Source organism: Harpegnathos saltator, unplaced genomic scaffold (assembly GCF_003227715.2).
Source record: "Harpegnathos saltator strain DR-91 unplaced genomic scaffold, Hsal_v8.6 scaffold217, whole genome shotgun sequence".
NCBI lineage: Eukaryota > Metazoa > Arthropoda > Insecta > Hymenoptera > Formicidae > Harpegnathos > Harpegnathos saltator.
Window position 1 is genome coordinate 259,739 of NW_020230003.1, and position 144,179 is coordinate 403,917.

General features: G+C 38.8%; 8 protein-coding genes, 2 long non-coding RNA genes and 1 pseudogene across 24 annotated transcripts in view; 7 read left to right on the forward strand and 4 right to left on the reverse strand.

Moving 5' to 3' along the window:
* The first annotated feature begins 2,793 nt into the window (after window positions 1-2,793).
* On the forward strand, window positions 2,794-3,691 carry LOC112588439 (uncharacterized). 3 transcript variants are annotated; one of them, XM_025298405.1, is made up of 3 exons: window positions 2,794-2,985; window positions 3,145-3,336; window positions 3,446-3,691. In XM_025298405.1, the coding sequence occupies exons 2-3, from the start codon at window positions 3,187-3,189 to the stop codon at window positions 3,617-3,619; spliced, it is 324 nt and encodes a 107-aa protein (XP_025154190.1). In that variant the 5' UTR covers window positions 2,794-2,985; window positions 3,145-3,186; the 3' UTR covers window positions 3,620-3,691. The 3 variants fall into 3 exon arrangements, with proteins under 3 accessions (XP_025154190.1, XP_025154191.1, XP_025154192.1); XM_025298406.1 differs by having other exon boundaries at window positions 2,794-2,947; XM_025298407.1 differs by having other exon boundaries at window positions 2,794-2,939.
* Window positions 3,692-4,281: 590 nt separating this feature from the next.
* Window positions 4,282-13,544, forward strand: LOC112588432 (uncharacterized; annotated as a pseudogene).
* Window positions 13,545-13,547: 3 nt separating this feature from the next.
* LOC105188188 (uncharacterized) lies at window positions 13,548-15,469 on the reverse strand. 3 transcript variants are annotated; one of them, XR_003112849.1, is made up of 4 exons: window positions 15,452-15,469; window positions 14,349-14,818; window positions 14,050-14,208; window positions 13,548-13,721 (listed from the first exon to the last, which is right to left on the reverse strand). It is a non-coding gene; the product is annotated as an uncharacterized LOC105188188 (long non-coding RNA). The 3 variants fall into 3 exon arrangements; XR_003112848.1 differs by lacking the exon at window positions 15,452-15,469 and adding an exon at window positions 14,894-14,946; XR_003112847.1 differs by lacking the exon at window positions 15,452-15,469 and having other exon boundaries at window positions 13,557-13,721; window positions 14,349-14,868.
* A 1,163-nt stretch (window positions 15,470-16,632) lies between these two features.
* LOC105188198 (START domain-containing protein 10) lies at window positions 16,633-21,913 on the forward strand. Its single transcript, XM_011149543.3, has 8 exons — window positions 16,633-17,209; window positions 17,335-17,483; window positions 17,599-17,767; window positions 17,847-17,994; window positions 18,078-18,230; window positions 18,310-18,434; window positions 18,504-18,626; window positions 18,712-21,913. The coding sequence occupies exons 3-8, from the start codon at window positions 17,612-17,614 to the stop codon at window positions 18,814-18,816; spliced, it is 810 nt and encodes a 269-aa protein (XP_011147845.1). The 5' UTR covers window positions 16,633-17,209; window positions 17,335-17,483; window positions 17,599-17,611; the 3' UTR covers window positions 18,817-21,913.
* Window positions 21,914-26,988: 5,075 nt separating this feature from the next.
* On the forward strand, window positions 26,989-96,219 carry LOC105188220 (uncharacterized). 2 transcript variants are annotated; one of them, XM_025298365.1, is made up of 4 exons: window positions 26,989-27,567; window positions 27,633-27,817; window positions 27,966-28,199; window positions 96,056-96,219. In XM_025298365.1, the coding sequence occupies exons 1-4, from the start codon at window positions 27,067-27,069 to the stop codon at window positions 96,201-96,203; spliced, it is 1,068 nt and encodes a 355-aa protein (XP_025154150.1). In that variant the 5' UTR covers window positions 26,989-27,066; the 3' UTR covers window positions 96,204-96,219. The 2 variants fall into 2 exon arrangements, with proteins under 2 accessions (XP_025154150.1, XP_025154151.1); XM_025298366.1 differs by lacking the exon at window positions 96,056-96,219 and adding an exon at window positions 29,952-30,269 and having other exon boundaries at window positions 26,993-27,567.
* Window positions 96,220-112,699: 16,480 nt separating this feature from the next.
* On the forward strand, window positions 112,700-123,379 carry LOC105187771 (uncharacterized). 2 transcript variants are annotated; one of them, XM_011148770.3, is made up of 5 exons: window positions 112,700-113,537; window positions 113,880-114,500; window positions 119,061-119,213; window positions 120,954-121,304; window positions 121,818-123,379. In XM_011148770.3, exons 2-5 carry the CDS (start codon window positions 113,898-113,900, stop codon window positions 121,974-121,976), a joined length of 1,266 nt encoding a protein of 421 aa, XP_011147072.1. In that variant the 5' UTR covers window positions 112,700-113,537; window positions 113,880-113,897; the 3' UTR covers window positions 121,977-123,379. The 2 variants fall into 2 exon arrangements, with proteins under 2 accessions (XP_011147072.1, XP_011147071.1); XM_011148769.3 differs by having other exon boundaries at window positions 112,700-114,500.
* LOC105187773 (uncharacterized) lies at window positions 122,994-124,727 on the reverse strand. Its single transcript, XR_003112852.1, has 2 exons — window positions 124,659-124,727; window positions 122,994-123,976 (listed from the first exon to the last, which is right to left on the reverse strand). It is a non-coding gene; the product is annotated as an uncharacterized LOC105187773 (long non-coding RNA).
* Window positions 124,728-124,800: 73 nt separating this feature from the next.
* Window positions 124,801-134,015, forward strand: LOC105187774 (acylphosphatase-2). 4 transcript variants are annotated; one of them, XM_025298416.1, is made up of 5 exons: window positions 124,801-124,854; window positions 124,976-125,133; window positions 125,674-125,800; window positions 131,759-131,877; window positions 133,859-134,015. In XM_025298416.1, exons 2-4 carry the CDS (start codon window positions 125,061-125,063, stop codon window positions 131,871-131,873), a joined length of 315 nt encoding a protein of 104 aa, XP_025154201.1. In that variant the 5' UTR covers window positions 124,801-124,854; window positions 124,976-125,060; the 3' UTR covers window positions 131,874-131,877; window positions 133,859-134,015. The 4 variants fall into 4 exon arrangements, with proteins under 4 accessions (XP_025154201.1, XP_025154200.1, XP_011147074.1 ...); XM_025298415.1 differs by having other exon boundaries at window positions 124,817-124,871; XM_011148772.2 differs by having other exon boundaries at window positions 124,836-125,133; window positions 131,759-131,894; window positions 133,859-133,921.
* On the reverse strand, window positions 132,083-140,463 carry Rab3-GAP (Rab3 GTPase activating protein). 4 transcript variants are annotated; one of them, XM_011148773.3, is made up of 19 exons: window positions 140,247-140,462; window positions 140,065-140,175; window positions 139,790-139,871; window positions 139,607-139,724; window positions 139,339-139,537; window positions 138,952-139,279; window positions 138,444-138,878; window positions 137,915-138,285; window positions 137,032-137,421; window positions 136,768-136,968; window positions 136,304-136,688; window positions 136,133-136,227; window positions 135,403-135,651; window positions 134,893-135,066; window positions 134,618-134,799; window positions 134,242-134,463; window positions 133,777-134,067; window positions 133,200-133,352; window positions 132,083-132,942 (listed from the first exon to the last, which is right to left on the reverse strand). In XM_011148773.3, exons 1-19 carry the CDS (start codon window positions 140,329-140,331, stop codon window positions 132,790-132,792), a joined length of 4,224 nt encoding a protein of 1,407 aa, XP_011147075.1. In that variant the 5' UTR covers window positions 140,332-140,462; the 3' UTR covers window positions 132,083-132,789. The 4 variants fall into 4 exon arrangements, with proteins under 4 accessions (XP_011147075.1, XP_025154199.1, XP_011147076.1 ...); XM_025298414.1 differs by lacking the exon at window positions 132,083-132,942 and having other exon boundaries at window positions 133,247-133,342; XM_011148774.3 differs by lacking the exons at window positions 132,083-132,942; window positions 133,200-133,352 and having other exon boundaries at window positions 133,921-134,067; window positions 134,348-134,463; window positions 140,247-140,463.
* Window positions 140,464-142,056: 1,593 nt separating this feature from the next.
* Window positions 142,057-144,179, reverse strand: part of LOC112588433 (trihelix transcription factor GT-4-like) — a 5,345-nt gene continuing 3,222 nt past the window's right edge. The window contains exon 5 of one of the 2 annotated variants that reach the window (XM_025298374.1): window positions 142,057-142,299. In XM_025298374.1, the coding sequence (XP_025154159.1) occupies window positions 142,189-142,299 (111 nt within the window). In that variant the 3' untranslated portion in view covers window positions 142,057-142,188. The remainder of the gene's footprint in view (window positions 142,300-144,179) is intronic. The other variant, XM_025298376.1, reaches the window with a different exon arrangement.
* Window positions 142,614-144,179, forward strand: part of LOC112588434 (putative nuclease HARBI1) — a 2,108-nt gene continuing 542 nt past the window's right edge. The window contains exons 1-3 of one of the 2 annotated variants that reach the window (XM_025298378.1): window positions 142,614-143,214; window positions 143,318-143,464; window positions 143,543-143,810. In XM_025298378.1, the coding sequence (XP_025154163.1) occupies window positions 143,204-143,214; window positions 143,318-143,464; window positions 143,543-143,810 (426 nt within the window). In that variant the 5' untranslated portion in view covers window positions 142,614-143,203. The remainder of the gene's footprint in view (window positions 143,215-143,317; window positions 143,465-143,542; window positions 143,811-144,179) is intronic. The other variant, XM_025298377.1, reaches the window with a different exon arrangement.

Consider the following 144,179-nt stretch of genomic DNA (forward strand, 5'->3'; position numbering starts at 1 on the left):
TGTAATCGCAAAAAATTAGATTTTCTGCAATTCTCCGGAAATGATTATTGGATTGAAAAATAAAAAAATACCTGTTCAATATTTTTAAAAATATTTTTAAAAAACATAATAACAGTTATTCCCCCCATCCCCTCGGGGTAAGGTGAGTGGTAACGTTCAAATCTCAAATGAGAACCCACATTTTTCATTGCAGAATAGATTTTACGTGAAGTTTTTATGGAAACAATTTTTTTCATTCGTGATAGATAGCGTTGAATAGATAGCGTGATAGATAGCTTTAAACTCAGTTTAAAGCAAGTTGTGGAACTGGGCCTAAAGGGATGCAGTTAGCAGTCTAGTGTATTATATAGAAGTCTGTGGTCCAGACTCTTATTAGAGGATCTCTATGGTGCCCATAGCATAGTATACAGGGTGTCCCATTTAACCTGACAAATCGTAATATCTGGAAAACTACATGTCGGATCAAAAAAAGTGGGTAATAAAATTTGTTCGTCTCGAAGGGGGACATCCAATGATATCAAACTCGACCTCCCACCCCACTCCTAGGGGGTGGGGGTGGGGGACAACTTTGAAATCTTAAATGGGAACCCCCATTTTTTATTGCAGATTCGGATTCTACGCCACAAAATACGTAAGTTTCGTCTGGAACTTTTTTTTTATTCGTGATAGATGGCGCTGTAATCGCAAAAAATTAGATTTTCTGCAATTCTCCAGAAATGATCATTGGATTGAAAAATAAAAAAAATACCTGTTCAATATTTTTAAAAATATTTTTAAGAAACATAATAACAGTTATTTCCCCCCTCGGGGATGACGTAGTAGCTTCCTGTTCCTTTCGAAGTGCTTGCTTTAGGTGAGTCCCCTCGCCTCTCACCATTGGGGTGATTTTGCATAATTAATTTGTTAGTGGCATCTCTCCATCGTCAGCGCCCATAGAACTTAAGAGACGATCATTATTAGACATTTACCTTTCTAATCAGGAGAGGTGCTTAATCGTCGTTGTTCCTGGGTAACGCTAAAAGTAGTTTCTCGGAAAAATTCAACGCTATCTATCACGAATGAAAAAAATTGTTTCCATAAAAACTTCACGTAAAATCTATTCTGCAATGAAAAATGTGGGTTCTCATTTGAGATTTGAACGTTACCACCCACCTTACCCCGAGGGGATGGGGGGAATAACTGTTATTATGTTTTTTAAAAATATTTTTAAAAATATTGAACAGGTATTTTTTTATTTTTCAATCCAATAATCATTTCCGGAGAATTGCAGAAAATCTAATTTTTTGCGATTACAGCGCCATTTATCACGAATCAAAAAAAGTTTCGGACGAAACTTACGTATTTTGTAGCATAGAATCCGAATCTGCAATAAAAAATGGGGATTCCCATTTAAGATTTCAAAGTTGCCCCCCACCCCCACCCCCCGGGAGTGGGGTGGGAGGTCGAATTTGATATAATTGGATGTCCTCCTTCGAGGCGAACAAATTTCATAACCCACTTTTTTTGATCCGATATGGTTTTCCAGATATTACGATTTATCAGGTTAAATGGGACACCCTGTATATAGTAGCAACTCTCTGTCGACACCTTTGATATTAGCGTCTCTAAAAATGAATTACACATGCGTAACCTTATTACCTAACCAATAGCAAGCAGGATCTACTTGAGTCTACAAACGCTTTGAACGCTAAAAGGAAGGCTATTATACGGTGTTCAAAACATTTACAACATTTAATAAATCGTACTCTGTATGATTTAATAAAAATTGAAATAAATATATATATATAAAGAGGAAAAGGGAGAAAGAGAGAGCAGAAACTGAAATTAACAATTGTGACAGGAAGATGGTCTGCACTTTTTAACTGCATTGCTGAACTAAGTATAATAAGTTAGAGTAAGACATATAGTATATTTTTTCTGCGAGAAAGTGAGATAGAGAAAAATATCTGTAACGCTATTGGTTAGGTAATATGGCTGCGCATGTGCATTTTTGGAGACGCGAAGTTTAGAGTGTCGTTACTGTGTATACTGTGTCCATAGTCTCTCTCACCACACAACGGTTTCAACCTGATGGGCCAGAGCACAGACTTCTGCATAACGCATAAGAAAATCAACCAATCAAAGTTCTTTATTTCTGTTCTGAGGAAGGAAATGAAGAAAACTAATTGGCTTATTCTCTTATGCGTTATGTATTATGTGTTATGCAAAAGCCTGTGCTCTTGCCCATAGACATAGGAATATAGAGACAAAGCATAAGCCCGTAAGATAGGCGAGGGGAGTTGTGCTGAAATGCGGGGGAGCGACTGTACCTAAGTTTCATTGGCTACAATGAGTGCGCATATTCAGAGCGTGTGATGTAACGACTTGGCTGTCATTGATAAATAGTAAATGTAACAAAATGATAAGAACTATTTACACTAACAGTATTTTGCAGAGGTTATGCATGTATCTTTTTTTTCATAATTTCACTCACGCACAACTTCATATACATCTATGAATGTATCAAATACTTACATATGGCACAACCACCAATTAAATTTAGGCACAGTTTACCTCGTCGCAGCGCCCCGCAATGGTTATCCCTACGCAACTCTATAGCTTTGTCCGTTTTGTCTCTTGGGGGCTGCTCGGAGTCGCTCCAAGCAAACCTAGTGAACTTGATGATGTTCTTTTAGCCGGAAATTATATCGGGGCAATTAGGGTGAAAACTTGGTTCTGTTCTATTTCCCTATGTGAAAGCGGTTTAGAGCTATTCTGCTCCACTCGGAGTTTCCCTACAATGCTTCCTCACGAAACGATGGGTTTTGTCTAAAGAGCCTGAAATCAAAGAGCCGCAAACTGCCTCCACGTTTTTGATTGGCTGTACTATATGACGTCAGAATACGTCATGTTTGCGAGGAAAAATCGTACAGTTCGCTAGCTGTCTGCTAGATAAGAAGGTTGCGAGGTTATTTTACATTAAATCTTTTGAAACATGTTTCTAATGTAAATACATTGTCTAAAAAACTTGCTGGAATTTGAACATAACCTTTTACAAACTTGTTTTATTGTATTTCCTTAAAGAGATTTGATGGCTATTTACTGTCGCATGAAACATTTATAAGAATAATTTCAAATTATGTAATTACTTTATTATTTTTGCAGTATTTGTAGTTATGTTGCGGTGTTTAAATATTGATTTGCATCATGGTACGAGTATGTAGTGCAAATAATTGTTCAAATAAGTATAGTACTGGGATAAAGTTCAGGAGGTGCCCTTGTATTCCTCATCTGCGGCAACAATGGTTAGAAAAATTAAACAGAAGTACTATGGGAAATGAATTTTATCTTTCTGAGGTATGAATGCAATTATAAAATTATAAAATAGTTGTTTCCTTTAGAAAATATATATGTTTAGATGTTATGTCATAAGATTTTGTTTTATGGTTCTTATCTTATATTGTAGGAACATTTCAGCAGAGAAGATTTACAAACAAATACTCGAAGCCTTATTCCTATAATTTTTTGCAACTGCTCAAATACTTGTAGGTCACAATCTTGCAACAGCTTGTCACAATCTTGCAACAGCTATTCTGAAGAGATTCATTCAAATGCGACTAAAAATTTTCACTGGTCATGAAGAACGAAAAGAATCCGGTTCAGAATTTGGTAGTTTCAGCATGGGCTCGCGTTTGTTAGGCAAAAGCATGAAGTAAAACTTTATTATTAGTCAGCAGAGACTTCCAACGATATTGAGTAAAGTAATTCTGTTTTTATTTTTAGTATGTTAGTCTAATTGTTGTCACAAGAAATTTCTATTGAATGCAATAACCCAGATAGAACACAGTGTTAGCAAAATATTTTAGAGATATAGATGTGAAATATTATATAAATATTGTAATGTCCGAGATTCTCAGATATGAAAAAGATTATAATAAATATCTAAAAATATTTAAGAAAACCATTTTTCATTAATATTTTTATGAAACAACTTATGACTTATAAATCGATTTATGAAACATATTTTGCAGACATATTTTTACATATTTATTATAATTGTTTTCATAGCAAAGAATGTTGAACATTACAATAACTATAAAATATTTGATCTATATTTCTAAAATATTTTGTAAATATTATGTGCTGTCTGGGAACCTACATTTTAGTAACAGCAATAATAATATAATGTAATTATTAAAAGATAATTATGTTCAATACAATTATTATAATATATAATATAATTGTTATAATATATAATTATTATAACTGTTTTCAATAAAACTTATGTTCGTTCTCAAACGATTATGTAAATTTATTTCAATTTTATTTGAATAATCACACTAATACATTTACGAGATTCAGATATTAGTTTCGAACTTCGCGCGAAGGGACGCCATGTTTGCGAGGAAAAAGATTCCCCTGCCTAGCAGACAGTTTGCGGCTCTTTGATTTCAGGCTCTTTAGTTTTGTCGGTTCCATTCCAGAACCCGCGTGTTTTAAAAGGACTTTGTTTTAATCGAGCTTTGTGTTGACCTACAATTACACCTATCGCAGCAATCTTTCTGCTTAGACCTAAAAACGAAAATGCAAGGAAGTGAAAAAATAAGTGGACATGACCTCGGGGAAGAGGCCGACTTAAACGACGTAAGTGATTTCTTATGTATTATTTTGTATTGTTAACCTAACTTTACATAACCTAAAATATGATATTAAACTAGAATAAATATTTGTTTTCTTTTTAATCTTGTAAAATGTGTACAATAATCTCTTTATATACATTTATATTTAAGCTTATATGTTATGAATATAATGAAAAAATAGAATTAGACAATATATAATCACAATTGCTTCGTAGACGCACAAAATGTATATCTTTCAGGATGATACATAATAAGACAGGTATGTTTATCAATTTTGTTGTATAATTTTTAACATGTCTACTTAAATTAATTAATACATATGTAAATTGGATTGTTTTTATTTTATCTCATATATAGTAATGCTCTGTGACCTCTGTGACAATAACTCCCCAGATTTCAGCTGAGAGTGATAATAGACACAACTATAACATTCCAACAGAGGATGAAGACCTAATAACGAATGTTGTTGATTTGTCTTCGAACTGTACTGTGGTACAGCAAAGCGATTAAATGTTTATTAAGTCTATCCAAAATATAAAAGATTGCTTGATAGGCGCAAAATTGTTTCCAAAAAAATTATGTACGCACGTATTCACAAAGAAATGTCTACATACGGATACATATTCACAAGCATACAAATTGAAAATAAAATTCGAGCATTGGAAAAGGCATATAAAAAAAGACTAATGAATAAAGGACCAAAGAAAAATGGAAGAGGACGAATGTACCTTGAATTTGAAGAGTATGTTCATATACATGTATATAAATATTATCGCAATCTACTTTTTATTAATTATATATGTAATATATATTATACAGGGTGTTCCGTAAGTCGAGGTCAATCGCTCGAGAGATGAATGAGAAACCACAAACAAGAAAGAAAGTTGATACAAACATAGATCCAAAAATGCGTTGTTTTCGAATTATCGCCATTTTTATGTTAAAATTTGAAATTGCTTTGCTTTCGAATTTTTTTAGTTTTGGAATTTCGATGGTTTTTATGAGTTTCAAAACACAACTAAAGTCAAATAAAAGTTGCGGGCTGCTTTAGCACTACACAGGATGCACCGCGTGGAGGTATAGCCCGCTTAGCATCCTTTGGCAGAGATCAGGACCCCACAGTTCGTCACTCCTGTGGTATTTAGTGACTCCAAACCCTCTCTGTCGTATGTATGTATGTGTGTGTGTGTGTGTGTGTGTGTGAGTGAACGTAAAAATTATATGAGGTGTTCGAAAACAAAGCTTGTACAATAACATTGTGGTATTTACCACAGGAGTGACGAATTGTGGGGCCCTGATCTCTGCCAAGGAATGCTAAGCGGGCTGTACTTCCACGCGGTGCATCCTTGATAGTGCTAAAGCAGCCCGCAGCTTTTATTTGACTTTAGTTGTGTTTTGAAACTCATAAAAACCATCGAAATTCTAAAACCAAAAAAATTCGAAAGCAAAGCAATTTCAAATTTTAACATAAAAATGGCGATAACTCGAAAACAACGCATTTTTGGACCTATGTTTATATCAACTTTCTTTCTTGTTTGTGGTTCCCCATTCATCTCTCGAGCGATTGACCTCGACTTACGGAACACCCTATATATTATAAATATGTATTGTGTATATATACAGGGTGTCCCATTTTAAGTGTCCATCTCAAATATCTCTCCTATTTTTGATTTTAGAGAAAAGTGGACACGTTTTATATGGTTTCGAGGGGGCCATAATATGGTTTGACGTTGAATTTGACGTTGGAACGAGGGGGCCATTGATTGACGTTGAAGAGTCATTTGAAGGTCACGTGAAGGTTACCTCAATTTTTTTAGATGACATCCCCTATTTTTTATTACATATTCTTGTAGCTGACCTCGAGAGCTTCCCAAAACACTCTAATCAAATGTTTTTTGGTGAAGTACTTTTCGAGTTATAAAGCTCCAAATTTACAAAATTTTGATAAAAATACAAAATATTTCGTAAAACATTTACTTTCCGATAGTCTTATCTTACATGATTCAACCAGTCAAGGCAAGATCCGAACATGATCCAACCAGTCAAGGCAAGATCCGAGCATGATCCAACCAGTCAAGGCAAGATCCGAGCATGATCCAGCCAGTCAAGACAAGATCCTGTATTGCCTGATAATCAATGAACTGTAACAATTGTGAAAGTGTAATTGTCAATTCTTTTAATGAAACCAATATCAAGAGGCTTGTTTTAAATTTCTTACTTGGGCAACTGTTAGTATTTTGGCGAAGTCTCAGACAGACGCATATTATTATCCATTGAATTTTTTTTTATTAGACAGGAATTTTTGGTTTTTTGGCGCTTTTTTCTTTATAATTATGGCTGCTTATCCACCAAATGAAATTGTGGACATGATTCGCATTTTGGGTGAGGCCAGGAATAATTACTCGGCAGCAGAAAGGCTTTATGCTGAAAGATTTTCAGACAGACGCCATCCTGATAAGAAAGTAATAAAAAAGACTCTGCGACAGAGCTGAACAGGGTATTCTTAGAAGAAACCGGCGAAAATCGGGCCCTGATGAAGTCACATCATTGACTGTTATAGGTGCCGTTGCTTTGAATCCTTAAATCTCTACGAGACAAATTGAGAGGCAATACGGTATATCTAAATCAACAGCCAATCGTGTGCTCAAGCTCAACAAGTTTCACCCATATCACATTCATCTAACTCAGCAATTGGAAGAGAGGGACTACCAACGCCGTATATGTTTTTGTAACTGGGCTCGAGATCAAATCCAACAAAATCCCCGGTTCATTGCTGATACGCTTTTTTCTGATGAAGCCACGTTTTATAATAGAGGAGGCGTTAATAGATATAACTGCCATTATTATTCAGATGCTAATCCACATTGGCAGAGAAGCCAAGAGTTCCAACGGCAGTGGTCCATTAACGTTTGAGCAGGCATCCTGGGAGATGTTATTGTTGGTCCATATTTTTTTGAAGAAAATCTCAATGCGGCAAGCTATCTATCTTTTCTTCAAGATGACCTGCCCAACCTCTTGAGACATGTCGACAATGATTTACTCAGACGAATGTGGTTCCAACAAGATGGAGTACCGGCTCATAGATCTCGAGCTGTTACACAATATTTAAACAATAGATTCCCGAATAGGTGGATTGGTATGGGCAGCCGAGTTCAAGAATGGCCCCCAAGATAACCCGACTTGACACCCCTAGATTTTTATTTCTGCAGCTACATTAGAGATAGTTTATTCGCAAAAGCCTACAACCGTTGAAAATATGAGAAACCGGATCAGACAGGCTTGCAGAAATATTAATGTAGGTGTTCTTGAAAAAGTTAGGGACGACTTTCACTATAGACTAGAGCTATGAATACAAGTAAATGGCCAGGTTTTTGAACACTTTAAGTAATTGTACACAAAAGAAAATCTTGCCTTGACTGGCTGGATCATGCTCGGATCTTGCCTTGACTGGCTAGATCATGCTCGGATCTTGCCTTGACTGGCTGGATCATGCTCGGATCTTGCCTTGACTGATTGGATCATGCTCGGATCTTGCCTTAACTGGTTGGATCATGTAAGATAAGACTATCGGAAAGTGAATGTTTTACGAAATATTTTGTATTTTTATCAAAATTTTGTAAATTTGGAGCTTTATAACTCGATAAGTACTTCGCCAAAAAACATTTGATTATAGTGCTTTGGGAAGCTCTCGAGGTCAGCTACAAGAATATATAATAAAAAATAGGGAGTGCCATCTAAAAAAATTGAGGTAACCTTCACGTGACCTTCAAATGACTCTTCAAGGTCAAATAAATGATACTATCTTATGGCCCCCTCGAAACCATACATAACGTGTCTGAACCATTTTTCTCTAAAATAAAAAATAAGAGATATTTGGGGTGGACACTTAAAATGGGACACCCTGTATATGTGTATATATATACAGGATGTTCCAGAATATTAGGGATAATTTTCTTGTGCAGGTAAAGTGGACTAAACTCAGTAGAAAAGTCTTCTATAATTTTGCAATTCTCGCAACAATTACTGAAAAATTAATTTTAAAAAATCGACCAATTCGCGTAAGTATTAACATACCCACATAGCACCGCAATATTGCAGGAATATTACAGAAATGTTGCAGGAATATTACTAAAATATTGCATAAATATGACAACAATATTGCAGAAATATTTAATGTCCTAGACATAAGTCTCGCAGAAATATTGCGGGAATATTGTTATGATGTTGTAGGAATATTGTCACAATATCACAGGACTATTGCCACAATGTTGTTGAAATATCGCCACAATCTTGCAGGAATACCTATGAAATATAGTCACAATTCTGCAGAAAAATTGCAAAATATTGCCGAAATATTACTGCAATCGTGCAGGAATGTTGCTACAATATTTCTTAAATGTTGCTACAATATTGCAGGAATATTACTGAAATATTGCATAAATATCACAGCAATATTGCAAAAATACTTAATGTCCTAGGCATAAATCTCGCAAAAATATCTCAATGGCAGTAAGCAGTAAGAAGTAAGCGTAAGCGGTAAGAAATAAACCAATCACAGTCGATTATGACAAAAATAATCAACTGTGGTTAGTCCATTTCTTACTGTTCACGCTTTCTTTTTATTGCTTATGGCCATTGTAGACCACGCTTTAGAAACACTGCGTTAAATAAAAAAATGTTTCAGACAAAAGTTGTTTGACTTGAAGGGGGACATAAGACAGCGATAGCATTTTGTTAATAGATGGTGCCACTTTCAAGATATTCACTGACCATCAATTTTTATAAATGAAAATCCCAACTTTTTATTATATCTTCTTTTTCTACCAATTAATTTGAACAACTTTTGTCTGAAATATTTTTTATTTGCTTAATATTTTTTGAGATATTTAAGGAAAACTTGGTAACTTTTCCAACATTTATCTTACGATATCTCGCTAACTATTCGTCGACAAAAAAAATAGTATTAGACTTTTTTACTTTATTTAATATCAAGAATATATTAATAGTGCCCTAACTTTTGTTAATTTAATAACTTTGAAATTTCCAAAGGTCGATAAGTTAACAAAAGTTAGGGCACTATTATAATAATATATTCTTGATAGTAAGTAAAGTAAAAAAGTCTAATACTATTTTTTCTTTCGACGAATAGTTAGCGAGATATCGTAAGTTAAATGTTGAAAAGTTTTCCTTAAATATCTCAAAAAATATTAACCAAATAAAAAAATGTTTCAGACAAAAATTGTTCAAATTAATTGATAGAAAAAGAAAATATAATAAAAAATTCGGATTTCCATTTATGAAAATTGATTGTCAGTGAATATCTCAAAAGTGGCGCCATTTATAAACAAAATGCTATCGCTTTCTTGTCCTCCCTCAAGCCAAACAACTTTTGTCTCGAACATTTTTTTATTTAACGCAGTATTTCTGAGATATTTGTGATGTGACATTAAAATCCTGTATATAAATTGTTTCACACTGCAGTATTACGGCGATAATCAGAAATATTACGTGGCGGTCTGTCATGCTGGAATATAGCGGCAATATTCCTGTGATATTGCAATGAGATTTATTATCGCGCAATAATGTTGTAATATTGCCACTATGTTGCCATACGATAGTCACATTGTAACATTGCAGTAATATTCCAGTGATATTGTAATATTGTCCAGTGATATTGTCTGATATATCGCTCATCTGTTAAGTCAAAATGCAAATATTTTCGGTAATCATAGCTTCAGAATCATAAATTTTATAAGAATTGTAAGATGCTATAAACCATAATTGCTAAAAAGTTTTTATTAAAATCAGTATCTTATCATTACCATTTTTATAATAAAAATACAGATGTAATATTAACATATATATATATAAGATAATTTTCAATAATAGGAATACAAATATAATGATAGCATAAAGAATAATGTTTATAGAAGTTCTCAATAAGAACTTTTCGCAAATCGAAAAAATTTTATGTCTTATTCAGTAAAGGAATCTGAAACGGAGTACAGCAACAGTCAATAGCGTAACTATAAACTTTGAGCTAACAGATATTAAAGAAATCGCTAATAATTCTTTTCGGGAATAATTTTTTTAAGAGTTTTCGGGTAAGCTTTTTACGATTTGACCATTTAGATCTAAACAAAACGGTGTATTTTCTTCAGTCTGTCTTTTATGAAAATCATTGATTTCTTAAAAAAAATTGTTATTTTATACCGGAAACTATAAAAATCGCGTTATTAACATTTGTAACTTAAAAATATGTGGGTAGTTTTTTTTCTAAATTTTTTTTCAATATGGCGGACTCAACATTGCAGCCGAAATCACGAATTTCATCTTATATCGATTTTTCTAACGTTTTTCACTTTATAATGCTGATTTATTCAATCTGTCTGATATATCACTCCGTAACATTGTTATAATATTCCCGCGATATTGTAGATTGATATATCACATTGAAGTACTGCGATATTCAGAAATATTACGTAGTGGTCTATCATGCTGGAATATAGCGGCAATATTCCTATGATATTGCAATGAGATTTATCATCGCGCAATATTGTTGTAATATTGTCACTATGTTGCCATACGATAGTCACATTGTAACATTGCAGTAATATTCCAGTGATATTGTAATCTGATATATCACTCCGCAACATTGTTATAATATTCATGCGATATTGCAGATTGATATATCATATTGAAGTATTACTGCGATATTCAGAAATATTACGTAGCGGTCTATCATGCTGAAATATAGTGGCAATATTCCTGTGATATTGCTATGAGATTTATCATCTCGCAATATGCCAGATAGCCAAACCTGCGCGAGCAGATTTCGAACAAAGCCTGCTATCATAGGTTGATGGCAAATAGGCAACAAATTTAACGCAGAATCTGTTATATCAAATTATGCTGCCAATCTGCGGTCAAATATGCGCCAGATCCTGCTGTCGGATATTTGACGGCAGATTTGTACCAAAAACCGCGCAAGACTTGCAGTAATTTGATGGCAGATTGGCGGCAGAAACCGAGCCAACTCTATGCGCAAACTCTACGCGTAGTTTAGCAGCAGGACCTGTGCTGCGATTCTGTAACTCGTTATTGGAGTTAACGACACTTTCGTTATCGTTGCGCAACTTTTGTATACCGTAGAAAAGCTGCGCAACAATAACGAAACTGTCGTTAACTCCAATAACGAGTTACAGAATCGCAGCACTGCGCGGTTTCTGCTCACAATCTGCTCGCACGGCCTGTCGTACAGGTCCTGTCGACAAAACACGAGCCTAATGAGGACACAGATGGTTATAGTTTTGATGTGGAGATCTGATCGAAATTGGCGTCAATCTGCGCACATTCTGCTAGCATTTTGCTTACTGGGATTGTTATAATATTGTCACTATGTTGCTATACGATAGTCACATTGTAACATTGCAGTAATATTCTAGTGATATTGTAATCTGATATATCACTCTGTAATATTGTGATAATATTGCTGGAATATTATATAATAATCTTGTGATTTTGTAATATTGCTACGATATTATAATATTGCTTCAATATTGCTGCAATATTGCAGTGCTGTGTGGGTACAGCTAGAAAAGATCCACTATGACGTTAGGATACTAATGTCCAGCCTTATACACCGCTCGTACATAGCTATTTTTTTGTTTTTTAAAGCTATTCCTAATATGTCGTTGTATGTCTAGCGATCGCATAACAATGGGCTGTCTTTTCTTACTACGCGCTAATTCTCGCGCAAATTGGTCGATCTTTTTAATTAATTTCTCAATTATTGAAAAAATTGCAAAATGGTAGAGGACTTTTCTTCTCAAGTTTAGTCCGCTTTACCTGCACACGAAAATTATTCCCATTATTCTGAGATATCCTGAATATAATATTAGATATTATTTCTAATAATTATTTTACAGCGAATTGCATGATATTTTTGGAAAAGTTCATTCCATAATTCCTCCGGTACTCTGGGAACGAATTGTCTCGTTATAAACAATAGTACTGCAATTACATCAAATTCAGAAACGACAGATCCATTGTCAACAGATCAAGAAACATCTTTGAAAAACATCAATAAAGTTGCACCAACTGAAGATGCTCCACTACTTCAGCTACAAGATACCTGTGCAATAGATAATATTGGCGAAGAAGGATGTCAAGAGATGATCAACAAAGAAAGTATGTAAGTATGCGATCATTAAATATAAAATATAAATACTTTATTATTAGTAAAATAACCTATTAAGTAAACTGATTTAATACCATATTTCCCCAGTGAGAAATGACTCGTTGATCGACGTCGAAATCATCAAATCGATGTCGATTCGACATCGTTTCGACGTCGATTGACGAATCATTTCTCGCAGGGTCAGATTTCGTGAAAATGATAAACAGGAGACACCGATCAAAATGAAAAACAAAAAATACCAAGAAGGGAATCTGCTAAAAATATCCGAAAAACAAGAAAAAGAGAAAGCTGCTCGACAGTATGAGTATTTGAAACTCAAACTGAACTGAATCGAACTGAAACTGAAAGCCAAAAAATATAAAGCCAAATACAATATCGACATCAACAATGATGATGATGACATTGATGAGACATAATAGTTTGAAAATATTTTATGAAGTTCTTACATTTTGTTTCGCTTTTATTAGCATAGTTTCTTTTTATTGATAGTATATTTTTTTGTTTTAAGATTGTCAAAGGCAAAATGCGCAATTATGAAATTTATAATTTAATTATTTATAATTTTGTCTCAATCTTGTTCCTAGTTGAAAAGAACTACGCCGAGTTGTTTCCATTATCAGATTTTTTATTTCTATATAATAAAAAATATAATGCAGTACATAGTACAATACTGTGAGAAAAAGACTGTAATAAAAAGTGTGCAATAAAAGACGTGTGCAATAAAATTAATACATATTATTTATTCGTAAAAGTTAATATTTCCATAAATTATCACGCAATTCATTCCTTGATACCAATCTAGGTAAATCATTATTATTCTGGTAATCTTCTTTGTTTGCATTCATTTCAATATTACTGAGAGTCCCATCAGCAGGCAGTAGATCGAATCAAGGTCATCTGTACTACATATGTTGTGCAATACAAAACATGTATATATAACTTTTATCCTCCTTCCGAACTTTTTTAATTTAATGTGATAGAGGAACCGAAATCTTTATTATAAATTTATATATCATGAAATTAGATTTACATAATTATACATTTGGGAAGTGTACAGTAGACCAAATTAATGAGTTACAAATTTTTCGATTTTTTTATCTGTGGTCAAAATTTTTTGCATGCTGCAGCATAGAAAATTTCTTGGCTCTTAAGTAAAAAGTTGGAATGCATTAAATTGATCTTCTGTACAGTCATATATTCATTATTTTATGTAAGCATAATATTTGTTACCGTTGCTTCAAAATGCCGATAGTATGTTCAACTCGCACACGACATGACGATAATTTGACATTATACAAAGTTTCAGCAGCAGTCAAATGGCTATTGTCTTTGTAGGGAGTCATTAACGTTGGAAGACATGGTATGCGCTGTCTCCTAGAAGCCATCCATCTGTAACATTTTATCCATAAACGAATATTATAAAAATATTGAATACATTGAAATAATATTAAACATTTTTAAAATAAAATTATTTGAAGTTTTAGTTCATTCTGCCATGAAAAAATAATTTGATATTATGCAGTACTCACATAATTCTGGATTAAGTAATTTTTCAATCAGTGGCGAGTTTCTAAAAATTCTTGCATCGTGTACAGACCTGGGAACCTGATAAAAACATCTATAATTTTTCGTTCATGATTACAAACTATTTGCATTTGTATTGAGAAGAAATCTTTTCTATTGTAGTAACTTTCAGTACTTTCTTTTGGCCTATCTATGCGGATGTGAGTTCCATCAATGCACCCAATTACATTTGGAAAACCCATTATTTGTTGAAAATATGTTTTAGTTATTTCCCTTTCTTCTTCATTAAGCCAGCAAATATACTGTGGTGCAATATCGACCAAACAATCAGCCACTCTTGTAATGATTTCAAAGAGTGCACTTAATGACAGATCAAAGCGGTCCGCACAGTCTCTATACGATGACACTTCATGGCCAACCAACCACAAGAATATGTACATATGCTTCTCAGGAGATATAGCATCTAGGCCGAAAGCTAAGAAAAAGAAATTGTGTACAATTTATTATATAAATATAAATATGATTTTTCGAGTTACATGTACATTCTCACCTATTTATATCTTTTAGAAATAGAATGTATATTATTATATTGAAATTTATATTATCTTGTAAAAAAAATAATGAAATAAAAATATTGCACCAATTGGTAATACAAAAATATGTTGTATAAAACATAAAACGATGAAGCAAAAAAAAGTACTAAATATGTGAACAAAAATGACAATTATACTTATCATTGACAATAGACGTGTAATGAATGCACTGATTGCGAAAACCGTAAAATAAGTTGATTAATAACATTTCTTCTTAATCTAAAATGTTGTAAAAATTCTTTTTCGCTATATTCCGAAATAACTGCTTCATAATTTTTTATGCAATGACTATTTTTATTGCTTTCGTCTTCAGACGAATTAAAGAGCATTTCCCGGCCGATAGATATTTCTGAATCGGATGATGATGATGATGATGACGAAAAATTCATGATTAACCTATAAACAAAACATATTTCGATAAACAAAATAATCTGGAATCAAGAACACATTTAAAAATAATATGCACACACAGATTATATTCGACCAAATTAGGTTATAAAATGTGTTCTGTTTACAGCGCCTGAGTTCACTTCAAAGTCGTTCAGAGCACAAAAGTAATTCATTTCCTGTTCTACGATCCACTTCCGGAGTTCTTCTATCTTACCCTAAAGATACCAGGGGTGCGTTCCGTTTTACGCATATGAGCGCATTTTTTATAGTATACGTGACATAAACTATAGATAAATGCGCGCATATGCGTGAAACGGAACGCACTCCAGTGGTGCGATTCTGTAACTCGTTATTGGAGTTAACGACACTTTCGTTATCGTTGCGTAGCTTTTGTATACCGTAAAAAAGCTGCGCAATAATAACGAAACTGTCGTTAACTTCAATAACGAGTTACAGAATCGCACCACAGGTCTGCTTGGGACTATCCTGAAACAGACCCAGAACAGACTAAAGCCAGCGGCACACGATGCTTGTTTTCGTGCTGGATTGCTTGCTGGATGAAAATACTGCGTTCTGATTGGTACATTTCCGAAGATGGATGGAAATGCACCAATCAGAACGCAGTATTTTCACCCAGCAAGTAATCCAGCACGAAAAAAGCACCGTGTGCCGCTGGCTTAAACGAACAAAGCTTATGCTCTGTCCCTATATTCCTATGTCATTGGCTGCGTTCAGAAAACACAACGGTTACACAACGATTGAATAATTCGTCAACGTTATTGGTCTGAATGTAAGGATCTAACAGTAAGGACCAATAGTTACTAAGCGCTCAGTGAACGCTTTGTTTTCTGAACGCAACCTATGCTTCAACCTCCGAACCCGAAGTTAAGGCCACGTACAAAAGTTTAGTCGTAACCGTAAGTCCGTAAGCAAATTGACCAATCACAATTCGCATATTTCGAGATGCTGGATTACGATTGGTCAATTTGCTTACGGTCTAAAGGTGCCAATACATGGGAGCGTCGAGCGTCGAGCGTCAAAGCGTCCAACCAATCAAAGTTCCTTGTTTTTATCCGTGAAATAAGAAATGAAAAACTGATTGGTTTGGACGCTTTGACGCTCGACGCTCGACACTCCCATGTATTGGCACCTTTATGGTTACGACTAAAATTTTTTTACGTGCAATGGCCTTTACTGCTCCGTTCCTTTATTTTTACGTCCATGATGAAAAGTGAGAGGGGAATAAAGAAAGAGAGAGGGAAGAGAGAGAGAAAGTGAGAGGGAGAGAAAAAGAGCACGCATGCGTCGTGCTTTGACGTGTTGTATGCTTTAACGTTCGCTTACCGTGGCTTACCGGCCGTGCCGGCTGATGATGACAAGTCGATCATCAAAAGGCCGAATGGCCTGAAGCAGCTGGAATGGTAATGATAGCGTTTGGTAACGACTCGAGAAGATTGGTGTGATGATTATGTGGCAAGATATAACGCGTATATAAATACAATTGTCACAGTTACCAAACATAGAGCAATCGCGTATGTAAATTCAATCCGATCGAATTGATTTTCAAGACGAGTAAAGGAGACTGTAAAAGAGACTGCTGTTTATAAAAATACACGTGGCTGTGAAACTCTTCAAATTAGCTTGCATTAGTTCATCATTGTCCCAATGTTGTCTGTAACACATATGTGCCGTTTAGAATTAATCTGTGAACATTGTGGCTCATCGATGGGACACGCTCGAGAGCGTTTTGAAGGCTCAATTACTTTGAATCTTTATTATCTACGATAACGAGCTTTATAAACCGCACGAGTGATATGACTTGATTATCATCATTATTAATTCCGAGATACAAACGGAGAAGCTGTTCTCTATGACAAAAGCAAGTATGCATACATGTTTTTTTTTAGTTTCATCTAAATCTCTATTTAATTTAAATTTTTATTTAATTAATTTAAATCTCTATTTCAAAATGTATGGTTAGAGCATACTCTTATATCTTCTGTTGTAGATGGAATGCAAGAAGAATCGCAAGTATTGATTCAAGCCTAATTTTATATGTGATGTAGCTGGATATTTCTATATAAAGGCACTATAAACTGAACGAGTAAAGAAGATGATATTAACTGCCTATTGATAAACTTCTTTAGCTTAGCACAGGTAAGTGTTAGTTATAATAATTTCTAGTTGACTTTAGTTTTTTATATATATGCAACAATCTTTATTTGTACTTGCATATCCAAGTATAATAATATCTGCAATATTTAATTTTTAGACGTTTTACTACAATGGATATTGGTGTTGTCAAAATTGCTGAAGATAAGGATTTTGAGAAACTGAAACAGCTATATGATGATAATAATGATTGGAGATTAGATTACAATAAACCTGACTTATCTGTTTGGACAAAATCCGTCCGAGGAATTAGTTTTAGAATGGTAAAGGTGTGTTGTTTTTCCTTTCTTATATTGAATGATATTATAAGCTTTGATTAAAATATAATGGTTTGACATTATTTATTAGATTAGAACACGTTTTCCTGATGTTACACCAGAAACACTATATGATGTTCTACATGATCCTGAATATAGAAAAATTTGGGACACTCACATGATTGAATCAAAAGATATAGGATTTTTTAATCCAAATAATGACATTGGTTATTATTCCAGTAAGTATAGTGTATCTTTGATTTTTTAGGATTGGATTTTTTATCTCCAACACAATATTGCATTGATACTTTGCAAACTTTAGTGGCATGTCCATCTCCATTAAAAAATAGAGACTTTGTTCTGCAACGGTCTTGGTTGGATACTGGCATAGAACAATTGATACTAAATCATTCTGTTTATCATAAGGATTATCCACCTAGAAAGCACTTTGTACGAGCAACATCTTATCTTACAGGTAAGAATATTAAATGCAGATTTATACATGTATCACTTATATATTATTCTCTATGTTCTGAGATAAAATTTTTGGTCAGGTTACATTGTAAGACCTTCGCGCAATGGAGATGGTTCTGAGTTAGGTTATGTGTCGCACACGGATCCACATGGCAAATTACCTGTGTGGTTGGTTAATAAGGTTACACAAATATTTGCTCCAAAAGTAAGTTTTCTAAGAAAGTTTACAACAGGTTATGCACAATATATCATCTCATAAAATTATACTTTGTAGATGGTAAAAAGATTGCACAAGGCCTCTGTAGGCTATCCAAGCTGGAAATTACTTAATAATCCAAATTATAAGCCATGGCATTATCCTGAACAAATAATGGCACCTAGAATATGTATTGAAGAAGTAAGGATAGCTTGTTATTTTATAGTTCTGATACAACAATCGTTGTTGAATCCACATATACACAGAGTTATCAAACTTGTTCCAGTGCGTCAAATCTGTGGAAGAGAAGAATTCCAAAAATAATTATGTTGATGAGTCTGACTTGAAAGAGAGTTTGGTTAAAGAATCTACTATGTTTGACAGTGATTAAAATGTAATGTAAGAAAGAAACATAGTAATCTAGGTAAGTAATAGTAAAACAAAATAGAATTGAAACCACTAGCAACAGTATTACAAATAAAGTAACATAACAGATACACACCATTTGTACAATTATAAAGTTCGATTTGCATATTCCTTATATAATAAATTCTAATTAACTATAATGTTATACATTTATATACATCTAATGTTAAAAGCAAAACTGATGTTCATTATATTGTAAAACTCGCCTTACGTGCGGACATTAATGTCTATATATGTGAACGTCAATGATGAAAATGTTTACGGCCTGCTTTGCATTAGGTACTAATTTCAAGTGAAATAAATCATTGATGTTGTTAAAGTGCGCAATGAGTATATGCACAATATAGAAGATATGCTTTTTAAGACATTTTATAATCTCTAAGTATCTGAGCATGCCTCTATGCACACACGCTTGTCTCGAAACATTCTTATATATTATTTATCTTCATATTGTGCATTTCTCAGACACACGTTTTTATTTATCTTCATATTGTGCATTTCTCAGACACACACACACACGGGGGTAATTCGTGTAGCCATAACCAGTGGAAGCATAGAACTGATTAAAACAAACTAATTAAAAAGTCCCATACTGTTTTGCGATATTCACAATAATTATCGAATTATTAATTATAGAAATCTGCTACAAATGAGCGCGTGATGAAGTAGATAATTGGAGAAATATTGCAGCTACTCGGGCAAGAATACCCGAAGAAGGTTCAGTCGATCTAGTGACTATTGTCATCGCACGGCGAGGAGAAGGACAAAACGCCGCTATTCTTATATTGCCTCTTCTACGTCTCCTCGGCAATAGTTGCTAGATCAACTGGGCCATGTTCTTGCCCAAATGACTGAAAGGCTTCTCCAATCATCCATCTCGACACGCGCTCACTTGTCAGATTTCTGTCATTAATAACTCAATAATTATTGCGAATATTGCAAAACGGTATGGAACTTTTATATTTATCTTAATCTACTTTATGTCTTCACGAATTCCTCATACTAAATTATTGAACATCTTTGTATACATATACAAAGTGTCTTATTTTAATCTATCACTCGTAATTTTGCAGAGGGCGGTCATAGCAAAAGATATTAAATATAAAAATTGTAAGATTTTAAGGCAACCATTATAAGAGCTATATGAACTTTAGATTCGGGGCTCAATTTGGGTCTTATGAGGCCTAAGTCAAATTTGTTGAATGGAAACCTCTATTCTTTTATTGCAGATACCTAATCTACATAAAAAAATAATAAAATTGTCTGTTACATTTTTTTACTAAACCTCTTCTATCGGGCAAAACGTGAGTCAAATATTTCATTTAAAAAAATTGAATTAATAGGCTGATAAAATTGTTTACAAAATTTCAGGTATAGTCAATTACATTTTGGGCTCGAGGTCTATTTTTAGCATGTACCTATTCTGAGCCTAGAATCCGTTTTTGGTACAAACCCATTTTGAGCCAATGCCCGATGTAACTTATATTGAGTTTCTTAACGTTACAATTTTTCTTCGTGATTACGGGAATGCACCCGTAATAAATGGACCCAAATAGACACTGGAATCTGAAATGAAATTTGCAATGCCAGATATATTATAAGTCAAATTGGTGTATTGCCCTAATCACAAAGAAAAGTTGTAACGTTAAGAAACTCAATATAAGTTATATCGGGCATTGACTCAAAATGGGTTTGTACCCAAAACGGATTCTAGACTCAGAATAAGTACATGCTAAAAATAGACCTCGAGCCTAAAATGTAATTAACTATGCCTGAAATTTTGTAAACAATTTTATCAGCTTATTCCATTTTTCAGAATGAGATATTTGACTGGCGGAACAATGACGGAAAGTTATGTAACATTAAGAAATTCAACCCAAATCACATCGGGCTCTGAGCTCCCGGCCCAAAATGAGTCTATGTCTAAAGTGGATTTTAGTAGATTTTAGGAATAGGCATGTCAAAAACAAACCTTGAGCCCAAAATGTGATTGATACGCTAGAATTTCATGACTTTTTTAATTTATTAATTCCATTTTTTAAAGTGAGGTATTTTCCTGATTTTGGGTCCAGTAGAAAGAATTTAGCCAAAAGTAATGCAAGGGATAAAATTTCTTTATTTTTTTCATGGAGATTACATATCTGCAGTAAAAAATAAGATTTTTATAAAAAAAAAAGAGTTCAACGAATTTAATTTGAACCTAAAAATAGGACTTAAATTGGGCCCCGGGCCCAAAACTTACATAGCTCTTGTAAATGTCCCCTTAAAATCCTAAAAAGGCCGGTTGTTCCAACTTCTTGATAAGTAACTGATAGTTAAATCATGTGTCTACCTTCGTTTAAATTGAAGGAAAAACAAAGATAAACATGATTTAACTATCAGTTAACTTACCAAGAAGTTGGAATAACCGACTCTACGACTTTAATATTTATGAGGAGGTTGCATTGAAAACTGCTATACATGTAGATGGCTTGAGCTGCATGGGTAGTGACAGATGTCATCTTGAAGTGTGAATATTTCCCTCTAAAATTTAGTCATTAGACGTCATCCTTTGTTTACACAAGTGCTTTTTTATAACCGAATTAAAATGGAACGCGATAAATTGTTTTTCCGATGTGTACTTCTACACTACTTTGATTTGAAAAAAAGTGCAGCTGAAACTCGTTGATGAGCTTATGAAACCTATGGTAAATCTGCTCCATCGCAAACAGTATGTAGAGATTGGTTTCGACGATTCAGAAGTGGTGATTGTAAAAAACGGTCAGGTTAATTGAAAATGTTCGAATGAACAACTGCAAGCCCTATTAAAAGAAAATCCTGTTCAAACATTCAAAGCATTGGTTTAACAGCTCGAAGTCGATAAATCAACCATTTCGCGACGTTTATAAACCAAGAAAGGGAAAGATCCAGAAAGAAGGAAGATGGCTGCCATATGAATTGATCGAAAATACCATTGCTAATTGTTTAAACATCTTGATTTCTTTGTAAGGCATAAAAAGAAAAGTTTCTTGTAGTGTATCGTGACCGGCGATGAAAAATGGATCTATTTCGACAACTCGAAATGCAAGAAATCATGAATTAATTCTGGCCATCAACGTCGACATCAACGATCACAAGATCCACAGACATCCACGATCACAAAGTAATGCTCTCTATTTGGTGGGATATGAAGTGTCGTGTATTATGAGCTATTGAAACCGAACAAAACAGTCATTGCCGAGCGTTATTGACAACAATTTGAGCGTTTGAATGATAATTTGATGCAAAAACGGCTATCTATAGCATCAAATCACTGAAAAGTGATTTTTTCTCCATGACAACACTCGGTCCCATGATATAGCCGTGAAACAAATACTGATGGAGCTCGAATGGGACGTTCTCCCGTACCCATATTCTCTGGACTTAGCCCCAAGTGATTACCATCTGTTCCGATCGATGCAACATGCTTTGGAAGATACACATTTCCATAATTATAGAGAAGTCGAAAATTGGGTTGCTGAATTGATTGGCTCAAAAGATAGACCGTTCTTTCGTCGCGGAATTTAACTTCTGTCAGAAAAGTGGAAAAAAGTCATAGCTTCCGAAGGAAAATACTTTGATTGATGTATTCACACATTTTGTTATTGAAATAAATGCTCAAAAAACAGTGGCTTCCAATGCAACCTCCTAATTTTTCATTATAATTGCTTCCTACAAAATTACGAGGACTGAAAAATTAAAATAGATCATATATGAGTATGTATATGTATATTGTGTGTATATATATGTACACACATATATATATACATATATGTACACACACACTATATATATATATATATATAGTGTGTGTGTGTACATATATGTATATGTATATATATATATATATATATATATGCACATATATATATATTTATTTATTTTAATTAATTATATAATATGTGCATATTATATATGCATACATACATACACATGTAACATCGAGAAATGTTATCGTTTAATTGCCAAATTTTTAAATGCTCAAATAAGCATCAGATTTAATTAGCATTTAGTTAAAGCTTTGAGATATCAAACAGGACATTTTTCTTATGCAAAAAGAAAGTGGAACACGTACATACATGAATATGTATGCGCACGCATGTATGAGTGCGACATGAGTGCATATGAGTATGTATGAGTGCGCACGCGTGCGTAAGTGAATGATCACTTATGCACGCGTGCACACTCATACACAGATATATACAGGGTGTCTCAAAAGCAACAGACCACCCTAATAACTTCAGTATTAAAGTTTCAAGGAAAATGATCTGAATAAAAGTTGTAGGGATATAAGTGAGCTACCTTATGATGACCTTGACTTTGATCTTGACCTCTATTTTCAAGGTCATTTGAAGGTCAACTTGCGTTTTTTAAATGGGAACCCTTATTTTTTATTACACTGTTTTTTTCTACTAGTTAATTTGAACAACTTTTGTCTAAAACATTTTTTATTTATCTAATATTTTTTGAGATATTTGAAGAAAACTTGATAACTTTTTCAATATTTAACTTACGATATCTCGCTAACTATTTATCGGAAGAAAAAGTGGTACTAGACTTTCATGCTTTATTTAGTCTCAAGAATATATTGTTACAATAGCGCCCAGACTTTTGTTAACTTACTGACTTTTGGAAATTTCAAAATCATCAAATTAACAAAAATCAGGGCGCTATTGTAACAATATATTCTTGAGACTAAATAAAGCAAAAAAGTCCAGTATCACTTTTTCTTCCCACAAATAGTTAGCGAGACATCGTAAGTTAAATCCGAAAAAAACTTACCTTATTTAAAATAAGGTTAAAAAAGCGCCAAGTGTACGCGACTCGTATCAATAACCTTTTTTAAAAAAAATTCTACAAAAAAAGTATTTTCTACAAAATATCTGATATCAAATAAGTTAAGCCAAGTGCTAATATATATATATATATATACAATTAAAAATATATTTAATTTTACCTTTTTTTAAAAACAAAATAAAATATTCTAAAAGATATTAAAAAAATGATTCTTAAAATTTAATTATATTTTTATATAATTTAATTTAACAATTCTAAAAAACAAAAATATATCATAATAAATAAATAAAAAAAATTAATTAAAAATATATTTATAAAATAATGAAAATATAAATATAATGAAAAAATTAATTAAAAATTAAAATAATAAATTTAAAATATTGAATATACATTTTCGACAATTTTAAAACTTTTTAAATAACAAAAAGTTCCAATAGATAATAAAATTGAGAGAATAAAATTGACTACAAGAAAGCACTTGGCGTGCCCGGAAAATAAACGTCCGGAAGAAACGGAACTTTAGGGAACGTTTATTTTCCGGCCACGCCAAGTGCTTTCTTGTAGTTCTGAATTTTATTATCTATTGTAACTTTTTGTTATTTAAAAAGTTTTAAAATTGTCGAAAATGTATATTTAATATTTTAAATTTATTATTTTAATTTTTAATTTTTTTATTATATTTATATTTTCATTATTTGTTATTTTATAAATATAATATTTTTTAATTAATTTTTTTATTTATTTATTATGATATATTTTTGTTTTTTTAGAATTGTTAAATTAAATTATATAAAAATATAATTAAATTTTAATAATCATTTTTTTAATATCTTTTAGAATATTTTATTTTGTTTTTAAAAAAAGGTAAAATTAAATATATTTTTAATTGTATATATATATTAGCACTTGGCTTAACTTATTTGATATCAGATATTTTGTAGAAAATACTTTTTTTGTAGAATTTTTTTTAAAAAAGGTTATTGATACGAGTCGCGTGCACTTGGCGCTTTTTTTAACCTTATTTTAAATAAGGTAAGTTTTTTTCGGATATCAATTCTTTTTTTGTGTTTGTATGTAATATAAATGAAATAAATTTTATTACGCATAACTATTAATAAAAAAAGGACAATTCTATTTCATATATTTTCCTAATCCTAAGCGCGAGAGATATACGTATAATAATTTTGACAAACATGTACGATATATCTTAGAATTAGTTTAGTACGTATATAAAAAATACCTCGCGCTTTGATAGATTAATTTTGCTACTTACAAAGATATATTAATTTTACTACTTACAAGGATTTGATGGCTTTCCATTGCTACTTAATTTTCTTGTTCCATTTCAAATTCTGCCATAATGATAAATGATGAAAAGGTATGTTACCATACATATCGATTTATCGATATCTATTTAATTATAGATAGAATTGATCAAAGTTCATGTCGCAGGCGTCGTTCTAAATTTTAAGAAAAAAATGTCATTTCAACGTATAATTAGTTTCAAATAGTATAGTTTTTCATGTAAGTTAAATGTTGAAAAAGTTACCAACTTTTCCTCATATATCTCAAAAAATATTAGGCAAATAAAAGAATGTTTTAGACAAAAGTTGTTCAAATTAATTGGTAGAAAAAAACAGTGTAATAAAAAATAAAGGTTCCCATTTAAAAAACGCAAGTTGGCCTTCAAATGACCTTGAAAATAGAGGTCAAGGTCAAAGTCAAGATCATCATAAGATAGCTCACTTAAATCTCTACAACTTTTATTCAGATCATTTTCCTTGAAACTTCAATACTGAAGAGTTATTAGTGTGGTCTGTTACTTTTGGGGCGACCTGTATACACAGATATTTAAATGTTACAATTTCAATATAAAATAAGCAGTATAATATATATAGATCTAAAGAACGCCAATATATATATTTCATTCTGTATGAGAATTGATTGAAATTCTTACTATATTCTAAACAGATTATTCGCAATTTTCTTGATTTCAGTTTTTTTTTCTTTAGACGTATGGACACTCGTGAACGAGTGTAATAAAATAGAAGTTATACATACTATTGCAAATATCTTAAATATAATCTCTTGAATTTAGAAATTTTTAATTAAATTATTTTGTATTGATACATGTACGCGAATATTCTGCAGAATTTGCAGCAAACTTTAAAAGCGTATTTTTAAAAGAATTTTTATATGAAAATTCGCAATTAAACAATAAGAATTTGGGAAAGATAAACCGAAAGAATATAAAACATTAGTGGAACTCCGATCACCGAAGAAACATGAGTAAATTGTAGTCAAATTATTACCGGTTAAAAATTCTATTAAAGAATACACTTGTAAAGTTTGATTTAGAATCTTGTAAAACGTACAAGATGTATAAAAAATTCCTGGATAGCAAAATACCACAGAAAATGTAAATTTTATAAAAAAATATTTGAAGCAAAAGTTATAGGATTTAAAAAGTTTTTACTGGCTTATCAGTTTGACATTAGGTAGCATCGCCAAGGTTAAACTAAATCGCTAAGGTAAGACTAGTAAATAGATCTTTTCATACCCTAGAACTTTTTCTCTGAAGCAATATTTTATAAAATTCACATTTTCCGAGATGTTTCGTTGTTTGCAATTTTTTATATACACCCTTTATATTGTTACGGTACATATATTTCAGGATATATTGTTACGGTACATATATTTCAGGATATAATAAACAAATATACACCTTTAATTAGAAATTAATTATGATATTACCTAAAAACGATTCAATATTATCTAATTATGAAATATATATAATTTATCTAAATCTGTTGATTCCCTATGAAAAATCTGTAATAGAATAAAATTTATAAGATAATTACTTTGTAAAGTTCACAATAAAAAGTATTAAGATTTGTTGTCTTTTAGATTATCACTTGAATTACCTTGAAAAAATGAATTCGTTTTCTGAACGATAAACTCCGTCTTTTTTTCTCTCCTTCATGCAAACTTCCAGATAAACACATGTGTGTTCATTAAGATATCATATATGAGACAAAAAGCTGCTAATAAAATTAATGTGGTCACTGGTCTTATATCTGTAGACATTTCGATACGTGAAATATGCAATGTAATCGGCAGCATGATGAGATGAGCCATGAATGATACATGACGTATTTTATTTGCAAGATCTGTTAGAGGATTGATTCTCTAAGTGGATAACGCGACGTGTACCGTATGTTAGTCGCAGCTTCATGCCTCAGTCAAACGATTACAGTTTCGGCGAATGTGGCAAAATGTTTCTTCGTTTCTTTTTTTCTTTATGCATTCTCCTTATCTATATCTGTGCATTATACTTTATCTAATGCACACACGATATCCGATATGAAAAGTTGAAGTATAATGTATACATAATAGCTCTATGAGAAATAGCATTGCAAGAAATTTCGATTTTATCTATTGCGTGACTTTGCGTCGTAAATTGTTCCATTTAATTGCAATTCTTATCAAGAGGTACGGTAGTGCCTCGCGCCAAGTCATTACATATACCGCGGGAATATATTTCTCAAACGGAAAAAAAGAAAAATGTTTGTGGAATAAACTCGTGTTCTTATTGCGATCATACGAGATTGTAGATATGTGTGATGTAAGGTTGACGCCCATTGACGGGAAGTCCGATGAAAGATCCGCGAACGAGGTCAATGCTCATTTGAATAATAGTGATGTTCACACACGAATAAGGATATCGCGAGGATGTTTGATCATTGGTGAGTATAAGGACGTATGTACATCGACTGTTGAGCACGAGAATCATCATCTTCTCGCGACTGCGACTGAAGAAATGGAATTAAAGAAAAATAAAAGGCTTGAGGAGACAACTTTCAATAGCTTCGATGGCAAAAAGCTGATCAACACAACTGAGGTAACTTTTCTTTCTTATGACTTGGATAGTTTATATCGACCTTGCAAACGTTGACAGAATTGTAGGAAAAGGCACGCTCTGAGAATACTCACATAGAAGCGTTCGAGTTCAAGAAGACTATTGAAGAATCGAAGGGAAGAAAACGGGTATTCTCCTTGTTCGACACACTGATCGCTCTGGTTGTAATTGGACCTTCGACAGTCGGTTTCTGGAGAGGAATCTGGACATGGATGGACCTTCATAGGGACTTGTGAGTAATACTGCGGCAACAAAGGCCGGGGAGAATCGATCGGGATAGAAATTGCCGTATATTGCTTAAATCGATCGCGAAATATTCATGAATACATTTTTTTTCTGCACGCTGCACGCATACTTAAAGAAAACTTCGTTTCCGTTAGATTTCCCGCCTGGTTTTGCTTCATGACTGGAGCTACTTTGCACGTGCTATTTGCGTTCTTCAAGGATCGCTTCCATATCAGGTATATGGACGAGTGGACTAAATTAAACACGTTCAAGCGATTGCCTTATCGCGCGCTGCAAATTCTGTATACATATACCTTCGGTGTAGCCTGCAACGCGCATTGGCGGGGTTGCTGGATCATCATCGACGATTACTTTTTTATGCACTTATGGTAAGTCGACGAACGTGTCCGTATATAAAAGAGAAAGATACCGAAAGATATCTGCTTCATTATGGCTTCTAATCCCTTGCTGTGACACTCTTGATGTCAGAAGCGAGAAAACGCACATTCAAAATTCTTGTGTGCCATTTGAAAATAAAAAGATATATGTATACAAAATATTTTAGATCTCTAGAATATACTTGTAAAATGACTAATATGAAATTGGTCATATGGAATAATTACGCACGCGCATGACTAGACTTCATATTAGTTATTTTATGGTTGTTGATTAACTGTGTACGGATCTTTTAGAAACGAAAAATTGTGAAGATTAATTGGATCAAACTGAGAAGAAAAGTCATGTACCATTTTGCAAAAATCGCAATTATTTATTTAGTTATTAAATTATTAATGATTGAAAATAACCACATCTAGAAATCATCCTTTTTAATTGATAACTTGAAAATTTGCATACTTATTTGCAAAACGGTAAAGGATTTTTTTATTCAGAATGGCCTCATCTACATATATACAGGGTGAGTGAAAAGTATTGAACCCCTTAAAAATCTTGAAAGATATAAGTTTTACAGAAAAGTGTTTTAGACCAAAGTTATAAGGCTCAAAACGATGTATTTACTGATCTTATTAGTTTGACCTTGAATGACCTTGATTGCCGCGGTCAGGTCAAAGCCAACTTATTTTTTTTTATTAGAAACCCCCATTTTTATTATATCATCTTTTTTTACTAATTAATTTTAATACCTTTTATCTGAAATTTTATTTGCTTAATATTTTTTGAGATATTTAAGGAAAACTCGATAACTTTTTCAATATTTGACTTACGATATCTCGCTAACTATTTGTCGAAAGAAAATTTAGTACTAGACTTTTTTACTCTATTTCGTCTCAAAAATATATTGTTACAATAATGCCCTACCTTTAGTTAACTTTGGACTTATCGACCTTTGGAAATCTCAAAATCATCAAATTAACAAAAGTCAGGGCGTTATGATAACAATATATTCTTGAGACTAAACAGAGTAGAAAAGTCTAATACTACTTTTTCTTTTAACAAATAACGAGATATCGCAAGATAAATATTGAAAAAGTCATCAAATTTTCCTTAAATATCTCAAAATATATTAGGCAAATAAAAAATGTTTCAGACGAAAATTGTTCAAATTAATTGGTAAAAAAAGATGGTATGATAAAAAATAGGGGTTTCTATTTTAAAACAGATAAGTTGACCTTGATTTGACCTTAGCAACACCACTCAAAGTCAAACTGATAAAATCAGTAAATACATTGTTTTGCTTTATTTCTGAGCTTAACTTTTGTCCGAAACACTTTTCTGTAAAATTTATATCTTTCGAGATTTGTAAGGGTTTCCATACTTTTCACTCACCTTGTATAATAGCTATTATGCCTAGCAACAGGTTCAATTCAGGGTTCAAAGTTTAATATACTTATATCTATTGCTAGACACAATAGTCGTCATATAATTGTAGATTAGGGCCTTCTGAATAAAAAAGTTCTTTACCACGCAAATTTTCAAATTATTAAAAGATTAATTAAAACAGCCTCTGAACTGGTCATTTTGAATCATTAATAACTATTGTGATTTTTACAAAATGATATATGATTTTTCTTCTCAATTTGATCTGATTAATCTTCATAATTTTTTGTTTCTAAAAGATCTCGATCACTCTGTCCACTTTATAAAAAGGCATGTTAACTGCGTGAATTTATTTTATATCGAAGCGTTGAAGCCTCTTTTCCGCGATGCTGATTGGTCATCTCACTCGCGTCTCGCGTACGCGGCTTGCTTTGCACGCCGGTTGCGGCTGTCATCGAGCGAAGTTCGTTTTGACATCTCGATCGCACGTTATATATGCAGCTTACTTCTCGTGCGATATAATGTGTCATTGTGTCGTTGAAAGAAGGAAAAGAAGAAACTGAGAAAACTATAAAAAGGGGGAAAAAAGAGAAGGAACGTACGAAGGATAGTGCGTTCTTTCTTGTTATCGCATGCAATTTTGCGACTAGAGGATTCCGAATCTTGCTCCTGCAGCCAAGTAAGTCATTTTATATTTAACTGAGATGCATTTTTTCTTTAATAGAAGATATTCAAATAATAATAATAATTATTATTATTATTATATATTTATATATATGTACTATAGTAATATTATTAACAATAACATAACAGTATATATTTTTTCCTCCTGTTTGAATATCTTCTATTAACTCATTCTATTCCATTCCATGCAATTTTCCAATATTTCCTCCCCTATGTTGAAGATTATAAGTAAATAAAAGAAACCTAAATAGGGAAAAGTCAAGTTAGGTAGGATATGACAAAATAAATAAAAATATAAAAATATTAAGAAATATGAATAGAGAAGAATACGCAATTAATATACAGGGTGTTATAAAAGACCCGGAAGAGCAGAATAACTCAAAAAATATGAGTCCTAGAAAAAATGCGAAGTACTAGGTTTTTATGATTTTTTCCTGGCTATCTGATGTTGACCTTGGATTTGATCTTGACAATGATCTTGAAGGTCATTTCAAGGTCAGGTCAAATATTTTAAATGGGGCCCCATATTTTTGACCCCAGAAATTAAAAGAGCGGAAAATTTTACGTTCGGATATGACCTTGAACACTGCCAAATTTGACCTCTGAAGGTCACATAAAGGTCTAAGCTTGTTTTAGGCTGAGAACGCGAATATCTTCGAAAATGCACCTGCTAGGGAGCAATGTTACGCATAAGAATAAGAATGTAGAGTTCAACGAAGGACATTCAGCCGTGACTTTGCCCTTATTCTCAAGGTCATGAGTTAAGATTATTATTAAGGTCAAACCGGACTTTTTTAGGACTGAAAATCCATACTTTTGACCTAAAAGTGTCAAGATTGAAAAATTTTACGTTCGGATATGACGTTTTCAACCTTGACCTTGTTCTCAAAATTATGCGTTTTACGTTACTTCACTGATCGTGAAGTCTACTGAAAGTAAAGCGTCTCGGAACCCGACCACTGAAGGCAAGGTGTCTCAAACCCGACCACTGAAGGCAAGGTGTCTCAAACCCGGCCACTTAAGGCAAGGTTTCTCAAACCCGACCACTGAAGGCAAGGTGTCTCAAATCCGACCATTGAAGGCAAGGTTCAGTTAGTCCCGGCCACCAAAGGCAAAGCATCTTGTAACTCGGTCTGAGATTACAAGAGATGTTCAAAATGTTCCCCATTGACCGTTTGACAGTGTGCTAAGCGGACGTACAAATTGTCAGTCGTACTCCTTATCATTTCTGGAGGTATTGCAGCACATTCGTCTATGATTCGTTGTTGAAGCTCATCCAGGTTACGAGGTTTAGTGAAATAAACTTTATTTTTTATGTAGCCCCAAAGAAAGAAATCAAGTGGTGTAATGTCGGGCTATCTCGGTGGCCATTCGATTGTTCCTCTTCTACCTACCCATCGATTAGGGAAAGTATCGTTTAAATAGTTCCAAACAATGCGTCCGAATAATGTGGCGGTGCCCCATCTTGCTGGAACCAAACATCATCAAAATTATCACCAACAATCTCCTGTATTGATCGAACAATTTGGTTTGTTAGAAGCTGCAGATAGGTTTCTAAGTTCAAATTCCCATTTATAAAAAGAGGCCTAACCACTTGATTATCATAAAGACCTGCCCAAATATTCAATTTTTGAGGTCGCTGCGTATGTGCTTCAAGCATCCAATGAGGATTATCGTTGTTCCAATATCTAAAATTATGACGGTTTACCTCACCAGTAATTTCAAAAGACACTTCGTCTGAAAAACGATATTATGCAAAAAGTTCGGTTGCTAATCAATTCTTTGCATCATAACTTCTGAAAATTGCATCCTGCGGTCAAAATCATCCTCATTCAACTCATGGTGGAGATGAATTTTGTAGGGGTGGAACTTAATGGTCTTTAGATTTTTGGAAATTGACAATACACTCATTTGAAGCTGTTGAGATGCTTTTCTAATTGACAATCTGGGATTTTCAACAAATGATTGGGCTACTTCAAATTGTCGTTCTTCTGTTGTTTGGGACCTTGACCTCTCAGATTTTTGGCGGTTTTTATTACTCCCAGTTTCTACAAATTGTCTGATGATGCAAGATACAGTCGATATTGAAATACCTTCGTCTTCATTACGAAAGTTTTCATTGAACAGCAATCTCACTTCACTGTATGACCTTCGTCTATCCCCCCATCCTCTCATCATCAATAGCGAAACTCTTTCATGCTCTGTAAGAGAAGCCATTTAGAATTGAAAACAAAAAATTTGCAAAAATTTGGTATAAAAAATTCGGTTTCTTTACCTTTAAATAAAAATAATAAGTAATGTACCATTGATCGTTAATAATAATATGATAATAATTCAAAACGGACTAGAATGACATCAAAACTTGTTAAATCGATGAAAACTCAAAAATAATCTATTATCTATTTGACACTGATAGAATCGAGACAAATAAAAACCTTGAAGCATACACTTTATCGATGGCGAATAAATTTTTCGGATACCGATCCTGGGATTTTTGAGCTCGTTAAAACCGAATCCTATGTCGGATTTTGCAAATTCAAAATGGCCGATTCAAGATAGCGGCCGGTATTTAAGAATAACAAAAATTAGATCTCGTTTAAGGAGTTTTTGAAGTCGTTTCTGAAATCGAATCCGACGTTGGATTTTACAAATTCAAGATGACCGATCCAAAATGGCGCCCGATATTGAGGAATTACCAACAATCGGAGTGTGACCTCGTACGTAACGTAAAATCTCACTCTTCACATTATGGGGGGAGGGGTAAAAGTATGTGTTTCTAGCCTAAAAAAATTAATTGACCTTGATATGACTGACACATAACCTTAAGAACAAGGTCAAGGTTGAAAACGTCATATCCGAACGTAAAATTTTTCAATCTTGACACTTTTAGGTCAAAAGTATGGATTTTCAGTCCTAAAAAAGTCCGGTTTGACCTTAATAATAATCTTAACTCATGACCTTGAGAATAAGGGCAAAGTCACGGCTGAATGTCCTTCGTTGAACTCTACATTCTTATTCTTATGCGTAACATTGCTCCCTAGCAGGTGCATTTTCGAAGATATTCGCGTTCTCAGCCTAAAACAAGCTTAGACCTTTATATGACCTTCAGAGGTCAAATTTGGCAGTGTTCAAGGTCATATCCGAACGTAAAATTTTCCGCTCTTTTAATTTCTGGGGTCAAAAGTATGGGGCCCCGTTTAAAATATTTGACCTGACCTTGAAATGACCTTCAAGGTCATTGTCAAGATCAAATCCAAGGTCAACATCAGATAGCCAGGAAAAAATCATAAAAACCCAGTACTTCGCATTTTTCTAGGACTCATATTTTTCGAGTTATTCTGCTCTTCCGGGACTTTTATAACACCCTGTATAGGAATAAGAGCTATATAACTTTTACTGCATCTTACTGTATTTCTCCTCTTTCGCATTTTATAGGGAAATAAAAAATAGGAAGATGGAATGGAGAAAAAAATCCAAAAGAAAAATAATAAGAGATTGGAGAAGAAACGCAGAGAGAGAGAGGGGGGGGGAGAGGGAGACAGAGAGAGAGAGAGGGGGGGAGAGGGAGAGAGAGAGAGAGAGAGAGAGAGAGAGAGAGAGGGAAAGAGAGAGAGAGAGAACAAGAGAGAGGAAAATGCGGAAGAAGGGAAGTACAAGATACAGTAAAAGTTATATCACACTTATTCTTTTTAATTGCGTATTATTCTCTCTATTCATATTTTCGCATATTCTTATTTCTTATATTTTCATTTATTCTGTCATGTTATATCTAATTTGATTTTTCTCTATTTAGATCTTTTTTATTTACTTGTAATCTTTAACATAGGGAGAATATATTGGGAAATTGTATGGAATGAAAAAGGATAACTGTTAATAAAATATATTCAAATAGAAGGAAGGAAAATATGTACTATAATATTATTATCAATAATAACAATAATATAACACTTATATATTTTTTCCTCCTGTTTGAATATCTTCTATTAACTCTCATTCTTTTCCATTCCATGCAATTTTCCAATATTTTCTCCCCTATGTTAAAGGTTACAAGTAAATAAAAGAGACCTAAATGAACAAAATGTGGAAGAAGAGAAGTACAAGATACAGTGAAAGTTATATCACACTTATTCTTTTTAATTGCATATTATTCTCTCTATTCTTATTTTCGCATATTCTTATATTGTCATATTATATCTAATTTGATTTTTTCTCTATTTAGGTCCTTTCTAATTTCTTGTAATTTTTAACATAGAGAAAAAAATATTGGAAAATTGTATGGAATGAAAAAGAATAACAGTTAATAGAAGATATTCAAATAGAAGGAAGGAAAATATGTACTATAACAATATTATCAATAATTTTTTTTTTTAAGACTATTTGTGGAAATTGATCCAGTCAAGAGTGACCGTTTTACAATATATTTTTCATATAGGGATTCACATGAATGCTATCGTGGCCCCTCATCATCACATAGTTATTTTAGAACGGGCAATTTAAAAAAAAGTCCCAGACGGCACAGGAGTGCGGTGACAAAACAAAATACTCATTATTCGTTTTCATCTTGTCTCATTAAATCATTGGGTTTTTCCTCTTCAGACGTCTAAAAGTAGCCCCCTCAAGATGGAGGAGGTATGAAGCTAGTCGATTAGTATGATTAGCAAGTCATATTTTGTGTCTGTTTGCAGCTATCTTACTTTTTTCGACAACAGTGCTCATACCGAGGTCACGATGAATATCTGAATTTCGACAGAACCAGTGCGCCCCGGTTATATCTCTGAGCACTTTGTTTTGTATAGTTTGTATGGTTTTAATATTGGAGTCTGCACTACATCCCCAAAGCTGAATGTCATAGGTCCACACCAGCTTGAGAATTAGTTTGTAAAGTAGGAGTTTATTTTTCACCGATAACTTAGAGTTCTTATCATCCACTCCATTTTAGAACGTAATATGTGTAATTGATTGCGTTTAATTTTTATGTGCTGCTTCCAGCGCAGCTTAGCATTTAGGGTCATACCTAGATACTTTGCAGTATTTGTGTAGGGGACTACTTGTTGATTTATAAAGATCGGTATCGGAGTCTCTTTTTTTAATGTGAAATTTATATGTTGAGGTTTGGTTTCATTCAATTTTATCCTCCACTCAGTCGTCCAATCCACAATCCGTGTTAAGGCATGCTGAAGCTTTCCAGTTGCTATGCCTGTGGTTTTGCCACTGGCCAGAATCGCAGTATCATCGGCATAGGTTGCCACATTTACTTCCGGGATTTTAGAGATGTCAGCTATATATAGAAGATATAAAATGGGTCCCAGAATACTGCCCTGAAGGACACCCGCTGCTATTTCATAAAATCCGGAGTATGCATTTTCATTTCGTACTCTAAAGCTGCGGTTCTGCAGATATGATATTAGCAATTCTCTAATAGGTTTCGGCAACAACTTTTTAAGTTTGAACACTAGCCCCTCGTGCCAGACCCTGTCAAATGCTTGAGATACGTCAAGCAGAATGACGGAGCATACTCTTTTATCCTCTAACGTTGCTTCTATTTCGTCGTTAAGCAATGGACTTGGTCGATAGTCGAATGCTTATCCCTAAATCCAAATTGATGGTTAGGGAGGAGATGGTTTTCAACAAACGGTTTAAGCCTCTTAATGATAAGTTATTCAAACACTTTGGCTATAATTGGAAAGAGAGAGATAGGTCTATACGATGTGATTTCATTTAACGGTTTACCGGGTTTTGGTATGGTAATAATTTCCGCAATCTTCCATTGTTTAGGGAAATATCTTAAACGGATAGATGCATTGAACAAATGAGTCAGTTTCATAATCCCCTTTGCTGGTAAGTTCTTCAACATCCGGATCGTAATGGAGTCATATCCAGGAGCTGTTTTAGATTTTAGTTTGCTTATCTCTTTTTGGATTTCTTTAGGAGCGACGTGTTTGATAGGTGTGATGTCATCTGATTCTACAGTAACTAATTCTGAAGCGTCAATGCATGAGTCGTGCGGTTGAAACACTTTTTCGAGATGATTGGAGGTCGGCCTTGTCTTGGCTGCTTTTAGCCCAGGATCCATCTGGTTTCCTGATAAGTGGTGTATTTATGATTGGTCTTCTGATACGTTTGGTTGCCTTCCAGAGAGAGTAATTTGTATCGACATCGACTGTTAGCCCTTGGAGATATTTAGCTATTCCATTGTTTCTTGTTACATAAAGTGATCTTTTTAACTTTTGATTTATCTTATTTAGAATTTTCTTACGTTCCAGGTCCTACCTAACCACCTTCCTACCTAAGCCACCTAAGGAACCTAACCAGGTTCTCTGCCAATTTCTGCGTGCTCTCCTCCTTTCTCTTATCATTTCTTTAATTTCTATAGAGAAGTTCAAAGCAAATGCAGGTTTATTAATCATTGTAGAGTTAGCCCTATTTGCCATTTGCAATAATTCTGTAAATAATTTTACTTCCTTTTCCACCTGTTCATGGGTTTTAAGCGAAGTGTTAAGCATAATGAGTTCCTCAAGACAGTCCCGATAACCAATCCAGTCCGTTCTAGTCTATGATAAAGGAATCCTAGATATAACAGCATTACCAAGAGTTAAAAATAACTGGGGTGTGGTCAGAGCTGATGTCGAGACATGTCTCGACCTCAATAAAATTTGCTGACAGACCTTTTGTAATGAAAAGGTCAATAACATGAGGAAGCTTGTTTATATCAGTAGGCCAGTAGCTAGGACTGCCACTGGAAAAAAACTCGCACCTCAATGATCTACCTGCGTTGTATAGTGCTTTTGGTGACATATATCTACTGCATCAATATATGTTTTGCATTAAAATCGCCTCCAGCAATAAAGTTATTACCCAAGGTAATTGGGTTATTATCCAAGGAATGCCAAGTATTCCCCATACTCCTCCATTGATATACTGTGTCTGGGTGGACTGTATACTGCAGATAATGTTAAATTATATCTTTTACATTGGACATAAACAGTGCTGGCTTGTATTTTTTCGAGAGATGTGTGACGCCTGGAGTGCGTCCGTGCGGGTCCTTCCCGCGAAGGAATTTCATCGAGGGGTCTTGGCGAGGCGCGGCTCGCCGGAACCCAGCGGCGGGAAGGGATCGCGCCCAATTTATTTGATCTAAGATTGATTCAATAGCTTTATTTAGAAGCGAACATTACTGAGATATAATGGGTGGCGCGTGCGGCCGGTGGGCGGTCGCTTGTCGAGATCCGTCCGCGGAAAAGTTCGGGGCCGTCGGGCCGTGGCTCTTCGGGCCACTCGTTCGCACGCTGGGACGCGGTCGAGGCTATCCGCGAGGATTTTTTCGTCTATAAGGTTGGCGAGCACCCTCGTCTTCAATATGGCGAGGACACTCGCCACAGGCAGTTAGCGAGTACACTCGCTCGGGGAGAGTGGCGAGTACGCTCGCCTGAGGGAGAGTGGCGAGTACGTTCGCTCGGGGGAAGAAGGGTAGCGCGTACGCTCGCTTTAGAGAAGATGGCGAGTACGCTCGCTTTAGAGAAGGTGGCGAGTACGCTCGCTTTAAAAAAGGTGGCGAGTACGCTCGCTTTAGAGGAGGGTGAGTACGCTCGCTTTAGAGAAGGTGGCGAATACGCTCGCTTTAAAGAAGGTAGCGAGTACGCTCGCTTTAGAGAAGGGCGAGTACGCTCGCTTTAAAGAAGGTAGCGAGTACGCTCGCTTTAGAGAAGGGCGAATACGCTCGCTTTAAAGAAGGTAGCGAGTACGCTCGCTTTAGAGAAGGGCGAGTACGCTCGCCCTGGAGAAGCCGGCGAGGACATTCGCTCTCGGGATGGTGAGTACGCTCGCTATGGAGGATGGCGAGTACGCTCGTCCTCGGAGATGACGAGTACGCTCGCCCTCGGAAACTGGCGAGTACACTCGCTTTCGGAGATGGCGAGTACGCTCGCTTCAGAGAAATGTCGGAGAACTCTCAGGCGGGTCGATGCCTCGTCTCGAGGCGTCGGAAGACAAGTGCTCTTGCCAGTCGCACAGCGCCTTATATTGGCCGCCCGTGCGACTCTAGTTCGTTCCCCTTCCGTATCGCGCGACACGGAGGGGGGGCACGATCGCATGTCGCGCGCGCCGAGGCGGTCCTTGCCTCCACGCGCGCGCCGCGTGCTCTTTTGTTCGTCTCGCTCGCTCGCTCTCACTCCCGTCGCTCGCCCGTTCTCACCGCTCCTCTCGCTCGCTTGCATCCTGTGCAGGGTGCTTCCCCGCGGAATGCATTTGGCTCGGCCCGATACGTAACGATCGTATCGTTACATCTCCCCCCCCCAGTTCGCTCGGGAAAGCAAGAAACCGGTAGACACGGTGTTTGCTGAGAGATAAGCTTACTTTATTCGTTTGACAGAGCGCAGAGAGAAATCGGTGTTGTATCGGATAATCCATTGTCCTCCGCCGACACGGGCCTTGTAACGGCGCGATCGATAACGGGCGTAATACGGCACGTCGATGGTGAGGCCAGGGACCAAGGCGACCAGGCTCGGTGGTGGAGTGCAGGGGGTGCGAGACACTGCCGCGGTCAGGTCGGCTCGGGTCGGAAGGCAGCGCTCGGCCTCCTGCAACGTCTTCCGTGACGTGTGACGATGGGGTGGCCGTGTTCCTGTCGCCGGTCGGCTCCTTCGGCGGTGGGATTACGGAACGCCCCGGCTGGATGGTTGGCTGAGTGTTTGCGACGCAGCGCTGGCGAGGTGCGGGCGACGTGAGCAACGGCGATGTCCAGTTACCGGGTTTCAAAATCTGGATGCTCGTGATGGTTGGTTTTGGTGTCGTCGGCGGCTGTCGGGGCCGTGCCGGCTGGCGCTGGGTAGCCATGGCTGCTGGGGCCCCTCCGGTCGCTCCGGCACCCTTCTGACGGTTGTCCGGCTTGGCAGCCTCGTGGTCGATGTCGGTCAGATCGTCGCCGAACAAATCGATCAGTTCGATTCGGGTGCTCGGACCAATCGTTGGTCGTGTAGTCCTGGCTGATTCCTTTCGGCGATTTACCTTTGCCCACGGTGGCTGAGTCCCGGGGCGTCGCAAGTGGCGGTTCCCGCGCTGTCACTGCGATCGGTTTGTCGGTGCGTGGAACAGTCGGCTGCGGGCGGCTCACGGTCGCCGAGGTCCGGAGCGTCGTGCGGAGCTGTCCCCGCGCAGTCCCTGCGATCTGCTGGCTGGCCTGTTGTGTGGTCGGCTGCGGGTTGCTCTCGGTCGCCAAGGTCCGGAGCGTCGTGCTGGTTCCTACACGTCGTCCATACACGTTGGAACGGGGCGCTGGCCGGGATTTCGCGCACGAGATCCTCGATGGCGTGGATATCCATGTCAATCGAAAGGAATGAACGCGGAATTGCGGTAGCTTATATATCCGTTTGTGCTATTGTTTGCCTCGCGTTTTTCGGGTGATCATGCTGTTGCTTTGTGTCGAGTGTTTTGACGTTTTTTAAATCCTGTACATGTATTTGTCTATACCACCGGCCCCGCGCATCCTTCAGATCAACGATTACCGAGGATATAAATCTTTGTACCGTATATGGCCCCGAGTAACGCGGGGCGAGTTTAGCATTAAACGCGTCGGCTTTCTTCGACAGGGGGTATTCTTTTTTCCAGACGGTTTCCCCGATTCGTGGCCGCCAGTCACGTCGCCGGAGATTATAATATTTTTCCTGTTTCTGGAACGCGCGTGCCAGATTTATTTTGACAACATCAAATGCCGCGTGTAATTATCGTGGCAGTTGGTCGCCAGTCGGTATAGTGGTTTCCTGCTTTCGCTCGCGGCGGGTCGGTTCGGGTTCGCGTCCGTAATTGAGGTAAGCGGGCGTAAAGCCGGTTGCCTCATGCCAGGCGGAATTGTACGCGAATCGTAGTGCGGGGATGTTATCATCCCATCGACGCTGATTTTGATCGACATGTTGAGCAATCATGGTCTTGATGGTGCGGTTAGTCCGTTCCACGGGATTGCAGTGTGGTACATGCAGTGCGGTGCATGCACTGGGGTGGTCTGATGGTGCACCCCGTGTTCCTGCAGCAGTCGAGCGACCTGTTGGGACCTGAATTGCGTCCCGTTGTCGGAAATGATGCTTTTCGAACATCCGTGTCGGTACAGGATATCGGTCCGGAGGGCCGTAGCGACGGCTTCCGCCGTGGCCTTTCGCAAGGGTCTCAACTCGACCCATTTCGTGAACCGATCCTGCATCATCAATAGCCAGTGGTGGCCGCTGGAGGAACGTGGGAGTGGTCCCACCAAATCCACGGTGACTTGCTCCCATGGTCCCTGGACACTGGTGGCATGCATGCGACCAGCGGGTCTGTTTTGTGAGACATGCGCAAGGCAGTTCGAGCATTTGCGCACGTATCGGGCGATATCCTTAAACATCCCCGGCCAATAGTATTTGGGAGCCATGTGAGCAATCGTCTTAGTAATTCCCAGGTGGCCGGCGGTGGGAGCATCGTGGTATTGGGCGAGAAGGTTTTCGCGTTGATCCTTGGGTATGCACAATTTCCACTGAGTGTCCGCCGGAGTGTCCTTGAAATCCAAGTCGTGCAGAATGTGCCGATACAACTTATCGCGTCGGATCGCGAAATCGGGGTATTCTTCTGGATGAGCCTGCACGTTTTTCCGCAGACGGTGATACCACGAGCACGCGGTTCCCGTCGCTATTTCATTGATCATCGGACGCCTAGATAACGCATCTGCGACAGTGTTCAATTTCCCCTTGCGGTATTGAATGTCGAAATCGTATAATTGTAACTCGAAGGCCGATCGTCCCAGCCTTCCGGTGGGTGAGTCTAGTTTCTGTAGCCATTGGAGGGGTTGATAGTCGGTGACGACGGTGAACTGATATCCCTCCAAGTAGACCCCATGCGTAGCACTCCCCAAAGGACTGCCAGGCACTCGATTTCAGTGGCGCTATAATTTTTCTCGGCCTGGTTCAAAGTTCGGCTGGCATAGGCAATTACTCGTTCGCCCTCCGGCAGCTTCTGATACAGCACCGCCCCCAGCCCCTGAGTGCTGGCGTCGGTTTGCAGGATAAACCGTCGTGTGAAATCTGGGCAAGCCAAAATCGGGCCAGAACTTAGAGTGCGCTTCAGAGTCTGGAAGGCGTTCTCTTCCTCGGTGTTCCATCTCCACGGGACGTTCTTCCGCGTTAAGCGCGTTAGGGGCGCCGCGATTGTGGCAAAGTCCGGGATGAAACGCCTGTACCAGGAGGCCAGTCCCAGGAACTGCCGTACTTTCCGAATGATGGTCGGTGGAGGCCACTCGGTGATAGCGCGAGTTTTCTCTGGATCGGTGTGGATACTCTTCTGGTTTACGACATGCCCAAGGTATTTAAGCTGGTCCACGCAGAATCGACATTTGTCGGGGTTTGGACGGAGTTTCGCGGTCCTCAGCCGGCTGAATACTTCCGCAAGCGTTCGGAGATGCTCTTCAAAAGTTCGGCCAATGACGATAATGTTATCGAGACACACCATAACGGACGGCTCGAGTTCTGGGCCCAGGACGTTATCCAGGAGTCGTTGAAACGTCGCGGGTGCCGAATGCAACCCGAAAGGCATGACTTTAAATTGAAACAGCCCTTTCCCCGGTACTGTAAAGGCGGTAATCGGCCGGCTGGCAGTGTGTAGCAGGACCTGCCAATATCCATTCTTAAGGTCGATTGTCGATAAATACGCGGCTCCCCTCAATTTGTCGAGCGTGGCGGAGATTTGTGGAAGCGGATAGGCATCCTTCTCAGAAACCTCGTTGACCTTCCTAAAGTCTATGCAGAAGCGGTGACCGCCATCCTTTTTTCGAACGACGACCACGGGAGAGCTCCACGCGCTCCTTGCCGGCTCAATTACCCCATCTCGTAACATGGTTTCCACTTCCTGGTCAATGATCTGCTGCATCGCGGGATTCCGCGGTCGGTATCGTTGCTTAATTGGTTGTTCCTTTTTTAGATGGATACGGTGCTCGAGAACGGGCGTGGGTCCCTGAATATGCCGAAATTTCGCTAACTCCCGGCGGAGGAACTGGTCCAGGCGGCGATCCTCGGTCGGGGTGCGAGGTCGCAATCCGGCTTGTAATTCGCATACAGGTGTCGCTGTCGATTCTCCGGCGCAGGGCGGCGGCGGAAGCCAGAACTTTGTCTTTCACCACAAATCGACCCCAATGAGCATGGCGCTATTCAAGTCCGGCAAAATGCGGAATTTATGCCGATAAAATGTCGTCCCGAGTCGTACGGGAAGTCAGATGTCCCCTGGTGTAGCGCATTCGGCCTCGTCGGCCAACAGCACCTCTCCTGGGCCGGGCTCGGGTCGGAATCCGTGGTTGCGGGCGAGCTCGGCAGTGACGGAATTGATGCAAGAAATTTCCGAGCCTGAGTCGATTAGTGCGTCGACCGACGCATCCCTCAGATGCACCGTGATGTGGGGCCGTGGAGTATAATAAATTTTACAGGGTCGGACCGAGGTGCCACCGTCTACTCGGCCCGTCCCCCGTTTCCCGCACGGGGATGACATTGTTGAGTCAGAACGCCGTCCTTCCCACACTGTAAGCAAAATTTGCATGGTGGGCGAGTGCAGTGGAACCGCATGTAACCGCGCTGCTTACATTTCCAGCAGCACTCGTCTCGTTTGTATTCCGTGGCGGCTATATGTGGAGGCCGATCGGCTTTTGTCCGGCTGTTTTGTTCCTGCAGGATGGCCTCATATTCGGTGGCTCGGGCTTGTAAATCGGCGAGGTTGGTAATGTCGCTAAAACGGATGTACAATTTATAGGCCGGGTCCATGTTATCATAGATTCGCTCGATCTGTTGTCTGATGGTAAACCCTCTCGCGCGTCGCATCAGCGTGAGAAGGGTTTTTGCGTATTTTTGGAATACTTCTCTCGTCTTTTGCCGACGGTCCAATGCCTCGCGTTCCAATTGGGCGCGGTAACGATTTGGTAAATATTGCTTCTTTACAGCATCGGTAAAATCCTGCCACCGTGTCCAGGTATTGCGATTATTTCGATACCATAGAAGTACGTCGCCCTTTAGCATCTCGGGTAGTCCAAGCAAGAGATACTCCTCCCGGTAGCTATAGGTGAGACTTAATTTTTCCACGCGCTCTAGAAAGGCCCACGGGTCGCGACCATCGAAATGGCATCTCCAATTTCCGAATTTGGTTCATCATTTTTCCCGGGTCGGCCATAGTTCCGTCGACCTCCCCAGAAGGAGCTTGTCGGGGCAAATCTATATTGGTTGACTCGTGCTGGGGGTTCATCGCGTCGATCGTCGGACAGTTTTCCTCCGGCTCAGCTAGCTCCGCGGTCGGATGGGGGTCGATAAAACCACTGAGGTTAAGCGGCGTTTTCAATTCTAATCCCGGGTTTTTTTACGATGAAGGTGTTAAACCGTTTCCGGAGTTCGTCAAGCGACCCTTGTGTATCTAAATGGTGTTCCTCTAGGAGATTACTTACAGTTTCTTTGTTCAAAAAATACACCCACCTCGGCATTGTTTGCTAAATTGGGCGCGATACCGGTCCCTGTTCGGGCGCCATGTGACGCCTGGAGTGCGTCCGTGCGGGTTCTTCCCGTGAAGGAATTTCATCGAGGGGTCTTGGCGAGGCGCGGCTCGCCGGAACCCAGCGGCGGGAAGGGATCGCGCTCAATTTATTTGATCTAAGATTGATTCAATAGCTTTATTTAGAAGCGAACATTACTGAGGTATAATGGGTGGCGCGTGCGGCCGGTGGGCGGTCGCTTGTCGAGATCCGTCCGCGGAAAAGTTCAGGGCCGTCTGGCTGTCCGTGGCTCTTCGGGCCACTCGTTCGCACGCTGGGACGCGGTTGAGGCTATCCGCGAGGATCTTTTCGTCGTATAAGACTGGCGAGCACCCTCGTCTTCGATATGGCGAGGACACTCGCCACAGGCAGTTAGCGAGTACGCTCGTTCGGGGAGAGTGGCGAGTACGCTCGCCTGAGGGAGAGTGGCGAGTACGCTCGCTCGGGGGAAGAAGGGTGGTGCGTACGCTCGCTTTAGAGAAGATGGCGAGTACGCTCGCTTTAGAGAAGGTGGCGAGTACGCTCGCTTTAAAGAAGGTGGCGAGTACGCTCGCTTTAGAGGAGGGCGAGTACGCTCGCTTTAGAGAAGGTGGCGAGTACGCTTGCTTTAAAGAAGGTGGCGAGTACGCTCGCTTTAGAGAAGAGCGAGTACGCTCGCCCTGGAGAAGTCAGCGAGGACACTCGCTCTCGGGATGGCGAGTACGCTCGCTGTGGAGGATGACGAGTACGCTGGTCCTCGGGGATGGCGAGTACGCTCGCCCTCGGAAACTGGCGAGTACACTCGCTTTCGGAGATGGCGAGTACGCTCGCCCTTGGAAACTGGCGAGTATACTCGCTTTCGGAGATGGCGAGTACGCTCGCTTCAGAGAAATGCCGGAGAACTCTCAGGCGGGTCGGTGCCTCGTCTCGAGGCGTCGGAAGACAGGTGCTCTTGCCAGTCGCACGGCGCCTTATGTTGGCCGTCCGTGCGACTCTAGTTCGTTCCCCTTCTGTATCGCGCGACACGGGGGAGGGCACGATCGCATGTCGCGCGCGCCGCGTGCTCTTTTGTTCGTCTCGCTCGCTCGCTCTCGCTCCCGTCGCTCGCCCGTTCTCACCGCTCCTCTCGCTCGCTTGCATCCTGTGCAGGGTGCTTCCCCACGGAATGCATTCGGCTCGGCCCGATACGTAACGATCGTATCGTTACAGATGTTTTGAGTTCTTCATGATGGTTTATATTGGATCGGATTACAACAGCAGCCCCACTTCTGGCTTTGTTAGCTGGATGGAGGAGTCGGAGGATTCGAGGACCGGTGGTCTAACCACCTTCCTCCTCTTCCTCCCCTTGGCTTTCCGCTTGCGCTCCTCCTTCCCCTCGGTTTCGGACGCTGAGGAACCGCTGCTGCCAGCGGTTACCTCAGCGTACGTCCTGCGTCTCGGCTTGGGCTGAGGTTGATCCCGTGCTGCGTCGGTGGTCAATTTCGCAGCGTTCTGCTCCTCCTCCAGCCTTCGGTTTTCCACCCTCAATTTCTTGTTTTCCTCTCTTATCGCCTATAATTCCGCCTCGATACTTGACCTATTGTCCTCTCCTCTATCTTTGGCAGCATTCCTGACGATCAGGGTTTGAAGGATCGTCTCGGAGGCGGCCATAGCACGATACATCAATGACACAAAGGTCCCCTTTAGTGTATTCGACCTTCGTGCCACGAGTCGTATCGCTCCCAACGCGCTCCGAGGCTAACTCCATCGGTGCAGCCTCCCTTAGCAGCGCTGCCGAGCTTGCGTCTTTGTACACCTCTTCTATGGGGCGCTTATCCGCCAGGAACCGCATAACTCCCCTGTTCAGAAAGTTCTCTATATATCTTTCGAGATATTGCTCGGCCTCCTGTTTTTTTCGCAGCGCTTCTGCCTCTCTTTTTCCCGCAGGCCGACACCCAAGCCTGTGGTGGGCTTCCTACCTCGCGGGTCCCTCTTTCTCACAAGTATCGGCTCAGGGTGCGGCTGCTCCCTGGAGGTCGATGTTCTTACAGAAATAATGGAGCCGACGGAACTACCGCTTCCGCTCATCCTCTCCCTCATCCTCTTATTACTTTCCTGGGTCCCTCCCTTCACCACTTTGGCCCCATCGGAGACAGGTGCCTTAGTGGTGGCGGGTTTGGACCCGTTGGATGCCGTGTTGTTGACGACGGAGGTGGTGTCAGGGACAGACGTGGAGGTGAACCTCCCCATAATGTCCCTTATCACCACCTTGGATCTCTGCGAGAGCATGATGTCCTCGACGATCTTTGGCTTGTTTAAACTGCCAATCGCGTCCGCATCCGCGCTCACGTCCCTTCCCCCAGTAGCCTTAAGACCTCCCCTCTTACTCGAGAGGGGGCCTGGCTTGTTTTTAACTGGCGTCCTGTCGACGCTCGTGGCCCCATCGCCCCGGCTCAAGACTTTTCCCTCGTTGGACGGTCCTTCTTCCACCCGAGGAGTCGTCTCGCCATCTCCCCGGCGAGGGAGGCGCTTCCCACTTTCCAGTGGGGGTTCTATTCCTCCGGAGCGTGGCCGCCCTTTCTTCCCCCGAGGGCTCACGGAACGTGTCTCCCAGTAGAGACCGTTCTTCTGGCTGGTGTTGGCCAGGGTCTTACCTCCCTCGTTGCGCGGCAACCCTTTCTTCTTATCCCGAGAGTCCGCTCTACTCGCTGTTGGGAGCGGTCTCTCCGGCCCTCAAGCACGGAGTAGGACTCCTCGGCTACATAGTCAGGGTCCTTGTCGGTGAATGGAGAGTAGTGATCACTATTCTCATCTGTGCTCCGACTTCTACTCCTATAGGAGTTGGTTGATAGTCTTGACCTGTCGTTTGTTGACGACATATCGGGGGTCAGGTCCGCGCCCCCGACATGACGCTTCACGGTAGTCCGTTCCTCACAGGCACCTGTGGTCAATGCCTGTGACGGCTCGTCGTATGATGACGCGGGTGGGGAGGGACAATACCCCTAACCTCGCGCCGGTTCTCGGCTCCGAATATCGTGACATCAAGCTCTTTAGTGGTCACATTTGATCCATCCAGTATAGGATTGTTACGAGCCCTATCCACTCGGGTTTGATTTCGGGGTTTTCCTTCCCCTAGACCGGCTGCCTTCACCAGGCTAACGAGCCCGCTCTGCCCGCGCTATAGGGACCTTTGGATCGTATAAGTACGGTCCTCCAGTCCCTGGGTAAAACCTGGAGACAGCTGCCCATCCAGGAGTATTATGGACGCTCTTAGTCTGGTCCCTCAGTACAGGTCACCCCGGCATGGTAGAACCTGCCAGGGGGTCGAAACCCCCCGCCGGTATAGCCCTGTACGTCACTGAGACACGCAAGCTCCCCCACCATGACAAGGTGGCGTCCACGGGGGAGTGACGTGGTCCATTTGCATTCCAAGTTGCAATCCTAATTGAACCTGCCATTTTTGTTTCTGCTTGTGGCTAATTGACTGTCTATTTTATCAAACTTTGATTTGTTTATTTAGTCCTGACAGTCCAGGCGTCTAATAAGGGTTTCTAGCATTCCAATGATTTTTATAAATTCCTTTTCAATGGAGAAGGGAGGCGATTGGTGGGATATGAGGTCCTTTTTAACACTATCAGCATAGGTAGCTCTGTCTTTTTTAACTAGGGAAGATTCGGTATCTTTAGTTAGTTTTTCTTTCAGTTCAGTTTGCTTTTCTTTCACTATGCGTTGGGTTTTGATATTTATCTTTTTCCTACCATTGGTAATTTGATTTCTACGCTGTTGTAGTTCTCTAGCGATAAACCATCCTCTGTAATTTGCAGTGTGAGCCTCTCCACAGTTGGCACAAATAGGTTTAAAATCTTTTGGTTTGGGACATGACTCAGAGAGATGTTCCCCAGCGCACTTAACGCAACGTGTTCTTCTATGACAACCACTACGAACGTGATTATAACCTTGGTTTTTACATTGAGCAATTTTATTTGAATTCCTGCGGATTCAATTTTAACCACCTGGAAAGCGATGGTTTTGATATTATATATTTTATCTATTGACTCCGAGTTTTCGAAAGTGAGCATAAAGAGTCTAAGTTTAGTTAGGAATTTAGTTAACTGTTTTCCGTTATTTATGTTTTTTTGTACTCTGTTTTGAGAATATTGACTGCCGATAAGATTTAAAAATCTTTGGATTTCAGATCATCAACTGTAGTAGAAGGGTCCATATTAGGATCGATTTCTCTTGCCATCACTCTAAACAGACGGGAGTTTTTATCTCCGAAAGTGTGCTATTCTATTTTTTTGCCTAATTTTATTTTTTCATTTAACATTTTAGTTATTAAACAATACTCTTCTCCGTTAAAGCAATTAATCTTAATATCGCTGGAGGGAAGAGCAGTGACTTTACCTTTAAATTCTATTTTACGCAATTCCTCAGTGGTTTTGTTAATGTCGTTTAGCCCACTGATGAATATTGGCGGAGGAGCGATTTCTTTTTTGTAATTTTTAAATTCGCTATGTTTATTTATAAGTTGTGATTTTTGAGAGGGAGAATCTGTGTTGGTATTCATGTTAGTATTCAAAGAAGAGGTTGATATCTCTGGAGAGTTAGTGGCTCTCCTCTTTTTACTCTTTCTGGAATTTGTCATCCAGCTATATGATGTTTTGGGGGAATTATTATTTTTCTTTTCTGGAGACGTGAATTCCTCCTCATCCGTATGATAAGTTACGTTCTTCTCATAAGCAGCCAATCACTCCTCAAGGGATTTGATCCTGCTGAGCAGTTTATGATTTTCTTCGGTAAGAATCACACATTTTTTCTTATGAAATTCCGTCTCATCCGACGGGTTGTTGTTAATACGAGAATTGGTGGGCAATGATTGGTCCCCCCCAGAATCCATGGGACCGACTTCCGAAGAGGGTGGATTTTCCAAATATATATTTGGGCTGCCACCTGGGGTACTATTTCCTTTATTTGTTAAATTCATTGCTCTCCAGTGTTGCTGATTTTGGTCCACCCCGGGTGTTTTATTTCTCCGGTACCCTCCGACATATCGGTGGGCATTCCCCAATCCGTCACCTGGGGAGGCGCCCGATGGGGGACCAGCAACCCCACACGGGATTATCAATAATAACAATAAAATGCATTATATATTTTTTGCTCCTGTTTGAATATATTCTATTAACTCTTATTCTTTTAAATAAAGAAAAAGTCAAGTATAAGGTAAGACACGACGGAGTAATTCTATAGAGTGAAAAAAAAACTGTTAATAGAAGATATTCAAATAGAAGAAAGAAAAATATGTACTATAATAATATTATCAATAATAACAATAACATAACAGTATATATTTCTTTCTTTGTTTGAATATCTTATATTGAATATCTATATATTTCTTTCTTTGTTTAAATATCTTTTATTAACTCTCATTCTTTTCCATTTCATACAATTTTCCAATATTTTTTTCTCTATGTTAAAGTTTACAAGTAAATAAAAGAGACCTAAATAGAGAAAAAATCAATTTTATTTTTTATTAAATGATAAGAAAAAAGCGCAAGCATAAAAAGAATAGATATAGAGAAATTAAAAACAGGAAAATGAATAGGAGATAGAGATGAAAAGGAAGAATAATAAGGGATTGGATAAAGAAGTAATGTAGAAAGAAAGCGAGAGAGAGACAGAGAGACAGAGAGACAGAGAGACAGAGAGACAGAGAGACAGAGAGACAGAGAGACAGAGAGACAGAGAGACAGAGAGACAAAGAGAGAGAGAGAGACAGAGAGAGAGAGAGGGAGAGAGAGAGAGAGAGAGAGGGAGAGAGAGAGACAGCGACAGACAAGGAGAGAAAAAGAGAGAGAAAGAGATAGAAAGTTTTCTATCTCTTTCTCTCTCTTTTTCTCTCCTTGTCTGTCGCTGTCTCTCTCTCTCCCTCTCTCTCTCTCTCTCTCCCTCTCTCTCTCTCTGTCTCTCTCTCTCTCTCTCTCTCTCTCTTTGTCTCTCTGTCTCTCTGTCTCTCTGTCTCTCTGTCTCTCTGTCTCTCTGTCTCTCTGTCTCTCTGTCTCTCTGTCTCTCTGTCTCTGTCTCTCTGTCTCTCTGTCTCTCTGTCTCTCTGTCTCTCTCTCGCTTTCTTTCTACATTACTTCTTTATCCAATCCCTTATTATTCTTCCTTTTCATCTCTATCTCCTATTCATTTTCCTGTTTTTAATTTCTCTATATCTATTCTTTTTATGCTTGCGCTTTTTTCTTATCATTTAATAAAAAATAAAATTGAATAGAATATATTGAATTATTAATTATTTATTTGTATATCAGTGATTAAGAGTTCAAATGCAAAAAGAATATCCATATCTTACAGGGCAGAAAATGAATTTTTTTTATATTTGAAAATAAAGTTATATTATATTTACTAACATACAAATTAATTCTTTTTTAACTCTGTGTTATCTGAGCAATAGATACATTTTTCACATATATGTTTAAGGTACAAGTATATAGACGCAGAATTGTAGTGGAGCTTATGCGCGTCGCTATCGTGCACCCGTGATCAGAGTGACACGCTTGTCTTAAGGTATGTTCTTAATTCTATATTCTATATTAAACAATAAAATTTGCAATTTTTTATTTTGTTCTTAATAGTGAGTTGTTTCCTCAGATTCGTCGACAGACGCAATAATTTATTGTTGGTTCCACGTGGACGATACCACTTTCTTCATCCCGGACAACAAAAAGTCCGTGGAGATTGCCGACAAAATTTGTATTTATATTTGTTTCCGCACAAACACCAAGTACGTCGTTTTATATTCTTTATTCATTTATGCTAATTGTAATAACTATAAATTTCACGTGATAGTTTGAAAAATAATATCGTCCTATATTTTAGTCCTATATTTTAGTTTGATATATTATATATGTTTTATTGCTTGGAACGACTTGCGATAAGTAATCTGTATATATAATTATTAATATCAGGTGTAGTAAAAAGAAATCCATTATTTTTGCATGAAATTGAAGGCTTTAATTACCATAGTTAGAATGATCCGATTTAGGTCAAATATGCGCCGTTTTGTTCGATAACTTGTTGCCATTTTGAAGGTAATTTCATTATGCCTCTCTCATAGAAGCCCTCGTCCCTATTGGCAAAAAATTGAGACAGTCGATTTTCACAAGCCTCTCTTGAAGCGAATTTTTCACCAGCATAATTGTTCGCCATGGTCAGGAACAGATGGTAATCACTTGGTGCCAGGTCCGGACTATAAGGTAGATGCATAAAAACCTCCCAACCAAGCTCCCGGAGCTTCTGGCGAGTCACTATCGATGTGTGTGGCCTGGCGTTGTCCTGATGGAACACAATTCCTTTCGTATTGGCTAAAGCTGGCCGCTTCTGGGCGATTGCTTCCTTCAGACGGTCCAATTGTTGATAGTACAGTTCCGAGTTAAGAGTTTTGCCATAGGGGAGCAGCTCATAGTACATAATTCCCTGCCAATCCCACCAAACACACAGCAAAACCTTCCTGGCCGTCAATCCTGGCTTGGCCACCGTTTCCGCCGGCTCACCGCGATTCGACCACGACCGTTTTCGCTTGACGTTGTCGTAAGTGATCCACTTTTCATCACCAGTGACCAACCGCTTCAGAAATGGGTCGATTTTGTTGCGATTCAGCAGCGATTCGCAGATGGAAATTCGGTCCATGAGGTTTTTTTTCGTTAACTCGTGTGGCACCCATACATCGAGCTTCTTTTTGTATCCAGCCTTATTCAAATAGTTCCAAACGGTTTTTTGTGCAATCTTTAGCTCTTGGGCAATCGAAACAGTGCTTACATGACGGTCGGACTCGACAATGTCCATGATTTTATCGATATTTTCGACAATTGGCCTTCCAGTGCGTGGTGCATCTTTGACATCGAAATTACCGGAACAGAATCGACGAAACCAAAATTGCGCGTAATTGGCTGTTACAGTATCAGGACCATAAACACTATTCATATTTTCAGCCGCCTGGCTTGCGTTTTCGCCTTTATCGAAGAAAAACTGTAAAATATAGCGTATTTTCTCTTTGCTAGTGTCCATCTTTGACGCGCGCTCAAACAAAACTGAGTCAACTAATCACAAAACTGTCAGAAAAGTTTTTTTAGTACGAAATCTCATCTTTCTAACGCTATCCAGTGGAACCCGATCGGACTTATACAACGCGAGATACAGATAACTAAAGCCATCTATTGGAAAAATAATGGATTTCTTTTTACTACACCTAATATATATACAGATATTAATATATGTACATAGGTATTAATTATTATTTTTTTTTTCAGTGGTATTCATCGGGGGACGCATGAAAATATATCATATTTTTAAGATATAAATTATATATTTGTGCATTATTAAGTATTTGTAATATATAGTTAATATATTGTTATACTTTATTGTGTTATAATTCGATAATGCAAAAATGTATTGTAGTGTTTAGATTTATTGTTATAGTAGTGTTTTTATATAAATTATTAAATCTAACATTGTAGATAATTTGATATATTTTAATAATATAAATTATGTGATAATGATGATGATGATGATGATTATGATGAGGATGATGATGATAATGATGATGATAAATATATTGATGATAACAAGATTAATGATAATAATATTGATAATAATTTATGTAGTATTTCTGTTTAAATTTTAAATTTTAATTGCAACATATTTAATTATAACAGTTTTATATAGTTTGACTTTCTTTTTTTATCACGCAGGGGAAATCCTCATGGATACCCCCGGGCCTTGGGGGTCTCCTCCCTTGGGGGGGGGGTTATGCCGGACTCTTATCGGCTAAAACCCTTGCGGGGTGTCTATCTTTCGGACCGTAGTGGGGGGAGTCAGGGGAACTACTCCTATATTCCCTCCCCGACACACCGGCCCCAGGGCTCATATATATATAAGAGTCCCCCACCTATGTACCGCGCCCCCTCCCACAAAGGGAGTCGAGGGCGCGGTCCTCGGCCGGTTGCCCGGCCAGGTTAGCCTTCTAGTTTCACTTACTAGAGGGAGGGGACACCTACCCTCGCTCCGCACTCCCTTGTTCATCAAGGGGGGCGGGGGAGTGGAGCCCGGCCCCAACCAGGCTTCCACTCTCCCTTCGCCTACCCCTACCGACACCTGGGGGGAAAGCGGGTGGATTTACGTACCCGCCACCCCCCTCCCCCATGCGTCCGAAGGCGGGCCCGAGGCGGCCGAGGAGAAGCGGCCACCGGCGGGCCGGTGGCCGCTTCTCCTCGACCGGCGCCACTTCGGGTCCGCTACCCATTCCTGGGGAGCCCCGGCCTCTCCGCCGCCGCCTGCGATGGGGACCGGGGCGACGCTCCCACTCGGCGGCCTCCTTCCGCGACATTATGTCGTAGCAGAAGGAGGCCGCCGCCACCCATGCCTCCTCGCTCCTGCACATGGCGCGAACCATGTGCGGAAGCGAGAGGTCCTCCGCGCGGCACTTCACCGCGCGAGCCAGGACACGGCGCTGCTAGCTTCATGCAGTGCATGTCACCAGCATATGGTGCGCCGTATCCACAGGCTCCGGGCAGTGTTGACAACCGGTGGTGGGTTCCTTCCTTATCTGGCGCAGATACTTCCCGAAGCACTCGTGCCTGGTCAGCACCTGCGCCAGATGGAAGGTGATTCCCCGTCCTCTCCTGTCCGCCACTTCGGGCAGACAGGGACGGACGGCCTCGGCTGTTCGGAGCCCGGGTCCCCGGGGGTCGGACAACATGTCCGACCACCGTTCCAGTATCCGGGCTCTGGCCTGTGACTTCAGGGCCGCCAGGCACTGGCCGTTCGTCCCTCCCTTCCCTCGCGGAGCTCCTTGACTCTCCAGTAGAGGGTGTACCTCTCCTGAGCCAGGAGCTCCGCGGGGGGGGGGGGAAGCCGGCTAGGGTGATCGCCGCCATGTACGACACGGTGCCGTATCCCCGAATCGCCCTCACTACTACGGCTCGCATAGCCTACCGCAGCAGACATTTGCTGCTGCGGCTGGCTAGGAGCTGGGGCGTCCATATGGGTGCCCCATAGAGGGTGATCGAGAGCACGACATCAACGTACAGGCGGCGAGCCCTCCATTCCGGGCCCCCCTGGGTCCTCATCAGGTTGGCCAAACCCAGACCTGTTTTGCGGACCCAGGGGGCCAGATGCTTGAAGTGCGGCCCGAAGTCCCAACGGCCGTCCAACGTCAGGCCGAGATATTTGATCATCGGCCCGACGTGGACGGGGACTCCATCCACCAGGACCCGTGACTTCGGTGGCGCCCCACGGCTGTTGTGGAAAAAGACGGTCTTCTGGGGCGCCAGGTCTTCAGTCCCAGGTCCTTGATAGCGCCTACCAGCGATACGAGTGCCGCCTCCGTTAGGAGGCGGGTCTCCCACCAGTTCTCTCCCCCCGGCTACCACTAGGGTGTCATCTGCATAGCAGATGACGTGGCAATCAGGAGGAAGATGAGAGCGAAGCACCCTGTCGAACGCGATGTCCCACAGCAGAGGGCCGAGAACCGACCCCTGCGGGACACCGCGTTCCATCATCCGCCGGCCCTGGACCCCGCCTCTCTCCGAGTAGGCGAGATCCCTGTCCTCGAAGTAGGCCGCGAGAATATGCCGAAGATGGACGGGCCCGTGATATTCGAGGGCCCGTCCAATCTCCGGCCAAGGCAGGGTGTTGAACGTGTTCGTGATGTCTAAGGACACCGCGAGCAATACCCCACCCCCCTCCTCCACGACCGTGCGTGTTAAGTCCTGGACGTACTGGATCGCAACCAGAGTGGAACATTCGGGCCTGAACCCATATTGTCGGTCATGGAGGTTCGGCCCCTCCGAGGACAAATGCTGGACGAGGCGGTTGGCAACAATGCGTCCCAGCATCTTGCCCGTCTCGTCCAGCAGGCATATCGGCCTATAGGCTGACACCCCTCCGGGTGCTTTGCCCTCTTTCGGGAGGAGGACCAATTTGGCCCTCCACCACCTACTCCCCGAAGATTCGGGCGGCCGAGGGGGTAGCCCATGTCAAATCTATGACCGACTCCCCCCCCCCAGTCGCACGTAGGTGCTGGTTGACCCCTTGTTACATTTTTTTTGACGAGGAGGAAATCCATCATGGATACCCTGACCCTCGGGGAAGGGCCAGGGTTATGCCGGACTCCTACCGGCTAAAACCTCCCCGGGTGGCCCTGCGAAGGGGCTTGCCTCGGGGTCCCGGAGCCTACGTAACTGCAATCGAGGCCCCGAGTCCAGACAGCAAGCTGTCATCTTCCCCGAGGGGTGCTGGGGGAGGGGAGAAGCGCGAGCCTAAGCTCATCTTCTGCCACCGCTCCCTCAGGGGAGGGGGGAAGCGAGCCTAGGCTCTGCTTCGATCACCGCTTCCCCTTGCACACCTCACGCCCTGTCTCTTTGGTTGGGAAGGGGGAAGCTGGCCAAAGGGCCTGTGCTTCGACCGCCGTTCCCAACCAGACAGGGCGCCGCCAGGATACTGTTGTGTGACTAGCCGATCCAGCTTCTCAGCTAGTCACCCTGCGTTTGGAAGGCTGGTTGGGACACTGGGAGTCCCCGCCCAGTGCCCCACCCTCCTGCCCAGCGGTTACGGGGGGAATAATCTTGTCCCCTAGCCGCCGGGCGTATGTGTGCCTATTTATATAGGCAGAGGAGAGAGGGCTAACCCCTCCTATCCCTCCTACCCACACTCCCGTGAGTGTGAGCCAATTGAGGCAAGGGGGGAGGGTGGCATAGACAACTTTGTTGTCGTCTTACCCCCTCCCCCCTCGTCCTCATCCGATCCCCGTCTTGGGAACCGGTGGCCGACTGGGAGGTGATTGTTCACCTCCCCTCCCCGACCTTTGACTTCCTATCGTTATCGTGACGGTGGCGGTGGTTTGTGCCGAGGCACTGGCCGCCGTCACCCTTTCTGGCTGGGTTCCTCCCCTCCCGAGTTTTGCCCTGCGCGGAGGCATCATTCGGGTGGGGAGGGCCCTCCCTAAGGTAGTGATGGGAAAATATGGTAAGGAAGGGGGATGGGGTAGGGGGTGAGGAGGAATAGGATGTTGGGGAGGAGGTGGGAATGGGGAGAGAAAGAGTAACAGAGGAGGTAGTGGTGGGGGAAGCCCCATCATGCCCCTAATCGCCTCTCCTTCCGACGAATCCTTCCGCATCTCCCTCCCGACTGGGGGAGCGGCGCTCGGCTCGACGGCGTTGTCGCCTCCTTTGAGCCCGTCCCCTTCCCTCCGCCTGAGGACGGATCTCTTTCGCTGCCTCCTTCTGCGCCATTACACTTTCGCAGAATGAGGCGAACACGTCCCATTTTTTTTCACTCCCCAAAATAGTGGCGACCACTCTGGGAAGTGAGATCTTGGCCTAGTTCCTTGACCACGACTCCGCGCTCCGCTGCCCACGCTGGGCAGTCCTGCAGCGTGTGTTGCGCGGAGTCGTGGTCGTACTCGCAGTGGTGGCACTGCGCTGTGCGTTCCTTTCCAATTCTTTGCAGGTACTCACCGAAGCAGCCATGTCCGGTGAGTACCTGCGTCATTCTAAATATCAGGGCCCCCGATGCCCTGTCCACCCATTCCGGGAGACAGGGCTGGACGGCCTTGACAGACCTCCTCCCATATCTGGCATATGCCAAAATCCTCTGCCATCTTTGGAGGAGGTTCTGCCGTTCCTGATGCCTTATTCGCCGCATAGCCCTGGCGAACGTCTCGTCTGTCTCCTCCCTTCTTCTGCCCCCCCCTTTTCCTATACACCGAACTGTGCATCAGGGCAAGGAGCTCAAGGGTGCATGCCCGCCAGGGCTGTCGCCGCCACGTGGGATACCGTTCTATAGGCGCGGATGACCCTGACTGCCACCGTCCTGTGCGCTCTACGCAAGAGCGCTTGAAGTGGACGGCTGACAGCCAGGTTCTCCGCCCACACTGGCGCCCCATAGAGAGCTATCGAATTAAGTATCCCAGCGTGGAGGCGACGCGCCTTCCTGTCTGGTCTCCCGATGTTCGGCATCAACCTTGACAGGTTGGCCGACACTACTCTCAATCGGGGGACCAGGCGGCTTATATTCTCTTTAAAGCACCAGATGCCGTCCAGGCAAGGCCCAGATACTTCATCTGGGCCTCTATGGGAACCCTGACCTTCCCCATCCGCAGCTGTTGTGCCTGGGGTGGCTTCATCCCTCGGTTGTGAAAGAATATTGCTTCTGTTTCTCTTTCAGCCACCACCAGGCCCAAACTGCGGATGGCACGCACAGCGCAGGTCACTGCGAAGTTTGCCGCTCTCACGGCTTCCCCCCAGTCATTCCCCCGGGCTAATATTAGCGTGTCGTCTGCATAGCAAATCATGCTACTGCCGGGGGGGAGGGCAGTCCGGAGTACCTTATCATATCTGAGGTTCTAGAGGAGTGGGCCCAGTACGGACCCTTGTGGAACCCCGCAGTACATCCTCCTCTCGCGCATCTTGCCGTCGGCGTCCCTCCAGCTCAGACGCCGACCCTGGAAATAATCCCGGATGACGGCCGTGAGGTAGGGCGGGAAGCCGAAATATTCGTCCATGGCCTCCAACACCCTACCCCAGGGCAAGGTGTTAAATGCGTTGGCTATGTCTAATGACACAACCACCGCCACCCTGCCCTCCTGCACGATGGCCTCCGTGAGGATCCGTAGGCGCAGGATCGCGTCCACTGTTGACCTGCCCTCACGGAAGCCATATTGGCCGTCATCCAAATTTGGGCCTGTCCGGGCCATATGCTTCGTGAGGTGGGCCGCTAGCACTCTTTGGGAGACTTTGCCCGCCTCATCCAGGAGGCATATGGGGCGATACGCGGAGGGGGAGTCCTCTGGCTTGCCCTCTTTACGGAGGAGGACCACACTGGCCCTCCCCCAGACTGGGGGGAATTTCCGTTCCCTCACGGCCTGTGTAAACAGGCTTGCCATCCTTGCGTTTAAGTACCCCAAGGCCAGGATCAGGACTCGGCCGGGGACGCCATCAGGACCAGGGGTTTTCCGGCTCTTGATCGTCTTGATGGCCGCGGCCACCTCCTCCTCAGTGACCCCCGGCACCTCCCCCTTTTGTTCAGGGGTTTGATAAGGGGTTTGATAAGGTCCCAATGGATCCATCTCCCTGATTGGGAAGAGGGTTTCCATGACCCTTTCTAGGAACCGGGGGTCCATCGTTTCCATAAGTGGGGGTGTCCACGGTTTTAACTTCTGCATAACCATCCTGTATGGACGCCCCCACGGATCCGCATCTAGCGTGAGGAAAAGGGTGTCCTATCCTTTTCCTCTAGCTGCCCCAATTGCATCACGCAGTTTCTTTGCTGCTCTGCAGAACTCCTTGCGGGCGGCCAGAACGGTCTCGGGATCTGCCTCCGGGTCTCTTTGGTTCCGAAGCCTCCTAAAGTCCCGTCTGAGGTAAATGGATTCTCGCCGAAGTTCGGCGATGTTTTCTGTCCACCACCAGGCGGTCCTCTTAGGGCAGGATCTGACCCTGGGTATGGTCTGGTCGCACGCTCGTGTGACCATCTCCATGAAGTGTGCCACCCCAAAGTACAAATCCTGCCCTTCCATCCTTTGTGGCCAGGTGGCTGCCTCAAGGAATATTTCCAGTTTTTCCTTGTCCAGTCGGCTTAGGGCCCACCGTCTCGGTCGGGGTTTCTTCTTTTGCCTGGGCCGCAGTCCACCGGGGGTGACGGAGAGCTCCATCTCGATTATTAGATGGTCCGAAAGAGACTCAAGCTCCTCCGCCACCTCCCAGGCCCGCATCCGCCTCAAGGCCGCAGGGGTTGCCCACGAAAGGTCTATAATGGACTCCCCCTGCGGACCCACAAACGTTGATTTGTTTCCTCTATTTAGCAGGTGCAGGCCTAGCTCCGCGGTCCAATCTTCCACTTCCTCCCCCCGCCTGTCATCATCCCGGGATCCCCATAACTGGGATTTGGCATTGAAATCACCGGCGATGATGACAGGCCCTGGGAGGTACCATCTAACGGACCTCCCGATTTCTTGGAGCCTGGACCCGTAGTTCGGTAGGTCTAGGCTCTTAGTTGGGGGGGGTATACCCCGACCACTATCAGGGCTCCCCACTTGGCCATGACAAATCCCTTCCCTTTGCCTAACGAGGCTACGGGGGATATTTTGGCTGGCCCTCCATACTATCGCGACGGAGCCCAGTTCGTCCCCGAACCACCTAGGTTCCTGGTGACCTCCTGTTACATACCTAGATAGCACCGGACATCCAATGGATGTACGTTTCACGTCCAATTTATGTCCGTATGTCCGATTTACGTCCATGAACATAAATTGGACGTAACAAGGATGTCCTTATTTGGACATCGGACCTGTAGGACGTCCGATGTACGTCCATCGGCCGTTCATGTCCGATGGACGTCCGAAGTTGTAACAAACGTATGTCCTATAGACGTCTTTTGTAAAAAAATGGACATATAACGGACGTCCAGTGGACGTCCGTGTGCTACCTGGGTTTTTTGTGACGAGGAGGAAATCCATCATGGATACCCTAACCCTTAGATAAGGGTCATGGTTATGCCGGACTCCTACCGGCTAAAACCTCTCCGGGTGGCGCTACGAAGGGACTAGAATCGGGACCCCGGAGTCGCACATGATTGCTAATCGGGGTCCAAACGTCGACCGTAGTCGATTCCCCGAGAGGTGAAGGGGAGGGGGGGAAGCGAGCCGAAGCTCATCTTCAACCACCGCTCCCCCTCCACCCCTCACGCCCTGTCTCCAAGGCCAGGAAAGGGGAAGCCGGCCAAGGCCCGCTTCAACCTCCGTTCCTGGCCAGACGGAGCGCCGCCAGCATAATGCTGTGCGACCGACTGATCCACCTTCTCAGTCGGCCACCCTACGTGTGGAGGGCCGGCTGGGACACCGGGAATCCTCGCCCGATACCCCACCCTCCCGCCCGGCGGTTACGGGGGGAAATCCCCTAGCCGCCGGGCGCTCCCACCTCCAGAGGAGGAATAGGAGAGGTCTCAGTGACCCCTTCCGGCATGCCAACCCTAATGGTGGATCTTGTAGAGGGGGGAGAGGTGTTTTAACCAGTGGCAACGCCACCGACACTCTCTCCCCCCCTTATTGTCATCCGGCTTCCACGTTGGGAACCGGGGGACTATGGCTGGAGGACAAATGTCCTGCCCCCCTCCTTGTCTCTCTGACTGCTGGTAACATGGCAGAGGGCGGTGATGACACTCTGGTTGTCGCCGTCCTACCTCCCGTGAGCCGTTGTCTCTTCGCCCCCAAGATGCTCGCCCTGTGAGGGGCATCGCGTCTTTTGGGGGCCCTTCCCCTAACTTGTACAGAGAGAAGAGTAGGTCGGGTAGGGGGAGGCGGCTGGGGAGGCGGCTGGGGCTGTTGTCTCAGTGCCTCCCTCAGTGGCTCTTCCTCAGAGGAACCCACCCCGTCCCTACTCCTACTCCTACTGCCTCGCCACTCTCTGTGGCGTTTTCTCCTCCTCTGTCCTCTCCCCCTCCCTTCCGCCTGCCGGCGGGTTTCCTCCGCTGCCTCCTTCTGCAGCATCACTGCATCACAGAATGAGGCAAAGATTCCCCAGTTCCTCTCACTCTCCAACATCGACCTCACCACTGTTGGGAGTGAGAGGTCCCGACCTAACTCCCTGACCACGACTCCGCGCTCCACTACCCAAGCTGGGCAGTCTTACACTGTGTGTTACGCGGAGTCGTGGCCATAGTCACAGTGGTGACATTTCGCCGTGGGCTCTTTCCCTATGCGACACAGGTACTCAACGAAGCATCCATGCCCAGTGAGTACCTGTGTCAACCTGTACAAGGTTCCGAAATCCCTGCCTACCCACTCGTGTAGGCAGGGCTGGACAGCCTCGACTACCCTCCTCCCGTATGTGGCATGCGCCAGCATCCTTTTCCATCTATGGAGGAGGGCCTGCCGAGTTTGGTGCTTCATTTCTCTTATGGCTCCGGCGAGCGCCTCGTCTTCCTTTATCCGCCCCTGGAGCTCCGTGTGTTATCTGGGTAGTTCGACCTAACGAAACCTAACATAACCTAAAGGATTAGTTTAGATTAATCAAATTACCTTATTTTCCTTCTTATTAATCTTTCTTATTAATTTTTCTAATTTTATAAACGTGTATAATATATGTCAATATTTTTGTAAAAAATGCCAAGATGTAGAATCGAGCGGACTTCAGAAGAAGAAGAAGAATTTCAACAACGACGTCGTGAAAAAAGAAATGAGAATAAACGACGTCGTCGACAAATTGAAAGAGAAACTAATGTAATAAAAATGATTAATTCTATAAATCGCGTAATAGAATTTAGTAATGAAGTTGAGGAAGAATTTATTGTGGACATTTCAAATCATGGTACAGAATTGATAAGTCAGAATGTTGGAAATTCTTTAAATATTTCATTGATAAGCGACATGTCGAATATCAAGTTAATTACCGATCGCGGCAAAAGAAACAACCACTTTTAAATATTAGTAGTACAACTGCATTAAAGGACGTAGTTGAATATCATATAGGTTCCACGAATGTATTTTGCATTCATTGTAATGCTAAACATTTTGCAGCTGAAAATATTTCTAATAAAGGAAGTTCTTTTCATGATTATTGTAATCATGGTGCAGTTTATTTTCAACCATTACCAGAATTACCAGATTTTTTGTGCTCTTTATTCAGTGGAGGTCATACAAAATCAAACCAGTTCTTTAACCATATTCGTAGTTATAACAGTTCATTTTCTTTTGCATCATTTAACGCAAATCTGGTTAATTTTCAAGAAAGAGTCAAAGCAATACGGCCTGGTCCGTATTATTTTAAAATACATGGTCAAATTTATTACCAAATTAATATAGCGTTATATGCTGAGCCAAATGAGAATCCAACTTACGGACAACTTTCTTTCGTTGACTCAAATGAAGCAATAGATTATCGTCTTAATCAAAATTCCTCTTTAGATTATGAGATTGTAACAGAACTTGAGCACTTAATACGAGAATGTAATATATTTGCTCAATCGTACCAAATGATGAGTGAAGAATTAGAAAATCAACAACAATTAGAAATCGAATCTGGTGAGCCGCAACTTGAATTACAATTAGTATTTACATTAAAACCAGGAATAGGATAAACGTAGATACAGGACGAAGAAAAAACCCCGGGATACCTGAAAATTTCGAAAAATATACACTTAATAAAAAAATGTTTCAGACAAAAGTTGTAGCGTTGAAAAAGATCCATTTACTGATCTTAACAATTTGACCTTGGGTGGCGTCATCAAGGTTAGGACAAAGTGACCTCGGATTTTTTAAATGGAACCCCCAACTTTTTATTGCATATTCTTATAGCCCTTCTACAGACCTTTACAAAGCACTATGATTTTATCCAATTTGAATAAGCTGTTCCGAAGTTATCGAGTTTTTTAAAGTAAGATATCTAGCCAACTAAGGCAAGATCGGAGGATGATCCAGCCAACTAAGGCAAGATCGTAGGATGATCCAGTCAACTAAGGCAAGATCGGAGGATGATCCGGCCAACTAAGGCAAGATCGGAGGATGATCCGGCCAAATAAGGCAAGATCGTAGGATGATCCGGCCAACTAAGGCAAGATCGTAGGATGATCCGGTCAACTAAGGCAAGAGCGTAGGATGATCCGGTCAACTAAGGCAATAGCGTAGGATGATCCGGCCAACTAAGGCAAGATCGGAGGATGATCCAGCCAACTAAGGCAAGATCGTAGGATGATCCAGCCAACTAAGGCAAGATCGGAGGATGATCCAGCCAACTAAGGCAAGATCGAAGGATGATCCGGCCAACTAAGGCAAGATCGGAGGATGATCCAGCCAACTAAGGCAAGATCGTAGGATGATCCGGTCAACTAAGGCAAGAGCGTAGGATGATCCGGTCAACTAAGGCAAGAGCGTAGGATGATCCGGCCAACTAAGGCAAGATCGGAGGATGATCCGGCCAACTAAGGCAAGGTCGGAGTGATCGAGCCAACTAAGGCAAGATCGGAGGATGATCCAGCCAACTAAGGCAAGATCGGAGGATGATCCAGCCAACTAAGGCAAGATCGGAGGATGATCCGGCCATCTAAGGCAAGGTCGGAGTGATCGAGCCAACTAAGACAAGATCGGAGGATGATCCGGCCAATTCGTAAAAATAATTGCGCGACTAACTTCCAGGTGTTGGGTCCTATTGGCTTGTCTTAATTTCGTTGATTGATTTATTTCAGTTATTTATTTATTTGAACTATTCTGCTGTTCGATGTTTATTTCTTCCATTTATTCATTTAATACTCATTACAGTTTAGTGAATCGCAAACTCGACTGAAATTCCTCTATTTTTTTTTAAATTATTAAGAAACAGCTTGAAGCTAGTTGTAAGCAGACTTAATTGCACTTCATTCCGTGCTCATTATTATTCTTCAGCACTGTCTTTAGAATAACTTTGAATTGATCCAAATATTAATTTAGTCGATTAGACTAAATCTTATCACTTCTGCTTGTCAATATGGCAAGTCTTTCAGAACGAGAACGCATATCTCTTTTGATGATGAGAGGATGGGATGATCGACTAAGGTCGTACAATGATGTGAGGTGGCTCTTTAATGAAACTTTTCGTAATCAGGGTAATGGCATTTCAAAATCTACCGTTGAAAGAACGATAAGACGTTTTCAGGAAACTGGAAATATGAATAATCGTGCAATACCAGGTAGCCCGGTATCAGCAACAAGTGTAGAAAAATCATTAGATGTTCTACAATTCTTTATCGAAAATCCATATGATTCGACCCGCAAAGTAGGACAGCAACATGAAATAGGTCAAATGTCTGTGCTTAAAATATTGAAAATGAATCAATTTCATCTTTATAAGATCCATCTTGTACAAGAGCTAAATGAAGATGATTTTGATAGGCGCATTGAATTTTGTGATTTGATGATGGAAAAAATAGCCGAAGATCCTAATTATCTATCAAATGTAGTATTTTCAGATGAGGCAATATTTCAGTTAAATGGCCACGTTAATCGACACAATTGTAGATTTTGGTCAGATACAAATCCTCATTGGATTGAAGAAATACACACGCAGTATCCACAAAAAGTGAATGTTTGGGTAGGCATTTTGAATAATGTTCTCATTGGTCCACTCTTTATTGACGGAAATCTAACAGCGATAAAATATGAGAATATGGTAAGAAACGAAATAGTTCCAGCGATACAAGCAATCATGGATGACAACTTCGAGCATACATGGTTCCAACAAGATGGTGCCCCTCCCCCACATTACGGAAGGGATGTCCGTAATTATCTGGACACAATGTTTCCTCACCGATGGATAGGTAGAAGAGGACCTATAGAATGGCCTCCTCGATCACCCGATTTATCACCTAACGATTACTTCCTGTGGGATCGTTTAAAAGATAGAGTTTACAAAACGAAACCATCAAATTTGGATGACTTACGAAATCGAATTCTTGATGAAACTGCTCTCATCCCTGCTGATTACATTCAAAAAGCCGTTTCATCTTTTTACGATATATTAGCTTATTGTCAAACTGTTGATGGGAGATATTTTGAACAATTACTTTAAAGCTTTCCAGTATTGCCTTAGTTGGCCGGACGACTCCCGATCTTGTCTTATTTGGCCGGATCATCCTCCGATCTTGTTTTAGTTGGCCGGATCATCCTACGATCTTGCCTTAGTTGGCTGGATCATCCTACGATGTTGCCTTAGTTGGCTGGATCATCCTCCGATCTTGCCTTAGTTGGCTAGATATCTTACTTTAAAAAACTCGATAACTTCGGAACAGCTTATTCAAATTGGATAAAACCATAGTGCTTTGAAAAGGTCTGAAGAAGGGCTATAAGAATATGCAATAAAAAATTGGGAGTTCCATTTAAAAAATCCGAGGTGACTTTGTCCTAAACGTAATGACGCCACCCAAGGTCAAATTGTTAAGATTGATAAATAGATCGTTTTCAACGCTGCAACTTTTGTCTGAAATATTTTTTTATAAAGTGTATATTTTTCGAAATTTTCTGGGGTCTTGGGGTTTTTTCTTCACCTTGTATGTGTAAGTATTATAACTTTTAGATGATATAACTTTCGCCTAAACGCCTCGCGATTCCTGCACGCGAGTTTCTTTCGCGTGTACTTGGTGCGAGACACGACCGTGTCTCTCGATAACTAAAAATTTTGTGGTTAACTTGTGAAAAAAAATAACTTTAAGAATAACTTTCAACCTCCTAACCTAACAGGACTACGCAATGGTTACTCATTATTTCTTGAAAGACTTGCTACTACCACTACTAATTCTGAAAAACTACTTGTTAACACTATTGTTATTTAAAAAGTAAAGAATTATTATAGAAAGTATTGAGTTGGTATCGTTTTCATTAAGTTTTGAAGATACTTTTTTTGACAGTTCGATGTCGCTTATCACATGCACATGTATTCCACATATATTCTCAAATTAACCACCAAAATTTCAATTATATTTATTATTGTTACCTAAGAAATATAATTTTATTACAGCAACAAACAATATAATTTTGTTACAGTTGCATTTGAAATTATTAATGTCTTTACTAAATAATTAGAGACAAAAAATAACTTTTAACCTTCTAAGGTTATAGGTCTACCTAGGGTTAAATGTATATAAGGCGATGCTAATACAGATAGTATAAATTTAAATATATCAAATACATACTTTACTTTCTTTCTTATATAATAATATTAAATACTTTTCTTTCTTTAATCCTGTTCTTTTTCTTGATATGTTTTATCTCCTTCTCTCTCTTCTTTTTCTTCTCTTTCGAATTTAGATATTGATTATATATCTTTTACCCCAGCGTGATCTTATGTATAAAGTAAAAAATGTCATTGAACTTTATTAAATTCATAAATTGAAGTATAAGAAATAAGAAATGATTGAAATATGTCTTGGTTAAAAGAAACAATTTTTGATTCTCAACTAACGTGTATGTTACATATAACATTGTGTTTGCTAGGATGTGACTTTTAATTCGTGTTTACTTGGATGTATGTATTTACCAATAATTTTTAAATATAAATATTTCAAAAATAATAAAAATTAGATATATAATTCCTTATATACATAATTTTTAACATATTATTATCTCGCTGTTCACTAAGATAAACTCGTAATGCTTGCCAAGAACGAACTCGTGAAAAGGCAACATAAAGTTGTCCATGGTTAAATACATCTTTACGAAGATCTATTCCAATTCTATCAAACGTTTGTCCTTGAGATTTATTAATTGTCATAGCAAAAGCTAATTTTATTGGAAATTGTCCCCTTTTAAAAGTAAAAGGATATATGTTTTCACAATATAGTGTTATACGATTCAAGAAAACAATATTTCCTTCTTTATCATCTGATAAAATTTTACATTTTAATAAATGATTTGCGAGCTCAAGAACTATTAATCTAGTGCCGTTACAAAGACCTTCGTTGATGCTAAGATTTCTAATCAACATAACAACACAATTTGGTCTTAAACGTAATTCATGAGGAGGAAGACAAGCTGGAGAAAGACTATTTAAGTATTCTGGTAATAAAGATTCAATAATGTCACCATTATCATCACTATTTACAGCACTATATATACTTGTATATATTCGTTCACCACTTACATTTAATAATTTAACAACTTGTTTATTAATTTCGTCTACATCAATATTCCTTGCAGAAAGTATTGCCCTTTTAGCTACTTTATCAAATTCTTGTTTATGAATTATATCTCCATATATATCTGTTGCAATATCTAAACCAGTTGGTACTACACAACATTCAGGAACTTCCATATTATCTCTAGAATTATTTAATATCCCGTTACCAACGTTTAATAGAAACTTTATAAATCCAATTTCTTCCGGAAGAACTCGCATATTTTGCGTTAAAGAAGAATTTAAAAAATATTTCCAGATATAACTAAATTTAATACAAAGATTTATAGTTTCATTTCGAGTACCTCGTATCTTGATTGGAAGAAGTTGCCTAAAATCACTGCCTAATACAATAAGTTTTCCACCAAAAGGTAAATCATTATCCATAATATCACGCAATGTTCGATCTACAATCTCTAAAGCATATCGAGGAGCCATAGGTGCTTCGTCTCAAATGAAAATATCTATTTCTTTTAAATATTTAGCCTCTTTTGATTGAGCTTTTATAGATGATGATGAATCGTTAAATAACGGAACTGGTAATCCAAATGTCTTGTGAACTGTTTTTCCTTCAGGGAGTAACGTTGCTGCAATCCCTGTAAAAGCCATAGCACATACACGTTTATTTATACTTTTGGCCAAATAATAAATAGTTGTATATACAAATGTTTTTCCCGATCCACCAGGACCATCGATATAAAAACAATTGTTATTATTATTATTATTATTATTATTATTATCTAATCTGTTTAATACGATGTTGACTATTTCTTTTTGATTAACATTTAATTGATTATATTGTCTCGTACCAATTTCTGTAATTTGACCAAGAGATATATAACTTTCCTCTTCAATATTTTCTATCAATTGTTCCATTTGTGGAAAATCAGCAAAACTTTTACCTTCAGCACGAAGCATAGTGTTAATTATAATATATGCTTTTCTTTGTCCTTGTAATATATCAATATATCGCGTGTAATCTTCCGACATAGAATCTTTAAATCTTTTCCATAGTTTTTCTGGATATATTGGTTGGCAATGTATCAAAATGCGTGCAAATAATCTACGAAGTTGTCGTGGCATCATCCATTTAATAGCTTCATCCATAGCTCGCATCCATTCTTCGTCATCTTCAATCAAACCTAAAGCTAAACATGTAGCTGTAAAGGTTTGATAATTTTGTCTATTAATAGTTCTTAAATGTTCAAAACTTGTAGCCCCCTTAACAGTGAGTAACAATAATCGTAAATGATATAGTTCTAATTGAGTTGGACTAACTGAATACATCCGTCCTACACAATTAAAGTGACTATTACGTTTAACCCAACAGGAAACATTTTGACCATTAATTTTTTCTTTTTTAAATGTATAATGACATGGAATTTCTGTATGTAAATAATTTTTGCTTCTTCATCACATAAATTTAGTGCAAAATAATCTATTAACATGGTAACTTGATTTAAAGCAGAAGAAATAACATCTTCAGCGGATTTACTTTCAATTGTTATATTTTGTTCATTAGGTAAATGAACAGGCAAACGTATTACACTATGACTTTTTTCTTGTAATTTCTTTTCGAGTATATGCCAGCTAGCTTCCACAGGTCTTACATAACGAGCTTCGATGTAATCACGTATCTCATTATGATCTAAAACTGTATCTCCTGTCACTGATTCAATTGTTATAGTAGCAGCATCATGACCTTTATAAATATACTTATAAAGATATTTAACTGATTTGATACTTGAAACAACTTCAACATTTATATGACTATTAAATATAATCGATAATATAGGACAACATGGGACAACATGACGATTATCAACTATATATCCACCAGGACGTTCAAGTCTTACTAATATCTCGTCTACGATAATAAAGATAAGCATCTTCATCTATTCTAGTTTCTTCAACAAATAATTTTAGATAATGTTTTGAACATTTTCCACTAACCAAACACCAATCACCACAAGGTCCATGAATTATATTGTTACTGCTGACTCAGCGGACCCTAGACTTCTTTTATAAATAAGGGAAATCGAATTTATGATTACTTATCATATGGCCGAATGCGCTCAGGCATGATACCACACGACGATATCTCTGGAATTTTCGATACCCCGAAAATACTAACAATCTTGAATCAACTCCTATCCTGTTTCCCATGCGCTTAACCATTGATAACAGTACCACGACATCGTTCTTATAAATATCGATATTTACTTCTTAAGATAGCTGCCACGTTTTTTTATTTACAAAAGTCTTTCGAAATCCTCTTATTGCCACATGCATCTTATTTCCTATAAAATAATCTTCTGGAACATTTCCCCCAAAACCCCACTCTCTCAACCGAGCTGACTTTTTGAGAAAAGTCAAAAGACTCACTCACTTTTCGCCGATCCAGCACCCAGGACAGACGCTTCTCTCCAGCACCCCTTCAGGGTTTCTTAACAATCAAGCCAACTTGTGGCTTAGACCGACCAGTATTCTTCACTTGTTAATTATTCGGTGCAACGATCTTGTGCCTTCTTGGGCTATTGAGAACGATCCTGCTGAAACCAGCTGCCTGTCCTTGGCGCAGAACTTGAGGCATCTATCCTCACAGAGACGCAGCAACCACACCTTTCATTGTCTACTAAGATCAGAGAAGTCCAGCAGTAAGTTACTTATATTTTCTTTTACCTGAGTGACCTCTTTCGTTTTATTTTTTTATCTTTTCTTCTCTCTCTTTTCTTTTCCTTTCGTTTTACTTCCGTTTTCTATCCTCCTGGGCATTCCTCCTTAATTGTTAAATCAGACGTCAGTGGCCCAATCCTTTCGATCACAGTCGGACATAACGAACACGGAATATTGTTCTGAGTAATCGAGAATCATTGTTCTGAGCGCGATTGTTAACTACATATATATACGGACACATTATAAAATCTTACAAATTTTATTTCATTGTAAACCAGTTACGTTTTCCAAATAATTATTCTCAACCAAAAATTCTCCCTTCCCTCAACTGTCGCTCACGGTCCTATCCCAGGTAAAAGGATTCAGTTCCTTGACCTAAATAAAGGACCACCGACGTACGTCTGCGCCAGATAAAGGGGTCATTCCGATCCTTGATCTGTTCCGCAGATTTGCGAGTACGTCGGAGCTTGCGAAAGCAAGCGTCAAGTTGCGTTCCTCCTCCAGTACGTAACAATATGTTTCATAACTATATCATGTAAAATACGATTTTCATGTGGATCAGGAATTTCTGCAGAAATATATTTATCTACAATTTGTGGAGTTGTTATTTTAAAATTTTGCTTTAAAGTAATCAACATATGAACATGAGGCAAACTATGTTTTTGAAATTCAATAACGTAAACAAATGCTGCTATATCACCAAAAATTTTTTTCTTAACGATGAAATCGATTAAATAATCCTTTTTAATATTAAAAACTCGAGCACAAATATTAGGTCTGTCGGAAGCTTGTTGACCAGATAAAAGATTTTCCTCAATTTCACGCCATTTTGAATTACAGGTCATTGTAATGAAAAGGTCTGGTTTACCAAATGTATATTAACAATTGCCATTGCATCTTGATAATTTTGTAACATATTACGAGGTGATCCAATAAATGAAGAAAGAAGTATGACCATTTTTCCAACATGCTCATTTATACTATTTACCTTATTTTGCATATAATCTATTAAACTTTGATATGTTTCAACACGTAATTCTTTTCGATGAGCTTTGAAATAATCTATTCTATCCTTTTCAATTTTTACATAATTATCTACAAGCCATTGTTGAAACAAACGACGGCCTAGTAAGAAAACATTAAATTCATTACGAATGGCCATACGATATTTAACATATTGCCCTCTAGTTATTCTTCTAATACTATTTAATGTCATTAAATTACAATGCCATCCTCTAGTTCCATATGGATAAAATAATGGATACATCCAAAGTTCTACATTTGGATCTATAGTGCTAACCTGTTGTAAGATTTTAATATTTCTGTTACGTATTGTAACGTAAGAATCAGGAATTTCTCCTCCAGAAGCCGTTTTAAAAACCGCAGCAACTTCATTTGTTCGATGAGCATTATACAGGGTGAAGAAAAAACCACAGGACCCCTGAAAATTTCGAAAAATATACACTTTATAAAAAATGTTTCAGACAAAAGTTACAGCGTTGAAAAAGACCTATTTACCGATTTAACAATTTGACCTTGGGTGGCGTCATCAAGGTTAGGACAAAGTCACCTCGGATTTTTTTAAATGGAACTCCCAATTTTTTATTGCATATTCTTATAGCCCTTCTTCAGACCTTTTCAAAGCACTATGGTTTTATCCAATTTGAATAAGCTGTTCCGAAGTTATCGAGTTTTTTAAAGTAAGATATCTAGCCAACTAAGGCAAGATCGGAGGATGATCCAGCCAACTAAGGCAACATCGTAGGATGATCCAGCCAACTAAGGCAAGATCGTAGGATGATCCGGCCAACTAAGACAAGATCGGAGGATGATCCGGCCAAATAAGACAAGATCGGGAGTCGTCCGGCCAACTAAGGCAATACTGGAAAGCTTTAAAGTAATTGTTCAAAATATCTCCCATCAACAGTTTGACAATAAGCTAATATATCGTAAAAAGATGAAACGGCTTTTTGAATGTAATCAGCAGGGATGAGAGCAGTTTCATCAAGAATTCGATTTCGTAAGTCATCCAAATTTGATGGTTTCGTTTTGTAAACTCTATCTTTTAAACGATCCCACAGGAAGTAATCGTTAGGTGATAAATCGGGTGATCGAGGAGGCCATTCTATAGGTCCTCTTCTACCTATCCATCGGTGAGGAAACATTGTGTCCAGATAATTACGGACATCCCTTCCGTAATGTGGGGGAGGGGCACCATCTTGTTGGAACCATGTATGCTCGAAGTTGTCATCCATGATTGCTTGTATCGCTGGAACTATTTCGTTTCTTACCATATTCTCATATTTTATCGCTGTTAGATTTCCGTCAATAAAGAGTGGACCAATGAGAACATTATTCAAAATGCCTACCCAAACATTCACTTTTTGTGGATACTGCGTGTGTATTTCTTCAATCCAATGAGGATTTGTATCTGACCAAAATCTACAATTGTGTCGATTAACGTGGCCATTTAACTGAAATATTGCCTCATCTGAAAATACTACATTTGATAGATAATTAGGATCTTCGGCTATTTTTTCCATCATCAAATCACAAAATTCAATGCGCCTATCAAAATCATCTTCATTTAGCTCTTGTACAAGATGGATCTTATAAAGATGAAATTGATTCATTTTCAATATTTTAAGCACAGACATTTGACCTATTTCATGTTGCTGTCCTACTTTGCGGGTCGAATCATATGGATTTTCGATAAAGAATTGTAGAACATCTAATGATTTTTCTACACTTGTTGCTGATACCGGGCTACCTGGTATTGCACGATTATTCATATTTCCAGTTTCCTGAAAACGTCTTATCGTTCTTTCAACGGTAGATTTTGAAATGCCATTACCCTGATTACGAAAAGTTTCATTAAAGAGCCACCTCACATCATTGTACGACCTTAGTCGATCATCCCATCCTCTCATCATCAAAAGAGATATGCGTTCTCGTTCTGAAAGACTTGCCATATTGACAAGCAGAAGTGATAAGATTTAGTCTAATCGACTAAATTAATATTTGGATCAATTCAAAGTTATTCTAAAGACAGTGCTGAAGAATAATAATGAGCACGGAATGAAGTGCAATTAAGTCTGCTTACAACTAGCTTCAAGCTGTTTCTTAATAATTTAAAAAAAAATAGAGGAATTTCAGTCGAGTTTGCGATTCACTAAACTGTAATGAGTATTAAATGAATAAATGGAAGAAATAAACATCGAACAGCAGAATAGTTCAAATAAATAAATAACTGAAATAAATCAATCAACGAAATTAAGACAAGCCAATAGGACCCAACACCTGGAAGTTAGTCGCGCAATTATTTTTACGAATTGGCCGGATCATCCTCCGATCTTGTCTTAGTTGGCTCGATCACTCCGACCTTGCCTTAGATGGCCGGATCATCCTCCGATCTTGCCTTAGTTGGCTGGATCATCCTCCGATCTTGCCTTAGTTGGCTGGATCATCCTCCGATCTTGCCTTAGTTGGCTCGATCACTCCGACCTTGCCTTAGTTGGCCGGATCATCCTCCGATCTTGCCTTAGTTGGCCGGATCATCCTACGCTCTTGCCTTAGTTGACCGGATCATCCTACGCTCTTGCCTTAGTTGCCCGGATCATCCTACGATCTTGCCTTAGTTGGCTGGATCATCCTCCGATCTTGCCTTAGTTGGCCGGATCATCCTCCGATCTTGCCTTAGTTGGCCGGATCATCCTTCGATCTTGCCTTAGTTGGCTGGATCATCCTCCGATCGTGCCTTAGTTGGCTGGATCATCCTACGATGTTGCCTTAGTTGGCCGGATCATCCTCCGATCGTGCCTTAGTTGGCTGGATCATCCTCCGATCTTGCCTTAGTTGGCCGAGTCATCCTCCGATCGTGCCTTAGTTGGCTGGATCATCCTACGATGTTGCCTTAGTTGGCTGGATCATCCTCCGATCTTGCCTTAGTTGGCTAGATATCTTACTTTAAAAAACTCGATAACTTCGGAACAGCTTATTCAAATTGGATAAAATCATAGTGCTTTGAAAAGGTCTGAAGAAGGGCTATAAGAATGTGCAATAAAAAATTGGGAGTTCCATTTAAAAAATCCGAGGTGACTTTGTCCTAAACTTAATGACGCCACCCAAGGTCAAATTGTTAAGATCGGTAAATAGATCTTTTTCAACGCTACAACTTTTGTCTGAAACATTTTTTCATAAAGTGTATATTTTTCGAAATTTTCAGGTGTCCCGGGGTTTTTTCTTCGCTCTGTATATTTTAATACCGTCAAATAAAAAAAAAATAGAATAAAAACGTTATTGATAATAATGTAAAAAAATGAGAATAAAAATATTCAATAATTAAAATTAATATATTAATAATTTAAGGAATAATGAACAGTTAACCATGAACAGTTTTTAGCACATTTTATTTTTAATATTTCTACATCTTAATATTTTTTTAACATAAACATAGGTAACAAATAATTCCTAAAATTTTTTGAATATAACATTTTTTAAAACACGCTTTGAATATTGATAATTCTTCGAATATTATTAAGCCATTCTCTTGTTATTCTTACTCTATAAGAGAGAAATATTTTAAATTATTATTATTATTGTTGTTGTTGTTATTATTTTAACAGAATTTACTTCTTGAGATAAACATTGGTCTAATCTTCTTTTTTAAGGAGTTTTATTCGCCTTAGTCAATGATAAGACAGATATTCGTCCTTCCAATTTTTGAATGTTGTTTAAATAATTAACTTCTAAATATGGTGGATCAACTGGAAAAGTTAGATAATTGTTTTTTAAACTGATATGGTATTCCGTCATGAAACCGACAAATGTTGCCAACATGTTCGAATGATTATTTTAGGTAAAATAAGTTTATATTCATCAACACCATAACTTGATTCGGTTTCATTCAAGATATAAACATTTTCTTGTATAAAGCCTAATCAGTTCTGGTTTACAATAGATGCTTTAAATTCTAAACCATAAGAAATTGATTAATTACGGTCCATTATTTTTTTCACATTCAACTGTGGTTAGTCAATTTATTACGGCTTAAGGCTTAAAGCACTTATTATAGACTAAGACTAAAATATGTATCAGACTATAGATTGAGATGGAGATTGGATTTGAATTTAACCATTCCAAATAAAGAAAAAAAACTTTATTTTGCTCATATCTTGAGAACGGAGCTGAATCGACCCATGGTGTATATGAACTTTTTTGCTCAAAATGATCATTCGAAAATGTTGGTAACATTTGTTGGTTTCGTGACGTAATATCTCCTATTTTTGTGTTTATAAAAATATTTTGATTATATTAAATAGAGCTATTCATATTTATAAGGATATAAGTTGTGACGTGGCAGCCGCCGGGCGCCCATCACTAGTAAGCGAAATCTCAGTCCCGACGCGGGGGGGCGGTAATTAGCGCGCGAGCAATGAGGAGTGCTAGCGGACCCCCCCGAGAAATGGTAATAATTTGGAAAAACGTCATTAGTGTTAAGAGCGTGCAGGTGAGACGGTCTCGCGTCCCCCGATTTTGTGTCCCTGAACCTCCCGAGCCGAACAGCAGAACAGGAGGAGCAGGAAGGATGAGGAGGACTTCGCTCACGGTCAGGCACGCGCCCCTCAGGTGATTGCTCTCCATTCCTATCTCGTATTAGAAAACATGTATCGTTCCAAAACAGACTACCGACTGCCGTGATTGTTCTTAGGCAAGCTTAGACGACATCGCTGAAGGAGACGGAAGAAACTAGGCGAGGTACCGCCGACCACGACCATGGCGCGTGGCCCGCTCGCCGAAAAACCGTGTCTAGACAGAGGAGACAAAGCGAGGGAAGAGAGAGAGAGAGAGAGCGAGAGGGAATGAGACAGAACATCCTTCCCGCGGATCCACAATAGAGATTCGCGGAAGAACTCCCAAGCGATAGGAAGAGCGAGGAACGGGGAAAGAGAGGAACCTCTTCTGAAAAACGGGAGGCACAAGAAAGCCGAAAAGAAGAAAGGAAAAAGATAAGGAGATCGGCTTGGGATCTAGATCAAGAGAGATTCGTTTTTGCGTTCCGCTGCTTACAACAAGATTGTATTCCGTTCGAGAAAGAAAAGAGTTTTTCGTTCCGCTCGCGCTAGAGTTTTGTATTCCGGTAGCTATCGTGCCAAAAGGCGAAATGCACAGTGCGTTGCCGAGGAAAGAAAGGGGAAAAAAGGAAGGACGACCGCCAATCTCGCGAAAGGAGCGACCCGCCCGACGACCCTTCAGGACCACGCCGCCGGGAGGTTCTTGACTCTGTAAGACCGCTCCACCTGCATTATTGTCGGTGTCCTGTGCATTGCAATGTAGCGTTCGTAGACATTGTGTTGCGCAGAGCGATACCGAGCTTGCGAGAAAGCGAGCGAAAGAAGTGTGTACCGTCCCGCGAAGCTATCGGAGAGCGCCGGCTCCCGAAAGAATAAAGTAATGTTCCGCTGTTATCACGCTGTTCTTCTTGTCCTACACGTTTTCCCGATTTCGGGCCGAATCCCGCCCGTCTACCGACTGTAAAATTTCATACGAGCTACCGGTCCCGTCGGACGCCCGCGTTGCGGTCAAGCCTTCCGAACGGTTAGAGTTGGTGAGTGGTGTGGCTATTCGCACCTGGCGCCCAACTTAACGCTTTTTTTGTGTAAGAGACCCTGACGCGTGGACCGGCGGAAATTTGCCGGCGTAAAAAAAATCACGTCGCAAAGTATTTATACCTTTATTCCTTATAGTACCAATTAATCGCACTTTATCACCTTTGTTGATATTCATGATGGAATAATCTTCCTCATTAAAATTTATAATATAGACTTCCAATTTATGTTTCATCGGTTATTGATTCATATCCAATTATCTTATTTGCCAAATTCTTATGCCAAATTATTAAGTTTAACTGACCTTGAAGAAATAGGTGAATCTGTGATACCTCCGTAAACCGTGTTACAACCTCAGAACGCTATTAATGAAACGTTGCAATTAATTGCATTTATAACGCAAAATATATCGTGTAGAATTAATCGCAAAAATGCAAAGTTTACTATTCATAGTCCACATGTATAGAAGAGTACGAGTTAGGATATGCTTCATCATAAAAAAAAGATGATATCACAAGGTAAGTTTTATTAGATAAATATAATAAAATATAATAACAGTTATAACTTGAAAAATATCTAATTCTATATACAGGGTGTTTGAAAGCTTATCATGCAGACGAAAGTTGGAGATAGATTGGATGTAGCGAGCTTTTTCTTTATAGCTTTTTCCTTATAGCTCGCTCGCTTCTCGTCGTTCGCGCTCGCTCGCTCTTCGTCGCGCTCGCTCGCCTCTTGTCGTTTACGTTGCCCCTCACCGCGCGCGCTCGCCTACCGCAACTCGCTGACTCCGCCTGTATCAAATGTCTACGTGCTTACTGCGGCCGCCCTCCGTTATCTACGCGCTCGTTCGCTCACATGTTTTAATTAATAACTCGGTAACTATTGCCAATTTGACATTATGGTACATGACTTTTCTTCTCGGCTACATCCAATCTATCTCCAACTTTCGTCTGCATGATAAGCTTTCAAACACCCTGTATATATATACGCAGAACTTTGGGACACGGGCTCCGTAGAGACATAGAGCTAAGTGAGAGGAACAAAAAATTCCTGTACCGGGTCCAGTCTTATTTACCACTTTCATTACCATGAAAGAAGGAGGGCATACTAGGTGGAGACGGGACGCCGTGGCGTTCGGGACCTGCATCTCATTTTTCGTTCCGAAGAGAGAAAAGTATCGAGAGTGCGGTAGTCGCTAGACCGGGAATTGAACCCGGGTCTTTCGCTTGCCGGGTGACTGCTCTAGACCACTGAGCTATCTGACGCTCCACGCTCACGACACTCTCCCATCCCTAGATAACGTTGAGAGATGTTCGGAAGTGACATCTCTAGTGCTATCCCGAGCGACGAGGGGAAAGACAATGCGCTGCTATTCGTTGTTTTATCTCGCCGGACCTACGTCTCGCCGCATGCCGCCAACAGTTGCTTGGTCGAGTGGGCCGCGCTGTGGCCTGAGTAGCTGCAACGCTTCTCCAATCATCTATGTCGGCGCGCTCCCATTCCTCAGATTTCTGTCATTAATAACTCGATAATTATTGCGAATCTCGCAAAACGGTATGGGACTTTTATGTTTGTCTTAACTCAATCTACCTTCACACTTCGGGTTGGCAACTTATAATCATCCACCCTGTATATACAGGGTGTTTGATAGCTGATCATGCAGACGAAAGTTGGAGATAGATTGGGTGTAGCCGAGAAGAAAAGTCATGTACCATAATGTCAAATTGGCAATAGTTACCGAGTTATTAATTAAAACATGTGAGCCAACGAGCGCGTAGAGAGCGGAGGGCGGCCGCAGTAAGCACATAGACATTTGATACAGGCGGAGTCAGCGAGTTGCGGTAGGCAAGCGCGCGCGGCGAGAGGCAACGTAAACAACAAGAGGCGAACGCGCGCGACGAGGAGCGAGCGAGCACGAACGACGAGGAGCGAGCGAGCGCGAACGACGAGGAGCGAGCGAGCGCGAACGACGAGGAGTGAGCGAGTGCGAACGACGAGGAGCGAGCGAGCGCAAGCGACAAGAGGCGAGCGAGCGTGACGAATAGCGAGCGAGCGCGAACGACGAGGAGCGAGCGAGCTATAAGAAAAAAGTTGTAAAGAAAAAGCTCGCTCGCTCCTCGTCGCGCGCGATCGCCTCTTGTCGCGTACGTTGCTCCTCGCCGCGCGCGCTTGTCTACAGCAACTCACTAATTCCGCCTGTATCAAATGTCTACGTGCTTACTGCGGACGCCCTCCGCTCTCTACGCGCTCGTTGGCTCACATGTTTTAATTAATAACTCGGTAACTATTGCCAATTTGACATTATGGTACATGACTTTTCTTCTCGGCTACACCCAATCTATCTCCAACTTTCGTCTGCATGATCAGCTATCAAACACCCTGTATATAGAATTAGATATTTTTCAAGTTATAACTGTTATTATATTTTATTACATTTATCTAATAAAACTTACCTTGTGATATCATCTTTTTTTTATAATGAAGCATATCCTAACTCGTACTCTTCCGGTTATACATGTGGATTATGAGTAGTAAACTTTGTATTTTTGCGATTAATTCTACACGATATATTTTACGTTATAAATGCAATTAATTAATAACGTTATAAATGCAACGTTTCATTAATAGCGTTCTGAGGTTGTAACACGGTTTACGGAGGTATCACAGATTCACCTATTTCTTTAAGGTCGGTTAACTTAAAGCCCCTTCTACAATAAGCAATTAGTCATAAGCCGTAAGTAAATAGACCAATTATATTCGATTATTTTTTAAATAATCGACTGTGGTTGGTCTATTTATTTACGGCTTATGACTAATTGTTTATTGTAGAAGACCCTTAACTGTCGGTTATTCTAACGTAATCAACCAGTAGCATTTGTTTATTCTGGCTAACGAAAAATATGATTGGAGGTGCAGTTTAGCGATTGCTACAAATATTTCGAAACGTTTCTCTTTCTCATTCTATTTTTTGGATTCGAGCGAAGAAAGAGAGAGAAGTAAAAACGCTTCGAAGCATTTGTAGCAATTGATGAACCGCGTCCTAGATCATTTCCACTGGAATAATTGACAGTTAAATTTAACCGAAGGTAAAGAAATTGGACATTAGTGTAAAATCGAAATCGTAGTATGATTCAATGAAACAAGAATAATTGACTATGGCTGGTATTCATAGTCGGATTTTATATTTAAGATCGTCTTTAGTTCATCTTCAGATGCTTCGTAGCCGATGAAATAAACCGTATAGTATCTGAAAATAAACTTAAAGGGCCTTCTGCAATAAGCAATTAGTCATAAGTCGTAAGCAAATAGACCAATTACATTCGATTATTTTTGAAATAATCGATTGTGGTTGGTCAATTTGACTACAACTTATGACTAATTGCTTACTGTAGGAAACCTCTTAGAGAGACTTAAATATAAGAGGTCTTCTACAATAAACAATTAATCAAAAGTCGTAAGCAAATTGACTAATCAAAGTGAATTATTTAAAAAATCGAATTTGCTTATGGCTTATGACTAATTGCCTATTGTAGAAGGCCTCTAAGACTCGTCTACAATAGCTGTAAGAGTATGGCTGTAAGGCTATAACGTAAACTGTCAGCGAATGAAAATAATTCATTTCGCGTTTTGCAGCCTTACAGCCATATTCTTACAATCATTGTAGATGGGCCTTAAGATCCGACTATGAATATCGGTTTATGTTTGGTTAATTTTCTTATAGACTTACGATTATGAATAAAAATTTTTAACGTGCAAAGAATTTATATCCTTCAGAAGTCATCTTATAACAAGCAATTAGTCATAAGTCATAAGCAAATTGACCAATCACAGTCGATTATTTTGAAAATTATTGACTGTGGTTGGTCAATTTGCTGAAGGTTCATAACTAATTGCTTATTGTAGAAGATCTCTAAAGGACCTTCTACAATAAACAATTAGTCATAAGTTGTAACAAAATTAACCAATCACAATCGATTATTTTTGAAATATTTAAATATTTAAATATTTTTATCGAAAAGTGAACAGTTTGTAAGATATTTCATATTTTATATTGAAAATTATTGTTAATAAAATGTAAAATATATCAAAAAGTACTCACTTTTCGACTACTTTATTTCATTACATTTTCACCTATAATAATTCATGTATTTTATTTACAGAATTGGTTGCATACATCAAAACAAATTTTCACGCGCAGCATAACAATCTTATGAATAAAAAAATTGGTTATGGTACAGTAACAGATGGTAATTTTAAATTGGGAGTTCATATTATTAATTTTAATGACGAGGAGTATTCTGAGCTTGATATAAATAAGGGTAATAAAGTTGAAATAATTGAAAACATAATAAATAAAGGTAAAATATAAAAATATATAAATTATATTAATATATAAATCCAAAAATGATATAATACAAATTTTGAACATTATCCAATAAATTGCAGATATCAGTAACATTTTTTCCGGACAATTTAATAAAGAATCGTAATATGCTGACATATATTGATGAAATATTAGGTGTAGTAAAAAGAAATCCATTATTTTTGCATGAAATTGAAGGCTTTAATTACCATAGTTAGAATGATTCGATTTAGGTCAAATATGTGCCGTTTTGTTCGATAACTTGTTGCCATTTTGAAGGTAATTTCATTATGCCTCTCTCATAGAAGCCCTCGTCCCTATTGGCAAAAAATTGAGACAGTCGATTTTCACAAGCCTCTCTTGAAGCGAATTTTTCACCAGCAAAATTGTTCGCCATGGACAGGAACAGACGGTAATCACTTGGTGTCAGGTCCGGACTATAAGGTGGATGCATAAAAACCTCCCAACCAAGCTCCCGGAGCTTCTGGCGAGTCACTATCGGAAGCATTGGATAGCATCCAACGTCGATCTTCCGGGCCTGAACCCGTATTGGCGGTCGTGGAGATCCGGCCCCTCCGAGGACAGATGCTGGACGAGGCGGTCTGCAACGATGCGCTCCAGCATCTTGCCCGCCTCGTCCAGCAGGCATATCGGCCTGTAGGCCGACGCACTCTCGGGTGCTTTGCCCTCCTTGGGGAGGAGGACCAATTTGGCCCTCCTCCACTCTGGGGGGAATACCCCCTCCTTGAGGCACCCGCTGAATATCCTGCGCGTGGCTTCGGACAGGTTTCCCTCGCCGAGGGCGAGGGCCCAGGCTCGGCCAGGAATTCCGTCGGGGCCAAGGGCTTTCCCCTTGGCCCCGAGCCTTTTCCTGGCCGCGGTGAGCTCCTCTGGACTCACCGCCAGACCCTCGTCCCAATCACCCTCCCCCAATGGGGGGTCGGGATCATGGGGGGGCCCCTTCTGCCCTCGGAAAGAGGGCGTCCAGGAACCCCTCGAGGGTCTGGCGGTCCAACGTCTCCGTTGGTGGGGGCGCCCATGGACGGATCTTTCCCATGACCTTTTTGTATGGGCGCTATCCTCGGATCGTCGTCCAGGGAGCTCACCATCTGCTCCCAGGCCGCTCGCTTGGCCTCGACGATGGCGACCTTGAGGGCTTTCCTGGCTTGCAGGTAGCCCTCTCTTGTCCTCGCGGCATCCCCGCCTCGTCGCCGAGCCCGGTAATACAACCGTCTGACTCGGACGGAGGAGTCCCGGAGTGTCTCCAGCTCCTCCGTCCACCAGTACATGGCCCAACGCCGGCGGGGGTGGGATTGGGGCATCGCGACGTCGCATGCCGACGCCACGATGCCCACTATTTCCCCAGCCCCGTCCGTGGGACTGGGGTCCCACTCACCTGGCCCCACATCTAGGTGCCAGGTGGCCGCAAGGACGGCCGCCCGAAACCTGTCCGAATCGAATCGATTAAGGGCCCATCTTTTGGGGAGGGGAAAGTTCCCCTCCCCTGGGCAGCGGGCCAGCACCTGTGCGGGTTTGGGGAGGCGGAGGGCCCACGCTATATGTCTATGATCAGACAGCGATTCGCCCTCCGCCTCCACCCTCCATTCGTGGAACATCCCAGCGGCCGAGGAGGTGGCCCAGGTCAAATCTATGACCGAACTCCTCCTCGGCCGCACACAGGTGCTGGTTGAGCCCCTATTCATTAACAGGAGGCCCAGCCCCGCTGCCCAGCCGATCACGGACTCACCCCGAGGGTCCCTTTGCCGGGGACTGCAACCCCACCCTTCCGAGTGGGCGTTGAAGTCCCCGGCAATCACGACAGGTCGGGGATGGCACCTACGTACCAATTCCCCGATCCTGTCGAGGACCCTCTTCACTGGGGCGAGCTCCCCGAGACCCGCTTTATTCCTGCGGTAGGGGAGATATACCCCCACCACAGTGATGGGCCCCCAATCGACCGCCACGTACGAGGACCCGTTCTCCCTAAAAGTACAGGGAGGGGTCCCCGCCGCAGGGTTCGCCACCATGGCCACCGAGCCGTCCGGGCTGCCGAATCAGTTCGGACCCGGTACCGACACCCAGTACGGCTTGGCAATCACCCCCAGCCCGGCGCCCAGTTCAGCCATTCTCTGCAAGCAGAGATCCTGAGACGCCGCGGCCGAGGTTGGCCTGTAGGGCCCGGAGTAGCGTGAAGGCTAAGCCGTTCACGCCTCCTCCGGGCTGCCTACATCTACCTCCTCCTGCGAGACTCCGGGCGGCAACGCCGTCCCGGTCTCACAGGAGGAGGCCCTGGCCTCGGTGGCCTCCGATGCGGGTGTCTCCGCGGAGACACGGGGGGCCCTACCTTTGTGGCCTCCTCCTCTCGGGGGTACGAGGGGGGACCAACCAGAAGGGGAGTCAGGGGCAGCGCTCCCTCCGACTCCTCTTTATCTACAGTCGTTGGGGGTGTGCCCGGGGGCTTCACCCTCCTTACCTTCGGATCATCTTCGTCCCTGTGGGCTTCCTCCTTTTCCCCTCTTCTTTTCCTTCTCGGAAAAGGTGCCAGGTCCTCGCTGGTCTCCGGTTCCCAATCCAGATCGATGAGATTGCCCGTGAGCACACCTTCATCCTGGACTTCCGCCTGTGAGGGGGTCGGAGCCCTCGTAGCTCCATCTTCCCTCGGTGGAGGGGGGGCCTTTCTCTTCCTCTCCTCGGGCTTAGTGGGGTCCGGTTCTCCCCCGGCGGTGGGGGTTCGGGCCTCCCCCCCGCCAGTAGTCTCCTTCCCCTTATGCCTCTCTCCCTCTTTCTTCCTTCCCTCCCTTTTTCCCCGGGAGGAGGTTTGCAGGCAGGCCCTCCGATCTTGTGACCAGAGGGCCTGCCCGCCTCTGCGCACACCAGGCAGCGCATCGCCGCGGTGCACCCCTTGGCGCGGTGGCCGGGGTTACCGCAGCGGTAACAAGTACCATTGCGGTCGACGGCGCTCATGCACCGCTCGCGCACATGTCCCCGTTCCAAATAACGGAAACATATCGTCGCGCGAGCGGGCAGTGCCGTCACCCCAGCGCGGGTCCATCCTACTGGAATCCGCTCCGCGGCGGCGACCTTAGCGGACGCCGCCAGCGAACACCGTACCATCATCGCACCTATTCCTCGCTGGGAGACACTCATCCCGCCAGAGGAAACTTCCTCCGGCGAGCATCCCCCAGCGAGGGCCACGGCGGCCGTCACCTCCTCGGCCCTGGTCGTCGCATCCAGGCCGGCTAATCGCAGTGCAGCGAATTTCGCCAGTCTCTGGACGCGATAACCAGGGCCTTTCTCCGCCGCGGAGTTCCTCCGCAAGCCGGTCGGCGGATGCCCCAACGTTGAGGCCAGGTACCTCCACGAGCATTGCTCCATTCAGGGCCCGGCGGACTCTCAGGGAAGATTTAATCCCCAGGTCCGCCAGCCTGATTCGGCGCCTGGCCTCAATCATAAATTCCTCATATTTACCGTCGGGGCACATGATGGTGACGGCCGCCGAATGCGGCGGCTTTGGTCTGCCTGTCGCCATTGCCGGTTTCCCCCTCCCGGGCTCCTTTTGTTTAAGTGGGGGGCGGCATGGGAGAAGGAGGTTGTCCCATCCTTCCCCCCCCCCCGTCTCGCCTTCCTTCCCACCACTTGGGACCCCGCGGGCTCAGATGTCCCTTCTGGCTCCTGCTGAGGTTTGGTTGGCCGTCGGATCGCTTCTAAGAGCTCCCTAGCCGGCGTTCCCTTCCCGCTCTCCCGGGCCCTCTTCTCTTCCTCCTTCATTTTCTTGTCCCTCTCCTTTTTCCTCTTTTTCTGCCTCTTCCGCCTTTCCTTTCTTCTTCCCTCCTTGGATCCCTCCGGGTCCGCCGTTATCCGTGGTGCCCGGGTGTCCACTTGGGTCGTGGCCGTTGCCGGAGCTGTTGCCACCGCCACAGCCGCCCGGCCCCCTTCACTCGCCGCCATTAGGAAGTCGAGCTCCGCCCTCATTCGGCGGAGCTCCTCCCCGTGGCTGCAAGTATGGGCCGAGACGGCCATGGCGGCGTCCAGCTCCTCCTCAGCTTTGCTTGGCCTCCACGTTGGTGGAGGGGGGTGCTCGGGGGGATTATCGTCATACGACAGGATCTCCACGAGCACTCCCACTTCCACATCCTTCCCCTTCGAAGGAGGGGGAGGGGGGAAGGGTTGGTTTCCCTCCTCCTTTTCTTTTTCTTCCTCCTCCTATCCTCCTTCCTTGTCCTCTCTTCCTCCTCCTCTGCCGACGTGCTTGTTGACGTCGTTGATCCCCCTGCCGCCTCCGCGTACGTCGACTTCCTTCTCCTGGGGAGCAATGAGGGAAGAAGGGCGGGGACCGAGGAGGTGGAGGCCTTCATGGCCTCCAACTCCTCGCCCAACCTCCTATTCTTTACGCGCAACTTCTTCAGCTCCATCCGGAGCTCTTCTGCCTCCCTTTTCGTCTCGGAGGCCTCCCCTCCTCTGCAGTCCTGCTCTGCTGTGCGCGCCAGCAGAGTGGCCATCACGGCCTCGGAGGTGGCCACAGCGCGGTTCAATAGTCCCACGAAGGTCCCCTTCAGCGTGCGGGACCTCCGTGAGACCAATCGAACCGCGCCCAAGGCTCGACCCACCTCCGAGGCCAGTTCGGTCACTCTGGCCTCTCTAAGGAGCGTGATGGTGGCGTTATCGCGGAACACTTCCTCGACCGGGCGCTTGTCTTCAAGGGACCTCAGCATTCCTGTGTCGAGGAGTATCCGGACATCCTGCTCCAGTTTTTGGCTCTCTTCCTCCTTTTTCCTCTCCATCTCCCTTTTCTTCCTTGCCCCCACCCCTTCCCCAGTGGTGAGTCGCCGACCCGGCCCCTTCTTTACTGGCTCCAGGGCGGGAGACTTCCTCCCGGAGAAGCTGCCGCTTGTGTTGGCGGCCTTCCGCATCCTCTTCCTTCCTCTTCCGCCGGTGTTCTGGCTAAGGGGGCCGCTTCTGCCCGGTCCCACTCTTGGTCCCGCAGCAGTCCTTCCAAGGCCCTGGAGACAGATCTTACTTCCCTGCGAAAGAATGACGTCGGAGCTTATCACCGGACCGGTGACTCGCTCCGACGCTCCCGCAGCCCCGTCTGCCTCCTCCATAATCCCCTTGCTCTTGGGAGAAGATTCCCCTTTCCCCTGCTTTAAGCAGAGATGGCCCGGTCTTTTGGTCCCTGGTGCCGCGGTTTTACCCGCGGACACCAGGGACTTGGTGCTCCCACGTTGGGTGGCCGCCCGCGTCAGCCTACCCGGCGGGCTCACCGCGCCATCCCCGCGGTCAGGGAGGCGCCAGTTTGAGGACGGTGGTCGGTCCTCGTTAATAGGCGGCCCTCCAGGGGCTAGCCCCCTGGAGTCCGCATGCTCAACCTCCCCGGGGGGAGGGGAGGAGGCTTCCGCCTGGCGGACTCTCTCCACCTCTAAACCCCCCTTCCCTATTAAAAAATCACCCACGAGGGAATCTCATCTTTCTAACGCCATCTAGTGGAGCCCGATCGGACTTATACAACGCGAGATACAGATAACTAAAGCCATCTATTGGAAAAATAATGGATTTCTTTTTACTACACCTGATATATTGATGACATATATTGATAAAATGACAATACATAGATGAAGTCAAACAGAATTAAAAATTTCTTCATTATTTTGCGAACATTCATATGCAATTTTGAGTTATTGATTAAAAATAACGGACAAATGATAACATGTAATATATTTATTTACATATTGTGACTGTAATAAAATTTCTTAGGAACTATATTTTGCATATATTACATAATATTTAATAATTTCATAACATAATATATAATTGAATTGACATTTGAATATGGATATCATGTTATTGATATTTGTGGTTTACTGAATATTTGCGTATTTTATTACATGTAGTAATTAATTAAATGCAAAATTTTTTAATTTAAATTACAGATGATCAAGAATACTTAGAAGTAAACAATCTAGATGATATTAAAAAATTAGAAGGACGAATGTCTATATTACAAATTTGTAAAGTAAATAAAACACCACGAAAAAGAAAAATAGAAGAATGTTCATAAAAATGTTGGTTATTTGTTATATTTCATGTGTTTTATATCTTTCGATTATTGTTGTTCTTCTATTATTCAATTTAAATGTTTGAAAATAAACTTATAAGTATACTAAATACTACAGAGGATATCATTCGCTTATTTGAAAGCTAATCCTACAACTTTTTCGGTATCTACCACTTGAATACCTTTCGCAAGTTTTATGTTGGTCATCATATGTTTGACATTATTTGTCATAAAAGCCTCATTTATAAATATACTTTATGTAAACAAAAATTTAATTTAATATTGTATACCTTGTTTTCTTATAGCGTATTCAACTGGATTCGGGTTAACCGATGTTGGGTTAACCCGAATCCAGTTGAAGAGGTTATTGATCGAACATGTACTACCAATAGTACATGTTCAACCAATAAGTTTAATTTATTTAACTCAACGTAGGTTAACTCGGGTCCAGTCAAATACGCTATTAGAAGACAAGGTATAGAATATTAAATTCATTTCTATATATATAAAATATGCTTATAAGTAAGGCTTTTATGATAAATTATGTCAAATACATAATGTATACAGAGGTCGTTATAAAGGAGGTAAATATTACTAATACAAAACAAATTAAATTAAAAGAATCATAGAAATGATGCATGGTTAAGCTGTCAAGATGGATGCATTAATTAATAGCGTATTCGACTGAACCTGAGTTAACGCACGTTGGGTTAAATAAACTAAGTAGCTTATTGGTCAAACATGTATTATATAGTATATGTTCAACTAATAAGCTTAGTTTATTCAACCCAACGTGGGTTAATCCAGGTTCAGTCGAATACGCTATTAATTTATGTACCTATCTTGACATCTTAACCATACATTATCTCTATGGTTTTTTAAATTTAATTTGTTTGCATCTGGTAAAAACTTGTCCTTTTCTATAATAATTGCCTTAGCTTCTTCAAGATTCTTCAATCTCTTTTCTTCATCTTGTAGTAGTTTTTCCTTCTTTTCTGTAATTTTGTATGATTCTCAAATTAAAATCTTTTATATCTTTTTTATCTGAGATTTATATGCTAGTTCATATTTTACCATTGTTATGAGAGTCCTGGGAATTAACTAGAAAGGTTTTTCTATCAACACGACGCATTGCTTCTAAAATAGTTTTATAGGCATCTCCTGTTTGATCATTCCAATTCTTCTGTAATATATAAATGTTTTCTAGAACAGTATAATTATATTATCTTTAAACATATATATTTATAATTATTTATCTGATCAAGTGACTTGTAATAACATATGTCAAGTGCGTTGTATGTATATATATATATATGTATATATATATATATATATATCAGGTGTAGTAAAAAGAAATCCATTATTTTTGCATGAAATTGAAGGCTTTAATTACCATAGTTAGAATGATTCGATTTAAGTCAAATATGTGCCGTTTTGTTCGATAACTTGTTGCCATTTTGAAGGTAATTTCATTATGCCTCTCTCATAGAAGCCCTCGTCCCTATTGGCAAAAAATTGAGACAGTCGATTTTCACAAGCCTCTCTTGAAGCGAATTTTTCACCAGCAAAATTGTTCGCCATGGACAGGAACAGACGGTAATCACTTGGTGTCAGGTCCGGACTATAAGGTAGATGCATAAGAACTTCCCAACCAAGCTCCCGGAGCTTCTGGCGAGTCACTATCGATGTGTGTGGCCTGGCGTTGTCCTGATGGAACACAATTCCTCTCCTATTGGCCAAAGCTAGCCGCTTCTGGGCGATTGCTTCCTTCAGACGGTCCAATTGTTGACAGTACAGTTCCGAGTTAAAAGTTTTGCTGTAGGGGAGCAGCTCATAGTAGATGATTCCCTCCCAATCCCACCAAACACACAGCAAAACCTTTCTGGCCGTTAATCCTGGCTTGGCCACCGTTTCCGCCGGCTCACCGCGATTCGACCACGACCGTTTTCGCTTGACGTTGTCGTAAGTGATCCACTTTTCATCACCAGTGACCAACCGCTTCAGAAATGGATCGATTTTGTCGCAATTCAGCAGCGATTCGCAGATGGAAATTCGGTCCATGAGATTTTTTTTCGTTAACTCGTATGGCACCCATACATCGAGCTTCTTTTTGTATCCAGCCTTATTCAAATGGTTTCAAACGGTTTTTGTGCAATCTTTAGCTCTTGGGCAATCGAAACAGTGCTTACATGACGGTCGGACTCGACAATGTCCATGATTTTATCGATATTTTCGACAATTGGCCTTCCAGTGCGTGGTGCATCTTTGACATCGAAATTACCGGAATGGAATCGACGAAACCAAAATTGCGCGTGATTGGCTGTTACAGTATCAGGACCATAAACACTATTCACATTTTTAGCCGCTTGGCTTGCGTTTTCGCCTTTATCGAAGAAAAACTGTAAAATATAGCGTATTTTCTCTTTGCTAGTGTCCATCTTTGACGCGCGCTCAAACAAAACTGAGTCAACTAATCACAAAACTGTCACAAAAGTTTTTTTAGTACGAAATCTTATCTTTCTAATGCCATCTAGTGGAACCCGATCGGACTTATACAACGCGAGATACAAATAACTAAAGCCATCTATTGGAAAAATAATGGATTTCTTTTTACTACACCTGATATATATATATATATATACAGGGTTCTCAAAAAGTCCTCGAACGATAAAATATCTCGAAAACAATCAGTTTCTGGAAAAAATGTTTCAGACAAAAGTTATAAGGTTTAAAATGATCTATTTACTGATCTTATCAGTTTGACCTTGGCTAGCGACAACAAGATCAGGGCAAAGTCACCTTGAACTTTTCAAATGGGACGCCCTACTTTTTTTGGCATATTCTTATAACGTATTTCAAGAGCTTTCCAAAACACTACAACAAAGTATTTTTTTGTTAAGTACATCCTGAGTTATGAAGCTTCAAAATTATAGTACCGTCGGCATTAGCATTACCCAAGGTGTACCGCGTGGAGGTTGCACGATCGGATTTACACCTCGTGTGTGTGTGAGTGCGTGCGTGTGTGCGTGCGTGCGTGTGTGCGTGCGTGTGTGTGTGCGTGCGTGTGTGTGTGTGTGTGTGTGTGCGTGCGTGTGTGTGTGTGTGTGCGTGTGCGTGTGCGTATACGTGTGCGTGTGCGTGTGCGTGTGCGTGTGCGTGTGCGTGTGCGTGTGCTTGTGCGTGTGCGTATGCGTGTGCGTGTGCGTGCGTGCGTGTGTGTGTGTGTATGCGTGTGTATGTGTGTGCGTGCGTCTGCGTGTTATGTAACAGAAACAAGGACCTCACGGTCCTTGAGACCTTAAGACAATTTGAACATTTAATTAATTGAAAAATATTGCACATCTTAAAAGATGAGATAAAGTCACTTTACACAACAGAAAGGGTTTAGAGTCATGAAATACTACGGGAGTGACGAACCGTGGGATCCTTGTTTCTGTTACATAACACACACACACACGCACACTCGCGCACACACACACACACACACACACACACGCACACACACACACACACACGCACACGCACGCACACACGCACGCACGCACACATGCACGCACACACGCACGCATGCACACACACACGAGGTGTAAATCCGATCGTGCAATCTCCACGCGGTGCACCTTGGGTAATGCTAATGCCGACGGTACTATAACTTTGAAACTTCATAACTCGGGATGTACTTAACAAAAAAATACTTTGTTGTAGTGTTTTGGAGAGTTCTTGAGATACGTTATAAGAATATGTCCAAAAAAGTAGGGCATTCCATTTGAAAAGTTCAAGGTGACTTTACCCTGACCTTGTTGACGCTAGCTAAGGTCAAACTGATAAGATCAATAAATAGATAATTTTAAACCTTACAACTTTTGCCTGAAACATTTTTTCCAAAAACTGATTATTTTCGAAATATTTTATCGTTCAAAGACTTTTTGAGGACCCTGTATATATATGTACCCAAATAGCACATGACATCTTCAGGATTATCTTGAATATGTCCCAGAATGTCTTGGAACTAGGTGGGGACATTGTTATATCCATGGGACGTTCTGACGACATTCAGAGGACGTCCCATTAAGGATGTTTTTGGAACATTCTCAGGACATACTCAGGAAAGCACGAGGACGTCTTCACTCTCTTAAAATTAATCAATGAAAAATTACTGTCAATCAATGTATTCACTGATGGGCAGCGAGTTTCACTGATTCACTTTTAGAGAGCAGGGCAGCCACAAGACGAATATTCACGAGAGCACAAAGATATCCCAAGTGAGCTACTAAAGATATCCTGAGGACGTTCTGTGAATCGGATTTACAGGACACCTTTATCATTACAGCAAAGAATGTTCCAGAAAGCTTTCAGAAAGTTTTTAAAAACAGTTCACATGTCATGTGTAACCATTTTGGAAGAATTCTGAAATATATCATATGAAATGTTTCAACAGAAAAGTTTCTGCAAACTTCCATATGAAATAATAATTTTTCAAATAAATGAATAGCTTTCATTTAATTTCGATTTTTTAAACTTTTTTTTTGTTTAAATTAATAATTTTAATATTTCGTTAAATATTTATAAGTAATCATGAAATCACTGGTTCACTAATATATTATATATTACAATTAATATTTGTCATATATCTAATATCACATTATTTTAATATTTTTTCTAATAAATATAATATAATATAATAAAAATTTGATTTTTATATGACTTGACATCATTTTGACTTGAGTCATTCTGATATCATCTTGACTCTAAAATGACTTTTAAATGATAATCCTGTTCTACCTGGGTTGTTAAAACTCTGATAATTTAAGGAATAGTGACTTATTATAGAAAGTATTGAGTTAGTACCGTTTTTAGTTTTAAAGATTTTGTTAAAAACTTATGGAAACTTATAGTTAACTTATGAATACATGCAAAATACATGTGTGTGAGATAAACTGTACCAACTCTTTTTTTTTTACAATATTTTTTACAATAATTCACTACTTATTAAATAACAATATGGTAACAATTAATTTTTCAGTATTAGTATTGGTAATTCGTACGGATAATTACATAATACATAAAATTACAAAAAGCTAAATGGCGCGCGCGTAACGCGCGCTTGTATTATTCTAGTATATAAAAAAACAATGTTCAAAACATTTTACAAGTATGCTTTAGCGTTTTTGAGTATTCTTTCATACAAATATTACTTTTTTATTTGGAAATGATATACAAGAATTTTGAATGTGCTATTTCTCGCCTTTAACGTTTCAATATGGCTGCAACGATCGCTCAGGAATCTTATCCTTTGCAATTCGAGAAGTCACTATAGTAATGCGGCTCAAGTTTCATATTTTTTTATTAATCTATCCTTTAACATGTACGTACAGAAAAGTCAAAATCTGCAAAAATCGCCTAGATTCTAAGATTTTAAGAATTTATCTGATATGATATATACTCAGGAAAAGAAATCATGTGATTATATAAGGTGTTAAGAAATATACCGACAACCTTGAGAGATAATAGAAGATACATAAATAAACAATATGAGATAGGAAACTAATGATCGGAAACGCATTATCTATAAGACATAAGGTATTAAAGAAAAATATTATTATAAAATTGCCATATGCATATCAGTTATTTTAATCCATGTAACATGATTCATTTTGATACAAAGAAAAAAAAGCAATCTGAGATGCCGTACATGATCGTTAGTTTAAAAATCGAAAAATCACTTAAATATAGCAAAATGTAAACACATACACTAAATATATCCTCCCACTGTTTAATATTAGAAAATTTAAAAATATTTAGTTAATTATGTGCTAATATTGCTATATTTAGTTGAAATTAAGTATATTTCTTCTGTTCACGTACATAAAAAGGTATGTATGGTAAAATGCAATTGTACAATAACGATATTTTCCTTATGTATAATATTTATTTATATCATACCATATCATATCATATCATATCATATTTACATATATCATACTATTACGTTTTCAATCATTAGTTTCCTACCACATATTGCTTATTTATGTATCCTTTATTATCTCTTAAGGTTTGTCAGTATGCTTTTTTAACACTCTATACAGGGTGGTTGATTATAAGTTGCCAACCCGAAATGTGAAGGTAGATTGGGTTAAGATAAACATAAAAGTCCCATACCGTTTTGCGAGATTCGCAATAATTATCGAGTTATTAATGACAGAAATCTGAGGAATCGGAGCGCGCCGACATAGATGGTTGGAGAAGCGTTGCAGTTACTCAGGCCACAGCGCGGCCCACTCGACCAAGCAACTGCTGGCGGCGTGCGGCGAGATGTAGGTCCGGCGAGATAAAACAACGAATAGCAGCGCATTGTCTTTCCCCTCGCCGCGCACCGGCAACAGTTTCTCGATCAACTTATAATCAACCACCCTGTATAAAATTATATATGATTATACATAAATATATGTAGAATTAGATATACGCAAAATCCTATTTTTTCATGCAGATTACATATCTGCAATAAAAAATAGAGTTTTCCGTTTAACAAATTTGACTTGAGCCTTGTAAGATCCAAATTAGTCCAGGCCCAAAATAGCAAACATAGCCCTTGCAAAGACTTAAAATCCTATAACTTTTATATCTAACGTTTTTCGTTATAACCGTTCTTTGCAAAATTACGAGAGCTGAAAGATTAAAATGGGATATTTGTACACAGTGTTCCAGGACAATTTTTACAGAGTTCGTGAAAACATAGACTGAATTAAGACTCATACCGTTTTGCGATATTCGCGATAGTTATCGAGTTATTAATTATAGGAATTTGACGAATGAGCACGCGTCGAAATTAATGATTAGAGAAGCATTGCAGCTGCTCAGGCTATGATACGATTCAGTCAATCTAGCAACTGTTGGCAACGCATGGCGAGCCGTAGGAACGGCGAGATGAGATTCGAATAGCGGCGCTTTTACCTGAGTGACTATAACTTTTGTTTGTCTTAAAGAGAGATTCCTGTTTTTTCCTAAACATACTAAACATATCGCTTTTTTGGGATTTTAAGGAAACTATGTAATCAATTACTTCTAAATTCTCAGCGTATATTTACTAACATTTCAGATACAAAAAATTTTTTTTATTATTTTCATGAAGAATTCCGCCTGCTGATCCCCCTCAACCATGACGCCGCGCGAAATTCTGCGGTTGCTGGTGTACACGATTTCTCTATTTTTCTGGTAATCTGAAACAAGAAAAATCAAACGGCATTTTACTTCATATATATATAGCTATTGTTTGGCGAACTAAAAAAAATTGATGTCATGGTCACTTGTCAAACTCAAATCGTCGATTTTTAACACAAAAGTTTGACCGAATTTTTTGCTATAAAAAAATACATATAACGTATCGCTTTTTTCCGTTCATTAAATGATAAAAGGATATTTATTCTACATATAGTACAAATTTGAAGTCAATCGGTCCAATAGTTTTATAAATATTGTAATGCGCGACCGACTCGCGTATACCGGGTTCACGGAAATAATTGTAATTCGTTTAGGAAGAACTACTTACTATTCTATAATGACAGAACTCTTTTCAAATGTACAAAAGCTCAGGTTTTCGCGCAAATTCTTAAGACTGCTGTCAACGTTTCTCTCAGCTGATCTCTCTTATTGATTGATTGTTTCTTTCGTCTAGACAATCTTTCTTCAGTTGTTCAATCGATCAGATGCCTAGGCTCACGGACAACGGACGCTTCCACAAACCTCGTGGCTTGCATACAACAATGTTATGTACATTCACGAAGAAGATTTTCGAGAAAAACGCCTTTAAAGTTTCGAGTACAGTTGACGGAGGTATATCGAGTACTTATAAGGTTTGTCTGTTAATCCGCTATACCAGGGCCACAAAGTATCCCTTCCTTCTCTTCGAAAAATTCATTAAGGTTTTAAGGACGGCAGAGGAGCCTTCATTAAAAAAGTGCCGGTTGCTAAATAAGCCGCTAACAAAACCTCGAGGCCACAAAAGAGGCTCGGACAGCGCGTAAAAGCGAGCAAATGCACCTTAATGAATTTTTCAAAGAGCAGGAAGGGATACTTTATGGCCGTGGTATAGCGGATTAACAGACAAACCTTGTAAGTACTCGATATGCCGATTTTGATCGTTTTTGGGCCACAGTGAAGATGTTTGAACGTCAGTCGCCAGACAGTGAAATTAAAACTTTTGTTGTTTTGAGTGTCACCACCCAGACATCTTTCTAGCAACTCTTTCGATGATAAATCATTGTAAATCGGCTTTATAACATCTTCAATATCTTTATGAAGTGGCGGTTCGTGATTAAATTCGTTCAAGGTGTTCTTGCCTCCGCTTTTTCGCCATTTACACCAACTCTATGACCCCACTGGACAGTATATATGTTGGGGAGTATATATTGGGGGTTTCATTGGTCGAGATCTTGTAATAAAACATGGCCCACATAGCATTATATATATCATCAACAGAGTCTGGATGTCTTCTGATGGCTAACTCATAGAATATAGTTAATTCTTTTATCAGTTCGTCTGTCAATTTTCCTTTTTCTCCATGTTTGTTTTCTTCAAATTCCTTAGTTGTGGACCCATACGCTTTTCAATATGTTCTACGCATTCTTTTTTCTTCACCGTTAAATGTAATACATCAGTACAATGAACGTACTCAACTATATATTACACTTTTAAAAGTGGATCGCAAAGCCTTGATATTGCCGTTTTACGACGGCTTCCCGGTTCGTGAATTTGCAGTGATGTATCTCGTTACCCGGACTTCCTACCAAAGTTAGCCATTGCACCCTGGAAATTAGGTATTAATTATTAATCACATTAATATTAATCGCACGTTATATATCACAAAATAATGCATCTCTATGGCACCATTAGGTATTCATCAAATATCAACGATGAAAGCTACGATGAAACATAAAAACGATGAAAAGTATTAAGGGGGGAATTGCATGCGCAAGGCCATTTTCAAGGTTACTTTTACGAATTTTTTTAACAGGAACGGTAAGATTAATGGGCTTGAAATTTTCACAATGTATTCGTTAATGTTAAAAGTATACAATAAATTTTATTGAATCACAAAAACCGATCCTATTTGTAATTATAGATAAAAATGCGGTCATCCGTTTGCGAGCTCTATGTTTGCTGTCGATATAATTCTGGGCTTCTCACTACTCTGAAAAATGAGAAAGATTTTAAAAATATGTGGTTGCCATTATAGCCCGTACCAAAATAAAGACAGTGAAACCAAGTTTGAGGAAATAATGGTTGCATAAAAAAAAGTATCGAAAATGAAACTTTTTTCAACTCATAATTATGTTTAAAAAAAATGAATAAAATAAAATATAATTGTATTCGAGACAGGAACGAAAACTATATGTCTACTGTATATTGTGTAAAAATTTCAAGTTATTCAGTTCAGTAGTTTTTGCGTAATCGTGTCGACAGTTTAAGACAATGGTGTTTCCAGATAAACGCGTTTAAAGTTTTATGTCTGCTTTCCATATAGATAGTAACAAATTTATTTTATACTTTGAACATTAAAGAATACACTGTGAAAATTTTAAGTCCACTGCTTCTATCGTTTCTGTTAAAAAAATTCGTAAAAGTAGCTTTAAAAACATCTGCGCCACATATAATTACCCCTTAAAAACCAGAATTTTTGTCTCTTTCAATCAAAACGCATGTAGTACATTTGTTCCTGAGCAACACAAATTAATTAATTAATGATTGGCTGGTACAAATATAACATTGGCTCAATATTGTATGTTGCTTGATTAGTCACGTTAATTCGATTAAATTTTGTCCTCCATATAGATAAAAGAAGCGAAGAAAGTGCTAATTAAATCGTATTGTTATAATAATATAATGTAACAATTATCATTTCGCAATATTTCATTGCAGGATAACAACATGCCTGATATGTCTGTTGTTGACGTGCCTGGCAATCTTGCGTTGTGTGCGGAACTTAATAGCATCACCATTGATAATCTTTATCGATACGCCGGCTTACATCTTTCAATTTCCGACGAGATACAACATGGTGAGTTGACAATAAAAATATATAAGCCGACTTCTTGCTCACGATGAAAGAATACTTTTTCGACATTTGCGGCATTTAAAACAAAGCAAATAAACAGTTTTATCCAGTAAGCAAAATATCTTTACTATGATGTTATTATAAAATATTCAATAACATATAATATTTTCAAATATGTTATATTTAATATTATATACTACATATAAACAAATTTTGACACCGACTTGGAGAAATATCAGTAATATTGAAGTTACAAATGTTATATCGTTTCCAGATAAACAGACATGTTGGCAATAGCATGCACGCATTCAATATATTTTATATCATTAGTGCAGCATAACATGTTTGTAATATGCTTGTTATAAGAAATATCTATTTATTATTCTATACTTTGCAGCAAAATATCAGTTTGTTTATATTGCTGATTAATTGCATTCTCTTGCCGACACAATATGTGGCATGTGCCGCAATTTTCATGGCATCAAATTGCTTCATTTATATGCTGTTAAAATGTTTCCCATATGAGGATATATCTCTATATATTTATACTACTATTTCAATTCTCAAATTCAGTTTCTATATAGACAATATGCCAAAATTTGTCTATCTGTGTTGTAATTCATATTGTACTTATGTTTCTTTAACATTTTGATAATATTTTTCAGATAATATTTAATAGAATAAAATAAATTTATAATTTTATATTAGTGTCAACGTTGGAATATTATATAATATTATTTTCATTGATATTTTTCTCACAAATATTAAAAGTACTTTATATATATTAACTTTATATACTGGGTGTTCAAAAAGTTTCAGTACGGCCGGGTAACTCTTGAAATATTAGTTATAATAAAAAACTTCTTCGACAAAAGGTGCAGGGAATAAAAAAGACATTCAATGGTGACTATAACCTTTGACCTTGAGGTAACTTTCAAAGTCAAATGAAGGTTAATCCCGTTTTTTCAAACAGAAGCATGTATTTTTTATAGCGGAAATCGAAGAGCGTAAAAAACATCCAGATGTATCTTTTGTCATGTTGACCTTTGACCTCTAAAAGGTCATTTCAAAATCATTGAACCTTACACTTCCATAAGTTATAGTACGACCGGATAAATCTGGAAATATTGGTTGTCGTAAGAAACTTCTTCGACAAAAGTTGCAGGGAATAAAAAAAGGTATTTAATGGTGACCTTGACCTTTGACCTTGAAGTAACTTTCAAGGTCAAATGAAGGTCAACCCCGTTTTTTCAAATAGAAGTATGTATCAGCGGAAATCGAAACAACGAAAAAAAGTTATGCGAATTTCGGAGTAGGATGAGGTTGAAACTTCATTCTGAAAGATTCATAATCAATGTCCCCAAAAACCTATAGAAAAACTTATAGACACATTTCAGAACATATTTTTGAAGTTTTGAAAGCAATATTCCTTTTGAGGATAGTTTTGAAATTTAAGGTCACCATTGAATACCTTTTTTATTCCCTGCAACTTTTGTCTAAGAAGTTTTTACGACAACCAATATCTCCAGATTTATCCGGCCATATCGTAACTTATGGAAGTGTAAGGTTCAATGACCTCTAGAGGTCAAAAGTCAACATGACAAAGGACATATCCGGACGTAATTTTTTATGCTTATTCGATTTCTGTTATCAAAAACACATGCTTCTGTTTGAAAAAACGGGGTTAACTTTCATTTGATCTTGAAGGTTATCTCAAGCTCAAAGGTCATGATCACCATTAAATACTTTTTTCTATTCGCTGCAACTTTTGTTCAAGAAGTTTTTTACGATAACCAATATTTCCAAAGTTACCCGGCCGTACCGGAACTTTTTGAACATCCTATATATTGACATATATCAATTTCCTTAATAATTCTATATCATTTTGTAAGGAGTTTGAAAAATAAAAGAAGATATTCTGTTATAATTCTTGAATTCTTACCAATAGATCATGAAATAGCCATATTGCACATATTGAATTGCATTAATTGGATTGATATTTATTGTTACAGAAATATATACAGTGGTAATTTTTGATAATTTTATTCTTAGTAATTTTATAATTTTAGAACTAAAATGCACACTTTTAACGAATTTGTTATAATTATCCCCTGATACACTTACTTTACTTTTAATTAAATTTAATTAATATTTGTTTTTCGCATGCACGTACGCATACATGCGAAAAACAAATGCATGTACGCACGCACTTATACAGTTAACTTTAGATTTTGTGTATATATGTGTGTACTTTCTTTTAATTAGATACAATGTTACAAAAAAGAAAACTTATTCTAATTTTTCAAATTATTTAAAGTACCGATAAACATTTTATTTGCAAAATATGTTTATTAACTTAAGCGTATAAATACAAATAAAATAAAAGGACTTAATCACTCAACACAATATTTCGGTACAAGAATACCGAACACAATTATTCATACAATCGCTCTATTCCTCAATCCATGTGTTTTCCTTCTGTAGTTAGCATTAGGAGGTTTTACAATACAAATCACGTAAACACAGTGCACTTACATGTATGCGTGCAATTCTCATTTGCCAGCAAAATATTGTACAAATGTAGGTTATCGTTAGGATCTTTATAAGAAGAGAATGCAAAAAAGATTTTTTATGTTTTGTGTATTTTAAGCATTGTTAAACTGATTAAAAATGTTAGTTTATGTAGGTTCACAGATCAATCTTCTTGTTTAAGAGCATTATTTTTAAATGTAGACAAGTAAACTAAAAATATATCTAATTTTAAAAAGTGCTATATTGTACGTCGTTTACGATAAAATTAGATAAATTAGGTAAATTACGACATAATTGATTTATTTCTCTATATATATAAATATTTTCTGACATGTTATATTTACTTCTAATAAACACGTATTACGATAACATTACAAAAATAACATACAAAACTATTTCTATTTATAAGTTCAAAATATTTCTAAAATGTTCCGAAAGCCCTGTTATTATATCATGTTTGTACTATAAAATATGCAAAACAGTCAATATATATATATATATATATATAATATCAATAAAAAGCAAACTTAATGTTTCTTTTTTACTGGATATTTATTTACCAGGTCTATAAATATGAAACCGGAATTTGCCCATAGATGGCCCTAGCTATTAATGTAGTTACCGTCAAACCGCGTCATTGGCGCCATTTCCATTTGTTGACATCTGACAAAAATTTTCAACTCACAACAATACAAGTTTCATACAACAGCATAGTTTGTAATAGCGTTGAACATGTCGAATTTTGTGCCTGGAAACTACGATTTGCGGACAGCATTGATTTTCTGTTATCATTTGAAGAAAACTGCTGCAGAATTGCATCGAATGCTTGTCGAAGCTTACGGTGAGCATGCTCTTAGTAAATCACAGTGGTTTGAGTGGTTTAAAAAATTCAAACGTGGCGATTTTGACGTGAGAAACGAAGAACGTGGAAGACCACCGAAAAAGTTTGAAGACAGCGAATTGCAAGCATTGTTGGATGAGGATGACGCTCAAACGCAACAACAACTCGCGGGTCAATTAAATGTGACACGAGAAGCCGTCTCCATACGTTTGAAAGCTATGGGAAAGATCCAGAAGATGGGAAAATGGGTTCTACATGAACTGAATGAAAGACAGCAGGAAAACCGAAAAACTACTTGCGAAATGCTGCTCGCCAGGTACAAAAGAAAGTCATTTCTCCATCGAATTGTGATTGGCGATGAAAAGTGGATATATTTTGAGAATCCTAAATGTAAAAGATCATGAGTAACTCCAGGCGAACCATCGACATCGACTGCAAGACCAAATTGCTATGGACGCAAGACAATGCTCTGTGTTTGGTGGGATCAGAAGGTTGTGATTTATTATGAGTTGCTAAAACCTAGCGAAACCGTTAATACTGAACGCTACCGACAACAAATGATTTGAATCGATTTGATCGATTTGAATCAAGCTTTGCGTGAAAAACGATCAGAATATCAAAAAAAGCAATACAAAATGATTTTGTTTCATGATAATGCACCATCACACACAGCAAAACTGGTGAAGGAAACGATTGAGGCGTTTAGTTGGGAAATACTTTCGCATGCGACTTACTCACCAGACTTGGCTCCGTCCGATTACTACTTACTTGCATCGATGGGACACGCACTTGCTGAGCAGCGCTTCACTTCTTACGAAAATGTATGAAAATGGCTCGATGACTGGTTTGCCTCAAAAGAGCAACAGTTTTTTTGGCGTGGCATCCACAAATTGTCAGACAGGTGGAAAAAATGTATAGCTAGTGATGGGCAATACTTCGAATAAAATATTTTTTATCATTTTCATACAATAAACGTGTATTTTCTATACAAAAATTCCGGTTTCATATTTACATACCTGGTAAGTAGATGGCATATAAAAATGTTCAGATAGAAAAATGTCAACATATTATCTGCAGAGAGACTGAATTCGAGAATTAAAAATAAAAATTCTATATGAGAAATTTTGTTGGAAATTTATATCCAATAAGAGGTAAAGAATATCTGCGATATTATTTCTTGAATATTGGCGGTTCTATTTCTAACAAAATCTTTCCATCTAGATGGATATGAAGTTATCTATGCCAGAGCTATTGATGAATTGGTTCAAAGAAAAATTATAACATTAAAAGTTCAAGTGTTGTAGTACATGAGAAACAACCCAGATAGACAAATTTCGGTATATATTGTTTTACATAGAGACTGAATTCGAGGATTAAAAATAGCATAAATACATAGAGATGTGTCCTTATACAAGAAGAATTGTAACAGCATATAAAAGGCAATTTGATGCTATGAAAATTACGGCAATATATCACGTATTGTGTCGGTAAGAAGATGCAATTAATCAACAATATAAACAAACTGATATTTTGCTGCAAAGTATAGAATAATAAATACGTATTTCTTATAACAAGCATATTACAAACATGTTATGTTGCACCAATGGTAAAATAAAATATATGTTGAATGCCTGCATGCTGACCAACATGTTTGTCTATTTGGGCGTAAGCAGTAAGACGTAGGCAATTCATAGGCAAACCAATCAATTATAGGTAAAACGTAAACGTTGACTGCTTACGTTCTCAACTGTGATTGGTTAATTTATTTACTATTTATGTTTACTGCTTACATTTTCTATGCCATTTCCTGTTCACTTCAGCTTTCAATGCCACGGACATCTTAAGAGTATTCTTTCATAGACAGAACGTTGTTGGATTATCGTGAGTGCATGATCACGCAAAGCGGCTGAAAGGAAGTCTAATTGCGTATCTCATATTTTTCCTTGGATAACATATTTCATATAATTCGCTTGAAATTGACGAAGGAATCCATCGTTGGAAAATAACGTGGTGAAGTAGGGCATCCTATCGTGCTATTTCGTCACTGCCATCATCTCTAGCACCGTATTTACAGTTGCATATATCGTGTTTCTTTGATTGTCGCCTAAAGAGGTGACCCTGTTCTCAATTGCCAAACGGCGTTATTTAATGATTATGCATACGTATGATGTATAATGGTAGCGGTCTCTTATACACCGTGTCTTATTTTATCCTCACGACATTTTTCTTCATAACATAGAATATTGAGAGAGGTTATTCTTTATCCGCGCGATAATCACTGATAAAATGCACTTTCAGCACGAAAATCATAGCAATGAAAGTAAATCCAAAAACTGAAAAGAGATTTTATATAAAAACATTTTAGCAATTTTTAATAAAAACAGAGTCAGCATTGTTCTGAGTCAGCTGACATTGACTTTGATATATGTTGTTGAAGTCATCTTACTGACGAGGAAACACATAAAAGTGTCCTCCTCCGATTTTGATGAATTTGAAATATGTTGTAATCTAGACCAAAATAAGGGAATTTTTTTATGCCCAAACGGCTTTTTAAGGGATGAAACACCTTTTTGAATAAAATCGGTATTTTTCTTTCAGCGTATGTATTATCAAAAATATAAGATATAGAAAGAACTTTCCGAATAAAAATTTAATAGTTTGAAAAGTATTTTATAACGGCGTTTTCATCTTTTCTAATATTAAATTTTTTTAATATATAATTTTTAAACATATTCCAACTTACTAATTTTTTTATATCCTAAACATTTTGTTTTTACCAATTGAAAGGATATTTTATACCGAATCCAATCGGAAAGTTCCGTCCGTTTTTTTGCAAAACGTATAGGTTTATTTAAGAAACAAAATGAAAAAGTACATTAATCAAAATATTTCCGTCAAAATTATCCATCGTTAGCGATGACTTTTTTCCATCTTTCGGTCATCTTTGTTGCCTAACAAGCAGAATTTCGCAGGTGGTTTTTTTGCCTTTCAATGTCTTTTGACTTCAGTTTATATGGAATCCATTTTCTTCCCTTGTAAACCTTTCCTACGGCTTTCAAACGATCGGAAATGACAGATTGAGCACAATTTAATGTTTCTGCAAGTTGTTTTTGCGTTTAACATGGGTCTTCGTCCATCAATACCTGCAATTCTTCGTCTTCGAATACTCTTGGTCGTTCAGAACGCTCTTTGACTTCTCATCAAAATCATCACTTTTAAAGCGTCATTCTCTGCATGTTTTATCGGAAGGAACATTATTATCATAAACTTCTACAAACATTCGATGAGCTTCAGCTGCAGTTTTTTTCAAATTGAAGCAAAAGATTAACATTTCACGCAAATGACGCTTATTTGGCTCAAATTTCGACATTTTCGATACAGTAAAAAAGAATGTTATTGATGCAAACGTATATTTTTATGTACTGAATGTTATTGACAGATGTCAAAACAAACGATTAAGCTTCGTTTAGACATTAGATTAACAACAGTTCTAGCTATAGCTACTTGCCGCTAGATGGACGGAACTTTCCGATTTATCTAATATAATAATGCTACTTTCCGATATACGGACTTTTCGAAAAATAGAGAGCAACATTTCTATAAACTCGTAATGCTGTATGTAACCGCCTATTTCATTTGATATATACTATACATTCTTTTCGAACTTTCTCATACTAACAAGAGGAAGGCCAGAAAAAGGAACGCCATTTCTGCATGAAACCACCAAATTATACCTACACCAAATTGTAGTATTCGATGAGCAATTTTCAAAACATCCGGTTTTGGGCGTTTCCAGACAGTATATTTAGAGAAAATTTCATTTTAATTGTGCCCAAGCATGTGATTAGTATTGTAGCATTTGTAGCGAACGTTAGCACAAGTGTAAGTTGACCGAGTGGCAATGCACGTGAGTCGTGTGCGAGAAATCCATGTTCGACTCCCGATGGTATTTGATAATATTTTTTTGTATTTTCATAATTCTTGCATTCGATGTATAGAACGGGTTATCTTTTTTGGTCATTGACAGAATAAATTTATTGTTTTAGAAAGAGGGCCCATTACCACTCCTCGTACTTGATCAAAATATATGACAGACTTCTTTCTTCATATATAATTGTTACGTCCTGGGAATTCCGGATAATTAATTAAAAAATTTTTTTTCTTTTCTCTCTCTCTTTTCGAACTTCTATTCTCCTAATATAACAATGGACATAGGAAACCCATCTGGCGAACAGCCGTCGTGCCAAATGAAAGGCGATTCAGGAAAATTTCATAACAGGAAACAGTGACCTGTTGTAAAAATCTAGAGTTTATATCTGGGTAGTGGTCGCCAAGTGTGTCCGTCGGCCTAGCTATAAAATTTGGAACTCTGCGCTAACAGATCTCCAGTAGAACAAAGCAACTCGAAACACTCCTGCTCTAAAACTTTGAAACCTACATTTCCCTAATCTAAAACCATATGCAGTCTAACAACAAAACTTAGTCGTAAAATCTGATCTCTTGTCTTTGATTTTCGGCATCTTGACTTTTCCAGCTGGCCACTTGTATACATCTCTCTACCCCACAAGAATCCACCACCATCGCACTTGTCATGCTCAATCCATTCGGCCAATTATAATCTATCCACCCAAAACTATGAGACATCCACGCTCCACCCTTTATCCCATCTATATTCATGTCTTCTAGAACTGGCTGTCTCCTCCCCCGACGTCTTTTAGCTTCACTCTTAACTTCTAATGGCTAAGACTTTTTCCCACTAAGGTCCAGGACCAATACTAAAAATTTACTAATTAAATCTTTGATATCATTGGGCTCTCCTTCAGGCTTCACTCCTTCCCCCAAAGGCCATCTCTCTACCCACCCTGGTGGGTCCTGCCTCTGATCTTCAGTATAAAAACCGCGATATATGCCTCCGCGGGCATTCAGAATTCCAGTTTCCAGATTCAGATTTTGAGAAACTCAAATATTCAGTATTCAAGCATTCGAACATTCAAGCATTCAAGCAGATTTTGAGAAAAGTGCGAGCTTCCTGGTTCTAATAAGTAAACAATTATTTGGTGCTTCAATCGGAATACTCGGCTGGGGCAAATTTCCAAATATTGGAAACCAGAACACCTACGCAGATCTGCGCCATTCTCCTTTTTGCTTGTGTCAAATCATCTCGAATCAGCAGTAAGTTTTGTTTTCTTTTATGCCCTTATTTATTGGTTCCACCTGTTTATTGAAATCCATTTTTAGTGGGTCATTCTGTTCACTATTCACTATTATTCTGTGGGGTCCACCCATAGACTCCTCCACCTCTTCGAGGCGGTATATAGGATAAGAGACCCCTACGAATTCGAAAATCAACTGCAATATCTCCGATCTATTATTAATATTTCCCTAGAAATTGATTATCATCCAGACCCGACGCTCCTACCCCCTTTCCTATTTCAACGTTTACCCCTTGCTCCTTCCTCTTCTCCCACACGTGCGTCCACTCCTTCTACCTCTTCAATATCTTATTCCCTTGTTTCTTTCTCTGAACTATCCACTCCCTTAAATTCACCTGACCACTCACGTTCCCCCTCACCCGACTAACTCTCTATTCATATTCCTTCCCTTTTTCATTCCTTCTTCTTTTACTTCTCACACACACACACACATACACATACAATCATTTGCGTAAATTGTCATATTTTAAATCGCGCCGTTATATCATTTTGTTATTATCTTTATTTTAATAAATCTGTTAATAGTCTATTAGTCACAGCTAACAACGGAAAATATTTTGATTGATGTAAATCATTTCTTTAAAATAAAGATAAAAAAATTGACAAAATAAAACCAGAATTAATTCAACATCCTAATATAACAGGGTGGGATATTACTAAAACATTCTTCTTTATCTCTCGTAAACACTCATAATACGAGGGTAGTCTCAGAAGTACCTGACCTGACGTATAGATGGTGGTTGTTGTTTGAAAAGAATGACTATGGTAGAAAGTACCAATCTTATAAAGCTTAAGTTTGAAGTTTGACGACGCTACTGCTGTTTAATATTTGTTTGGCAGCCATCAATAGTGAGCGCTCTCAGTGAATTTGTAAACATGAAAAAAATTGGTCATCGTTATGTGATATAATATTTCCATTTGAAAGGCCTTAGACCAACCAATATCAAAGCGGAGCTAGATTCTACTCTGGGGGAGTCTGGGGGAGTCTGCTCCTTCGTTTACAACAGTAAAATATTAGGTGGCAGAGTTTAGATGAGGCCGTACGAGCTGCCAAGACGAACATCGCAGTGGTCGACCAAATGAAGTGACCACGCCAGAAGTGGTGAAGAAAATCCACAAAATGGTACTGGATGACCGTCGACTGAAAGTGCGCGAGTTAACAGACATAGTAGGCATTTCAAAAAGTGCTGTACATCGCATATTGACTGAAAATTTGGACATGAGAAAGCTGTGCGCAAGATGGATGCCGCGATTGGAACAAAAACAGCGTCATGAGGATGTTTCAATCGAGTGTTCGGCGAAGTTTCGCAGCAATAAAGCCGAGTTTTTGCGTCGATTCATAACCATGAATGAAACATGGGTCCATCACTTCACACCTGAGACAAAGGAACAGTCAAAACAATGGACTGAAAGGGGAGAATCGGCTCCAAAGAAGGCGAAGACAGTTCCATCTGCAGGCAAGGTCATGGCGTCAGCTTTTTGGGATGCGCGTGGGATAATTTTCATTGATTATCTTCAGAAAGGAAAAACAATCAACGGCGTTATTATGCGAACTTATTGCAGCGTTTGAGTGATGAAATCAAGAAAAAACGGCCGCATTTGGCGAAAAAGAAAGTTTTGTTTCATCAAGACAATGCACCAATTCACACATCCGTTATCGCGATGGCCAAAATCAATGAGTTAAAGTTCGAATTGCTTCCTCACGCACCCTATTCGCCAGATTTAGCCCCCTCGGATTATTTTCTGTTTCCAAACTTGAAAAAATGGCTCGGTGATAAAAGATTTGCCAACAATGAAGAGGTGGAGTCTGCGGTTGATGGCTATCTTGAAGAGCTCGACGATTCCCACTATAAACAGCATATCGAAGCTATTGAACATCGCTGGGAAAAGTGTATTGAGCTAAAAGGAGACTATGTAGAGAAATAAAGATATTTTTTCCCAAATTTTTGTGTTTTCTTTGTTAGGTCAGGTATTTCTGGGACTACCCTCGTAAAAGGCTACATGGAAGTATATAAATGACTTTAACATACATTAGAAGATCTTACTGGATCATCAGAAGAAGAGCTCCAGTTATACAGTCTGTTAAGTAAAAGCGTGGTCGGCCTTACAGCTGGTAAAAGGTATCGCCTTAAATCTTTTGTGAGCCGATAGAGGGAAACTTTGTCCTTAATGCACTAGCAAGAAAGATTCAATTGTCGTTGATGTTTTGAAAGAAAAACACGTAAGCATCATGAGTGCCAAATACGCGTTACGCAACGAGGCTGTGTTCCTTTGTCGTCGCAATTGCCCGATGCAAATCCTATTGAAAATGTGTGAGCGTACATTAAGTAGAAGCTTCGTGGAAAACGCATATACACTTTGAAGCAGTTATCTTGCGAAATTCGTCGGATTTGGAGATCCTTGCCGCTAATACGCCGTCAATTTGGTCGAAAGCATGCCTCGGAGATGCCAGGCAATTATCGACGCTGATGATGACTGGACACATTATTGACATAATTGCATATTCTCATCGAGTACAATGCATATATGTATTTAAAAATTTTATTTAATAAATATTTAATAAATATTTAATAAATATTTTTATAAATTAACCCGACCACGCTCTTGACAGACTGTATCTTACATTTTGCAATATGTCCGTTATTGTGCCCGATATCGTAGAATAAGAGTCTTTTTTTCCATTAAAAGATCAATTATGCATTAATATTCCAATAACAAGTAAAACTTGGAAAGGATGAGCGTTAAAAAATTATAAAGGGTATCTTGCAATCTTCATTTGCTTATTAACTTCAGCTGTATATTTAGAAATTAACTCACGTAGCATTGAGGTCATAATGATTATAATAAGATCACATTGAATTGGAATCTTTCTACATAGTGATGTGCAAATGTCCACTTTCTAATATCATAGAAATGTCACACTTATGATAAAACATTCAAACATCACTATAACTTTGATGATGTCCCTATAGTATTACACTTGTGACAAAGTGGATATTCGCACATTACTATAATTTCGATATAATCTCATTATGAATATTATGACCTTGATGGAAACTGATTATATTACAGAAGTATTAATTTTACTAACAAAATGGTCCTTAACTTGAATACTCCCACCTTCATCCAAATTCAAATGGATTCACTAGAGTAGTTACCATTAAAATTAAAACCAATAATTAAATTATGTCTTCAAATAATTCGGAAAAAGATTTTGTAGCAAATTTATTGTCAAAAATGGGCGGAATATTTAAAAATTAAATATATTCTTTCACAACTCATTACGAGGGCTGTATGATAAATACCTGCGTTAAGGAAGGAAACGCATTTTTCTTAATTTTTTTTATTTATTTCTCAACATCTCTTTCAATCTCTTAGTCGATATATTTAGTCCAGCGATATTCCAACTTTTTTAAGCCGTCCAAAAAATATAATTTGTTGAACTCCGCAAAATAGACCTCTGTTTCGGCGATGACTTCCTCGTTTGACGTGAACCGCCAAGCCATTTTTCAAGTTTGGAAATAAAAAGAAATTTCATGGGACCAAATCTGGAGAATAGGGTGGATGAGGCAGCAATTCGTAGCGTAACTCGACCAGTTTTGCTATGTGTGCTTTGCGATTGCGGACGAGTGAGCTGGTGCGTGGTGAAAGAGTACTTTTTTCTTCGCCAAATGGAGCCACTTTTTTCATCAATTTAGCGTCGAATTGACCCAATAAATCAGTATAGTATTGTCCCGTGATTGTCTTTCCCTTCTCCAAATAGTCGATGAAAATGATGCCTCGCGAATCCTAAAAAACGGTGGAAACATGACCTTTCCGGCTGATGGAACCATTTTACCTTCTTTGCCTTCTTTGGAGCAGGTTCGCCGGGTAAAGTCCACTGTTTTGACTGTTCTTTCATTTCTAGTGTATAGTGATAGATCCATGTTTCGTCAACGGTCACGCCGCAGAAACTCTTTCAGATTGCGTTTAAACATGTCCAAACAGTGCTCCGAAGTTGTCATGCGATTCCATTTTTGCTCCACTGTGAGCAAACATAGAGCGACACCTATCTCGCCGATAGCTTTCTCATGCCCAATTTTTCGTGTAAAATATTCTGTACGTATTCAATTGAGATGTTTATAAGATCAGCAATCTCTTTGATCTGCACCCGGCGGTCTACTAATATTATGGATTTTGTTGACCATATCCTCCGTAGTCACCTCAATCGGATGCTCTGGGCGCTCTTCATCAGAAACGGATGTTCCGCAATGCTTGATTAAACCAATATCTGATGGTAGTCATCAAAGGTGCTCATTATAAACGGCATGCAACTTCACTTTGATTTCCTCACACGTCTTCCTATTCAAAAAAAGGAGTCGAATCACTGACCGATATTGCTCTTTTTTCATGATTGCAAACAAACACGAACTTGCCCGCTTTCAACAGCTATCAAAACAAAACTATTTGATAAATCTGTCTGAAATTTTGACAGACGTCGTTCGAAAGATGGCGTTACGCGATGATATACAGATTTTGCATCAGTGGTACTATCTGTCGTTAAACACAGGTACTTATCATACAACCCTCATATATCATGCTTTTTTTTATGACATTCGCAACATAAAACTTATTATAAAATATTTTTGTAATAACCGATAGACAATTGAAACTAACACTAAAAAGATTTTTTCTTCAGGTTGCTTGCAGCCTAGGACGGAAAATATGAACATTAAATAGAAATAGATCGTTAAAAGACACCTTTCCGATTCTTTGTTTAATAGTTATTATGAACTTTTTCAATATTTATCCATGATTCTTATTTACGAAAGAAATCTCATATACATACAAAGATATATTTTGTAAATATTTTGAAAATTATTAAAACAGATTTGACAACTCAGCTTATAAACACAGAACTATAGAAAAATGCGCGAATGTTATTATTGCATTTGTTACGTGATGTAACAGCACTCATTAGTACATGACAAGCCATTAGACAAGTCTGCTCATCGGTAGTTTGACAATCGAAATATTATACCATTACTTTCTCGTTCCGCACGAATACACTTTGTATATCTCAAAGTGTGGCTTACCGATTAGTTTGTTTTGCGAGCTGTAGAAACGCTTCTTTTCCGCATGTTATCGAGAGTTGTTCGTAATGGGGAAAAAATAAGTAAGTAAATAACGAGATCTCAGACATGTCTAACGGAGCTCGTTATCAGTTTCCTTTCGTCTTAGAGATATCACGGAAGAATCTTACGAAAGATCTTAAACAGCGTATAACATTCACCTATACGCGCAGGTCTTCTCAAATCGTAAATATAATTCTGCATTCTTCATATGTGACATATTTGTCATCTATTCGCTCGTTTATATATCCGATATCAGATCCGATTAAAATTGGAAACGGCATAGAATGATACAAAACTACGATGACGCACTGTGCACAGAAAACTACGAAGTCATTTTCACAATTTTTACCAATAATAAAATCACGATGTTCCCACGAGTGCAGCCAGTTTTTCTCGAACATTTACGAAATGTCTGCATTTATTGTCCGGCGATAAAATGATAATATGACAGGGCTGCAATTGTACATAAGAGCATCTCTTATCAGTAAAAATGTTATCTGCATTTTTTATTGGCGCTTCCTTCATTTTATTAGCCGATCGCCAGTTACTACAATATCAGATTGCGTTTGATCATCGGATAATGTCGTTTCGTTGTCCGCGTAAATTGTCGTGATTATTTTTTTTCAATGAAGAATTCTCTGTGATTCTGATTACGTGTATAAAACATATACGTTTTCTTTTCTTCGCTCACGACAGTTGGTCGGAAGCTTCATATTATTAAGACACGCGAGTTCTCGCATTATCATTGTAAATACGTTATAACTCAAGGTTAATGAATCCCGAGAATAGAGCACGGAGATAATTTTCCTGGAAAATATTAATATTCATGTACTGAAAAAATATTCACATTATTCAACATATTTGAAAGTGGAGATTATTTTATTTTTACCTTGTATATTTTAAGAACAAATTTCTTTTAAGATGGATTTAAGATCGATAAAGATGAATTTGCCTTTTAATTTAATAAATTTTATAAATTTAATAAATATACAAATAAACTATTTTATCTATGTTGTAAATTTTTATATCGCAAAATTAAGAGGATATCCAAATAAGCTACTGATTAGTTGTTTTGATATATTATATAATATATTATATATCTAGCGATAGATATGAGTATGAATAGTATTGAACTTTGAGCACTGAATCTTGAACCTGTCACTAGGCACAACAGTCATTAGATGTGATCTTTTTCATCATTAATATCTTAATAATTTGCGACTTTTGCAAAATGATACTTGACTTTTCTTCTCAGTTTGATCTAATTAATCTTTACAATTTTTTGTTTCTAAAAGATCCCGGACACCCTGTACGATTCGATAAGAATTTTCTCTGCGTGCTTTCTCACGAATATATACGCGAGACCTCGTAGTGTATTTTCCGCATTGCATTCGCTCCACGACGCCGACAAATTTTGCGCCCTTGACGAGGCCCACCGATAGATTAATGGACGAAGGTGAGAAGTTGTAATTCGAGCTTGATTGGCGCACAAAAAGGAGTCAATTAACGATAATTTTGGCCAAAGCGTTAACGCTTAAGCGAGAATACCCGGACTGTAAATAGGCTTCTCACGATGGGGGAAAATAGGAGGCGGTTAAAAGTTATGTCATTGTGGTTTTTTTCCTGATGTGATTACGTTACAAGTGTTTCTTTTTCTAAAACGTCAGTACGACAAGTAGTGAGATGATAAATCGTTCCTAACTGTTGCTGAACGATCTCGTGTCTGCTATTAACATTATTTTACACGTAGTACATTGTTAGATTTACGACACATCGGCAAAATCTCAATCAATCTCTCATTTGCGGGGAGAGATCGGGCCTTCGAAGCACTTTTGGCGCATTGAGAAAAGAAAAAGATTTGGCGTTTATGATTATAACTATACATATGATGAAGTAGCTGAGAAATTTTTGTAGCAAATGATACTGTAACATCATTCTTCTATTAAAACAACTAGGAAGCTATGGTTGCTGCTAAAAATGGCTACAATTTTCACAAAATCGGCCATTTTTCCTCACAAAAAAGAATTCTCTCTTGAGCGCTATGCAATCTTAAGATCTTGAGACCTATTTCATTATTATTTTTATCGTTAAGACAACTAGAAAAATATTTAGTCGTCGCCGAAAATGGTTATTTTCACGAGATCGATTACCCTTTTCCCTAAAATTGATTTCAAGATTTGACCGATCTATTGACTCTAAAATCTCGAAGTCATTTTTCGAGAATACATATATGAACGTCATCTTTCAAAATGCGCTTTAACAAGGCCGTTGACCCGTACATCACGAATACGCGATGACAAATGACGAGCGGAAGTTACTCGTCCTCGAGGATCATGCCTCGCCACCACTACCGTCGCCGTCGTCGCCGTCGTCGTTATCGTCAACGTCGTCGTCGTTGTCGTCGTTGTCTTCGAATTGGCATTATTGAGGGAAAAGTACGTAGACTTTTAACACGACTCGATCATTCTAATTCGCAATAGAGTAGGCACACGATGTGCACGATGGAATGAGGAGATTATACACGGGGACACGTGGGTGGGGGGTCGGATCGTGGGGGAGGAGACATAGGAGAGTACTATCCTTCGTGCCCGTGGTCCGGCGCGACGATGCTGTTCGCGATAATGCGACAGTGTCAGTCCCGCGTTTAGCGCTTTAGCGCTTGGCGACTGATAAAAGATAGCAGTTACATCGAAGACAAGTCAGTCGGTGCACAGCTCTTGCTCAAGCGATCGCTCGCGATCACGCACGGAGAGAGAGAGAGAGAGAGAGAGAGAGAGAGAGAGAGAGAGAGAGAGAGAGAGACAGAGAGAGAGGGAGAGAGAGAGAGGGGGAAGGGAGGGAGAGCGAGAGAGAGGGAGAGACACAGCAAACAAACGTGGGTTCGTCGGCCCGAGCGTGGTTGATTCACGAAGAGATCTGAAGGTGTAGGCACACACAAACATCTTCGTTAAAGTAGCTCAAGGAACGAGCTTTGCAATATTCGCTTTGCACCACACATCTTGAAACCTTGACACAATCCCGACGAATTCGCGTCGTTGAGGATGCCGAAGTGCGAAGCGGCGAACAAATGAGCAGAAAGTCACGGTGAAGTGACTTTGATTGGTCATCGGGCCGGGCGTATCTTCGCGTTGCTAGAAGTGTCAAGGAGTAAAAAGTTGAATCTGCAAGGCTCAGGGTTGTGATCAGAAAATGTCGCGTACGAAAGCTTAACCGCAACTCGTTCTTTCCGAAGCCGAAGACACCGCGCTGAAGCGTGTCTCGTTGTATCACCCCAGCTGCCATCGTGCACGTGGTGGATAGAGGGAGAGAGAGAGAGAGAGAGAGAGAGAGAGAGAGAGAGAGAGAGAGAGAGAGAGAGAGAAAGGGTGTGTTTGGGGAGACGCTATTAGCGCTATCAATGTAAACACTATCGAATGTGTTTGTGGAGGCAATAAGGTGATAACGAACCCCACGAAGAACAATAGCATAGAGCGTTAACATTATTGCGTTACATTGTTATATTATTTAACAATCAAGTCCAGAACTTACCGATTTGTGCTCTGAAAGCTAGTTGATGCGAGTTGCGATTTAAATTCTTCTTCAGTTTCAGCATCTCGAAGCTCCGCTTCCATGGAACTGTCCGTTATAGTAAAATAATGAACATGATGTAAGTACCATTAAAATGCAGTGACATACAGTGATGTGCAATTCGCAGCATTTCAGGCATTCACGGAGTTTACAGACGTTAACGCTACCAATGCACTATCTCGGAAAGAATAGCGTTGATAGAGCATGTTTATTGTGTTCGACGCTACCATTGGTGACATCATGAAAGAATTTGTCAGCGCTATCATTTAGCTCCGCGGACAGCTTGTAGTGCTAAATAGCGTTAATAATATCTCCCTAAACACATATAGATAAATAGATAAATAGATAGAGAGAGAGAGAGAGAGAGAGAGAGAGAGAATTTGAAGAGAAGAACTTGGAAAAAAGGATCGCGTAATTCCAGCGATGCAGCAGGAGCACGATGACGAGCGGTGCAACTAAACTCGACCCGAACTGGATGAGAATGGTCGAGTTGCGTGCCAGCGCGATGACAAGCGCCGGGATGAGTAGCCTGGCCACGGCCAAATCTTCGAATCGCCTGCACTACGCAATCCTTACGATCCTCGACACAGTGTTCTCAGCGCTGGTGGCCGCGCCGGCGGTGGTCGGTTATTGGCGCGGCACTTGGGGTCTCAGCGATCTGTATGTCTATCCGGACGAACCGATCTTCAGCAGCTTCGCGTCGATCGCGATCGGCTTCGCCGGCCTGTTTGCCTTCAGCGTACTGCAACATGGCCTGGACGACGCGTTGCATCCGGACAAGCACCGGCTGTCCTATTACCTCGGCTCCCGCCTCTACACCGGCGTGTTCGGCTTCTGCTGTGTGAACGCATGGCGCGGTGCCTGGAAGGGCCTAGACATTTACACGGATCATACCGCTAGCACCGTCTTCGCCACGACTGCCGTTAGCTTGTTGGCTCTCGGCATCATGCGCGCGATCCGCAATATTTCCGCGCCGCCGTTCGCACTCTGTCTTGACTCATGCCCGGGTTACTTCGAAGTGCAGACTATGTTCCGCGTGAACGTAAGTATGACGTGCGATTGTCCAAGAGTGAAGCTTCTGTAGGAGCTGCGGCTTGTTGTTTGCGTGCCGACAGAATCGCAGCGCAAATAAATAAGGCTGAAGCCTTATCTACAACATGCTATTTGCCTTCTGTTTATTTCTTTTCATCTCTTTTTGACTTAAACCTTATGATTCAAGCTAAACAAAGATAAAGAAGAAACAGGAAACAGAGAAAGCATATTGTAAATCAGGCTTTAGTTTGCGTTGTCCTAGACGCCGGTACACAGGACTTCGTTGGTCCTCTGTCAAAACGTTCTTCGATGCTCTTGCATGGGTATATTCTTAATATCCATATTGTCAACATACCTGAACTATCTTGACCTAAAGAGAATTTGTCGGAACGACGGGAGGATTTACATATTCCTGTCTGCTATCGTCTAGGTGGTTAGTGTGCATCTAGCTTGATTCGTAAACTGCCTGGATCGCTGGCCATAGACGGTTATCTGATTGTTTGAGACGATACTTTCTTCGTCTGCCGTTTTTTTTTTAGTTTTATTTCTATTGTCAACCATGAAAGAAGGAGGGCGTACTAGGTGGCGACGGGACGTCGTGCGTTCGGGACCTGCATCTTATTTTCGTTCCGAAGAGAGAAAAATATCGAGAGCGCGGTAGTCGCTAGACCGGGAAAGGAAGACATTTCCCGCTCGAAGAATTTCTTGCTATGGCAAATATCTCGTAACTTATAAACTGTCGATGTTTATTTGAGACGGTATTGTTTTCGTCTTCATCTTCTTATGAAGATGGGTGATGAATCCTTTCTTGAAATGTGAAGAAGTAGAAATGTTCAAATGCTTTTGAATTAGAAAATGTTCGTCTTTGTTTTAAAGCAATAGATTTACAATCGATTTGTTTTTCCATTATCGACGCTTCTCTTTTTTTACCGCCCATCTTCGTCGTCAGCCATAGGAGAATAATTTCCCGTCCAAAGCATCTTACACATTAAAAATTATGACAGTCTATTAATGTTTACACAATTGAGGACTTTCGATTATCTAATACGCGGGACAATACTTTCTTCTTTATATTTCTTCTCTTTAGGGAAGAAGTATCTCTCTTCGTCTTTTTAGAGAGACGCTTTCTGTGCGAAGTGCATCTGAAATCACGTCGATCTGTCGCTGTAAATGTAACGAGCAATAAGTTAGCAATAGAATATAATTCAAGTAATATAAGATTGATAAAGATAATGTAACAAATTATAAAGATAATATAAAAATGAGAGTATATACGGTGTTTTTTGATAAGTAAAACGAGTGTCGAAAATAAACACGAATGTAAATTTGGCACGTGCCGTGATTATTACCGGTGACTGATGCTATAATATTAACGCTGGTAAATTTGCATGCAAGATATATCTAATTATATCGAATAAATTCGATTCATGTGATATGAAGCCGATAAGACATCAATAAAAGATCGCTTCGGTCTTCTTCCGAGATTCAAGCGAAATCAATGGATATCAACGTGATGACAGTCGACACGTTGACATTCGTTATTGTCTATTAAAACGTGCGGAGTCATCCGGTAGCTCTTAAATCATTTTCAATCTCATCTTCGCAAGCTCTTACCCTCGTCAAGACTTTACACGTGACATCTGCCTCACAGTCATTTTTACTCGTTCGTAAGACCCTTATCTTTGCGAGGCCTTGCTTCGTGAAACCTGCTTGTTTTCCAGTTACTCGACGATTTTCCTGTTGCATCAATAAACTCGAAATAAGTTCGAGATCAAGTACTTTGATGCAATAAGTTACTTTCATGTAGAATACAATAGAACCAGAGCAACATAATCATAATTTTATAGAATATTAGAGTTTAATATAATGGAACAGACAATTTATAAGGTAATAAGTAATGATGTGAAAAAACCAACTTACATGCACTTCTATTATATGATACTTCGAATCGGTATTAAGTTTAAGATGCTTGGAAGATATCTTAGGTTTTTTTAGACGTCTTCACGACATTTTCTAAACATTCGTGTCACCTAGATAGTTCCAAGCGAACAGGTTGACTGACTTGCCGCGCTCAAAAATCGAACGCTACGAAAAATCCAATCGAGAGTACATGATAATATTTATAAACAAATAGGGAGAATAAATAGTTTTCCTTCACTCGCTTCGTGATATGTTGCTTAGCGTTTTCGAGCAGCCCGAGCTGTTTGAACACACCTTCAGGCTCGACAATTCTGCATACGCATGATCGAAAATACGATCATAATATTTCTGGATACGAACTGTTCTCGGCCCTCTGAAGATTTAGAGCACTATTATCACTACGAACTATATCCACGTGCACGAAAACAACCGTGATAACGCATCTCTTGACGTAATATCGTCTCGAGTAATCACTGCCGATGCTGTAAAGCGCATCATAAATCATAAATCGCGACGGATCGCATGAGTCGCATTTACATACACGTCGTACAAGCTCACATTATACACGTTATCGGTGTATAAGCACAGTTTCCGGCTAAGTCCCCCGATCGTCAAACACTATCGTGCTTGTTCGAACGTACGCTAGCGCAGCACACATATGTACTAATTTGCATGTACTTGTCGGTTTACTTGACACTTTCTCTCTCTTTTTCTCTTTCTTTCTCACTTTCCTTCTTTCCTCCTCTCTTTTTTCCTCTCCACCATACGAAAACGGTCGTCTTGTAAATAGCTGAATTTATTTCCCGCGATTAAGCTTCCTTCGGTCAAAGTAATATTCAATTATGACACACATGTAAATATTAATCATAAAAATTATTTCTTTTCGACACGAACATCATAAAAAATAGTAGTATAATTAATAAGTAGTAGTGGTATAGTAATATCATTTTCGTATCGATACGATAGAAGACACTCGTATAATTGAATTCGTTTATTACTGATTTAAAAGGAATTTTATTGATATGATATGTGTTGTTTATTTTACTCTCTCTTATTTTTCATAACACTGTGTGTCATTCACGACACGTTTTGTGTCACGGCCAAATGATAGACATTTCCCACATTAAGTAATATTGTTCGACTGTGTCGAGAAATACGAATCTGAAGAATGTTCTGAACGAATTAATTTGTAAATTGTGATAAAAATTGATTTCGTTCCTTCGACGATCGCAATACATGCATATTAACTTATTTGCAATTGTTATTTTTTGAGATGATAATTTTATAAAATCAACGAAACGTCGTCACAAACGATAAAATATTCAATGATATTTTCGATTCCTCTCTATCTTCTCTATCTCTTTTTTCTTTTTTTTCTTGCTAATCTCTTATATCATAAGTGCTCCAGATATAACTGTAATAAACTATACACTATATCATACGATTCTTCCAATTGCATGAACGAAACGTCGTCATAAACGATAAAATATTTAATGGTGCTTTCAAATCCTCTCTATTTTTTTATTTCTCTTATTTTCCTAATCTCCTTTATCATAAGTGCTCCAGATATAACTGTAATAAACCACTATACCATACCATACGATTCTTCCAATTGCCTAATTACCTTAGTTGACATATGATGTTTATTGCTGATAGATTTACATTTGTTGTACATAATAATAGCGGCTTACTTTTACTGATAATGTGCGAATCAATCACTTATAAAGGACAGATGAGATATTTTCGTATCCGTATACCTCTGGTATTGTAAAATATATCGCCATTTTTTATTCTTCCCTACCTACGCTCGACAGGCAAACATATAAAGCGTGCAAATATCTCCTCCTTATGCATCTGTATCAGTACATTAATTATTTATCAGCTAGATGTCGATGCGGAATCGTGATGCTTTGACATTAATATTTAACTCTTAGCGCTCTGCGCGTTTTTGTACCACTGCCTACCAGCAACTCCGGCACATTTTTGCAGCGGAGCGTCTGAGAAGAAGAAGTCTTATTTTGTGTGGAAGGAATTACACGTGCTTGTGAATGTTTTTGATTTTATTTATTTTATAAATATGCATATTCCTCTTGCAAATGAAACATAAATTTTAAATTTTATAATTCACCATCGTATGATATCTTTGGAAACAATCCCCCATTCTGGGTTTACCTGAGCAAGTGTCACAGTACTCACTAGTTTGACGTCTGCCATCCTTTCTTGAAAATAATATTTGAAAATAATAATAAAATAATAATAATAATAATAATATTTGAAAATCAAATACGTCTTCACTATCATTCAGCTCTAAATTTTCATCATAACATTCATTCGTCTCCATGTTTTTAATCATAAAAAAGTTCGTAAAATAATTTAACCTCAATATTACAGACTTAGCACGTTTTAACTACAAATAACAACAACAACGCCGACGATGACATAGCATCTTAAGCGTAATCATGTTAAAAACATTTGGCTCCGCAGCGGAGCCACCGGAGTTACTGAACAAATGAGCGATGTCTCCGTACCGGAGCCAACGGAGCGCTAAGGGTTAACAATCGTGCATTATCGCTGAAATATATAATATTCCTCGATATTAAGTAGTAAACGCCGCTCTTGTAACGTCAACATGATTATATTATGATTGCAGAATACGAGGGACTGGTCATTGTACTTATTGGATTGTGCCTTTAGCGTAGGCGTCGTGGGCACATTGGTTGTTTTCGTCTGGAGAGGCGTCTGGATTTTATTTGACATTTACTTGTTTCCAGAAAATGAGGAGTACTCCGCCGTTGGCTCACTCGTAAGTGATTTTTATCAGATCGCGAGCTGAATGAAGCTCGATTCTTCGGCCGACTTTTCGCCGATCGCGTCAAAACGCTATTCAACTTCGTTCACTCATGTGTGTTAATGTAAATTGATCTCATTCACAATGAAAGTCGTATTCTCAAAGATTTGTCGTTGATGTAGATGAATGCATTTTTCGTTAATAAGCGGAAAATTCTGGCCGCGTATCTATCTGCTATCAACGACGCGTGGAAGGATTCGTCATTTAGTACCGAGTAGTCAAATACGAAACAATTCGTTAAGGCGTTAAGGCTTGTGTAAATAAAAGCTCGTGGAACAAAATTTGTGGAAATTTCGATAAAAGACAAAGATGATTTACGACGATATTTGCGTCGAGCTTTATAATTATTGAAATAATTTATTGCTTTTGCCTTTATATATATATATATATATATAATCTGTTTTGTTCTCTTTTCTTTAATCATGACACTGTCTATGATACTGTATAGATTCATTCAATGAAATAACTAGCTGAAATATAACCTAAATTTTATGTTATATTATAAAGCAATGTTCGTGTTACTTTGTGGGACAGTGGCTTGCTATGCGCGGTGTAAGAAAGTTTGCGTTTCGATTGTGATGTATGTGAAACGAAATAAACATCACAATTGATCATCAACTCTGTGTGTCATTGCGAAATCGCAAATTTTGCAGCATACGACGTAGCACGCGTTGTGCCGTGGTACTGTACCAGTATAGTTCGATTATATAATTGAATATTCGCCAATTGCATGATTGCCGTGGCACATGGCACAATTGTCGGTGTATGCGTATGAAATGCTTTACGTTATCCCTAATTCGTCATTTGTCGCATCATCGCCGTCGGCGCGTTACGAATTACTACTTTTCAGTAACAACTTGATGTAGCGACATTATTTTCTTTTTCTCTCTGTTACTAACTATAATGTTATAATGGAATATAATATGTATACAGAATAGGGACAGAAGCTAATCTTAAAAGATCTGTAAAATTTGGTGAAAAAAATTGTTGGAAATTGCAACGTCTTCTCATTTTTTGAATAACCCCATCACTAGAGTTGGACAAATTACTGTTCAAAGGCGATTATATAGAGGGTAGAGATGTGCGAACTATTCGAATTCGAATCGAATCGAATCGAATCGAATCTAATGTAATTCAATTAAATTCGAATCCGAATCCCTATAATTCGAATACAAATCAAATACATTAGCATTTGCGCGCATCAGCAAAACGGGCCATCTGGACTTGTATGTTTGAACTCTTAATTTGTAATTAACTTAACTTATAATTAATAACTTAATTATAAATTACTTTAAATATTTAAATATATATTTCACTTTAAGATGATATTACAATATCAATATTACAATATTTCCTTTCATATTAAAATCTTCCATTATTATTTGCATGTTTAATAGTCATGTTAAATTTTTTAATTATTCAATTCGATTTTATTCGATTTTATTCGAATTCGAATGAAATTTCATAGATTCGATTCGATTCGAATTTGAATTTAAAAAATGAGATTCGATTCGATTCGATTCGATTCGACATAAAAATTCTTGATTCGCACATCTCTAATAGAAGGTTGAAGAATTCAAATTTAGATTTTTTCATATGACTGTCTTAAAAAGGCAAAGCGAGAAGACACAAGCGCACATATCATGTTTGATTTTTCTCTCGCTGGTAATAACAAATAACATGACGAAATTTCAGGCCATCGGATACTCGATAGTCGCCGTGACGTTTTGCCTGCAGCCGCTGATGCGATATGTTTGCGCACGTCTTCAGGGTTTGGTTCGCTTGGTGGTCGCGGACATTTTTCTCCTGCTGAGCTTCCTGGGCACTGTGAACGTCTGGCGCGGTATATGGGTCGCGCTGGATCTGTGGTTATTGCCGGACAATCCAGAATTGTCTTGCTGGATCACTCACATCGGTTGTTTCGTTTTTCTCGTTCTCCTCAATTGTAGTAACTCTATCTTAGTGCGTGGCGTTTACATCGACGCCGAAGAAGAAGAAGGCAAATGTGTTGTATTTCCATGTCACTATCTTCGATTGTTTTTTAAGGTTCGTACTGCCTCTGACTGAGAAATACTCTTCACATTTCTTAGAGTGAAATTCCGCTCAGAACGCAAGTGAAAGTAAAATTAGTGAATGCCAGTCATAAAAGCGAATGTTCAACCAAACAAAAAATACTAAATTTTTCATTAAGTTTCAAGCAAATTTCTGAAAATTGAATTCCTTTTTCCTTCATTTAATTTCTGCGAGATTAATCCAGTTCTTAATCCAGTGAATATCTCAATTGTTTAAAGTGAATTTCTATCCTTACGGCGGTAGAATATGTCATAGGTTGACTTTTCAATTTCGAATGAAAACATTCACTTGACAATTCAAAATGAGAGAACTCACTTTACATTGCATGAAAATCTCAAATTTGAATGACTGGGTGGCCAGTCTACTTTCCGAGTGGAATTCATTCGAAGAAATTTATGAGAATGCAATGAGTATACAAATTTGTCAATTACTCATCTTACATAACAATCGAGATTCTACAGAACATTATCGTTTATCTCGCATTAGATCGAACATGAGAAGAAAGAAACGAGACGACAGAAGCTGCTGGTGGCCTCGCAGGATTTCAACGATGGCATCAACATGAACGGAAAGGACAGCGAGGACAGCATCTTGCCGTTGGAAAATACCACGATTATACCGATGAATACAGACTCTGTTGCATAAACACGAAAGAAATTGATCTGATCCGTTATGGATGTGATCCAGTTAGGTAGGGACGACAGTTTGCCGTGCACGAGCTCAGTACGAAGGTGTATGATTGAAACAGAATATCAAGTGAATATCGGCAGAATCCTTGCGCTGTGGCACAGTGCTTCCTCTTTTACATCGTGCCGTGATTAGTTTTGCGCGTCGATTCTGTCTAACGTTCTCTCTCGCAAGAAGAGTCCCATTCGAATTTCCTGGCTGGTCATCAGTATATAAAATGATTGCGAAAAAGAAGCGATATCATTCGCTTGTTTGCGACATACAGCAAGCATGTGTTTAGGAAATTTATCTACTTCTTGAGAGTGACTCCTTGCCAATGAAAGAAGGCAGAAAAGGAGAAAAATGACATCGTTATCAAGTTGTTACTGAAGGAAAATTATCTGTAACGGCGTTATGTGAGCATCTTTGAGAAAGAGTTAAGCGTATGGCAGAGAATGGCTGTGAATGAACGTACAAAATGAACATACGTTTGCGCTGAGGCAATACCTGCTTCATACGATTATAAACGGAATGTCATAAGTTGCAAGACGACGACGGCAGCAATGTGTATACGATGCACGAGTGATCGTCGTTGAAGCGACACGATGCGACGCGACACGCAGGAAAAGGAGCTCGAAAGTATTTTAAGAATTGATGCTGCCATTGTGCGTTTTACCTATCAAGATCACTCGTGTAGTTGTAAACACATACGAATGTGATTGTGAAAATAGGAAAGAAGAAAGAGAAAAGAGGAGAGAGAGAGAGAGAGAGAGAGAAATTATTTATATATTTATTTAAACGAAAGTAAAAGATACATACAAGTATGTGCACCAAGATTGACTCATAAAGATACTTATTGAATAAATCAAATATAAATTGTCTGTATGCACGTGCGCGCGCGCGCGCGTGTGTGTATATTCGGTAGGGTGGCGAATAAAACTACAAGACAAAGCGCTCGCGTCTCTTCTGTTTCGGGACTTCTGTTTTCGATTCGAGTTTAGTGTCTCCACGTCGACAAAATTCGCTACTATCCGGATGAAGTCTGACGCAAGCGATCGCAAGAATTTATTCATTGTTTCCGAATCAATCCAATAAGTAAAATGTTAGCGGTATGCCAGCAGATTGCCAATAGATTCAATCTGAATATCGTAACAGATCTGTAATATCCACTAAGTTCATGTTCTCTCGACGGAGTTTGCTGACACAATTCGACAGCAAATCGGCGGCAAAAGCCGAAAAGAATCTGCGGTACATTCCATTTAAATCCACCGAAATGACTACGAAACGACAGATTCTGTTCGGTATTTATGATCAATTTGTCATCTGTATTCTGTTAGCGGATCCCGTGCGTTTCTGTTAGCGAATTGTCGACTAAATTTACAGCAAACCTTGAGCACGATCTACTTTTGCAGGTTTGGCTATTTGAAAATCTTCGAGTCCAATTTTATTTTTGGTTCGTCAGTTGCGGAAGTAAAATTCGCCCGGGTCTGCTCACAGGTATTCTTCTGCATTATCCATGCGTACGCATGTTCACGGACTCGTTATCGAAATTAGCATCGAACGAGACCTTGGATGACGATAGTAATAAATTGAACAGAACCATTATAAGCATAGAATGTAACCTTCTCCCCGTATCCTGTACACTTCGTAGTCTTTGCTCTTGTGCGGCAATTACTGTGTCACTGGAGTACTAATCACTAATTATTCGAGATAATGACAGGACAATGGGCGGCGGGTACGACGATGGGAAGTGCTTAGTTCGACGGTAAATGCTTGCTCCCCTGGCCTACATTGAATGTTCCACAGAGAACTCCCTCGCGCACGATGAGGGACAGGGAGGAAGGCGAGACGGAGAAGGAGCCATTTTCCGTCTCGCGAATAGAATAGTCATTCGTCGACGACACTTCTTCATTCTCTCCCTATGTTCGTCTTTCGTATCTCTTATCGTAACAATTGCTGACAATTATTCCGTGGCATCACTGTCGACATATAGATATATTCTTTATCTAAGCAAAATGTTATAATAGTTTGCCAGCAAATTGGAAACTTCAACAAAATGCCGTGACAGATTTATAGCGTCTATCTGTGTTTACATTAACGTCAGAGTTACCGAGACAATTAACACGATCTACCGAAGCGAACGAAATGATAAACTTTCGAGAGAATATGTACCATACGTACCGTACGTACCATACAAGAGTTAAATATGTTCGTTTATTTCTCTCAGTCTTATATCCAAACCGTCCTTTGAAATATAAAATATATCATTGTACAGAGAGAGAAATTTGAGTAACTTTCATAAGAAATTACAAACTGTTTATTTTGGACCGCTAGTTCTAGCTCGCGTTTCGTCGTCAGAGTCCGCCAATGTAACTTGACAACCGATTGATAATAGAAACCGAGTATAAGATTTGCTGTAATATGTTCTGCTTGAGTGCATCGAAATGTTCATGAGACGATAGATTCTGTTCAGTTTTATGTCGTCAACAGCAGATATTGTGCAAAATCTGTTAACATTTTGGCTATTTATCTAACCAACATATTCAGGTATTCTCTATACTTTTACGTCAATTTGGTGCCAATATCGAAAATGTACATAAAGGTATTCCGGATGCACTCTTATCGCAAGTCGCGGCAAGATAAAGACATTTTCAAACTCACTCGCATGCCTGTTGTCACTCAATTGAGGAATCCTCGGGAGAAGATCCTCCTTAAGTTGCCGAAGCGGAGACTTAGACCGTGATGGTCGCGTTGATCGGCTCTCAATCGTTCGCGATCAAATCAATGTCAATGTGGTGGGGTGATCTATTTGAAGAGACGCGATGACGCTGTCGTGCAGTGAGAATCAGTCAGCGAGGTGAGTCGCAACAAAAGGTAAAGAGCAATCTCTATAAAGTGAAAGCGACGATTACTAAGCGTTACACATCGCGAGACAGCGATCGGATTTCCTTGTCGAATATACACCCCCCTTTTGTCAGCTGAGGACGCTTTTTTCTGACACGCACAATTGTCAAACGACTCATCGGGCGAACGTAAAATTCCTTATCGAAACTTGTGAGCAGGATGGCGGCGAATGATTCCCTTTGCCGGGAATCCCTGATATCGGTGGAGTTCGAAGTTTTCGGGAAAGTGCAAGGTGAGTACCGACAAATATCGAATCTAGTATCGCTGATTCTCTTTTCCTCTCTTGAGTTTATCGTGCGACAATGTTCAATGTGACGTGTTATGTTCTTTTTTTTACATTGTGCATCTTCGTGTTGCGAATTTGCGAATTTCTTCGGTTCCAGATTCTTCTGCAAGGTGATCGACGAATTCCGTTATATTGATAAATAGTATAGTCTTATTAAACAAGTACAGTAAACTTACACAGAGGAAACTATCATTCCACTACTAAGAAAAGCGATTACTTAGTTTACTTATTTTTTTTCAAGCAATAATTATTTCCAACAAAGAATATTTTCTTGATAATAATCTTCTAAAACATACTCATCATCAAAAGCTCGTTATATATCATGTATTCAAAAAAATTATCATTTTTAAGATTATAAAACTTGTATTTTATATAAAAAAGAGCAATCTAAACTTTTGTTTTACTTAATTTAATTATTAATTTAATATTTTTACGATGAAGATAGAACCAAGCATGTATCTCTTAAAATCTTTAACAAACTTGCAGGTGTGTATTTTCCAAAGTATGTGAGAGATATATGCCTGCAACTGGGAATTTGCGGTTGGGTGAAAAACAGTAAAGTTGGCACGATTCTTGGAAAAATGCAAGGACCTGAGGCGCTTGTCGATCAGATGTGAGTCTTATTAAGTCGTTGAGATTCGTCGATGAGATTCTCAACAAACAAAATTGATCGAAAACAGTCAAAAGTAGATATACCTTTTGAAGAAAAAAAAGTAGATATACCTTTTGAAGAAAAGAGCCAATTTTCCGATTTTTCGATTTTTATTTCAAGATAGTATATATCAACTATATCAATCAATGTATGATCTAGCATCTCATTGAAGAACGAAATTCAAATTTAAACAATTGAAAATTTGAAGAATATTCAAATTAAGATCTATAAATTTTACAAGCGATTATCGAGAAAATTTTTATATGTGGAAATGGTAGAGACGGATATTGGCCATTTTTCCAAGGCATGAATATACAATACGTTGCACATCTTGTGGATTTAATTAAAGCGACCAACTTGACTTTGTCGATCTCGGAAAAGAAACTTTGCTTTAGTAATCGCCAAAAGCTGAAAGCTTTGTTAGGTAATCGCACGGTTAAATAACGTATGTGTGTATTACCATCGTCTAATAATAAAGCTCGTCACTAGCTAACTGTTTAGATGTGCATTACGTGCGACAAAGTTCAACTATATCTATGAAACGGGAAAACGTACCAAATTTGCTGCAACGAAACTGCGTTCTCTTAAGAAACACGTCGTAAAATCGACGATGAGATCTCTCATAATAAACAATCAAATAAAAACAGGGTTAGAAAATAATATAACTTTTATCCAATAACAATTTAATAATGGCCAGTCTTTTTCCTCACTAACAACAATGACGTTATTATATTTTTTTACGATAACAGTAACGAAAATATAGATAAATTAAAATTTATTAATTTTAACAATTAAAGCATAACAATTAAAATATTCAAACTTTCCAATATAATCAATTTTATACAGAATATCTCATTTTACTTAACTTTTACACCATAATAACTCGAAAACATAGAATTTTGGTAAAACATATTTCAAATAAAAGTTGTAGAGTTTTAAGAGGATCATTAGATGAATCACCTAGATTTACAGTTCGGGGGCCACTTTAGGCCTAGTAAGACTCAAGTCAATATTTTGAAATGAGAATTACCATTTCTCATTACGGTTATATGTTTTATATGAAGAAATAAGAAAATTTTATTTATGGTTATTTTTCATTAAATTGCTAATATTAAATTCCTTCTAACAGACGTTCTTCAAAATTATTTTAAATTATTTTAATTATTTTAAAACACATTATGAAATGTCCAAAACGTTCTTTAAAGTTATTTTGAAATATGTTATGAGATGTCGATTTTTGGTCATGAAGAATTATCGAAAAAATAACAGGCTTGCGAATAAACTTGCATTTTAATGTTTTAGACTAGCGATAGCCTGTTACATTAGCTAAGAATCTCAGGATATTTACTACATATCATTTTGTATACAACTCGCCATTCTTTAAAAACAAGAACTCACTCAATCAGAAAAAAATACTTAAAAAGTATTTTTAAAAATATTAAAAAAACATTTTTAAAACATTAAAAATAATTTTAAACGAGTTATTAGTAAAATAAATATTAAATATACATTAAATAAACGTTAAATAAATATTTTTTGTATAATGAATGGAAAAAATGACCAAAAAAGTAAAATAAATAAATATTTAATAAATATTAATATTTAAAAAATGTTAAAAATATTATCTGCCGATTGGGCATCCGGATTTGTGTTTGTTGAGAGAGAGAGAGAGAGAGAGAGAGAGAGAGAGAGAGAGAGAGAGATAAAACTTATAAGAAATCAAAAAGCTTCTTCATCGGAGTTATCATTTTGTTTAAAAAATTACGAAGTAGTAACAATTTCGATAGATAGTCAAAAAATATACTAGGTCTTTTTGAGTATCATCCAATTTTTAACTTTTAAATATTTTAAATATTTAAATTAAATATTAAACTTTTAAATATTTTAACATGTGTCCTATATAGTGATGTGATTAAAATATTTATACATTAGAGGATTAAGTGTCCTTGACGGTGAAGAGCTGATTCTTTACGCATCTCAGAGATAAAAGAAACTTTGGGAAATGAAAAATAAAGTTTGCAAATATCTACTCACTCATTGACTAATCAACACGACCTATAACTATAAATTTACGCTGCGTGAGCAAAAAAGCTCAATCTTATTAGGCTCAACCCAGGGATCTCACGCTCAAAATTGTATATTCCTTTTTTAGAAAATAAAATATTGTTCGAAACTTCAACCAGAACGACGAAGAATTTCATCACGTTCATTTCTTCGATATCACGCAGAAAAATCGGCATCCCGTAATATATCAAAGTAAGAACTTTAAAGGACGTTTTGGGTCTGTTGAATGGCGTTTAGAGAAAACTAACGATAAACAAAACTTTCTTATTTTTTTCGTATACGAATACGAATCCGTAATAAAAAAAATAGGAATTTTGATAAAAAAAAAATGAAGTCTTATTGAACTCAAAGTGGGCCTCGGACCCACTTGATCTCTTAAAATCCTATAACTTTTATTTGAAATATTTTTTACTAAAACGCCAGGAGAAGAGGGTTTTAAGTTATTACAGTAAGAAAGTTAAAATGAGACATCCTTAATTAAACATCCTTAATGCACTTAGCTTAAGATATATATAATAATTTATTAATTTATTTTCACGATGATCTCACGATTACTAATCGGGATGTTTACCTTAGGTCCGCTTTTTCAATCGTGATTTAAACTAAAGATTATGAACATTATAAAGAGATTTAATCCTTCTTTGATCCATAAATCTAGTTTTACATCTTGTATGTTTTTCAAGCATACGCTGAAAACAGTTTATCTAAACTTTAAATAAACCTTTGTTATTCTTAAGTTGGCAACGAAAAGTCATCGCTATGCGGGTCACTTTTAGACACATGGAAATTTAATTCTAATATAAGTACAGTCTAAGGCACCTACAACGTGGAAATTTTGCAATATTGTAAAACTTTTCATGAAATCTTTGAATATCATCTTCTATATTCGGAAATTTTATGCAGGTCTAAGTTGAGCAATTGCCCTTGAAATTTTATTAATTATTTTATTTGCTTTTATAAACATCAAAAAAGCTTTTAACATATAAACATCAACAAAATCATCTACGCTTATAAAAAAAATCCACTAGCATAAAATCTTATTGTTAATAATGTTATTTCATACTTACTGACAAAGCCTGATTTCTGAAAAAAAATTTAAAAAATGCAATAAAAATAATTTTATATTATTTGTATAATATTTATTATTAGTAAACATCATATTTTGCAACTAGTTAATTAGTTAAAACCAATATATTGAAAAATATTCTATATATGTCATTTAATTTATATGACATGTATTAATACTTTTCAGTTGGTGATTGAACAGTTTCTTGAATTTTTTCTATTAATATATGAACTGTAGCTTTGGATAAACGAAATCTTTGAAGAAATTCTTTTTCATCCCAAATTTCAAAATGATTTGGTCTTCGCCTTACAACACGATTTTTTCTCATGTTGATATGTTTTATATATCCTAAAATATTCTCATTTTCACTACTCTCTTCATATATTCTTCATTAAACATCGTAACAAATATTTTATACTTTTATAAATATTTAACAATATGATTTTAAATATAATAATAGAGATACTGTATTGTGTGTGTATGTGTGTGTGTGTGTGTGTGTGTGTGTGTGTGTAACGACGTTTATTAATCCATTAAACGACGTTTAAACGGTCATCATTCACAGTTTAGTTAAACTATGTTTTAAATTACGTTTTATTCTGATCTATTCATTGAAAAACAGTCTAGTGCTTTTGAATAGAATTTAAACTTCGATCTAAGTTTAAACCATTATTGAAAAACCAGCCTTTATTTTTTCAACGAATAATGAACTAAGGTGACAAATTACCTTGAACAGACAATTTTCAAGCAACCCTACCAGAACGTGTTCGTACTCCTCGAAAGATCAGTCGTAGCGTTCATTGTGCTAACTGTCGTTTGCGTTTTTCGACACATGTCGCGCGAGCGGATTCCAAATAGTGCACCATTAAAGTCATTAGTTTATGTATGCGTTAAACGGGGCATCCGTTCCTTCTCGACGCCTCCTCAAAGTCCCGTGCGGCCTTGGCTAACGTCTAAAACTAACTTTAATGAAGTAATGACGCAGTGACGACAGCGATCACCTGTTTCCTCTGCTGACGGTCACTACGTTGAGCGTCTAGTCATCGATGTCGAGCTCAAAAGAGCATCAACTTCGATGTCGCCTGACTTATTCGCACATTATCGGCACATTATCGGAACATTATCGTTACGGAAATATCGCGTCATGCTCCTCTCGCGCTTCGTATAAAAGATCGTTTTCGCAGATTCTGCAGTAGAAAAGCCGGCAAAAGCAGCAGTTCCCACGATACCACGCGTTAGAGCGATACACGCGTGCGACAAAGTACAACACTTTTGCCTTTGAAAGAGGAATCGGAGGGTCGCTAAAAGGAGACACGGAGGATATTCGTTACTCCGAGATGCGAGTCAAACCTACTGATCCGTTTCTTTGATTGTAATCGCATGAATAACGCATGAATATCACAAGCAGCAACCCCGGAACAATAGCTCATGAAGAAAAAAATGCTCGAAGAATTCACCTATGCGCGAAAAGGGAAAACAAATCAGAGAGATGTCACGGCACGTTAAAGAACGCGCGATGTCAAGGTTGATCACATTCGTTCACAGTCTGCGGAAAAGATACTATCGATGTTGTTCCATCTTGGAGAGACGGTCGATGAGTTACGAAGAAATACGCGATATCATCGCGTAAAAATATCCGAAACGTGGTCCGATTAGCCGCTAATTATAATTTCGAAACGTACGAACCGCACATTGGTGGCGTGGCATGGCGCGTAAGTGCGTTTATACACAGAACGCACACGTGAACAGCGTTGTTTGGTAACGATGTCAATGTGCAATTGGCAACACGACAAACGCTCCCGCAGTATGACCTTCTTAAACTTGAAATCGTACGCTGCTCGATCTTTCTCGTAGGATCGATTGCGCCTGCTTGCACAAGGAGATATCCGCTTCTTAGGAGACTTTCCAAAATAACGCAGAGTTCGCGTGACAAAACCCTCTCCGATATTCGTTAAGGGGGGAATTACATGCGGAAGGTCGTTCTATTTTTGGCACAATTTTTTTAACAGAAACGATAGGATCAATGGACTTGAAATTTTCACAGTGTATTCATTAATGTTCAAAGTATAAAATAAATTTGTTACTATCTATATGGAAAGTATACATAAAACTTTAAACGCGTTTATCTGGAAACACCATTTTCTTAAACTGTCAACGCAAAAACTACTGAACTGAATAACTTGAAATTTTTACACAATATATAGTAGACATGTGGTTTTCGCCCCTACCTCGAGCACAGTTATATTTTATTTTATTCGTTTTTTAAACATGATTACAAGTTGAAAGAAAGTTTCATTTTTGATATTTTTTTTGTACAGTCACTTTTTCAAACTTGGCTACACTGCCTTTATTTTCGTACGGGCTATAATGGTAACTGTATATTTAAAAAATTTTTCTCATTTTTTGGTTTCAAAGTAGTAAGAGATCCGGACGACAGCAAACATAGAGCTCGCAAACGGATGACTGCATTTTTATTTATAATTACAAATTGGATCGGTTCTTGTGATTCAATAAAATTTATTTTATACCTTGAACATTAATGAACATACTGTGAAAATTTTAAGTCCATTGATCCCACCGTTTCTGTTAAAAAAATTCGTAAAAATAGCCTTGAAAACGGCCTTCCGCATGTAATTCCTCCCTTAATACTTTTCGTCGTTTTTATGCTTCATCGTAGCTTTCATTGTTGATATTTGATGAATACTTAACGGTGTTATAGAGACGCATTATCTTGTGATATAACGTGCGATTAATATTAATGCAATTAATAAGTAATGCCTAATTTCCAGGGCACAATGGCTAACTTCGGTAGGGAGTCCGGGTAGTGAGATACATCGGTGCGAATTCACGAGCCGGGAGACTATCGTAAAACGGCAGTATCAAGGCTTTGCGATCCGCTTCTAAAAATGTAATGTATAGTTGAGTGTACGTTCATTGTACTGGAGTAGCTTTGACGTGCGTGCAAAAATTCCTCTTACATATGATACAAAAACCATGATTTTTCGCAAAACACAATGATTCTCTCTCTCCCCCTCTCTTTCTTTTTCTCCTCCCTCTCGCTGTGTTTCTCTTGTTTCTTCTTAACGTATTGTTGATTTTTTTTTCGTATATAGTCTGGTTAACACGTGTAGCAGCACATATATTTAATGTATTTTTAATAAATTATACATATAAGTCAAAAACGACCATCTTTTTACATAACGGTGCACGTTCAAACGAAATATTATATTTGATTACAGATATACAATAATAATTTGAATATTTCTTTCACCTCATTCGCACAAACTTGACGTTGCTATTACGGGTAACTTTGCAAATCGAGAAATAATTCTCGCGCGAGTGGTAATTCTCGTGAGAATGTTAGATAAATTACGTTTTGTATCTTAAAATTAGAACGATTTCTTTGCTTTGTGATATAGCAACATTAACGAAGTTCTGTATATACACATGTACATTTATTCGATTTCTCCTCTAGCCTGGGTTGCGACTAAGAAACAACAAACGACGCTATGTTGGAATCATCACTTATAGTTTGTTACATATGATTAGCCGCTCGCAACCTTGCAACTTCATTCTCTCACTAATTTTCTTATTACTATATATAATATTATACATAAGAACGATATACAATATCTCTTGTTATCGGGAGTTTTATCTCAAAGTCACAGAATTACTCTAGCAATTTTCACTTCGTTGTATATGTGTGTTTGCTATATACATAGCTGCACAACTCTTCGTAGAATCTCCCGGCGGTATGGCGGTTTCGTGCTTCACATTATCACAAAACATAAAATGCCAGGACATAAGACTGAGTCAATATTTAGTGGCTATCTTGAAAAATGAATGTTGCATCTAACATTAGTTCTGCGAGATGGTAATCACAATGAGATTTTGGTAAATGCACAGACACTCGACGAATCAATTCCACGATATCATCATTCGAGCAATTCGTAAAGATGATTTCGGGCACGTTCTGGAAAAAAGAATTAATAATCATAGAGACAAAAGATATCTCGGCAGATGTGACAAGATTTGTTTTCTATTGCTAAATTAATTAATTGCTAAATTAATTAATTGCTAAATTAATTAATTAATGTACTCTCGAAACTTCAAAAAAGACGAGTATACAGTTGAGACTTGGTAAAGAAAAAAAGGAAAAGAGAATTAATGCAAGGTAGTACAGCCAATTCAACGATAGGAAACAAAACTAATATTGGTATTAGACCCTACCAGGCTCTCTAAATATCTCATGAGTGCCGGACTTATTCGTGAAACTTCTTCCAGTAGATTAGGTGTTCTTGAGAGATACGCCATCATCCTTCTTCCAGCAATAGACAATAGATTCGCGCCCAAGCGTTCAATATCATTCACCGCTGTCATTATCTAATTTGTATATATGTATTGTGCATGTGTACATACATACATACATATATATATATATATATATAAATTAAATGGTCTTTCATATTCTGGTATGTATACGTGTAGGTAAATATATATGTATATATATATAAAATGTCCCATTTTAAATGAGCCAGGCAAAAATCTTGAAACATATGAATGGTTTCAAAGAGGACATAAAACAACTATATCATTTCCTTTACCACCATGGCACCACTTTCGAGATACTGATCATTACTTTTCTTAAATGGAAATCTGCTGCTTAAATGGAATACTGGCTTATTTAAAATGAGATACCCTATATAAATATCATTCGTGCATATATAAATATCATTGTAATTATGCACAGTATATGTGCATTTGTATGTATATACAGATAATAAAGGATTCGCGTTATTATACATACCTCTTCCGCCAAGCGATCAAAGCCGTTTATGTACAATTGACAGACCTGATGTATCCTTAATTCGTCGTTGTTAATTTTCCAGATGGACGCCAATGTCTGACACTTACCCATCCACGAGATAGCCTGCGTGGAGCTAACTGTCGTACCATCGCTGGTTTCTCGATGAATAAACTCCATCGACGCTGTGATTACTTTGCACAAAAATTCTGTACGCGTAGTGTCCCTTTTGTCATCTCGATACCACGTGAGCATCGCTTTGTCTGTGATGTCTTGAAAGAAATAGGGCTGCACCTACAAATGATAGATAAGTATTCGTATATGAACTTATGATGGGCGGATTTCTTGTTTAAAGAAATTCTTAAGCAATTCGCAATCGTAACATTCAAATCGCCTCAAATGCTATTCAAGACCGAAAGATGTGCCTCAAATTTGTCGCTATTATTGCCAAGCAACCCAATCACTTACCACGGACTCGAATAAGTTATTCAGCGGCTTCAGCATTTTCAAATTAAGACACGCCATTATGTATAAGATGTTGACTACTTGCACATGTAATAATATCAACTCGTACCAAGCGGGTGTTTGAGAAATAGCTAATGTGGCAAACGGTTGCGGTCCACTAGGATGTCCTTCCCACAGTTCTTCGAATTTAATCATCGCACTGTCGCTTCGCTCAAGTATCTCAGCCTACATAAACGTGTAAAATAATTTATATAACTTATATTTATATGATTAATTTATATCAAAATATAATAATTCGTGATTCAGTGTAGTTGCATGTCGCGCTCATCATATAGCCAGTTGTGCAATTCTTTATATTTTCTATATCCTATGTACTAACATCAAGAAATATATCCAAGAAAGTAATGGAATGCTGCAGGAACGTTGTCACTTGAATGTCCGATAAACCAATATCTTGCATACATAATCTTTCCTTAGGCAATTTCCCAAGTTTGTTCATCAGCTTTGCTACTGCTTCTATACGTTTTTTTATATGAAGCGTCCATAACAAACAGCAAACACCTGCCCAATAAACACGATTGTTACACGCAAATATGAATATTTTTCTAAAAAGATTTATATTCTATGTAATAAGAATGTTAACATCATCTGTACCATGTTTCATATGCTTCATGGGTATCTGTCGCAAAACAGCCACGGCAGCCGCAAGCGATTCTAACTGAGTTACGTCTTTGTTCCATGACATCGCAAACTCCCAGCATAGATTGGCCAACAAAACGCTACTAGTTAAACTATATGGGAAATGACGTTTGAGCAGGGTTATTTTATCTATAAAAAGAGAATTGGGAAGGAATAATGAAATATATAATAATAAAATTCAGATATTAGAAAGAGAGAGAGAGAGAGAGAGAGAGAGAGAGAGAGAGAGAGAGGAGAGAGAAAGAGAGAGAGAGCCATTTTAAATAGTCATCTCGAAATATAAATATTTTGAAAAAATGTATTCGACAAAATTTTCAGGCAAAAGTTTGGATAAGATCAGATCAAAATAATTATTTTACAGCCTCCTGACAACCAAATAACATTTTTTTAAACATATTTTCGTATATTTCTTTCGAAGTAGGTGTTTAAAATAGGTCGCCCTGTATAAATAAATATATTTCTTGCCTAAGATGCACGCTTCCGTGGTTGTATCAACTTTCGCTTCGTCTCCGATTTCTACCGAAAGCGAAAGAAGTTTCGTCTGTTCTTGTTGAGGTATATCGACGGCAGACACTTCGTCCAATACATCATTCAGTTGCAACGAATCCACTGATAATTGAAGCTGATCAAATTCTACATCGGTTGTGTCAATCAATCGTGCAGGATTGATACTTGTTGTACTGAGCCACTTCGCAACTAATTCAGATACGGAGCCTAATTCGAAAAGAAACGATATATTCTTCGTTTAGCGAAACGAGTTAGTGATTATCGTCTATGAGAGATTAAAATATACTTTTAGTTTCATAATAATTCTAGAAGAATATTTCAATGATAATGTACTCCCATTCAGTCGTTATTTTCTGAACGCAGCCATGTAATTATAAGTAGAATACCGTCAATTGAATATTTATTAGTAGAATATCGCCAAGAAAATTCATGCGATTTCTATTGACGAAAGTGCAGCGTTAGTGAAATTTAAGATACTTCCAAAATAATGAGTTAGTCAAGATTTGCAGATATCTCCGATACAACTTATAAATTCGTAAACTATGCGTTTCTAACTGTTATATAAAATATTTTTCTATATTACGTAAAATTATAATTCCTATAAATATATCTTTATAGAAACTGCACGAACTTTTTTGGTTATCTGATACAACTACATAAGCGATAAAATTTATTTTATTATATGTACCTTTGCCTTTAGAAATAATCAGCGACAATGAAATGTCGCATTTTGTAAAAGGTAAAGCGAAAAATTGTGTTGTCTGATCTGGTATAAACTGCTGACTGAAATTGGAATAATACTGTTTACTGTACACAAAAAATTTAGATCTCGATGTATAATTTGATTATTTATACATACTTAACAACAGCATTCAGAACTGTAATATCTTCAAGATTCCCAATTAATAGCGTGAATTGACAAGTGTCCTTACTAACATTTTCCCATTCACTAATTGAACTGTACGTCTCATCGTCCGGTGTAATGTCATATATTTTACTCTCCATTTCATCCATTTTAATCTTATTATTCCCATTTTTAATATCTTCCACTTCGTCTCCCAAAATTCCCAGAGACTTCTGATTTTGTAATTTCTCTTTATGTATCTCTATCATTATTGCGATCGCTCTGCATGCCAATGCAGCAATAAGAGCATTGAAAGGCTTCGTAGATTCTGTGAGAATTGCGCGCACATTTTTCCACCACAAAGAAGCCTCATTGTATTCAGTACATATTTCTTCTACATCTGTTGAATTCAAATTAATAAAATTCAATACGTGGCGCAAAGGACGATCAAAATCCATTTAAAATGACAGTTGACTTACCAGTTAATAAACAAATAACATGCAGAAGCTGTGTGAAACGTTTTAGCTCTATCTCAGAAATCGTGATTTCCTTCTTATGTGTCCAGTAAATCAATGCTAGTTGCATAAAAATGAACGGCTGAATGTTACTGTCTTCAGCAGCTTGTTGCCATTTTTCCTTCACATCGTTACAGTACATCCATCCTTGATATATCAGACGCGCTAAAAATTACATATTTAATAAATCAATTTCACGTTTTCAGATATTACAAAGTATATACATACCGATCTCATGTATTTTTTCCTCTTTCAAATCTTTTCGCAAGCTAATTAATTTTAAGTCGCCGAACTCGAAGCACGACAAGAAGTAAAAAAATGCCCTCTCGTCTTCTTTAAATTTGACCTTGCTTTCTGTTGAAACGTTTGCATCTTCAAAACTGTTTAGTGTCTTGGCCAGTTTAATGATGCGATATATTTCCCGCTCTGAAGTTAATAAGGTCGAGGATAAATTTTTGACATTCGGTGCACCACCGGCTGTCACAATGTCATATTCAGGTGCAGTATCGAGTAGAGATTTAACATATTTATAAAATGTAATCATCCGCTGTAACTGCGTTGTTAATTGATGAAGTATTTTAATGGTAACTTCTAGTTTTTCTCCCTCTTCTTCTTCTTCTGTAACATTGATTAGATACATTTGTTTATAATACCGTTAATAAAAAAGAAAGTAATGATCAGTGAATATCTCGAAAGTGACATCACTGTAAACAAAATGATATAGATGTTTTATGTCCTCTTTGAAACCATACAACTTTTGTCTGAAACGTTTCTTAGTTTATTTTTCATATTTTTTGAGATTTTTTCCTGGCTCATTTAAAATGGGACACCCTGTATATAGAAAAATAATAAAAGTAACTTGCAGTTCGCGACTCATACGATAAGATTACACAGACTTATTAGGACGTTTAATAAACATTGTTAAGATGTTTAATAAACATCGCAATAATGGAGTGATCGGTGAATTTATATGTAACCATGTTTCTGCGCTCACGCGTTCGCTATATAGAGTGAGTAATAAATCGTAATCTGTACGTAATTATATATATCACGTAATTATGTATATCATGATATATTATATAGTATGCAGTAAAAAGCACACAATACCTACGTGACTGTGTTGCAAAATAATTTGTCGCAGCGAGCAAAACATCTGGCAAGACATGTTTACTGTTCATTAAAACTTCTATCGTTTGTATCTTGATCTCATTTGTCTTTAGCTCTAAGCAAATGTTGGTAACCTCAGAGATTAATTTCTCTTCATCAAATTCCTCCTCCCTCAGGAATGTTTTTAGTTTTCTAAGCAAGTGTATATCGCGTGCTCGTTTGCCGTTTTTACTGTTGAGCGCAAAATAAAATGGGACACAAATTTCCTTTAATCCACCCAGCGGATCCATGAACACACATGAGTATTGTGCTTTGTTTTTGTACACAGTAGTATTATTAGCCATACCCAGAAAACCATAATTGATGTACAATAATCTGTGAAAACATATTATATTATTGACTTTGTATTAATTAATAAAAAGGAAAAAGGAATGGAGAATGGAGCAAAAGAAAAATGAAAGAGAATGGAACAAAAAGAGAAAAAAGTTAAAAAAAAAAAGAAACGAAATAGCAAGTGAAAAATCATTATTTACCGTCCGTTTTTACTAGCGGTGAAAGTAGTTATCTTCGGGCCCTGTTGAATACTCCAAATATCGATTACACCTTTTTTCGGAGCGTAAATAACGAGAAACATGGTGGTACGTAATAAAGTTTTCTGCATGGGTCTGTTAATATTTTTGTGAATTCCGCGATCTTTTTCTTCATTAACTTCAATCCAGCCGCACTGAGCGTCGCGATATCCTTTCCACATTCTCACAGCTATACCTTTCTTGTTATTAATAAGTATCACTCTGCCCATGGCGTCCGATATTACCGATAATACTTTATTTGGACTGCAAGTGATACAGTCACCCTCTCTCATGATGTCACTCAAGCCAAACCGACAAGTCATTGTTTCTATAGATTCATGAATGTTACTTTTTGATGTTGCTTCAGATGTTGCAGTCTTTGAACTGCTGCGAAACCATCTAGCAAGAAATTTAATTACAGTTGGATCACTTATTTAAAAACTATACTGTACTAATATTTGTCAATACTTACGGTACTGCTGTGCCAATAGCACTAGCTAATTTGCTAGCCATAGCAATGGCAACATCTGATAAGACAGGTGCATTGCCTCCCTCAAGCGCATAATGAAATCCTACAAATGGCCGCTTTCCTGTAGCAAGAACTAAATTATGTTGTGGTGCACTGGATCTATATGTCGCGTTGTATCCACCGCAAATTGAAGCAGTCATCAAGTGATCAAAACTATTTATCGACGTTGTACCAATTACTTCCGAATCATTCGAAATATCTTGATTTTTGAATGCCCACTTTTTATATGATAGATTAGTAATTGGAGGCAAATCATCGCATTTTGCTTGAACTGCAAACAGTTATCAAATTGAATTCTCAGGTAGGGCAATGTGTTAAGATATAGCATACCTCTAGCTAAATGATTTCTACAGGCACGTAAAGTTGAAAATAAAGGAAATCCTTGTAATATGCAAACACCACTATTGTACAAGATATAAATTTCTTCGTTATAACCAACATCTCCATGTTTTACTGAACAGGATGACTGACATTTTATTCCTAAAATTGACTCATTATGAATTTGCTCTTCCAAAAGCATTGCACCTGTCTAATGTGAAAAGTAAATTAATATTGTAAATTAACAATGGAATAATAAAAATAAAGCTTATATACTTACTTCTGTGTAGAATCTAACAAAACCTGTGTTATACCCAATAGTTATACATGTCCAATCTGGACCACTAGCCTTTCCTAAAGATATTAAAGGCAAGCAGATCACTGATGTGATCCATTCACTAAAATACAACTCAATTATAATCGTAAACTTATTATTATAACATGTCTTAAAAATATTACTTACTTTTGTTCTTTTACTACTTCTCCATGCCATGTTATATGAAACTTATTTTTTACTTCTTCTAATTCTTGAGAATCCCATTTTGCTATTAACAGATATCAAAATATATTAAATATCTTATCTGTTAATAAAATAATTTTGTAGTATAAACAATCTTTATTAACTTGAAGTATGTATCAGTAGACATAACTCGTTTGTTACATGTTAACAAAAAAAATGTTTATATATAATCATATATATGACAAAAATAAAATAACATAGATGATATTTATACTTACAAACAAATATAATCATTTTTGTATCCCAAGCTATAACAAGCACATCTCCAACTGATGATAATGATATGTGACAATCTTGGAGAGGTAATTCATTGCTCGGTACATAATCGACTAAAGTGTAAATTTGAGTTGGGTTAAAATATATTGATGTACGTCATATTTATTTTATTACTAACACTTACATTTGTTAATAGCATCACCATAGAGCAATTTTTTAATATTATTTATGTCCGGTATGTTTGCTATTCCTTTAATTTGACACGACATTGCGCTTAATTTGTCACATTCGAAAATATCCCCTTTTAAAAAATGACAACTATCGAATCTTTATTTATTATTATTTACCACAATCTGTTAATGATTTGGTTCTCTCTTTAGACCCATCTACAATGGCTGCAAAAGAATAAGGGCCAGAGCACAGACTTCTGCATAAAGCCCCTTGCACAATGCCAGGCAACAGGCAATAAGAATAAAAATAGACCAATCACAATCGAGTATTACAAGAATAATCTATTGTAATTGGTCTACTTTTATTCTTAAGCCAGCAGCACACGGTGCTTGTTTTCGTGCTGGCTACATTTCCGAAGATGGATGGAAATGCACCAATCAGAACGCAGTATTTTCATCCAGCAAGCAATCCAGCACAAAAACAAGCACCGTGTGCCGCTGGCTTTATTGCCTGTTGCCTGTGGCATTGTGCAAGGGGCTTGTTACGTCCTGGACAAGCATAGAACATGCAATGTCTAGATTTGTTTGGTTTACTTCGAATCAATATTCTTGTCCAAATCTTTATTATTTGAATCTGTTGCCTTTGGAGGTGGGTTACTGTTAGGTTTAAAAAATAATAATATTCTCGCTAGTGTTGAATTTAACTTTAAATATATTTCCCTTTATTTCAGATTTTATTCTCGGGACCAAAGATTTTGATGGATCTGTTTTGAAAACAGCCAGGTCGAGCGTGCCTGGATTATAATAACTTTTCAACAGACGTCTAAATTGAATCCGCCGTTCGGCTCTTCTTGTTCTTTTCGGCATGAGAGATTTTTAGGTAATATTTATTTTAACAATATCAATAGAGTAGATGGAAGGGACGTGGTTAAGTTTGAAGAATAAAAAGGCGAATGGTGCTTGTGGTTCAAGCACGACACTCTTAAAATAAGGAAGAGAAGAACTGTGCTCGTGGTTCAAGCACTGCGTTCTGATAAAAAGGGAGGAATGGTGCTCGTGGTTCAAGCACAATACTCTTAAAGTAAAGAAAAGAAGAACGGTGTTCGTGGTTCAAGCACGGCGTTCTGGAAAAAGATTGAAGATGATAAGAGGGAAGAGAGGTAAAGAAATCTGTACACACATATATATATTATGAAATTACTCTATATTGTTAAGTTCAAAAATTCATACACTAAATTTAATGTAGTTAATAGGTGGCTCAATACTTATTCAAGTAATAGAAATGATTCTCTATAGTATCATTATGAGGAAAAGAGGCTCGTTCGACCTTTTCGATTTGGATTTTACGTCTTAACAAACGTCTTAGCATTTGCAGACGGAGTCCCAAGAACAATAATCTTTAATACCGATCTTTTGATTCCAGGCTGAAGACCCTTTGGCAATCGGCTAACAAGAGGCTCAGCGAAAGATTGTCTGATGGCTAATTGGAGGCTAACAAGAGACTGCTTAGAAACTAACGAGAGACTGCCTGCGCGCGAAGGGCCGAGCCCTTTTTATACCCAAGCTCGACACTATGGATATCAATTGAGCGTCTTTTCCTAATTCACCATTCATTATTTATAGGTTAAAAAATATAAAAATGTTATTATCTAGTAATTAAAATTATACTTAATCATATGTAGCGTTTGGTAATTCAGTTATCTCGTTGTTGGCTGATTTATTAATAAAATTATGTTTTACTAAGAAATGGAAATGTTGTTATTGATTTCCTTTGGTATAATATAAGAATTTGGAAACTTAAAAGAATTATTTCATTCGGGCGTAGTAATCATTAAAGTTAAATAATACGAATAGATCCTCTTACAATTCTAAAGCGCATATACATTGGGATAGGCGGTTTGACAATAATATTTGAGGAATTATTTGCGAAATATGATGGCAATTATTTAATATCATTTAAAAAGAAGAAAAATAGAAGAAAGAAAGGAAATTATTTTCCTCTTCGAGTCTTTGTTTCAGGTCTTTGTTTAGTTCGCAGAACGTGGGACAGCTATCACTCGATGATATCTATAACATAAACACATTCCAATATGTGCGCGGCTGTGTCCGAACGAAATCGTTCTTAGTCCCCGAGACAAATGAATTTATAAGCTAGCTCTAAATTTATTTCTTAAATTTTCTTATTCTCTCTTTTCCTATTTTATATATTTACTATGTCGATGTCTGCTTCAGTCCTATGTTAATGTTAATTTTATTTCAAAATATGCTATTTATGATTATTTTTATGTTATTTAGTTGTTTGATAATCTATCGCTTACTAAATGAAGCAAGAAGGTATAAGGAAGAGAGAGAAAGAAGAAGATAGATGATGATTCAGTAAATAGTTTCGAGTATTAATGATATTATATTATATTAACGATAAAAGACGGCAGAGGTATCTGTTGATTGCAGAGGTGTTTGTAGGAGGCGTTGCAGTTGGATTAGTCGATGATAGGTAAGGATTTGATTAGGTAGGAAAAGGTATGGTGAGTTTTGGTGAGAAGATAGGGAATTGTAATGTGGTGGGACGTTACATTGGCTGCGTTCCGATATTCACTGTAAGTACTGACAATGTGACATCACTCGGTAAAGCTACAAAGATCGTTCCATTATTACTGATGTTGCTTCTTTACGTTATAGTACTGCAATAACGGAACGATGTCCGCAGTACTGCGATTGATTTAAAATATTAACCTATCAATATAAACGAAATTGTCAAAATGGATAAAAAACTTGAAGTGATTTGTGAGTTCGCGAAATATTTAATGGAATCATCAGATGAATCAGACAGTGAAACATCAGATGAGGAACACGAATTGCTCTTATTATTAATTGTGCAAAAGACGAATACAATATCGCATAAACATTGCCAGAATTATGTTGAAAACGTTGATTTAACGTTGTACCCTTGTACATCGATGAAGAATTCAAAATGCATTTTCGGTAAGAAAAAATATGCAGATAAAATTTTGACAGTTTACATACATAAATGCCATATTGAATAAATTAACTTTTATCTTTTTATAATAGCTATTCTTTATTTTAGGATGAAACGGAGTACGTTTCAAATATTATTAGAACTATTAAGACCAAGCCTCTGGAAACAGAGTAATAGATATGGCAGGCAACCAATATCGCCTGAAAAACAACTACTCATAGCTATTAGGATTATGGCTACACCAAATTCCTATAGGTAAGAAGCATATAAGTAAATTGAATTATAACTTTGGATTTGTATAAAATAGATATATGTAATAAATCTTTTGTTCAGATGTGTTTCAGATAGATTTAACGTTGGTAAAGCTACAGCATGGCGAAGTGTGCAAAAAATTGTACATGCATTGTATAAAAAAATTACAAGTTTTATTAAATGGCCAACTATAGAAGAAGCACAACAAAGCATGGATACCATGGAACAGCAATATGGTTTTCCAAATGTTATTGGGGCAGTAGATGGAACACATGTAAAAATTACTGCTCCACAAGAACATAGTGAATCATACATAAACAGAAAAGGGTTTCATTCGATTCAACTACAAGTAAGTTAATGTTATTAATATTTTAATATTAATATATGATAAAATGTTTTTAATACTGTAGACATGTTTGTTTTTTACTGGATGATGTTAAAAGTGTGAAATATATTGTACTATCGTGGACTAGAAAGTTATCTGTAATTTTTGTAATGAATTTGTGAACTCTCCTTCTATTTAATGGAAGAATTCGTTTTTTCATGGTATAATACTCCCATTGGACAAGATAGAGCTTACAAACTCATTCCAAAAATTACAGTCAACCTTTTAGTATGCGGGCACACACATACACAAATCATGTACTTATTAATAGCAAATGTTTCATTTATATCATTATTAATGTATGATGTCAACATTGAAAAATTATAATGTTTT

Bases quoted from the DNA above. Each gene is read 5' to 3' on its own strand.
- LOC105187771 (XM_011148769.3), top strand. From the start codon at position 113,898: ATGACGAGCGGTGCAACTAAACTCGACCCGAACTGGATGAGAATGGTC. The intron at 114,501-119,060 runs GTAAGTATGACG...TTATGATTGCAG, and splicing joins AGACTATGTTCCGCGTGAAC to AATACGAGGGACTGGTCATT. The intron at 119,214-120,953 runs GTAAGTGATTTT...ACGAAATTTCAG, and splicing joins ACTCCGCCGTTGGCTCACTC to GCCATCGGATACTCGATAGT.
- Rab3-GAP (XM_011148773.3), bottom strand. From the start codon at position 140,331: ATGTCGTGTCAAATTAAAGGAATAGCAAACATACCGGACATAAATAAT. The intron at 139,872-140,064 runs GTAAGTATAAAT...ATCTGTTAATAG, and splicing joins AAAAATGATTATATTTGTTT to CAAAATGGGATTCTCAAGAA. The intron at 138,286-138,443 runs GTAAATAATGAT...ATGTTTTCACAG, and splicing joins ACCGCTAGTAAAAACGGACG to ATTATTGTACATCAATTATG.
- LOC105188198 (XM_011149543.3), top strand. From the start codon at position 17,612: ATGGATATTGGTGTTGTCAAAATTGCTGAAGATAAGGATTTTGAGAAA. The intron at 18,231-18,309 runs GTAAGAATATTA...ATTTTTGGTCAG, and splicing joins AGCAACATCTTATCTTACAG to GTTACATTGTAAGACCTTCG. The intron at 18,627-18,711 runs GTAAGGATAGCT...AACTTGTTCCAG, and splicing joins CTAGAATATGTATTGAAGAA to TGCGTCAAATCTGTGGAAGA.
- LOC112588439 (XM_025298405.1), top strand. From the start codon at position 3,187: ATGGTACGAGTATGTAGTGCAAATAATTGTTCAAATAAGTATAGTACT. The intron at 3,337-3,445 runs GTATGAATGCAA...CTTATATTGTAG, and splicing joins ATGAATTTTATCTTTCTGAG to GAACATTTCAGCAGAGAAGA.
- LOC105188220 (XM_025298365.1), top strand. From the start codon at position 27,067: ATGAGAAATAGCATTGCAAGAAATTTCGATTTTATCTATTGCGTGACT. The intron at 27,568-27,632 runs GTAACTTTTCTT...ACAGAATTGTAG, and splicing joins AGCTGATCAACACAACTGAG to GAAAAGGCACGCTCTGAGAA. The intron at 27,818-27,965 runs GTGAGTAATACT...CGTTTCCGTTAG, and splicing joins ATGGACCTTCATAGGGACTT to ATTTCCCGCCTGGTTTTGCT.
- LOC105187774 (XM_025298416.1), top strand. From the start codon at position 125,061: ATGGCGGCGAATGATTCCCTTTGCCGGGAATCCCTGATATCGGTGGAG. The intron at 125,134-125,673 runs GTGAGTACCGAC...ACAAACTTGCAG, and splicing joins AGTTTTCGGGAAAGTGCAAG to GTGTGTATTTTCCAAAGTAT. The intron at 125,801-131,758 runs GTGAGTCTTATT...CCTAATTTCCAG, and splicing joins GAGGCGCTTGTCGATCAGAT to GGCACAATGGCTAACTTCGG.